This window comes from Petromyzon marinus, chromosome 45 (assembly GCF_048934315.1).
Source record: "Petromyzon marinus isolate PM22_M1 ecotype Great Lakes invasive population chromosome 45, UKy_Petmar_22M1.pri1.0, whole genome shotgun sequence".
Classification (NCBI taxonomy): domain Eukaryota; kingdom Metazoa; phylum Chordata; class Hyperoartia; order Petromyzontiformes; family Petromyzontidae; genus Petromyzon; species Petromyzon marinus.
The window spans coordinates 10,375,486-10,516,913 of record NC_133711.1 but is presented as its reverse complement, the minus strand read 5'-3'; the positions used below and the strand labels follow the sequence as shown (position 1 = coordinate 10,516,913).

At 54.1% G+C, this 141,428-nt stretch overlaps 5 protein-coding genes across 11 annotated transcripts; 3 read left to right on the top strand and 2 right to left on the bottom strand.

Annotated features, from left to right (window-relative positions):
• Positions 1 to 30,257: 30,257 nt before the first annotated feature.
• On the bottom strand, positions 30,258 to 61,646 carry NUDCD1 (NudC domain containing 1). 3 transcript variants are annotated; one of them, XM_032971261.2, is made up of 11 exons: positions 61,359 to 61,646; positions 54,182 to 54,336; positions 53,747 to 53,932; positions 48,887 to 49,064; positions 48,096 to 48,344; positions 45,180 to 45,384; positions 40,448 to 40,568; positions 37,904 to 38,017; positions 34,669 to 34,828; positions 31,613 to 31,800; positions 30,258 to 30,828 (listed from the first exon to the last, which is right to left on the bottom strand). In XM_032971261.2, the coding sequence occupies exons 1-11, from the start codon at positions 61,468 to 61,470 to the stop codon at positions 30,703 to 30,705; spliced, it is 1,794 nt and encodes a 597-aa protein (XP_032827152.2). In that variant the 5' UTR covers positions 61,471 to 61,646; the 3' UTR covers positions 30,258 to 30,702. The 3 variants fall into 3 exon arrangements, with proteins under 3 accessions (XP_032827152.2, XP_032827153.2, XP_032827151.2); XM_032971262.2 differs by having other exon boundaries at positions 61,283 to 61,382; XM_032971260.2 differs by lacking the exon at positions 61,359 to 61,646 and adding an exon at positions 59,940 to 60,253.
• A 118-nt stretch (positions 61,647 to 61,764) lies between these two features.
• On the top strand, positions 61,765 to 74,855 carry NAGPA (N-acetylglucosamine-1-phosphodiester alpha-N-acetylglucosaminidase). Of its 4 annotated transcripts, XM_076074092.1 has the most exons (13): positions 61,765 to 62,477; positions 65,168 to 65,393; positions 65,572 to 65,849; positions 66,565 to 66,728; positions 67,456 to 67,564; positions 68,182 to 68,310; positions 68,967 to 69,172; positions 69,685 to 69,732; positions 70,175 to 70,303; positions 71,072 to 71,194; positions 72,136 to 72,205; positions 72,892 to 72,976; positions 73,379 to 73,468. In XM_076074092.1, exons 1-12 carry the CDS (start codon positions 62,350 to 62,352, stop codon positions 72,956 to 72,958), a joined length of 1,677 nt encoding a protein of 558 aa, XP_075930207.1. In that variant the 5' UTR covers positions 61,765 to 62,349; the 3' UTR covers positions 72,959 to 72,976; positions 73,379 to 73,468. The 4 variants fall into 4 exon arrangements, with proteins under 4 accessions (XP_075930207.1, XP_032827150.2, XP_032827149.2 ...); XM_032971259.2 differs by lacking the exon at positions 72,892 to 72,976 and having other exon boundaries at positions 65,168 to 65,390; positions 73,379 to 74,855; XM_032971258.2 differs by lacking the exon at positions 72,892 to 72,976 and having other exon boundaries at positions 73,379 to 74,855.
• A 1,151-nt stretch (positions 74,856 to 76,006) lies between these two features.
• LOC116952155 (cytochrome b5-like) lies at positions 76,007 to 81,343 on the bottom strand. Its single transcript, XM_032971263.2, has 5 exons — positions 81,157 to 81,343; positions 79,649 to 79,777; positions 77,906 to 77,932; positions 77,289 to 77,326; positions 76,007 to 77,166 (listed from the first exon to the last, which is right to left on the bottom strand). Exons 1-5 carry the CDS (start codon positions 81,307 to 81,309, stop codon positions 77,073 to 77,075), a joined length of 441 nt encoding a protein of 146 aa, XP_032827154.1. The 5' UTR covers positions 81,310 to 81,343; the 3' UTR covers positions 76,007 to 77,072.
• Positions 81,344 to 82,431: 1,088 nt separating this feature from the next.
• Positions 82,432 to 98,838, top strand: TBC1D31 (TBC1 domain family member 31). 2 transcript variants are annotated; one of them, XM_032971007.2, is made up of 21 exons: positions 82,432 to 83,169; positions 83,740 to 83,886; positions 84,228 to 84,343; positions 85,361 to 85,539; positions 86,058 to 86,209; positions 86,485 to 86,644; positions 86,777 to 86,989; positions 88,249 to 88,523; positions 88,725 to 88,871; positions 89,490 to 89,623; positions 89,881 to 90,014; positions 90,802 to 90,981; positions 91,492 to 91,727; positions 92,196 to 92,348; positions 93,302 to 93,437; positions 93,747 to 93,839; positions 94,091 to 94,240; positions 94,892 to 95,086; positions 95,371 to 95,494; positions 96,018 to 96,146; positions 97,019 to 98,838. In XM_032971007.2, exons 1-21 carry the CDS (start codon positions 83,096 to 83,098, stop codon positions 97,159 to 97,161), a joined length of 3,270 nt encoding a protein of 1,089 aa, XP_032826898.2. In that variant the 5' UTR covers positions 82,432 to 83,095; the 3' UTR covers positions 97,162 to 98,838. The 2 variants fall into 2 exon arrangements, with proteins under 2 accessions (XP_032826898.2, XP_032826897.2); XM_032971006.2 differs by having other exon boundaries at positions 94,889 to 95,086.
• A 435-nt stretch (positions 98,839 to 99,273) lies between these two features.
• LOC116952030 (inositol monophosphatase 1-like) lies at positions 99,274 to 124,394 on the top strand. Its single transcript, XM_032971008.2, has 8 exons — positions 99,274 to 99,833; positions 108,158 to 108,291; positions 110,726 to 110,830; positions 111,190 to 111,235; positions 112,916 to 113,024; positions 117,695 to 117,803; positions 119,063 to 119,214; positions 119,629 to 124,394. Exons 1-8 carry the CDS (start codon positions 99,612 to 99,614, stop codon positions 119,754 to 119,756), a joined length of 1,005 nt encoding a protein of 334 aa, XP_032826899.1. The 5' UTR covers positions 99,274 to 99,611; the 3' UTR covers positions 119,757 to 124,394.
• Positions 124,395 to 141,428: the final 17,034 nt, after the last annotated feature.

The following is a 141,428-nucleotide window of genomic DNA, read 5'->3' as shown; positions in this document are numbered from 1 at the left end:
CCCCCCTCTCCACCCCCATCTCCACCCCCATCTCCACCCCCATCTCCACCCCCATCTCCACCCCCATCGCGACCCCCACTCCACCCCCATCTCCACCCCCATCTCCACCCCCATCGCGACCCCCATCTCCACCCCCATCTCCACCTCCATCTCCACCCCCATCTCCACCCCCATCTCCACCCCCATCTCCACCCCCATCTCCACCCCCATCTCCACCCCCATCTCTACCCCCATCTCCACCCCCATCTCCACCCCCATCTCCACCTCCATCTCCACCCCCATCGCGACCCCCATCGCGACCCCCATCTCCACCCCCATCTCAACCCCCATCTCCACCCCCATCTCAACCCCCATCTCCACCCCCATCTCCACCCCCATCTCCACCCCCATCTTCACCCCCATCTCCACCCCCATCTCCACCCCCATCTCCACCCCCATCTCCACCCCCATCTCAACCCCCATCTCCACCCCCATCTCCACCCCCATCTCCACCCCCATCTCCACCCCCATCTCCACCCCCATCTCCACCCCCATCTCCACCCCCATCTCCACCCCCATCTACACCCCCATCTCCACCCCCATCTCCACCCCCATCTACACCCCCATCGCGACTCCCATCTACACCCCCATCGCGACCCCCATCTCCACCCCCATCTCCACCCCCATCTCCACCCCCATCTCCACCCCCATCTCCACCCCCATCTCCACCCCCATCTCCATCCCCATCGCGACCCCCATCGCGACCCCCATCGCGACCCCCATCGCGACCCCCATCGCGACCCCCATCTCCACCCCCATCTCCACCCCCATCTCCACCCCCATCTCCACCCCCATCTCCACCCCCATCTCCATCCCCATCTCGACCCCCATCTCGACCCCCATCTCCACCCCCATCTCCACCCCCATCTCCACCCCCATCTCCACCCCCATCGCGACCCCCATCTCCACCCCCATCTCCACCCCCATCTCCACCCCCATCTCCATCCCCATCTCGACCCCCATCTCCATCCCCATCTCGACCCCCATCGCGACCCCCATCGCGACCCCCATCTCCACCCCCATCTCCACCCCCATCTCCACCCCCATCTCCACCCCCATCGCGACCCCCATCGCGACCACCATCTCCACCCCCATCTCCACCCCCATCGCGACCCCCATCTTCACCCCCATCTCCACCCCCATCTCCACCCCCATCTCCACCCCCATCGCGACCCCCATCGCGACCCCCATCTCCACCCTCCTGCACGTCGCCCGTGCTGATGGCGGTGGGATCCCGTGCAGGGAGCGAGGTCACTGTCTTGCGTAAGTTGACCCGGCATCTCTCGCTCGGGGGTCTTGTCGAGTGGTCCTATCGTGCTCTCCACCGGTCTGGAGGCTATGGAGTTGGGCCAGACTATTGTCTTCAGTCGGATTCGAGCAGTGGTCTTTAACCTGAGGTACACGCATCTCCCTGGGGGTGCGAGACGTGGCCAAATTGTTTTTCGAAGGTAAATGATCGAAAACACAAATTTGGCACGTAGGTACATAAATGGCTTTGTTTCATCAAGCCCTCAGTGTTTATTAACTTTGTTTAACGATTGAGAACCAAACGGGTGCAGGTTTCAGTGAAGTTTAAAAATCACTGGATTAGTGGCTCCAAGCCGTCCTGGAAGGATCCCGGTCTGGCGACTCGCGTACGAACAGCCACCAAAGTGGTTAAACACCTACCAGAGCCGTGAACTTAACATGACAGTAAAATTGCTGTGCATAAACAGTTCACAGCGGTGTTCAATGGTTAACAACGTGGTTATGATTATAACAAAGTGGTTGCTATTGTTATAATGCGGTTCTGAATTACGATGTGATTATTGTTTACGATGCGCTCAAGCAGTAAAAAACGCGGTAAAACAAAACACGACCACACATCAGCAGCTCATCAGTTAAAAAGTCGGACGATCGGTGACAACTCGCGGTCACGAGCGGTGGCAAGCGCGGCGGAGTTCACGGCGCACGTGAACGGTGACCCCGCGCGGCTCACTGGGTCACCACTCCGGTCACCCGGAGCCAGCGCTGTGAGTACGCAGCCATTAACCTCGGTGAGCTCCCCGCCCTCCCCCCATGCCCCCCCACGCCCCCCCCCCATGCCCCAGCCCTCCCCCCATGCCCCCCACGCCCCCCATGCCCCCCTCCCCCCCCCATGCCCAAGTCCTCCCCCCACCATGGCTGTGACTGTGATGATGTCTGTGGTGGTCACGATGGCTGTGACTGTCACGATGTCTGTGGTGGTGAATATGGCTGTGACTGTCACGATGTCTGTGGTGGTGAATATGGCTGTGATGGTGACGATGTCTGTGGTGTGGTGGCGACCATGATAATGATGACGACGATGATGGCTGTGACTGTGACGATGTCTGTGGTGGTGACGATGGCTGTGACTGTGACGATGTCTGTGGTGGTGACGATGTCTGTGGTGGTGACGATGTCTGTGGTGGGGACGATGACTGTGGTGGTGACTATGGCTGTGGTGGTGACGATGACTGTGGTTGTGACTATGGCTGTGACTGTGACGATGATGGCTGTGACTGTGACGATGTCTATGGTGGTGACTATGGCTGTGGTGGTGACTATGGCTGTGGTGGTGACTATGGCTGTGGTTGTGACGATGACTGTGGTTGTGACGATGACTGTGGTGGTGACGATGACTGTGGTGGTGACTATGGCTGTGGTTGTGACTATGACTGTGGTTGTGACGGTGACTGTGGTGGTGACGATGACTGTAGTGGTGACGGTGGTTGTTGTTGTTGTAACTGTCGCTCGTGGTTCGCGCTGTGGTGTCGCGCCGTGCCCGCCATCCCCGCGCCCATCGCTTGCGCAATAAGTGGTTGTGCTGTACGCGATGGTGGTGACGGTGGTGGTGGTGGTGGTTGTGGTGATGGTGGTGGTGACGGTGGTTGTGGTGGTGGTGATGGTGGTGATGATGGTGGTGGTGATGGTGATGGTGGTTGTGTTGATGATGGAGGTGGTGGTTGTGGTGGTTGTGGTGATGGTGGTGATGGTGGTTGTAGTGATGGTGGTTGTGGTGATGGTGGTGATGGTGATGGTGGTTGTGATGGTGGTGATGGTGGTGGTTGTAGTGATGGTGGTTGTGGTGATAGCGGTGGTGGTGATGGTGGTTGTGGTGATGGTGGTGATGGTGGTTGTGGTGATGGTGGTTGTAGTGATGGTGGTTGTGGTGATGGTTGTGGTGGTGGTTGTAGTGATGGCAGTTATGGTGGTGGTGATGGTGGTGGTGGTGGTTGTGGTGGTGGTTGTGGTGGTGATTGTAGTGGTTGTTGTAGTAGTGGTGGTGATGGTGGTGGTTGTAGTGATGGTGGTAGTTGTAGTGGTGGTGGTGGTTGTAGTGATGGTGTTGGTTGTGGTGGTGGTGGTGTTGGTTGTGGTGGTGGTTGTAGTGGTGGTTGTTGTAGTGGTGGTGGTGATGGTGGTGGTTGTAGTGATGGTAGTGCTGGTGGTTGTAGTGGTGGTGGTGATGTTGGTGGTTGTGGTGGTGGTTGTAGTGATGGTGGTGGTGGTTTAGTGATGGTGGTGGTGTTGGTGGTGATGATGGTAGTTGTAGTGGTGATGGTGGTGGTGATGGTGGTGATGATGGTGGTTGTAGTGGTGATGGTGGTGGTGATGGTGGTGATGATGGTGGTTCTAGTGGTGATGGTGGTGATGATGGTGGTGGTGGTTGTAATGGTGATGGTGGTGATGATGGTGATGGTGGTTGTAGTGATGGTGGTGATGGTGGTTGTAGTGGTGGTGATGGTGGTGGTTGTAGTGGTGGTGGTGATGGTGGTGGTGGTGATGGTGGTGGTTGTAGTGGTGGTGGTTGTTGTAGTGATGGTGGTTGTAGTGATGGTGGTTGTAGTGATGGTGGTTGTAGTGATGGTGGTTGTAGTGATGGTGGTTGTAGTGATGGTGGTGATGGTGGTGGTTGTGGTGGTGGTGGTTGTAGTGGTGGTGATGGTGGTTGTGTCGTGGTCAGCGCACCGCGCTACGAACCCGGCGCCCCGAGTTCGATTCCTGCTCACGGCCAACGCCGGTGACGATTACGTGAACCGGTCCTGGGCCTCCCCCCTAGGTCGACTCGGCCTTAAATGCGTCCCTGGTGCGGCGTGTAAACATCAAGGCTCTACGGGGGGGGGGGGGGGGATCTTAGGTGGGGGTGACGTGGAGGAGTCACGGGTTGCACGAGTCGAGGCTCGCGTGGCACAAAGCGCCAAGCGGCTGGAAACAAAAAGCACCGTCAGAGTTGTAACAGATGAGATTGAAGCACGCTTCTGGAATTCGGCGAGGTCATTGTTGTTAGGGGAGGTTTGGGGATAGAGAGAGAGACGATGGCGACGAGAGGAGCGGATTTCACAGCGGAGTGGTACGAGGGAATACGCAGAGAAAGCGCGAGACAAGTGAGGTGACCTGTAGAGTGGCGAGTGTAAGTGGGGCAGTGATTGAGTGGGTGAATGTTGTTGTAGCCTGCAGTGTTGGTAATGGTGGTGGTTGAAACAACACAGTCAGCAGAATGTGGTCGACCTAGTCCTCAACGCGGGTGGAGGAAGCAATGAGTGAGGTTCACGGCTACAGGGACCATAGCGCTTGTGCCAGGCTAGGTGCACCTAGAAGCCAGGTGAAGTGTGGAAGGCAGCTTGGGCTTGCGGTGGCTGGGACACACACAACAACAAAAACAACAACCGCCATTCGCCACTAAGTGGCGGTGACGTCGCCACGCCGCTTGTGCCAGGCTAGGTGCACGTTGAGGCCACGTGAAGTGGCAGAAGGTCACGGGGCAGACCCAGCAGGTGCCACGGGTCGACTGAAATGAGCACACACAGACCCACAGTGACACACGCAGCGTGTGTGGGCGCCGTGTGGCCGTGCAGGATTTCGACTCCATACCCACACACATCGTGTCTCCACAATGCGACTCGACATTAACATCACGACGCATTGACACGCAATGACACCGGACCATTGGACAATCGTACGCGGCAATCAATCCCTCGCTCGATATTTTCCGGAACGCCGCTAGGCCTGGCTTGGAGTCGGGGTTATTGGCGTAAGGCACTACCACTTAGAGTTCAAGGTACGCCCGATCCATAATAATCCAGCTATGTTTTTTTTCTTCCCAATGTAAATGTTATAATCAGTGCCATGAGGAGAACAAGATCACGCGAGATAGATGTGGCTGGGAGACGAAACTATTCCGGGAACAGCGTTCCGGGAACAGCGTTCCGGGAACAGCGTTCCGGGAACAGCGTTCCGGGAACAGCGTTCCGGGAACAGCGTTCCGGGAACAGCGTTCCGGGAACAGCGTTCCGGGAACAGCGTTCCGGGAACAGCGTTCCGGGAACAGCGTTCCGGGAACAGCGTTCCGGGAACAGCGTTCCGGGAACAGCGTTCCGGGAACAGCGTTCCGGGAACAGCGTTCCGGGAACAGCGTTCCGGGAACAGCGTTCCGGGAACAGCGTTCCGGGAACAGCGTTCCGGGAACAGCGTTCCGGGAACAGCGTTCCGGGAACAGCGTTCCGGGAACAGCGTTCCGGGAACAGCGTTCCGGGAACAGCGTTCCGGGAACAGCGTTCCGGGAACAGCGTTCCGGGAACAGCGTTCCGGGAACAGCGTTCCGGGAACAGCGTTCCGGGAACAGCGTTCCGGGAACAGCGTTCCGGGAACAGCGTTCCGGGAACAGCGTTCCGGGAACAGCGTTCCGGGAACAGCGTTCCGGGAACAGCGTTCCGGGAACAGCGTTCCAGCACTGATCTCCACATTGTGCACTACAAAGTGACAGTGGGGGCGACCCCAGCCCCTAGACCCCCACCCCCCTCCCTAGCCCCCAACCCCTAGACCCTCGACCACCCCCACCCCATATTCACCCCACGTCACCCCCCCACCCCCCCCTTCCAGGGGCCCAGGGATCAGAGATGGGGGGGGCTCTGGGAGTGGGGGGGGGGTCTGGAAGTGGGGGGAGGGGGCTCTGGGAGTAGGGGGGGGTCTGGAAGTGGGGGGGCTCTGGGAGTGGGGGGGGGGGTCTGGAAGTGGGGGGGGGGCTCTGGGAGTGGGGTGGGGCTCTGGGAGTGGGGGGGGCTTTGGGAGTGGGGGGGGGGCTCTCAGACGATGACGATTACAGAGATGACGGCAGCGGATTCGTGTCCCAATTCCCGATTTTACCAACGCGTCAAGACGCCACACGTCTCTCACGTCCACGAGTTAACACACCACACGTCTCTCACGTCCACGAGTTAACACACCACACGTCTCTCACGTCCACGAGTTAACACGCCACACGTCTCTCACGTCTCTCACGTCTACGAGTTAACACGCCGCACGTCTCTCGCGTCTACGAGTTAACACGCCACACGTCTCTCACGTCTACGAGTTAACACGTCTCTCATGTCTCTCACGTCTACGAGTTAACACGCCTCTCACGTCTACGAGTTAACACGCCACACGTCTCTCACGTCTACGAGTTAACAGCAAGGCCCTAAACGCACACGAATGAATGCGCCCGCGTGCTCTAACGCCCACGAGTTAACACGTCTCTCACGTCTCTAACGCCCACGAGTTAACACGTCTCTCACGTCTCTAACGCCCACGAGTTAACACGTCTCTCACGTCTCTAACGCCCACGAGTTAACACGTCTCTCACGTCTCTCACGCCCACGAGTTGACACGTCTCTCACGTCTCTCACGCCCACGAGTTGACACGTCTCTCACGTCTCTAACGCCCACGAGTTAACACGTCTCTAACGCCCACGAGTTAACACGTCTCTCACGTCTCTAACGCCCACGAGTTAACACGTCTCTCACGTCTCTCACGCCCACGAGTTGACACGTCTCTCACGTCTCTCACGCCCACGAGTTGACACGTCTCTCACGTCTCTCACGCCCACGAGTTGACACGTCTCTCACGTCTCTCACGCCCACGAGTTGACACGCTCCGCACGCACCGTCTCCCATCTGCACCGGACACGCGGCATTCATCAACTCAGGGCCACTCAATTACCCCCCCACCCCCTCACCACCCTCCAGCCCCCACGTGGGGGTGTCAGAGGGTGCTGTAGGGTGAGCCTGAGGGGCGGGGCTGTTGGGATGACAAGTGCTGCCAATGGCTTTCTGAACGCGTTTCACACTCCAGATCGCACGCAGTGGCGATGGTTAGGTCACCGCGGTAGCTTTGTGACAAGGATGGAGGGGGGGGGGAAACCCCTTACTAGGAAGCCTTCATCGATATTCACTGGAACTCAAACACGAGGCCTCGTGTCCACGGGGAACGCTGGTAGATTTCCCACGCCAATTGGAACCGACCAACCCCATGCGGTGTATATATACATACAGCGGGGGTGCTTCAAAAAAATGTGAACACTTCGGAGAATTTGCAACAACACCACGTGACATGTGCTGCCTCCTCCGGGCTCTGGAGACCGCCCGGAGAAGATTCCAGGCCACGTGACAACGATGGCGAACATGTGGGGGGAGACTCTTTGAAGCTATTAACAAGACAATTGTTATCACGTTACAGCGTAGTATTACCCGTTCGTTTCTCCATTAAAAACGACAGTCCCATCTAAGTGTAAACATTTATTTGAAGCACCCTCTATATTGTTGTTTACTTAGGAAAGCGTCACCGAGTCTCATTGCTCATTTTTCAAGAGGAGTCCCTGCCGGAAATCTTAGCAAACGCGGACCGTGAAACCGACGACACCACACACACCACATACACCACACACACACCACATACACACCACATACACACCACATACACACCACATACACACCACACACACCACACACACCACACACACACCACACACACCACATAGACCACATACACCACATACACCACATACACCACACACACCACACACACACCACACACACCACACACACACCACATACACCGCACACACACCACATACACACCACATACACACCACACACACACCATGCGCCCTGCTCTTGCCAACGACGCCACGGGGTCATCTGTAACGTCCCGCCGGTTGAGTCGCCACGAATGACGGCGTGCGCTTGCATCTCCTCGCTCGTGGTTCACGCCGCATCGCAACGTTAACCGGGGCGGCCGCTGGACCCTCGAACCGCGAGCCGCTTGCCACGAGCGGCTTCCAGAAGGCCGCCGTAGCTGGGCCGCGTGGCTGTACGCTCAGTGCCCGATCTCTGTACCGCGGCTATGAATATTAAAGAGCTGGGGGGGGGCTCTTGGTGTTGGGGAGGGGCACGGAGACACAGGGTGACCGTGAGTGGCACCCCCCCCCCAGCCCCTCCCCCACAGTTATCCTGGTATTTGCTGCGCCGGTGTTTGACCTGGGTTCAACCTCCAGAGCGAGTGGTATTTGCATGAGAAAGCCGAGAGTTAGGGAACGGGGTCGATGCGAGGAGGTATGTGTGTCTTGTGTCTGTGAGTGTCTGTGTTTGTGTATTTGCAGTGACGTAAATGGAGTCACTATGGCGTTTTGCGCGAGCTATGTTCACAAGAGTGGAACTGTGCGTCTTGGGCCTCTCTGGCACCAGAGTAGGTATGGCATAGCAGCGGGCCCTAGGGGGCATGGTTCTAGTGATGGTCAGAGAGAGGGCAAGTGAGGACGTGACGCTCTTGGTGAACCCGAGAGGGCACGTGACCGGGACAGGGTAGCGAGGGGGAGCAAAAGGGGGCTTGAGGGACACGTGATGCTCGGTCGAGAACCTTCTGGTGAGATCCAGAAGGGGGCGTGGCCGAAGGCGGAGCGAGGCCACGCTCGGGAGCATAAAAGGGAGGTCCCGAAAGCAATCGCGGCTGTCTGTTGAAATGGAACCCGTTGGTGCTGCGTTTCTTCGATCCTCGGTCTTCGGTTTTCGGTCGTTATGCTCGGCATCGTGGGTCACGCGGTGTGTTACTGACTGACCCGGTTATGTAGTTACCTCGTTGTAGTCTAGTTAACCCGTTGTTACGTTTATGTAGTTACCCTGTTGGGGCATGAGAATAAACGTGTTGCCTCCAAGTTCAAGTGTGTGCCTCCGTAGAACCCACGACATATTTGTTTGTGTTTATGTGTCTTTGTGTATTTGTGTTTATTTGTGGCTGTGTGTGTTTGTGTGGGTTTGTGTCTTTGTGTGTGTCTGTGTGTGTGTTTGTGGCTGTGTGGGTTTGTGTCTGTGTGTGTGTTTGTGGGTGTTTGTGGTTGTGTTTGTTTGTGTGGGTTTGTGTGTTTGTGGGTGTTTGTGGTTGTGTGGGTTTGTGTCTGTGTGTGTGTTTGTGGCTGTGTGTGGATCCGGCAAAACAACCCCCTACCTCCTCGCGGTGCCGGACGGGCAACTCTGTCGTGGACAGCGCTGTGGGGGGAGATCCAATTTTGATTGGCTCCTCCACTCATGGCATATGTGTCCACCACAGGGGCTAAACGGGGGCTCTGGACGGGTGCGATGGGCTGGTAACCCCTTCACCTTCAATTAATTACCACGAAACCACGAATGAAACTGAAATATGTAACAACTAAGCTTGTGCCGGAGGCCCCGGGGGGCCAGGCGTCTATGACGTCTCCTGGCCAAACCCCAATTGGCGGAGCCAGGAGATTGAATACCTACCCTCGGGGCTACTCCAGAAACAACGAAAAGCCACTACGGGTGGCCACGTGGAATGTTCGAACGCTCACTGCAGAGGAGAGGCTGCCACTCCTCTGTCGGGAGCTGGACCGGTACCGCCTGGATCTATGCGGCATTCAGGAGGTCCGGTGGACCGGCTCTGGCTCCTGCCACCATGAGGGGTGGACAGTCCTCTACTCGGGGCAGCAGACTGCCAAACAACAGGGTGTGGGTCTTCTTTTGAACAAAAGAATGAAGGGGGCGTGGGAGCGTGGCGGTGAGGTGTGGGAAGCTGTAAGCCCCAGGCTACTTTGGGCTCGCCTTCCCATCAACCGGAGGCGAGGAATGGTGGTCGTGGTTACTTATGCCCCCACCGAAGATGAACATCCGTGGAGGGATGCAGGCAAAGCCGATGAGTCAGATGCCTTCTATGACCTCCTGTCACAGGTGCTGGCTAAAGTGGCCCCTCGGGATAGAGTCATCATATTGGGTGACTTCAATGCCCGAGTTGGTCATGATACTGGCACCTGGTCTGGAGTGATTGGAGGGCATGGGCCAGATCAGCTCAATAACAACGGTAGGAGGCTGCTAGATTTTTGTGCAGCCCATGGGCTTGTAATTACCAACACGCTGTTCCGGCATCGGCGCATCCACACAACATCATGGATGCATGCCGGGTCCAAGCAAGAACATCTGCTGGACTACATAGTGACGGACCAGCGAATGCGAGCCCATGTCCTTGACACCAGGACCTACCGTGGAGCTGATCTGCCCTCTGACCATCGACTAGTCATCTGTAAGATGCGCCTGCCATTCTTCCACTCCGGTGGTGGGTGTACACCCAGGACCCCATTCCAACCTAAAGTGGCCTGGTCTCAGTTATCTGATGAAAGTTGCAAGCGAGAATTTCATCATCGCTTGCGGCTGGGATTGGCATCGTCCCCGACTCCTCCTGATGTCGAGGGTAAATGGGCGAGGTTTAGGACTGTGACTCATGCAGCTGCAATGGCTGCTTTGGGTACGCGGTCCAGACCTCCCCAGACACCCTGGCTGACAGAGGAGTTGTTCAGGATGGTTGAGAAAAAGCGACAGGCACACTGTCATCGGCTACAGAATCCCACGTCAGAGAATGAGAAGGCTTACCGCAGCCTTCGCTCGGAGGTTCGGAGAGCCGTGAGGCGCTGCAAGGATGGGTGGTGGTCGCGGGTTGCTGAGGAGATGGAGTCTGCCTCAGTGGCCCGTGATCACAAATCTCTATTTAACTCCATCAAAAAAGTAACCTGCAGCGTCACACCTATTACCATCATTAGGGGAAAAAACGGTGATCCAATTTCCGACCCCCAGGAACAGGTTCGCAGATTTGCTGAGCATTTCTGTGAGGTCCTGGGGGAGGGAAAATCCCTCAGCCAGGAAAACATCGTGGCACAAAGTGAGGATGGCCCTGCTGAGGCTGCGGTGCCTCAAATATTGGATGAAGTCACCCCCTGTGAGTGGCTGGCTGAGGTGCCATCTGCTGAGGAAGTATTGAAGGCGATCCGGAGTCTGAGACCAGGAAAGGCAGCGGGCAGAGATGATCTCCCAAGCGAAATGCTGAGGGAGGGTGGCGTTTGTGCACAGACTGCCCTATATGACATCATAACAACAGTCTGGACCACTGGACGGGTTCCGCAGGATTGGAAGGATGCCCTGGTGGTCCCCCTTTTTAAGAAGGGGGACCGCACAGACTGTAACAACTACAAGGGCATCTCACTCCTCAGTGTGCCGGGAAAGGTCCTGGCAAGGATTATTCAGCATCGCCTTGCCAGGCACGCTGAGGAGAGAATTGCGGAGCCCCAATGCGGTTTCAGGAAAGGGCGGTCCTGCACAGATGCCATATTTTCTGTTCGTCTGCTACCGCAGAGGTGTAGGGAATTCCAACAAGTCCTACATCTCTGCTTTATTGACCTGGTCAAGGCCTATGATACCATCAGTAGGCCTGGGCTCTGGGTCGTTCTTCGTGCTTTTGGAGTACCTGACCCTCTGCTCACGATCATTAAGGACCTTCATGATGGTGAGCGGGCCCGGGTAAAACTACGTGGCCGGGAGTCAGAGCCATTCCCTGTACACCTTGGGGTGCGACAGGGATGTCCTCTGGCTCCCACATTATTTAACATCTATTTTGACCACGTAGTTCGTGAAGCCTTCAATAGCTGTACCGGGGGAATCTCCATATGGTACAGATATAATGGGAGGCTAATCGATGCCCGGGTGCGGTCAAGGGATGGCTCCCTATTGCTCAACCACGTTATGTATGCTGATGATTTGGTAATAGCTGCTCAGTCAGAGGAGGAGTTGGAGACGCTGCTGCTGAGACTGGAGCGTGCCACTAAGAGGTGGGGCCTTACCATCAGCCCCACCAAAACTAAGCACCTGCCTGGGTATTTTGTACCATCGGACACTCCACCCCCACAACTCCCAATCGGTAATGGGGCAGTTGTGGAGAGAGTGGAGAGTTTCCCATACCTGGGCAGTGTGCTTATGACTGGCTCCAGTTTAACAGCAGAGGTCTCACTCCGAATCAGTCGAGCGGCAATATCTTTTCATCGGTTGCGTAACGCTGTGTGGAAGCTACCTGGTCTGTCGCTCCGCACTAAGCTTCAGGTCTTCTCGGCCACGGTCATTCCCTCCCTTCTCTATGCTTGCGAAACGTGGACCCCCCTAATGGAACATCTACGCCGGTTAGAAACATTTAGGCTAGCCTGCCTACGATCCATCCTGGGTTTAACCAGACTGGATTGTGTGAGGAGCTCACAAATCCTTGAAAGATCTGGGCAGGGTCCCATCGGTGAGCTCCTCCGGCAGGCAAGGCTGCGATGGCTGGGTCATGTAGCCCGCATGCCCAGCCACCGCATGCCGAAACAGCTTTTGTTTGGCCGGATTGAGGGGGCTAAGCGGGCGCGGCACAGGCTAGAGAAGAGATGGAGTGATGTGGTACAGGAGGACGTGGAGCTGAGTGGACTTGCCGATGACTGGTACCAGCGGTGTCAAGATCGGCCTCTGTGGAGGAGGCTCGTGAAGGATGCTACTGGGCAGTTGGAGGCAGTCGCCCTCCAACAACAACGGAGGGCGGAGGAGCGACGGCCACAACAGCGAGCGGAGCGCCGGGTGGCTAAAGCACAGCAGGTTGGCACAGTAGGGGGCACAGGTGGTGCATCAGCCAGTCATCTCAGTCAGTCGACCCGTGGCACCTGGGTCTGCCCCGTGACCTCCTGCCAGCGGGCGTTCGACACTTCACGTGGCCTCAGGGTGCACATAGCCTGGCACAAGCGTCGTGGTGACGTCACCGCCACTTAGTGGCGAATGGCGGTTGTTGTTGTTGTTGTTGGGTGTGTGGATCTCCGTGGCATTCAGGAGGTCCGGTTGACCGGTTCTGGCTCCTGCCACCATGAGGGGTGGACAGTCCTCTACTCGGGGCAGCAGACTGACAAACAACAGGGTGTGGGTCTTCTTTTGAACAAAAGAATGAAGGGGGCGTGGGAGCGTGGCGGTGAGGTGTGGGAAGCTGTAAGCCCCAGGCTACTTTGGGCTCGCCTTCCCATCAACCGGAGGCGAGGAGTGGTGGTCGTGGTTACTTATGCCCCCACCGAAGACGAACATCCGTGGGGGAATGCAGGCAAAGCCGATAAGTCAGATGCCTTCTATGACCTCCTGTCACAGGTGCTGGCTAAAGTGGCCCCTCGGGATAGAGTAATCTTGTTGGGTGACTTCAATGCCCGAGTTGGTCATGATGCTGGCACCTGGTCTGGAGTGATTGGAGGGCATCGGCGAGATCAGCTCAATAACAACGGTAGGAGGCTGCTAGATTTTTGTGCAGCCCATGGGCTTGTAATTACCAACACGCTGTTCCGGCATCGGCGCATCCCCCCTTCATCATGGATGCATGCCGGGTCCAAGCAAGAACATCTGCTGGACTACATAGTGAAGGACCAGCGGATGCGAGCCCATGTCCTTGACACCAGGACCAACCGTGGAGCTGATCTGTCCTCTGACGATCGACTAGTCATCTGTAAGATGCGCCTGCCATTCTTCCACTCCAGTGGTGGGTGTACACACAGGACCCCATTCCAACATAAAGTGGCCTGGTCTCAGTTATCTGATGAAAGTTGCAAGCGAGAATTTCATCATCGCTTGCAGTTGGGGTTGTCATCGTCCCCCACTCCTCCTGCAATGGCTGCTTTGGGTACGCGGTCCAGACCTCCCCAGAGACCCTGGCTGACAGAGGAGGTGTTCAGGATAGTTGAGATAAAGCGACAGGTCCACTGTCATCGGCTACAGAATCCCACGTCAGAGAATGAGGAGGCTTACCGCAGCCTTCGCTTGGAGGTTCGGAGAGCCGTGAGGCGCTGCAAGGATGGGTGGTGGTCGCGGGTTGCTGAGGAGATGGAGTCTGCCTCAGTGGCCCACGATCACAAATCTCTATTTAACTCCATCAAAAAGTAACCTGCAGCGCCACACCTAATACCATCATTAGGGGGGAAAAACGGTAATCCAATCTTCGACCCCCAGGAACAGGTTTGCAGATTTGCTGTGCATTTCTGTGAGGTCCTGGGGGAGGGGAAATCCCTCAGCTAGGAAAACATCGTGGCACAAAGTGGGGATGACCCTGCTGAGGCTGCGGTGCCTCAAATATTGGAGGAAGTCACCCCCTGTGAGTGGCTGGCTGAGGTGCCATCTGTTGAGGAAGTGCTGAAGGCGAGTCTGAGACCAGGAAAGGCACCGGGCAGAGATGATTTCCCAAGCGAAATGCTGAGGGTGGCGTTTGTGCACAGATTGCCCTATATGACATCATATCAACAGTCTGGACCACTGGACGGGTTCCGCAGGATTAGAAGGATGCCCTGGTGGTCCCCCTCTTTAATAAGGAGGACCACACAGACTGTAACAACTACAGGGGCATCTCACTCCTCAGTGTGCCGGGAAAGGTCCAGGCAAGGATTATTCAACATCGCATTGCCAGGCACACTGAGGAGAGGCTTGCGGAGCCCCAATGCGGTTTCAGGAAAGGGCGGTCCTGCACAGATGCCATATTTTCTGTCCGTCTGCTACAACAGAGGTGTAGGGAATTCCAACAAGACCTACATCTCTGCTTTATTGACCTGGTCAAGGCCTATGATACCATCAGTAGGCCTGGGCTCTGGGTTATTCTTCGTGCTTTTGGAGTCCCTGACCCTCTGCTCACGATCATTAAGGACCTTCATGATGGTGAGCGGGCCAGGGTAAAACTACATGGCCGGGAGTCAGAGCCATTTCCTGTACACCTTGGGGTGCGACAGGGATGTCCTCTGGCTCCCACATTATTTAACATCTATTTTGACCACGTCGTTCGTGAAGCCTTCAATAGCTGTACCGGGGGAATCTCCATTTGGTACAGATATAATGGGAGGCTGATCGATGCCCGGGTGCGGTTAAGGGATGGCTCCCTATTGCTCAACAACGTTATGTATGCCGATGATTTGGTAATAGCTGCTCATTCAGAGGAGGAGTTGGAGACGCTGCTGCTGAGACTGGAGCGTGCCACTAAGAGATGGGGCCTTACCATCAGCCCCACCAAAACTAAGCACCTGCCTGGGTATTTTGTACCATCGGACACTACACCCCCACAACTCCCAATCGGTGATGGGGCAGTTGTGGAGAGAGTGGAGAGTTTCCCATACCTGGGCAGTGTGCTTATGACCGGCTCCAGTTTAACAGCAGAGGTCTCACTCCGAATCGGTTGGGTAACGCTGTGTGGAAGCTACCTGGTCTGTCGCTCCGCACTAAGCTTCAGGTCCTTTCGGCCACGGTCATTCCCTCCCTTCTCTATGCTTGCGAAACGTGGACCCCCCTAATGGAACATCTTCGCCGGTTAGAAACATTTAGGCTAGCCTGCCTACGATCAATCCTGGGTTTAACCAGGCTAGATTGTGTGAGGAGCTCACAAATCCTTGAAAGATCTGGGCAAGGTCCCATCGGTGAGCTCCTCCGGCAGGCAAGGCTGCATTGGCTGGGTCATGTAGCCCGCATGCCCAGCCACCGCATGCTGAAACAGCTTTTGTTCGGCCGGATCGAGGAGGCTAAACGGGCGCGGCATGGGCTAGAGAAGAGATGGAGTGGAGTTGAGTGGACTTGCCGATGACTGGTACCAGCGGTGTCAAGATCGGCCTCTTGGGTCTGCCCCGTGACCTCCTGCCAGCGAGCGTTCGACACTTCACGTGGCCTCAAGGTGCACATGGTCTGGCACAAGCGTCGTGGCGACGTCACCGCCACTTGGTGGCGAATGGCGGTTGTTGTTGTTGTTGTTTGTGGCTGTGTGTGTTTGTGTGGGGTTGTGTCTGTGTGTGTGTTTGTGGGTGTTTGTGGTTGTGTGGATTTGTGTGGGTTTGTGTCTGTGTGTGTGTTTGTGGCTGTGTGTGATTGTGTGTGTTTGTGTGTGTTTGTGTCTGTGTGTGTTTGTGGGTGTTTGTGGTTGTGTGTGTTTGTGGGGGGTTGTGTCTGTGTTTGTTTGTGGCTGTGTGTGTTTGTGTGGGTTTGTGTCTGTGTGTGTGTTTGTGGCTGTGTGTGTTTGTGTGGGTTTGTGTCTGTGTGTGTGTTTGTGGCTGTGTGTGTTTGTGTGATTTTGTGTCTGTGTGTGTGTTTGTGGGTGTTTGTGGTTGTGTGTGTTTGTGTGGGGATGTGTCTGTGTTTGTTTATGGCTGTGTGTTTGTGGTTGTGTGTCTGTGTGTGTGGGTTTGTGTCTGTGTGTGTGTTTGTGGGTGTTTGTGGTTGTGTGTGTTTGTGTGGGGTTGTGTCTGTGTTTGTTTGTGGCTGTGTGTGTTTGTGTTTGTTTGTGTCTGTGTGTGTGTTTATGTGGGTTTGTGTTTGTGTGTGTGTTTGTGGGTGTTTGTGGTTGTGTGGATTTGTGTGTGTTTGTGTTTGTGGTTGTGTGTGTTTGTGTTTGTTTGTGTGTGTGTTTGTGTGGGTTTGTGTCTGTGTGTGTGTTTGTGGGTGTTTGTGGTTGTGTGTGTGTTTGTGGGAACGACAGTGACGCTCAACAGTGAGGATCAGCAGTGAGGATCAACAGTGAAGATCAGCAGTGAGGATCAACAGTGAGGATCAACAGTGAGGATCAGCAGTGAGGATCAACAGCGAGGATCAGCAGTGAGGATCAAGAGCGAGGATCAGCAGTGAGGATCAACAGTGAGGATCAGCAGCGAGGATCAACAGCGAGGATCAGCAGTGAGGATCAACAGTGAGGATCAGCAGCGAAGATCAGCAGTGAGGATCAGCAGTGAGGATCAACAGTGAAGATCAGCAGTGAGGATCAACAGTGAGGATCAACAGTGAGGATCAGCAGTGAGGATCAAGAGCGAGGATCAGCAGTGAGGATCAGCAGCGAGGATCAGCAGTGAGGATCAGCAGTGAGGATCAACAGTGAGGATCAGCAGTGAGGATCAGCAGTGAGGATCAACAGCGAGGATCAGCAGTGAGGATCAGCAGTGGGATCAACAGCGAGGATTGTATTGGTTCTGAATGGCGTTTATAGGAGCAGGGGGGGGGGGGGTGAGTATAGAGTAATGGAGGGAGAGGTGAATGAGAGGGAGGGAGGGGTGATGGAGGGAGGCGAAGGAGCGACGCAGATAAAGGGGCGCAGGAATGGAGAGCGGGGGGGGTGATGGAGGGAGAGGGGGGGGGGTGATGGAGGGAGAGAGTTTGAGAAAGAGCGAAGGATGAATTGGAAGTGGGGGGGGGGGGGTCGCGTGGGGGAATCGGAGTAGGGTGGGGTGGGAGGTAATCAGACAGGGGGGGGGCACTCCAATTCACTCGTGGCCCCAGGGCCCCCCCCCCGTACCCTCCCGCCCTGTGCCGCCATGGCCGAGTGATCGCTGTGTGGATGCTGCTGCTGCTGCTGCCGAGTTTCCAGAGAGTCGCCTCGCCCGGCTTGTGGCGATGTCCGACTCGGACTTCCTGCCGGGTTTTGCGGCCGCGGAGATCACAGCGGGGATCACAGCGGGGATCACACAGCGGGGATCTCACAGCGGGGATCACAGCGGGGATCACAGCGGGGATCTCACAGCGGGGATCACAGCGGGGATCACAGCGGGGATCACAGCGGGGATCACAGCGGAGATCACAGCGGGGATCTCACAGCGCGCTGGCAGATGAAAGCCGTCAGAGCTCTTCAACTCGTGCGGTCCGGGACTGCACTTTGTTCTGTTGTGTCGCTACGGCGTGCGACCGCAGCAGCAGCAGCACCACCACCCAGCAGCACCCAGCAGCACCACCCAGCAGCACCCAGCAGCAGCACCACCACCACCCAGCACCACCACCCAGCACCATCACCCAGCACCACCACCAAGCACCATCACCCAGCACCACCACCCAGCACCATCACCCAGCAGCACCACCACCCAGCACCACCACCCAGCACCATCACCCAGCAGCACCACCACCCAGCACCACGACCCAGCAGCACCACCCAGCACCATCACCCAGCACCACCAACCAGCACCATCACCCAGCACCACCACCCAGCACCATCACCAGGCAGCACCACGCAGCACCATCACCCAGCACCACCACCTAGCACCATCACCCAGCACCACCACCCAGCACCATCACCCAGCAGCACCACCACCCAGCACCACCACCCAGCACCATCACCCAGCAGCACCACCACCCAGCACCACCACCCAGCAGCACCACCCAGCACCATCACCCAGCACCACCACCACCACCCAGCAGCACCACCCAGCAACACCACCCAGCACCATCCCCCAGCAGCACCACCACCCACCACCACCACCCAGCACCATCACCCAGCAGCACCACCACCCACCACCACCACCCAGCACCATCACCCAGCAGCACCACCACCCAGCACCACCATCCAGCAGCACCACCCAGCACCACCACCCAGCACCACCACCCAGCACCATCACCCAGCACCACCACCCAGCACCATCACCCAGCACCATCACCCAGGACAACCACCACCACCCAGCAGCACCACCCAGCACCACCACCCAGCACCATCACCCAGCAGCACCACCACCCAGCACCACCACCCAGCAGCACCACCCAGCACCATCACCCAGCAGCACCACCACCCAGCACCACCATCCAGCAGCACCACCCAGCACCACCACCCAGCACCACCACCCAGCACCATCACCCAGCACCACCACCCAGCACCAGCACCATCACCCAGCACCACCACCCAGCACCATCACCCAGCAGCACCACCACCCAGCACCATCACCCAGCACCACCACCCAACACCACCACCCAGCACCATCACCCAGCACCACCACCCAGCACCATCACCCAGCACCACCACCCAGCACCATCACCCAGCAGCACCACCACCCAGCACCACCACCCAGCAGCACCACCCAGCACCATCACCCAGCACCACCACCCAGCACCACCAACCAGCACCATCACCCAGCACCACCGCCACCACCCAGCAGCACCACCCAGCAGCACCACCCAGCACCATCACCCAGCAGCACCACCACCCAGCACCACCACCCAGCACCACCACCCAGCACCATCACCCAGCACCACCACCCAGCACCATCACCCAGCAGCACCACCACCCAGCACCACCACCCAGCACCATCACCAGCAGCACCACCACCCAGCACCACCACCCAGCAGCACCACCCAGCACCATCACCCAGCACCACCACCCAGCACCATCACCCAGCAGCACCACCACCCAGCACCACCACCCAACACCATCACCCAGCAGCACCACCACCCAGCACCACCACCCAGCAGCACCACCCAGCAGCACCACCACCACCACCCAGCAGCACCACCCAGGAGCACCACCCAGCACCATCACCCAGCACCACCACCACCCAGCAGCACCACCCAGGAGCACCACCCAGCACCATCACCCAGCACCACCACCCAGCACCACCACCCAGCACCATCACCCAGCACCACCACCACCACCACCACCCAGCAGCACCACCCAGCACCATCACCCAGCACCACCACCCAGCACCATCACCCAGCAGCACCACCACCCAGCACCACCACCCAACACCATCACCCAGCAGCACCACCACCCAGCACCACCACCCAGCAGCACCACCCAGCAGCACCACCACCACCACCCAGCAGCACCACCCAGGAGCACCACCCAGCACCATCACCCAGCACCACCACCACCCAGCAGCACCACCCAGGAGCACCACCCAGCACCATCACCCAGCACCACCACCCAGCACCACCACCCAGCACCATCACCCAGCACCACCACCACCACCACCCAGCAGCACCACCCAGGAGCACCACCCAGCACCATCACCCAGCAGCACCACCACCCAGCACCACCACCCAGCAGCACAACCCAAAACCAGCACCACCACCACCACCACCCAGCAGCACCACCCAGCAGCACCACCCAGCACCATCACCCAGCAGCACCACCACCCAGCACCATCACCACCCAGCACCACCACCCAGCACCATCACCCGGCAGCACCACCATCCAGCACCACCACTCAGCACCACCACCCAGCAGCACCACCACCCAGCACCATCACCCAGCACCACCACCCAGCACCACCACCCAGCACCACCCAGCACCACCACCCAGCACCACCACCCAGCAGCACCATCACCCAGCACCATCACCCAGCACCATCACCCAGCACCACCACCCAGCAGCACCACCCAGCACCATCACCCAGCACCATCACCCAGCACCACCACCACCCAGCACCACCACCCAGCACCACCACCCAGCACCATCACCCAGCAGCACCACCACCCAGCACCACCACCCAGCACCATCACTCAGCACCACCACCCAGCAGCACCACCACCCAGCACCATCACCCAGCACTACCACCCAGCACCACCACCCAGCACCACCCAGCACCACCACCCAGCACCACCACCCAGCAGCACCACCATCCAGCACCATCACCCAGCACCACCACCCAGCACCATCACCCAGCAGCACCACCCAGCAGCACCACCCAGCACCAACACCCAGCACCACCACCCAGCACCATCACCCAGCAGCACCACCACCCAGCACCACCACCCAGCACCATCACTCAGCACCACCACCCAGCAGCACCACCACCCAGCACCATCACCCAGCACTACCACCCAGCACCACCACCCAGCACCACCCAGCACCACCACCCAGCACCACCACCCAGCAGCACCACCATCCAGCACCATCACCCAGCACCACCACCCAGCACCATCACCCAGCAGCACCACCCAGCAGCACCACCCAGCACCAACACCCAGCACCACCACCCAGCACCATCACCCAGCACCATCACCCAGCACCACCACCACCCAGCACCACCACCACCCAGCAGCACCACCCAGCAGCACCACCACCCAGCACCACCACCCAGCAGCACCACCCAGCACCACCACCCAGCACCATCACCATCACCCAGCACCACCATCCAGCACCATCACCCAGCACCATTACCCAGCACATTCACCCAGCAGCACCACCACCACCCAGCACCACCACCCAGCACCACCACCCAACACCATCACCCAGCACCACCACCCAGCACCACCACCCAGCACCATCACCCAGCACCATCGCCCAGCACCATCACCCAGCAGCACCACCACCACCCAGCACCACCACCCAGCACCACCACCCAACACCATCACCCAGCACCACCACCCAGCACCACCACCCAGCACCATCACCCAGCACCACCACCCAGCACCATCACCCAGCACCATCACCCAGCACCACCACCCAGCACCATCACCCAGCACCACCACCCAGCAGCACCACCCAGCACCAACACCCAGCACCACCACCCAGCACCATCACCCAGCACCATCACCCAGCACCACCACCACCCAGCACCACCACCACCACCACCCAGCAGCACCACCCAGCAGCACCACCCAGCACCATCACCATCACCCAGCACCACCACCCAGCACCATCACCCAGCACCATCACCCAGCACCATCACCCAGCACCATCACCCAGCAGCACCACCACCACCCAGCACCACCACCCAGCACCACCACCCAACACCATCACCCAGCACCACCACCCAGCGCCACCACCCAGCACCATCACCACCACCCAGCAGCACCACCCAGCACCATCACCCAGCACCAGCACCATCACCCAGCAGCACCACCACCCAGCACCATCACCACCACCCAGCACCACCACCCAGCACCACCCAGCACCACCACCCAGCACCACCACCCAGCACCATCACCCAGCACCATCACCCAGCACCACCACCCAGCACCACCACCCAGCACCATCACCCAGCAGCACCACCACCCAGCACCACCACCCAGCACCATCACCCAGCACCATCACCACCCAGCACCACCACCGAGCACCACCACCCAGCACCACCACCCACCACCACCACCCAGCACCATCACCCAGCACCACCACCCAGCACCATCACCCAGCAGCACCACCACCCAGCACCACCACCCAGCACCATCACCACCACCCAGCACCACCACCCAGCACCACCACCCAGCACCATCACCCAGCACCACCACCCAGCACCACCACCCAGCACCATCACCACCACCCAGCACCACCACCCAGCACCACCACCCAGCACCACCACCCAGCACCATCACCACCACCCAGCACCACCACCCAGCACCATCACCACCACCCAGCAGCTCCACCCAGCACCATCACCACCACCCAGCACCACCACCCAGCACCATCACCACCACCCAGCACCACCACCACCACCCAGCACCACCACCACCCAACACCACCACCAGGCACCGCCACCACCACCACCCAGCACCACCACCACCCAGCACCACCACCCAGCAGCACCACCACCCAGCACCAGCAGCACCACCATCCAGCACCACCCCCAGCAGCACCACCTACCAACACCACCCAGCACCACCACCCAGCAGCACCACCACCCAGAACCACCACCACCCAACACCACCACCACCCAGCAACACCACCACCACCCAGCAGCAGCGGCACCACCACCCAGCAGCACCACCACCCAGCAGTACCACCACCTACCACCACCCAGCAGCACCACCACCCAGCACCAACACCACCACCCAGCACCAACACCACCACCCAGCAGCACCACCACCCACCACCACCTCCCAGCACCACCACCACCACCACCCAGCAACACCACCACCCAGCAACACCACCACCACCCAGCAGCAGCGGCACCACCACCCAGCAGCACCACCACCCAGCAGTACCACCACCTACCACCACCACCCAGCAGCACCACCACCCAGCACCAACACCACCACCCAGCACCAACACCACCACCCAGCACCATCACCACCCAGCAGCAGCACCACCCAGCAGCACCACCCAGCAGCACCACCCAGCCACACCACAACTACCCAGCAGCACCACCACCTAGCACCACCACTACCACCACCCAGCACTACCACTACCCAGCAGCACCACCACCCAGCACCACCACTACCACCACCCAGCACTATCACCACCCAGCACCATCACCACCCAACACCACCACCACCCAGCACCACCACTATCACCACCCAGCACCATCACTACCCAGCAGCACCACCACCCAGCACCACCACTACCACCACCCAGCACCATCACCACCCAACAGCACCACCACCCAGCACCACCACCACCCAGCACCACCACCACCCAGCAGCACCACCACCCAGCAGCAGCGGCGGCGGCGGTGGCGGCAAGAGGTCTCGTCCCGTGCACCGATCGGAAAATCTGCGACAGCTCGGGGCGGAGACCGCAGATTTCCTAAATAATGTCTCGAGCAACAACTCCGATTTACAGACCCTGCTCGATCAGGTGGATTGATGGGTGACGGCCGCCCGTGCTGCATGCGGCATGGGGGTCGTGTGACAAGGCTGTAGCTCACCGGGCTCGTCGGGTTCGTGAAGGCGGTGGGGGGAGGAGGCGAGGGCGGGGAAGGATCTCGTTTCGGGTGACCCCCCCCCCAAATCCACTGGGGGCGTCTCGCCTGCCCCCCCCCCCTCCCTCTGGCTCTCCCGTTGGGCCGAGTCTATCGAGGTCGACTCCGGATTCCGCTCGGCCCAGGGAACTCCTTCCGCGGTCGACACGCCGAGTTCCACTTTGTTGGGACGGCGGCGACGTCGGTGTAGAGAGACCTGGCAAAATCCCGTCACGGGAATGTGGAGTTTGCCCGTGGCGAGGCGCTGTCGCGTCGCTCCCGTGCTCAGCGGTGACGTGTTAATTATAATTGATATTACAATTGTCATTGATATTATCATTGTCATTGATATTATAATTGTCATTGATATTATCGCTGTGGTTATTTCTCGTGCCCCCCCCCCACCCTGCCCCTCCTCCCCTCTCCCCCGCCCCCGTCGCCCGGGATACGCGGCTCCTCGCTGCCTCCTTACCCACAGTTGTCATGGCGACGAAGCGGCGGCTCTGACAGAAAGGACCATGTCACATATAAGCAGTCATTTACACGCAACATACACGCAACATACACGCAACATAGTGCAATACATAGAACACACACGCACACCCCCCATGTAGTCGTAACAGACTGTAGGGGCAAGTGCTGTTCGCGAGCAGCACCTGTGAAGGCCGGCAGGACACGCAAGGTGCTCCTTTGAGGCTGAGTCTACCTACGACTGGTTCGCACACTCGCCACTGATGTTGGCCGTGAGCGGGAGTCGAACTCGGGTGGCGTGGGTTCGAAGCGCAGCGCGCTCGTGACAACCCTGCAGTCTGTCTCCTCCGGTGCCGCGCCGAGAGGTCGAAGCGCACTGCGCTGCAAACCCGGCCAGCCGAGTTCGACTCCCGCTCACGGCCAACACGATTATCCGAACCGGTCCTGGGCCATCCCCTAGGTCGACTCAGCCTCAAATGAGTACCTGGTGCGGTGTGTAAACATCGACCCCCCCTCACTCCCGCTCTCGTGTGCCGTCCCGGCCTTCATCGGCGTTGGTTAACTTGCCCCAACAGCCAGGCTACACGGGTAGTCTTTGTCTTTGTCGCCTGCTGTGCGCCCCCACGACTTTTGTGAGCGGATTACGTCCGGGGCGTCTCTCTCATGCCGATGATGCCCGACGACGATGATGGTGCGGATGATGAAGCTGGTGATAAGAATCTCGGGGGCTCGGGGATTAGCGGCGCGTGCCGGAGACCCTGGCCACGAGGAGGGCCCCTCGCGGCACTCATCCCGAGGTCCCACGGTCTCCCCCAACGGCCTGATGGTTGCGCATTGTGCCACTGGATATTCCAGGGCCACTGCGAGTGGAACAGACGGCGCTGGGTACGACTGTGGTTGTTAGCGCGGTGTTCATCTTGGGGGGGGGGGGAGTCCTGGACTCTTTACAGATGTAATCATTTTCACGATTATCAGGAACCAATTCAAATGTTTCACCTGGATAATCCCTTGAGACGATGATGATGACGACGATTTGGCGTGACGGTGGCGGCCACGCCATACGTGGCTGCCTGCAGTCCATCGCCCCGGAAGGAGCCGCGATGGGGTTGGTGGATCACCGCGCACAGACGGGGCGTGAAACTTCCCTTCCCGTGGCCGACGAGGAGGAGTCCATAGACTGGCTCTGCCAGGAGAATGCAGTGCAGCAAAAACACGTGGACTCCACCTGCATGGGGTAGAGTGTTTCCCCCTCGCACGCGTGGGTTTTCTCCGCAGCGCTCGGATGTCCTCGCACGTGCCAATTAATTCGCCGACGACACCTTGATGATGTAGAAGACCTCAGGGCTTGGGGCAATTGTTGACGCCGGCTCCCGCACTCCGTGATTCATCCTCGCGCCTCTGAGTTGCTCTCTCTCTCTTTTCCAGAGCGAATTATTATTTGATAATGATGAGTTGTGTTTGACGTAGCCGCCCTCCGATACGCCAGCAAGCCTTAGCAATGTTTACAACATCGCCATTCTTTATGCAATCTCTGGTCAGTACTTTGTATTAACTTCCAATTATTTACTTAATATTGTGGATATCTGTGGGACCCTTTTGCCAAACTCTAAAATGATGGAAAATAAGAATAGGTGTTACCCTTTCTGGCAATGAAACAGGTGTTAAGATGGTCAAAACACCAAACAGAATATGGTATCTACTTGGCGTATTGAACATCTAAACACCTATTCTTGGTTCTTTCGGTAAAGTCACGTAGAAGGGAAACAATAAAATAATTTAAAATATATATAGAACAATACAATTCTTAAATTATTTCATTGTTTCCCTTCTACGTGACTTTACCGAAAGAACCAAGAATATGAATCCCTGCAGTCACGAAAGCTTTAAATCGAAATCTAAACACCTGTTTTATTGCAGATAAAAACAATTCTTTTATTTCGTCAATAGATTAATTACAGCAATTGCAATGCAGTGCTCTTGCCAAATAACCTCTGGTGATTCGGCAGCATTTGTTTAACAAGCAGGAAGGACAAAACCGACCTCGTCATTGTTTGCTGTCGTGCAACACGCTGCTGGAGTGTGTTGCTTTGGAGAGGCAACAACCGTCATCATGGTGGTGGTGTCGACTCGTGCCGCACAGGATCCGCTCCCCGCTCTGGTAGAGGAACCACATTCGAGGAAGAGGAACCACAGACGAAGAACCACAGACGAGGAGCAGGAAGGCAGCAGCAGTTAGCAGCAGGCAAGTGGCGAGGAGCCGTCCCTACCAACAATTTCCCAAACTCTGCGCGCCTCCACATATGAAGGTGTTTTTGGCCAATTCATGTCGAGCGCTTACTCCGCGTGGCAGGGCAGCGGACCAGCGGGAGAAACTCCGCGCGCGCCACGGGGAATCACTCTCTCCCATACAGACGGAACAGGCAGTGCCGGATTATCCAGTCGCAAAAATAGCTACATATGCTACGGGCCCCGCACTTTCAAGGGCCTCGCGCTAAATGCTTTTAAGCTATCAATTCCGATTCAGTGATTCTGCACTTGCTCTATTACTATAAAACTTTACCGCCTTCAACTTTTAAGAACGACTGCGTTTAAAGTTAGCGATTTGTCGTATTATTTGATGAAAAAATACAATTCCTTTATTGTGCAAGTTAAAAATAGGTGTTTTTTTACTGGTAGGAAAGGTAGTGGACTGGAAGCCCAACCGGGATTAATTCTCACAGGAGGCAGGGGATTAATTATGTATGTCTGTGGATGTCTGTCCACGTGTATCCGGACACCCGGATAAAATGGGAGGGGTGTGGCTGGGTGGAGAGGGGAGGGTGTGGAGGGGCTGGGTGGGGAGGGGAGGGTGGGGAGGAGCTGGGGAGGGTGGGGAGGGGGTGGGGAGGGTGAGGCTGGGTGGGGAGGGTGGGAGAGGTGGGGTGGGCTGGTCACCCCGTGGTGCCCTTATAAAACTCAACGTTTAACCTACTCACGCCGGCTTGTGCCCGCCCTCACAGTCGGGCATATTGTGTTGAATGCACCACGTGGTGCCGCCGTTGACCCTGGCCATTGACCGAGCAACCCAACGTTCCTACCAGCTCCCTCCGCAGGAATGTGTTTTTTATTTATTTAGGGCCCCTTTATAACATCACATGCTACAGGCCCCGCACGAGCTTAATCCGCGACTGGGAACAGGTGGGCATGAGCGCTACAACCTCCTCGATCCCCGTTTGTGTGGCGATTCACGAACCCTCGCTGCTGCCTCCACAGCGCTGGGTTGCAGACCACGTGGGTAGCCGACACCACCACGACCATCACAGCCCGGAAGTTGGAAACCGGCCCGGGGTTTTTTTTATTGTTGCAACAAACGCTGCTGGCTGGGTCGCATTACAGTCTGGATATCTCGGCTGATGGTGAAAAGCCGTGGTTTTGTGCCCGGAGACAGAACGGAGTTGTGCTTGTATGTACTTGTGTGCGAACCCAGCCCAACTCGGGCCATCGGAGTCACTCCCAGTGGAGGAGAGGGCAGGTGGGGATGGGGGGGTGAGAGGTTGGGGGTCTGTGGGCTCCTCTCCACAGGGAGCCACTAATAGAGGTAACCGGGCAAAGCAAAACGCTTTCTCCACTGTTCACGGTTCATTAAGAACGGCAGCAGCCACAGAAGCAGCGGCGGCGGCGGCGGCACGTGTCCCGTAGCCGCGCTCGCGAGACGATTGCCGGGACGCTGCGACCTCGTGTCCCGCGCGGGTGACTCAAAACCACGCGGGGCGACTGGAACCCGGCGCAAGCAGCATCCACCCGCACCGCAGGGACCCGCGGCTCGCGTGAAGGGCGGATGGATGTTGAACTCAACGTCACAGCCGCGTGGGGCCCTGACGGAGCTCGATGGGGTCTCGTGTGGATCTGTGGGCCCCTGATGGAGCTCTGAATAATGTGTGGACCTGTGAGTTCCCATGTGGATCTGTGGGCCCCTGATGGAGCTCTGAATAATGCGTGGACCTGTGAGTTCCCATCTAGATCTGTGGGCCCCTGATGGAGCTATGATTAATGTGGACCTGTGAGTTCCCATGTAGATCTGTGGGCCCCTGATGGAGCTATGATTAATGTGTGGACCTGTGAGTTCCCATGTGGATCTGTGGGCCCCTGATGGAGCTATGAATGTGTGGACCTGTGAGTTTCCATGTGGATCTGTGGGCCCCTGATGGAGCTCGATCTTGTGGACTTGTGGGTTCCCATGTGGATCTGTGGGCCCCTGATGGAGCTCGATCTTGTGGACTTGTGGGTTCCCATGTGGATCTGTGGGCCCCTGATGGAGCTCGATCTTGTGGACCTGTGGGTTCCCATGTGGATCTGTGGGCACCTGATGGAGCTCGATCTTGTGGACCTGAGTTCCCATGTGGATCTGTGGGCCCCTGATGGAGCTATGAATAATGTGTGGACATGTGGGTTCCCATGTGGAGCTGTGGCCCTGGAGGAGTTGCTGGGTGGGTGTGCGTCCCTTGCACGACCTCAGGGGAAGCCACGTGCAGCGAGACGCGTCGGCAATGAAGCTGCGAAAAGCGGGGAAGCATTGCTGGGGAGGCGACGCTGGTGGGTGGGTTGGGGTAGGAGTGCAGCGGAAGGAGGTTGACGGGGGTCTCTGCTGGGGTTATCTAAAGGACCCCTGTATAGATATTACACGGGGATAGCAACAGCTGAGCTTGGGGCCTCTGACCGCGTGGACGGGACACGTTCGCAGCTTCACAATAACGACGAGTGGGATGAGTGGGGGTGCTGGCTCTTTGGGTTGCCACAAGCAGAGATTATGTCTGGGGGAGACTCCCCCCCCCCCTTTTCAGTGTATGCACTCCCCGTGAGATGACAGCAGAGATATAAACCAGGCATGCAGCGAGGGGAGCTGCAGACATCGAGACAAAAGTCATTCGCGTCTGCGTGATATCTGGAGGTTATGGTCGGATCCGAATAAAGAGCTGCCTTGTGCCGCATTCACGTTTCTCACGACTGCCGGGCCCCTCGATCCACTTGAGAGTCCGAGCACTTGGCGTACGCATACCAAGCAAGTACAGCGCATACCAGGTGCGTCCTTCAGCCCCGATCTCCGATTCACATCACACATGCCTCCCTCACCACCCCTCTCCGAGCCCCCCTCTCGCGACCCCCAAGATGCCGGCGACTCGGCCCCCCATCGCGGATAATTCCGCTGGGCCCGTGGCTGGGCCCTCCTCCGCCCGATTGTCGGCCACACGGAATGGCAATGCAGGAAATGGGGGGGGGGGGTGAAACTCTCTGCCCGTTATGCGAGGGGGTGTACAGCGATGGGGCGTATAGCGAGGAGAGGGGGAGCGGAGAAGTGCGGAAATGGGCAAGGGACGGGACAAGAGGGGAAGGAGATGGGTCCGCACTGAGTCTGGTTTCCTCCACCTTGCCCTTGCCGCCCCCCCCCCCCCCCCACTTGGATTTCTCGCAACTAATGACTGCGACCTTGGGGCTGACGCGTTAATAAGCGGAGCGCACCACGTGGGGTCAGCGAGAGTCAAGATCTCCCGGCACGACGTCCATCATCGTCGTCATCGGCTGGGGACCCCCAAGGGGGGGGGGGGGGCGGTAGCCCACGTCCCCTACAACCAAATAGGAGATGCTTCAGCGGCAATGTTCACCTCGGGAGAAACCAGCGGTGGAAGTTGGGGCCATGCCATCGTTGTTGCTGTTATTTGGTGACTACGACAGGGTTAGGCTTTGAGCCTCACCGAGTCTCAAGGCTCTCCTTCATCCAGCAGTGGCTTGGCAGTCGCACCCATCTCTCGGTGACCCCGGCGATCCTCTCCTCGCCTCGACAGCGCTCGTCATTAACGCGCAGAGCGAGACGTCCGTTTGGAGATGCCCCCACTCCAAATGGTCGGGGCGAATCCCAGAGAAAAACCGCGTCCCATTTGGGAGCCTGCGCGCGGCCTCCCGCCGGCCACGACGATGCCGCGCACCATCGACCCCACTGCGCTCGCTCCCTTCACTCCGCGCCGCTGACAAGGACGCCAAAGGGAACGGGGCAGGCACGAGTTTGTGAATAAAACGCTCAGTGAAACGCCTGTGTGCCAATTGCAGAGGTGTCACACGATGCCCGGTTCCGAAACTCCTGCCTGCCCGCCAGGGAGCCAACGCCACTCCGGCTCGTTACCATGGCAGCTGTCTAACACGGGAATCCCGACGAGGTCCTTCCTGTGGTTCCCCCGCAGCCAAAGGGCGACCGTGAGCGCTACTGCGCGCCATGAGCACGCATTGGCCGAGGGGTAAAAAGAATTTGCCTTTATTACAGAGCGGGCGAGTGAAGGACGGTGGGCGGGATGGGCGGCGCGCGCGCTGAGGGATGGAGGCCTCTCCTCTGTGGAGAAACGATCGACTCGGATGCAACATTATCACCACCATCATCATGATCGCCCTTCACACGATATCGCAATCACCACCACCACCTCCTTCCCACCAGACATCATGTGTGTGGTTCAACAGGGCGGCGTGTGTGTGTGGTTCTGCAGGGTGGCGTGTGTGTGGTTCTGCAGGGTGGCGTGTGTGTGTGTGGTTCTGCAGGGTGGCGCGTGTGTGTGTGTGTGGTTCTGCAAGGTGGTGTGTGTGTGGTTCTGCAATGTGGTGTGTGTGTGTGTGGTTCTGCAAGGCTGCGTGTGTGGTTCTGCACGGCTGCGTGTGTGGTTCTGCAGGGCGGCGTGTGTGCGTCTCTGCACTATCCGTGCGCCGTCTCTGTGACGCGCAGCGCCAGCAGCTTGCTCTGCGTGAGCAGGAACACTCGCTCGTCCGTCACCACGAAGCCCAGGAAGGGCTCGGAGCCAGCGGCTTCCAGCGTGGCCACCTGCAGGAGACACGAGCACCGCTCACCTCACCTTACACTCACCTCACCCTCGCCGCATACATAGTCATGCATATCGTGCTTTGTTTCTCATGCATTTCCGGAACGTTGCTAGGCTGGCTTCGGGGTAGAGATTATTGGCGTAAGGGACCGGTTATCCACAACAATCCTATATTCTCATTCCCTGTATTCCTATAATCCTATGATGTTAGGTGGATGTGGCTGGATGCCAAATTAATTCCTGGAACACCTCCTCTATAAACGCACGGAGACACAGATCCCCCGTGCAGGCTTCCGCCATCATCGTTGTCGCTCTCTCCGACTTCGTTGTCCTGCAAAAATGCACCTGCGTGCTGTACGCGTCGTCACCCGAGACTAGGAAAATCCGGAGTGGAGTGTTGTGCTTCCTGAACCGGGGCCCGAGAGCTGCTGCCACTGGCACACGTGGAGATAGAGGTGAAACTGCGATAGGAAATGTGGGAGTCCTTGGCTCCGCTTGGACAGCACGGCTGCTAGTCTCGCACGCATGAGCAGATGAGGGCGGCTCGGACCAGGCCTGCCTGCCTGCCAGTGCCTAAATGGGCTTCGTGACCTTGATGCCACGTGGGGGGTAGTTCGCTTTTGTTGTTTTAATTGGAGGAGGCAGTTGGGGGCAACGCCGGCGCGCCACGCGCCCATCCCCGCGGTCGTCCGTTAGTGCCGCCGTTTCGGCTCCGGCAGTTGCTGCCGTCGCGGGCGAAGTTATGAAGGTGTCGTCGCTGCGCTGGCGGCGGGCCGGCAGGTTCACCTGCTGGCGCGCGACGCGCCCGTCCCCCGGGCGGCCGTCGCGGCTGCGCTTGCGGAGCTGCGTGCCGGGCGACGCGGCCGGCTGGCGGTAGAGGAAGACGCGGCGCGAGCACTCGCACAGCGCCGCGAATGCGCGGCCGGGCGCGCACGCCAGGAACTTGCGCTCCTGCTTGGAGGCTTGAACGTAGCCTGCAGCGCGGGAGGGGGGCAGCGCGGGGGAGCGCAACACAGAGCAGATTGTACACACAGTACGGAAACACACGGACGACACAAGAGCATGCAGACTATGCAGCACGCAATAAATACAGCGCTTAAACACACACAGCACACACATGCAACACAGAAACAGACAGCAGACACAGCACAAACCACACAACAGACCACACACAGACCGCGCACACACAGCGCACGCACAGCTTCGCCACCTACTACATGACCCAGTTGAGCCCCCCTGCACAGACACCAGATCATGGGTCAGTAGGAGGCACAGGCCAATCAGATTCCACCACACGGCCGCAGGGAGGGGGGTGGTTTGTGGGTCGTGGGCCACGATGGCCCTCCCTCACCCCGGGGGTGAATCCGGCTCGGGGAGGAGGCGGCGGAGGCTCAGATTAAATAATCCACGAGCCACTCGAGAGTGAAATGAAATTCACCAAAGTAACGGGACGTCAACAAAGCCGCCCGTCGTCACCCCGTTGCCGGGGCGGACCCTTAGAAGTTAAAACGCAGAGGCGAGCGGGCGGGCGGGCGGCCGGCCGGCCGGGTGGCTCGGAGGTAGGAGACGCTGAACCGCCTCCACCGGGACATCCAGGGTCCAATCCGGGTTTCAGCTGCTTGCTCGCGATTGCAAGGGAGCGGGGTTCACAAGGGAGTCACGAATGACTCGCACGGAAACTCACGGGTGTCGTCACGAGAGGGCGGCGCCAATAGCGCAGCAGGGATAAAAGTGGGGAAAATTACAACAATTTTCCTTTAAAACCACAGCCGCTTCGAAATGAGAATCACCGCTTGAGGACGCCGCTCGGTTGGCTCCTCGGAGGCGATTCTCCGAGAGCAGCGGATCCGCTCGGCAACGCCAGGCTCCGGCTCAATTAATCGCCGTCGGCGCCAACATACGGCGCGTCCACAAATCGGCGCTGCCCCATCAATCTCGTAAAGGGATCTCCCGGGCTGCCGGTCGCCATCGGTGACCGCTCCTCGCCGGCCCTTCCGAGTCACCGCGACGGCGCCCGCGGGTATTCCGCTCACGCGTGCGTCACGCGTCACATGTCACGCGTCACATGTCACGCGTCACATGTCACGCGTCACATGTCACGCGTCACATGTCACGCGTCACATGTCACGCGTCACATGTCACGCGTCACATGTCACGCGTCACACGTCACGCGTCACATGTCACGCGTCGCGCGCCAGCCGCGACACAGCCAAAGCCGCGGCGGGCAGCGCGAGCACGGCTCGCAGCGACGAGGGTGGCGGCGGCGTCGCCGCGAGGGTTAAACAGGCGACGCTGCCAGTGGTAACGCGGCAAATTACGCGCGGACACGCGCTCGGGCACGCGATCCCGTGGCCCCGCACGACCCCCCACCCGCCCCAACATACACGTGCGTTCATCAGGCCACAGGTTTTGTGACACACAGGGAGGGAGTGAGGAGCCGTGACTCCAGGGTTTTTAACCCGTGCCCACGATGTGCAAGGCTCACGCGAGTCATTACTGGGGAAGGGAGATTGGCAGGGATCATAGAACCTGTGCGTGCGGAATTCGTGAGTGAGCGGCGGGCGCGGGCGACGTGCGTCATCGAGCAGCGGGACACTGGGGCGGCGAGGAAAGGTTTCTGTGACCGCTACAGCGAAGATGATCGCCCACTCCCCATCGCTCATGATGACGCAAACCAGAACGCGCCCGACCTCATAGGAACTCACAAGGCGAGCAGCATGGAGCCTGGTCAGTAATTGAGTGTGAGACCTGTCCCTTTAAACTCTAACTCCAAACCCTAACTCTAACCGCTAACCAATAACCTTTAACCCCAACCCTTAAACCTATCGTCTAGCTTCAACACTGCATCTGTGGTGCTGTGGGGTGTGTCGGGATGACGTGCTTGAAAATCGTTAATGCAATGGGCAGCGATAACAGGCAGCTGTACCATGTAAGTGTGCATGTGTGTGTGTGTGAGCATGAACCCGGCGACCTGAGTTCTATTCCCACTCACGGTCAACAAACTCGTTCTGGGCCTCCCCGAGGTCGACTCAGCCTCAAATAAGTACCTGGTGCGACAGGTCCAAATTTTCCAGCAGGAGACAGACACGGCCGGGCGTGGTGCTGGCCACCCACCTCTTTGTGTATCGTGTTAGCCCGAACAAGTGCTCGCTAACAGCACTTGCCCCAAAAACCTGTTAAGACTATACGGAGGATCTTTGTCTTTGTGTGCATGGGGTTATAAACGAGACTGACTTATCTGGCTTGGCGTGTGTGCTGACAGGACCCGGCTACACCGACTTAGCATGGCAATCCTTCCACAAGCCACCGCATCGATCGCTATTCATCGTGAACACGCGGCCGGCTGGGCTCGCCGAGGACTTTCTCCACGCACACGCTGGAATCGCCGGAGTCCATCCAGAATCGCTGCTGCCGCCGGCAACAGAATTTGCGCGGCGATCGAAAACTCGTTACGGCAAGTGCGGGGGTTGCGGGGCGATGTCCCCCCACGATCGTCGGTGCGTTACCGGCCCCTCTCCCAAACCCCCCCACCCCCACCCCACCCCCTTCCGTGTTGCGAGTTCACGCGGCCGCTTTTGTTTGGGTTCACGAACCCATGCTACCCAAGGGCTCAAGAGTTTGGGCCTATTATGGCACCATGTGACGCGTACCGTGTGACGCGTACCGTGTGACGCGTACCGTGTGACGCGTACCGTGTGACGTGTACCGTGTGACGCGTACCGTGTGACGCGTACCGTGTGACGCGTACCGTGTGACGCGTACCGTGTGACGCGTACGCTTTCATCCTGCGCCGTGCGTCGTAGCCCCCCGTGCCCTGTGCCACGTCCCCCATCCCCGCTCACCCAGGGCGTTGAACGTGTCCAAGTGCTCCCAGGGCCGGGCGTCGTCCTGGGGCCGCGGGCGCCACAGCAGCGCGTCCACGTCGTGCCGCAGGCACAGGCCCGGCATGTCCCCCGCCGCGAGCTGCGCCGTGAATAGGAACTGGTGGCCGCCCAGGTTCACCTGGCAAGGCACCGGCACCGCGCGGTCAGTACCGCCGCGCCGCCGCCACGCTGGGGCCCGCCGCCCTCCTCCCACGTTGAAAAGGATTCGGCTCATCGTGGCCTGAATATTACCCCCCACCTTCCCGACTACCCCCACCCCGGCATGAATTAATCACTGCGTACGGCACGCCGCCACACGTGGCGCAGATACACCGCGGCCATTCACAACACAGCAACAAAAAACTGAACAGTGCATAATGGAAGCCAAGAAAGATGCATGCTGGGAATTACACCGGGAGACAGAGGCACACGTGGATTAGAGAGCACACGCAGGTGAACGACATCATCCAAGTGAGTGGGGCATGGGCAGGACGCAATCGCGGACGGTCAAGAACGGTGCCGGAGCAGCATCCGAGGAATGGGACGCGTCCGACATGGCGTCCACCGAGGAGACGGAGGGATGGAATGGGCTCGTGCGCAGGTGCTGGGAAGAATGTTACATCGCAGGATCACGAGAGAGCGGCGGCTTGGGGAATCCTTAATCCAGCAGTAGATTAATCATGGCTGATGATGGTAATGATGAGAACCAACCACCCCCGACCTCCCGTCGTCAAGACCCTTGCCCCCTCCTCCCTCCCAGGACCCTTGTTCTCCCGAGTGCACGCCTCTCTCGCTCTCTCACTCCCGTCCTTGCATTAAAACCGCGGCGTGGGCAATTTGTCCCAATTGTTCATTGAAAAACCTAATCTCAGCAGCGCTGGTTCTCAAGCACACTCGGAGGCACAGCGGAGGGAGATGACTGCGTTGTTCACTCGGCCTTCGGGAAGGATGCGCGGAGCCTCGCGGGAGCGGCGCATGTGCTCGGCTCCATGGCCCTTTGACCATTTGTCCCCGGTTTCATTCAGACTGCGCGACGGCAATCAGCGACGTGTCACGACGCGGAGAGTTCTCTCCAGCGCGTTTCCGGTTATCGCCGTGCGCCGTCCGGTGTCTCTCCACGTGCTGGAAGCATCTTCGGCGTGTGGAGCGAAACGTGGTACGCGCGAACGTGCCGCTGCCGAACGCGGCCGCTTTTGCCTCTCCGATATTTTACGCACCGCACCAGCTACTCTTTTAAGGCTAAGTCGAGCTAGGAGAGGCCCAGGACCGGTTCGGACATCCGTTACGGGTGTTGGCCATGAACGGGAATCGACCTCGGGTTGAGTTCATAGCGCGATGCGCTGACCTCCTACACTAATGCGCTGACCACTACACTAACACGCACGCACCCAAGATCTTGAGCACTCGCACATTCAAACACCCACGCCTTTACGCACTCGAACGCCCACACTAGCCCTGCCGCTGTAGCTCGAGAGGAAAGAATAAGAATGCTAATTTATTTATTTATCCACTGTTCGGATGAGAAACACGGGCGGGGGGGGGGGGGATGACGGCGCGGTGGGCTCTTCTCGAGATGATGACACTCGAGCCGCGTGCACCGGGCGGTGCTCGCCGACACGCGGTCGCGCACGGAATGCCGATTCTCCTCGTCGGGGACCATCTCGGCGAGAGATCGAGGAGGGATCACGGCGCCAAACACGCGGCCCGGGACGACGCAGAACGTTCGCGCGACCTTTTGCCCCGCGGCCGGCTTTGAGCAGTCTCCGGCAACCGGTGACACACCTCCTGCTCGGAGCCAGGCCGGATGTCCGAGGCATCCGTTGTTCGCCGTCATTTATTTGTTTTTTTTTTTATTTCTTCGATTTGTCACAAACTCCACCGCGCTGCAGGGAAATTAATCCGCCGCTGGGGGATGACGGGATAACCCGCGGGGCGCACCGAGGGCGGGCGGGCGGGCGGCCGGCGGGTCGGGGCTGCGTGCCGGGAGATCGGTGACGCGTCTGCTGGGAGACGATGGGTGGTGCAGTGGTTAGCTCACCGCGTTTAAAAATCCGGCGACCAGAGTTCGATTGCCGCTTACGGCCACCAGCAACCAGTGGCGATTATCAGAACGGGTCCTGGCTCTCTCCTAGGTCCGCTCAGCCTTAAAATGAGCACCCTGTGCGGCACTGGGAGACAAAAGACGGCCGGGCGTGTGCCATGCCAGCTTTCATAGGTGCTGCTAGCTAACAGCACTTGCCCCGGACAGTCTGTCGAGGCTACACGGGGGGGGGATCGTTGGCTGTGTGGCGGGAGCAGGGCCACGCCGCACCTCATTGGCTCCAGACGCGGCCGCTTGGCAGCGCCCGCCAGACGAGCGGCGGGGAAAAACCACGCGGCGACAAACACATCGTCAAAAAGGGCCCACGCGCAGACCAATTCGTTGTTTCCCTTCCGTAAGCGTTTGCCATCATCGTCGTCGTCATCATCACGGCATCGGTCGGGGATGCTTTATTGATTCATGAATGGTGTGGCGTAACTCTTTGATCGATTTGCTTGGCCTTCGCTCGGGCGAGTCCCGAATTGCAGCACAGCTTTACTCTGAAGTGTCGTTTACGGGAGCTCTACGCGTACAGACAGAGCCGACGCTTAACAAAGCATTCACACTCTCAAAAGCCTCGGTTGCACACGCGAGGACGAAATGGACTCGTGAGCTGGATAGCGATCTCAAACCCACCGGACTTGGGAACCGGGGCGCCAAGTGAGCACGCATGGAATGACGGTGGCAGCGGTCGATGGAAATTACAAAACGAGTTTTCAAGTGGCCCCAAGATAAAAGCTGAAATTATCACCACAGGTGGGGTTAGGGGGAGTGGGGGGGGGGTCTGTATTTGGCAGAAATTTTCCTGGGCTCCACCCCCCCCCCACCCTCATATCAGTGCATGCCTCCTTCCCCACCCCCAACCCACGGCGATTTTCGCTCCATTACGAAGCCATCTGTGTTAATTGCGGTCGGCACAATTATCCGCACGCGCGTTTGCTCGGGGATAGCAATTTTCCCGCGGAGCGAGGCCTCCGCATCGATTCCCCGATTCCATACCCACCCCGCCACCCCCTGCACGGCCGCTATCGCCCACAGGGTCATCGTCCTCACCATTGTCATCCTCACCGACGGTGTGCGTGGCGAGGATCAGGCGCCGACGGTGTGCGTGGCGAGTAGACCGAGCATGCTCACCGTGTAGGTACGCGCGTGAGAGTCGCCGTCGATGCGGCACAACGTGGCCATCTCCTCGGGAGCGGCGTCGCACTCCTCCAGCTGCTGCGGGTTGTACGCCACCTGCTCCACGGGCTGACGGCGCAACCATCGTCACGACCACGGTCACCACCGCGGCAATTACCACAATCTCGACCGTGATCACGAGAGCCGTTTGAACCACAGCTACACGAAAACTACAACCGCAATCAATCTGAACCAAAAAAAAAATCAGTTTACAACCATGGTTCACAACATGATCCCGCAACCACAACCTTGGTGACGTCACCGCAAAGGGGGAGAGCTCGCACAGTGGCACCCACAATAGCCACGCGCCAGCCACACGCCAGGCACACGCCAGCCACACGCCAGCCACACGCCAGCCACACGCCAGCCACACGCCAGGCACACGCCAGGCACACGCCAGGCACACGCCAGGCACACGCCAGCCACACGCGGCCATGCCACTGCTCAACGGCCCCTCAACTTCTCACCGACAGAGGCTCCGGCTTCACTCCAGCCAGGTCCATCCACGGTGGGGACCCAGAAATTATTTCCACACCCGGCACACCACATCTAGTATAGCTCAATCTATAGTCGTGGCTGGTAGTCATGTGCCACCTAATACAGCCTACAAGACACCTCCAAAAGAGTTCACACAATCAGCACACAAATTGCACGCCACATCCATAGCAGCCCGTATCTGGTAGGAGAACGGACCATTGCCTAAAATGTGGCCCATTTACGTGCGGAATAGCATCCAAACTTGTACATATTTTTCCATGCTGTTAAATCGCATATTTATCTCAGCAAGCCGGACTGAGCACCACATTTTTTTATGCATATTCATCTATGGGTCATTTTTAAATTGTGGCAAACTTGGACCACAAAGCTGGCACACATTGGCCTACCCTTGCGAATGACGTCACAATGAATGTTTGACGTCCACTGTGAAGCAGGCGGTGCATAGTACTTTTTACGGTCAATGCGCCCGCAGTATTCACCAGGGCGGCCACTCGATTCGAACAGTGAACCTCATATTTCATTAATTATGTTGTATTACATGGATTGGGTATGGAGATAAGTGATGCCTGCCTCTGGCTATTATTATAATTATTTTGATCATCAAGAGGCACCGTCTCAGCTGCTCCTTCAGCTCGGCACATAAGTCATATGAACACGCGTGCGGGTGTGTGTGAGAGCGTGCGAGTGTGTGTCCGTGTGTGTGGAGAGCGTGCTATGATTCGAACCCTGCGATCCGAGTTCAATTGCTGCTCACAGCAAATATTGGCGACGCATATCTGAACCGGTTTCTCGCTCCCCCTAGGTCGACTCAGCCTTAAACGAGTACCTCGTGCAGTGTGTAAACATCAGTACTGAGGATACAAAGGCCGCCGAGTGTGGTGCTCACCACACTGCCTCAGTTCACACGTGCGCACGCGCCTCCTTTAATTTGCGGCGAGCACGCCAATCCAGCAGGTTAACGCTGTGCCATGCTAAATGGAGTAATTAGCATTTCCCCGCTCGGCAAGGAAGCGTGACAGCTGACACTCGACTAACGAGCAAATCTATTCCGGTACGACCGCGCATCGCCACATGTCCCGGGCGCCAAATAACACTCATTAGCACTGACGAGAGAAACAGTTTAATCGGTTGAATAAATACCCAAATGAGCATGCGCCGCGGGCAGGTCGGGCGACCGCGTCCGTAGCGAACGCGGCTGTTGAGCGATGGGACTCCCCGTCTCGTCGCCACGGCATCGTGAACGCCGCGTGGATGAGCCACGTTCACCGCTCGCATTGCCGGATACGGGCGTGCGCTCCGCCTGGCATCCAGCGCTTCGGAAAGCGATGGTTGGTGGATGTATATATGTGTGTATATCTATGTAGAACTTCTTTCGCACCATACCTAGCCAACCGTACCAATAGGAGGTGCAGACTTCTGTGAAACTCCCAAACCCGCTGAGCTATGAAGTAGCAAGGAGAAGACAGCACGGCGAGTGGGTCAGTGAACCTGTCTGCCGGGACCTTGTGAGCGTTGTCGTCATCGCATGCTTGGCGGGGTTTTCTCCGGGTTCTCCGGTTCCCTACCACGTGAGGCCAACCCCGGATGAGTGGAAAGATCCTTCTCATTGTGGCCACATCACGGCCAAACCCGAAGCCAGAATCTGGCCGTACGGCAATGGACTCATTTGCACGGAGCTTCGAGCGCCCCTCCCGTACGCGTGACGAGTTCCCTCTGGGTTCTCAGTTTGGCTTCGCGGGGGAGAGCACCATCAAGTGAATTGACCAAACATCCCGATGTAGCAGGACGCTCCTGAAAGAGTCTCGAGACCCAGTGAGGCTTTCCTGGATAAACCAAACCCACTGTACGAACAAATGCTGTGCACTCGGGCAGCGTTTGCCAACGTGCTTGTGTGTTTGACACACGAGCGTCTCGAGGGCGCCAGGACCAGCGCCAGGAGGGCGCTGGAGCGGGCACCTGCGCTGCACGGGGTCACGCCACGCCACCGCTACCGCCACTTACCCGCCGCTCAAAGTCGTCCCCGTGAGTCGCTCCGTTCGCTCCGTTCGCTCCACCCACTCCACCCGCCAGCAGTTCGGCCCAGTCCCCGCTAGGCTCGGCCTTCATCAGCGTGAGCTCCAGCCTGCATGCAACACGAAGCAGCACGGCTCGCAAGGCGGCCACAAGACCCGCATCCCCACGTCGCGCCGCACCCCTACGACGCTGTCGGTCTTTGGGTTGCGGGGGTCACGATTTGACTCGCGCATCGTTTAGCGTGGCCCTGTTTGTCCCGTCTCATTTGTATCTGTTTCCCGTGCACCGTTTCTATTTTTAGAGACAAGGCAATAATAAGTGAAAGTCAGAGGAGAAGAGAATGGAAGATGTTGAGAGCCTGGACTTGAACAGAAGTAGGGAGTCGACAGCACGGGTGGCTGGGGAAAAAGACTTCTAGACTACACAGGCAGCAGAGGAAGAGCAGCAACCTCCACTAAGTGAAGGCTGTGAACAAGCGTGGCAGCTGTCGACCGTAACTTGAAAGTATTTATTTTTTTCCAATTAATAAAGCTTCAGGCTCGAGTGGGGCAGCCCCGTGGCACACAGCGTAAGCTTGGAGGGGTTTGTTAGTCTGGGCCGTGTCTGGCTACAGCAGGGGCAGGAGACCTATGGAGCTCAGGCTGGATGTGGCCTATGACTTAATTTCATACGGCCTGTGGCCCCACGAGACCTCCTCCCACTTCTAAACCACCTGCAGTGTTTCTCCGTCACTGCGAGTATCTTCGCCATACTGATCGGGCACTAGAGGGGGGGAGTATTTTCGACCTGGCAGTGATGCAGTCTGTCACGTGGTCGTCACGTACGTTTAGTTTTGCGTTGTTATTAACTGGACGACGCTTACGTGAATGACCTAACGTTGTGTGTGGCCGCTAGGGGGAACGGTGGCACAGTGGTTAGCGCCTTGCATGATGAACTCAGCGACCCGGGTTCAATTCACGCTAGCCACCAACACCGGTGATGAATATCTGAACCGATCATGGGCCTCTCCTCTCGGTTGACTCGGCCTCAAATAAGTATCTGGTGCGATGTGTGAACATCAGTACTCGGGAGACAAAGGCGACCGGGCATGGTGTTGGCCACCCACCCCCTCGTGTGCTGTGCCAGCCTCCAAAGGTTCTCGCTAACAGCGCTTACCCCAAAAGTCGACTAAGGTTATACGGGGGATCTTTGTCTTTGCGTGGCCTTCGATGGCCACGCAAAGGTTCCAACCACACAGCGTCGAGCTCCAGCCACTTAGCAGACGAATAAAGAACAACCAACGTACCTGGCACCATCACCATTGTAGCCACACAAGGCGATCACGAAGGCGCTATGTCTCACAGATGGGTCGGGACCGCCGAGCGGTTCGCGTGGTTTTGCGATAAACATTTTCAAATTGGGCAATTGTAGCCCACGACGTCGGCACGCGGAGCCGCATTCAGGACTGCCGCCGGGGTAGAATCTGGAAGCAGGCGGGCAGGCGCCGGCGCTCGTCTCGCGCAGACGGTGCCGCCACCGTCTCGGCACGTTTGAGTGACTGCGCTCCCCATTAGCGCCACTTCCCTCTTCAGCCCCTTCCCATGGCGACGTGCCGGCGCTCCGACTGAACTCCCCCACGGCCCCCACCGCCATCCCTCGGCCCCTTCCCTTTTGTCAGCTCCACCATCGCAAACACCCCCCATTCTGCTCCCCCCCCCGCCCCCGCTCCACTGTGGCGGTGGTGTCTCAGCGAGTGTGGACCAGCAGCCGACGTTAATTACCGATCGCCAGCAGGGCAGCTCTGGGGGGGGGGGGGGGGTGGGGGCGGCGTTGGAGTGGGGGGGGCTCCACTGCGGATTCCGCGCGGAGGAAGTTACTCCAAAGCAGAGCCCTCGCTCGGAACGCTGCGACGTTTCGGAACGTCTCGCTAATTCCAGATACAATTGGACGCCTTACAAATACAGATTGGATCGTACAAATACAAGAATGATTGCCACCGTTTCATCATCCCACTGCTGGATGTATGGTCACACTTCACCACGCTGGTCAGTGTGGGTGGCTAAAGGGTGGGAGGTGCCCAGGACTGGTTCAGATGTCGCTTTGCCACTGATGTTAGCCGTGGCCGGGAATCAAGCTCTGGTCATGCATTATACAAAAACCCACGTTGCACTGCGTTGCTTTGTACTTGTCGAGATCGACAAGCAGCTCAAACAATGGAACACAACAGTCCCTTTGTGCCGATGAGAATGGGCCCTGGATTAGTGGGCCCTGAAAAGGGGGCCATTTCCCACGTGCCGTGTCGGTTATGGGGGTCGTTTGACCACGCCGGCACCGTGGGCCACACCGTCACACCTGGCGAACTCCAGAAGCGTCCTGGCTACGTTCCAAGTCACTCGCCCCTGCAGCCTCATCACTTCCTGTGCGTGTCGGTTGTGGGGGTGGGAGGCGGTCGTGTGGAGATGTCCCCCCCACCCCCCCAGGGACCCCCCCCCCACCGAAGTCTCGATGACATTGTACGAATATCGATGCAGGAATTAGCATCAAGAACAAGTGACTGCCCAAGTCAAGGAGCCCTTGTAAGGTCCTCATGAATTATGCATGGCTTTCTGGGAACCCACGCCCAGTCCGTGGATGGAGTCCGAACGCGTATGTTTACTGAGAGCGACAAACGGACACGCAAACGCGCGAACAGGCAAAAGCGCACACACAGATATACACACACACACAGATATACACACACACAGATATACACACACACACAGATTAACACACACAGATAAACACACACACAGATAAACAAACACACAGATATACACACACACAGATAAACACACAAACAGATATACACACACACAGATATACAAAGATCCCCCGTGTAGCCTTAACAGACTGTAGGGGAAAGTGCTGTTAGCGAGCACCTATGAAGGCCGGAACGGTACACGAGGGGGTGGGTGGCCAGCACCACGCCCGACCGCCTTTGTCTCCCTAGTAGCAATGTTTACACACCGCACCAGGTACTCATTTGAGGCTGAGTCGACCTAGGGGAGGCCCGGGACCGGTTTAGATAATCGTCACTGGTGTTGGCCGTGAGCGGGAATCGAACCCGGGTCGCCAGGTTCATAGCGCAGCGCGCTAACCGCTACACTACCGCTCCCCACCTCACACACACAGATATACACACAAAGATCCCTCGTATAGCTTTAACCGACTGTGAGGGCAAATGCTGTTCGCGAACAGCTTTGAAGGCCAGCACGGCACACGAGGGGGTGGATGGCCAGCATCACGCCAGGACGTCTTTGTCTCCCGAGTGGCGATGTTTACACAGCGCACAAGATACTCATTTGAGGCTGAATGGACCTAGCGGAGGCCCAGAACTGATCATCACTGATGTTAGCCGTGAGCGGGAATCAAACCCTCATTTAGGGCTTAATTCAGCCGGGTCTCATAAATTATGTCCACAACTCAACACACCACATCCAGTTTCTCTCCCGTTTGCTATTTCAGTGGCTGCTAACAGTCGTGTGCCGGAGACACGGGAATGTTCCGTGGGAATCTGAGCAGCGGTCTCATCATCGACGTGATGGATGCGCAGCCCGAGCCGACGCGTGGCCGGGGAAACGGACAGGGCGTGAGGGTTGCGGAGTGGCAGGAGATGCGTCATGCTCGGCGGTTTCCGACTCGTAGGGAGCAGTCTGCGCGCGTTCCGCACTGGGCTGGATACGTGGACGCTTAGCACGGCACCCCATGGCCAACACTTCTAAAGGGCTGGATCGATAAAAGCACGCGGGGGGAAGCGCGTGGCAGAGCCATTGCTCTGCCATGCATCTGAATCAAAGCCTCCCTCCTGAGTGCTGACTTGAATGAGTTGAGTGTTGACTGCAGGTGCTCATTTGCCGCGTCCTAAACGCGTTGAATGGACGACGTGAACAGAAGGCCGTGTCCGTTATTATCAGTCCCTGCTGGTTTGGCACATCTCTTATTGGCAAGTCATCACCAAGCATGATCTACCCACCGCGGAATTAAGGCGGGGAGGAGGCCTTAAGGTCGTAGCCGCCTCTCGCGGCCCTGCAATGCAATGCTCTATCGAGATGCCCGAACACAAGCCGAATCTCATCGCTCCGTCTCCACAGAAGATGCCCCCCCAAGGCACATCCCCCCCCCCTTTTATTGCCACTCCGTCGCCAATCTCCACCATTGGTGACGTGTCCTGTGCAAGCCTTCACCGTTCCCATGCTGCATCTGAACGGGAAAGGACACTTAGACAGAAGAGTGAATTGAACCCGGGTTGGGAGACGCACGCTTGGCAGCAAGGGGAACACAACACGTGCATTAGACAGCATGGGCATGTTTGAGACTTGGCAGCAAGGGGAACACAACACGTGCATTAGACAGCATGGGCATGTTTGAGACACCACGTTGAGCGTTACCGAGGGTGAGCTCAGGGTTGCGTGGTGTTCTGTAAAGCACCGCGAGGTCTCGCGTGTGACCGGCGCTGGCCGGACACGTCGCAGCAAGGGACGATGGGTGGTGGCGGCTGATACCGATGACGGGAGTTGCACGACGGAACGCGCTCGGCCAGGGAGACGGAGCGATGAGACCGGCCCGTGCGTAGAGCAGGTGCTGATTGGACTGTTAACGAGGACGTAAGAGATGATGGCGGCTCGGGGAGGCCTTCATCCAGCAGCGGATTGTTCATGGCAGCTGCTAATGATGACGAAGATAACAAGGGGAAACGGCTCACCGTCCCGGGCTCCAGGTCCACGCGCTGCCCTCGGGGTCGGCACGGCCCGCGAGCTCGCCCCGCAGCAGGGTCGCGCCGCCCTTCACCCCGACCTCGAGCCGCTCGGGGGTCACCGTCACCTCCACGTCACCCTTGGGCGTGTCCTCCGGGAGGTCGAAGGTGACCGTGACGTCCTCGGACGTCTGCTGCCACTGGTATGGGGGGGCTGGGCGAGGGGTGAGGGGGCACAAGAGACGCACAGACGTGCAGGCGAACACGGGATAAGAGGCGACGGCCAAGGGGAGACGTTACAAGACTCTCATAGAGAGGTAGAGTAGGCACTCGGTCCATCAGAGCCATTGAGAATATCTCCCCAAACAGCAAGTATCTGGTACAGGTGTGCGGTTAATCTGAGGCGACCGACTTCCCTCAAACTACAGGCAGAATGAGAGCCCGTTCACATGACAGTGGACACGACGGGTCCCTCGCGGGAGAGAGACTTCGCCCGCGCGGGTCCGTAGTGGCGGCGACGGGCACCGCGGCTTGTCTGCGTCTCATCGCTCATGGAGCCGCGGTGATCACCACCCGCGTTCGAATTCGGAGTCAGCCGCTCGCGACGTAAACCGGGTTCGAGTGCGGCGAGTTGGTAATCCCAGCCTCGTCACGGGTGACTGCACAAACTGGCCATCATCATAATGGGATGCCATGGTGGTGAGATGTTAACCATCTCGCCTAGAAAACAGGTCGTGGGCTCGATCTCGGCGTCTGCTGTATCATTCGAGTTTGCACGTTTCCCCCCCCCCCCCCACCGCGTGGATTTTTCTCCGGGTCCTCCGGTCTTTTTCCTCCACATTTAGAATCATGCGTTTAAAGAATTTGGTTGCGACATTTCCATGTGATAGGCCACTTTGTTGAGCTATCATGTGTTACATAGCTCAGTGGGTCTCACCTGCTAAAATAAAAAGTGTTAGTTTTTAGACAATGGCCCCTGGAAGCGGATATCACAGAGCTACCCCTGAAATCCCTTCAAGCGACCTTTTATCCACACGCCATGGGGCAGCACTTTGCGATCCGCTCCGCATACCAGAGGAATGTTTGCTGTATGACAGTTGAACAATCGAATGATCAACTGTGGCGGATCAATCGATGAACCATTACACGGCCCCTCAGCTCCTTTCTCTTATTTTTGTCCCTGGAAGCTATGAGCGCTGCTGGCTGGGATGAGACACTGGAGCTTGATCCTCGCCACACTGAGAGTGAGACGGCCTGGGGAGATGGCGCAGAGGGCGAGAGTGAGGAGGGTGCGGGGAGAGTGCGGGAGGGCGCGAGCTAGCGAGCAGGGTTAATCATCCCTTTAGCGAGCGACCCATTTTCTCCCGGGATTGACAAAACCACTTGGGACACGGACGCAGCTCAAATCGTGTCGCGGGAGATGAAGGGGAGCGAGAGCAACGGTGAAATGGACCAATGATGCCGCCGACGCTCCTTCCCCGCCCCCACGCCACCCGCATCAACAGCGATGCGGGAACGAACGGCGCGCACCATCCGTTCGTCGCGCTGAACGTGGCCAAGCTGACGAACAACATCGATGCGATGGAGATTATGAACGCCATCGCGCGGCGTACAGCAAACATCGGCAGCAGCGGGCGACGCTATCCAACCAAGGGAGGACGTGCGACTGCTCTCCGGAGGCGACAGTGCGAACCGTTGACGCGACGCAGGCAGTCGCTCAGGCTCGCGTCTTCCCACCGCCGGGGAGTCGCGCGTCGCACTCCACTCTATGGTTTATTTGTCAGCTTGCGCGCCGTGCACCACTCCACCGGGCAACTCAGAGTGCGGGGTCACTTTGTCCTGCGAAGGTTTTTTGTTTTTTCTCTCGGTGTGTTGGGCGGTGCCGGGTCACCGGATCCTTGCCTCGCCAGCCCACGCCGTTGCAACCACTTCCCCAACCAGGGCTCGGCGTCCGCAAATTATTTTTTTATTTTTTACAAATTCATTATTTTCGAAATGAGAAAAAAATGGGAAAGGAGAAAAACTGCCGCTCAACAAAAAAACAAATCACGTTTCACAACCCGTCCAGCCACGATCAATCGACTCGCAGCGGGAAGCCGCTCGGCCCAGAAGTGGCGGCACTCTCTTTGTCGTGGCCCAGCAAGGATAAAGTGAGAGTGCGTTGCCACGTTTCGGGGTGGGGGGAGGCTGGATAGGTTCCCGAGAAGTTCTCGAGAGCGTAACAGAAAATGTATTCAGCCGAGCACGAGGGGCGCATCGACATCTCACGCCGAGCGCCTCTCCTCGCCCCCTCCCTGCTGTCCCCTCCCTCTCTCTCGGCAGCTTCTGCTCCGGTCCCTCTGCGCGCACCTCGCTCCTTACCAGGAACTTCCTTTCGGGAGAAAAGTATTCACCCTTCCCCGTCCGTCCACCGCGCGGATGGCTTTCCGGTGACGTCAGCGTCGCGCATCTCTGCGGCGACGCCGTGGCCCGGCGCAGACAAGACCTCATCGTCGCTCCCTTTCCGGCAGATCCTCCCTCGCCTCCAGAATAGCAACGTGACATTTCACATTCGTTCCTTCGCTCTGTCGACATCTCGACTGTACCCGCGACAGCCCAACTCACGCAAATGAAACGGCCTCCACGACCTCCGATATATATTCCTCCTCCCTTTCCACCCCCTCCCCGACCCCCTTCCGTCGATGCCTAAGCGTTGGCGGTGCTTCCGTGGCCCGACCCTAGCGATCGTGCAGATGTGCAAGACACACTCGCCATCCCTGCCAATTTAAGCGTCAAGCTGCTGAAATAAAAAAACACATTTCCCCACTGTTTTTTTTACGGAATGCGGGACGCCTGCCTCTGACGATAGCTTTGCCGCAAAGTGCTCGATAATCGGCACCATGCAGCTTACACCGTGTGGTACAGTACGCCGCATGAAATCCGCACCTTTCACGTCGTCCACACCCAGCTCCTTCTCCTCTTCCTCCTCCTCTTTCTCCTCTTCCTCCTCCTTTACTTCCACCTGCTCCTCCTCCTCCGCGACCGGCCGCGCCGAGTCGCTTGTCACACGGAGGGCCCTGTCAGCCGCGACCACGATGCCGGCACCCCATGGCTCCAGGGCCACGTAGAATGGCGCCGAGGGCCCCGCCAGCTCCCGCCGCCGAGACACTGAGAAGCGCGCCGGCCCCACTACTCCTGCCGGCCCCACCACGTGGATGGGAGAGGAGAGTCACGGTGAGACCCGGCGGTAGGCAAGACCTAGTGGTGGGGCTAGCGGAGTTTGATTCCCGCTCACGGCCAACACCAGTGACGATTATCTGAATCGGTCTTGGGCCTCCCCTAGATCGACTCGGGCTCAACTGAATACCTAGTGCGATAGGTAAACATCGTCACTTGGGAGACAAAGGCTGACCGGAGTGATGCTGGCTACCCACTTCCTCGTGTCCCGTGCCGGCCTTCATAAGTGCTTGCTAACAGCACTTTCCCAAAGAGTTGGTTTAGGCTATACGGGGGATCTTTTGTCTTTGATGCCAGTGACGGTGCTAGCAATAATGTTAGTGAATGGAACAGCGGTTGGGTTTGCAGTTGAGTTAGAGGCAGGGCTAACCAAGGTGTTAGTGATGGGGATAGTGGTGGTGAGAGTAATCATGTCAACTCGTAACGTGTAGCCGCACAGTATTGGGCAGTGTTCGTGGCTGGGCTATGGGTAGTGCTGGTGGCTGGGCGAGAGGTGCTACCTTCATCTGGCTCCAGCGTGAGCCACTCGAGCGCGCTGTGGAAACCGCTCTTGCTGGAGGGCGCCGGGTCGCGCTCCACGCGGAGCAGCAGCAGCTCCAGCACGGATCCAGCGGCGCCGGCTCTCTGCAGCCCGTCCACCACGAGCGAGGGTGTGCTCACCGCCCCGCTATACACCACCTGCAGCGCACGGCACACGCGCACCACTTTCCTGGCATACGGATCGATGTTAGTAGGTGCGTATACGTTCGACGTAGTGAGTTCCCGTCACTCCACGCCGGCAGCGCAGTGAGATCTCGCTTCGACTACAGGATTGCAACTCCGTCCTAGTTCGACCTTCCATCGAGTAACCAAGAAACTCCAACGGTCGCTAAACCATCTCGCTCGGGTGATACTCGACATTACCCCCCGCCTCCCTCAGCTCCCTCCACTGCCTCCTCACCACCGCCAGCAAGGCCGGCTACATAAGATCTCCTGCCTCCAGCCTCTCCTCCACTGGCTTCTCACCATCGCCAGCAGCAGGGTCAGCTGTAAGATCTCAGATTGTCTGTGACACCACCGTGCCTCTACTTCCGGTCGTCCACCGTGTCTCTCCTCGCTGCTGTCAGCCTGCACTGCAGCTCACAGTGACAGCAGCAGCAGAACAGCGACTCACAACCTCCTCATCCTCCTCCTCTCTACACTAAGGACCAGGACCGCCACTACCGGACGTCATTTCTCCGTGGAAGCCACCGCCATCTGGAACGCGGCCATCCTCACCGTTCCGCTGCATCTACAGCGATCACAGCAGCAACATGAGCAGCGTTCAGTCTGTGTCGAAACTTAAAAGCCCCCCCACCTCTTTCCCCCGGCTTTCAGGCGACATTGAACGTGGCTCCGTGCCTCTGTCACGCTCCCTCGTATCTGTGTAATATGGTGCGTGTTACAAATTGCGCGAGTATCGTCAGCATCATTACCGCAGGCGGGACGATGCCGAACGCGCGCCGCCGCCCGCTCGCCCACCCGCACGCGCCCTTCCCGGTGGCGGCACGGCACGCCTGAGCGCGTGGTTTCACTTTTCATGTTCGGGGGGAATAATAAATAATAAATAACGCGATTAGCGGCGGATCCACATGGTGCGCGCCCTAATCGAGTTAACAGTCTCCCCCCGGGCGGCACGAGACAAAGCGCGGAGTCTCCGTGCCCCCTCCCCCCACCGCCCCCCCCTCTCTCCCTCCGCCCCCCCCCCACCCAACGGTACTGATTATCGAGCGGTGGCTGTGACGGCGCGTCAGTAATTAAACACGAGCCCCTGCGGACAGCGCCGCTAATTGCTCTGCTGCCGCCACTGCGACTGCGCTCACACACGCATTCATGCACTCGTGCACACAGTGACGCACGCACTCATTCACTCACTCATTCACTAACTCACACACTCATTCATTCACTCAGTCTCACGCACGCACTCACTCCATTAAATATGCACGCAGTCACTCACCCGGTGCAACCTATGGCGTCACACTGATGTATGGGCATTCCTCGATATACAGAACAGATACATTGCTGAAAAGTTTTCTGCAAAGTGGAATTCTGCAGATCGAACCCTGTTTCTCTATTGACTTCCATTACAGAATTGAAGATGCATTCCCATGAAAATTATTTCGGACCAAAGACGAAAACGAAATCACGCTTAGGAATGCCACAAACCTACGGTACTTAACCATCATTCAACTTTTTTCCAAATATTTTACAATTCAGAGACTAAACATGCCGTGAACGCGGATTTAACGTGACGTGCATCACATTTGTTCCCTCACGTGCAGACGTCGGCAACCAAAATAAGAGCCATTTTTTTATTCTGTAAGAAAAACCTCAGTATTTCAAGAGCCGCAATGCGTACGGTGAATACGAGACGATGGTCCTTATTAAATAACATGACCAAAGCGGTCTTTAAAGAGCCGCACGCAGCCCCGGACCCACGGGTTGCTGACCCCTGCTCGAGTTACAGTGGCAGCGAAATAGCCGCGGCCGGCAGTACTGCCCAGTCAACGACGACGAGCGTGGGAGTGATCGGTGGAGAGGCGAGTCTACACCCGGGGTAAGGAACCTTCTTCCACCGCATCCCACTTTCAAATCTCTTCAGCCAGTCATGGCACGTGAACACACACCAGTGTCCGCCACTGCCGTCGCACTCGCACTCCGCTGCCGCTCCAGCAGCAAGCTGCAAATATCTCGGACCAACAGACTCCGAGACAGCTTCGACCACCAGGCCATCAGACTGTTGAAAAGCCATCACTGGCTGTATATCTGCCCTGTCCTCTTCACCCACACTCACACAAAAACACACACACAAGCTCACACACACACACACCACGCACACACGCAGTCTCTCGCATTAAAAAAAAGACAAAGATCCCCCGTGTAGCCTTAACAGACTTTAAGTGCTGTTAGCGAGCACCTATAAAGTCCGGCACGGCACACGAGGGGGTGGGTGGCCAACACCACGCCCGGCCGCCTTTGTCTCCCTAGCGGCGATGTTTACTACACACCGCGCCAGGTACTTATTTTAGGCTGAGTCGACCTAGGGGAGGCCCAGGACCGGTTCAGATAATCGTTTCTGGTGTTGGCCGTGAGCGGGTATCGAACCCGGTTCTCTAGTTTCGTAGCGCAGCGCGCTAACCGCTCCACTACTGGTTGTGTCATTTCTCCTCACACACTCTCACACACACATACACCCTTACTCACACACACATACAGACACATACACAGTCAACACTGCTGTCCTATGTATATAGAGACATTTATATAGTGTTTAGACATACTGTATTTACATACCGTACACTCGACAAAGCTCACTCTAATATATATAGTTGTACATATCATTGATAGTATAAGTTTGTGTTCATTCATCCCATGAATATACGCATAGATTGCTATTTTGATTATTGTTCGACAGACAGGTGTGGCTCAACTGTGGGCGCAATGCGTGTCAGCAGCGTGCGCTCCATCAATTTGTACACCGTCGACAGTAGTGAGATAGGCCTGTAACTTGAGGACTGATCTTCTGGCTTTCCAGGTTTCAGCAGGGCGATGACCTTTGCTCCCTTCCAGGCTCTGGGGATTGTGATACCTAAATGGACAGTGGTAAACAAGGCCACGAGCAAGTCTTGGCCGACAGGTCCCAAGTTCTTAAGGATTCCAGGATAGATGTTGTCACTGCCCTGTTTTTTTTGGCTTTGGTGGCCAGAAGAGCGTCAGCCACCTCTCCCCTTGAGTATGGACGGGAGATCGTGGAGCGTGTTGGTAGGCTCCTTAAGGTTGCAGCGAGATTTCTGCGCACAGATTGTTTGTGTTGCTTTTTCATTGCGGCTTTTGTGCAGGTGAGGAGGTGAGAGGCGATTTGGTTGGCAGTGACTTGCGGCACTTTTTTTTATAGGTGGTACGTTGGCGCCAAGATGGTAAAGAAGATTCCACGCTTTGCGGCTGGAGTGTGCAAAGTTAATCTCAACTGTTTCTCACCATCGCTGTTTTCTGGCCGAATTTAGAACCTCTAATAGTGCTGATGCCTTTGTCTCGTCGCAAGTTCTTTTGAACGCTTTCAAGAGTTCATCGCTCTCCAGATTCCAGCATGGAGTGTATCGCTTTCGGTGGCCTCTGGGGATATTGTTGGTGGCCGCTTCGATGATGGCGTTGGCAAAAATGTTGTAGTTATGCGGCACCGGGTCAAAAGTTTGCAGCGCGGTTTCTGTTTTACCCTGGAAGGCCGACGAGTTCGCCTTCCGGAAGTTCCACCGAGCAAATGGTTTGGGTGTGATCATCGGAATTTGGAGTCCAATGTGGATGATTGCTGGTCGGTGTTGTCTTCTGGGGAATGGTCCTAGGATGTTCCTTGTAGCGGAGAGCGGGAGACCATGGTGGTCTTTGGACACAAAGCCGAGATCTGGATTGTACTCTCGCTTCCATTGAGCAGAGTGGAAACTGCCTCTGTTTAGGGTCGAAAAGCAGACAAATCATTTATGGATGACCATTCAATCAGTTGATCTCATTTATGGATGACCATTCAATCAGTTGATCTCATTTGTGGAATAGCCCAATTGTGTGTGGTGGCTATTAAAGTCACCCACATATACCGATGGATGTGCTGTAATAGGGATCATTGGAGTTGGCCAGGGATTCTTCGGTGGTTTATCCACGTTGGTCACGGACACCTGACCTAATCTGATGGTAATGGCTCATGTTTCATTGGTCGTGACTTCTTGTCACCTCATAGTCTGTAACGCCTTGCGTGATGTAGGTGGCGAGGCCGTATTTCGGATGGTTAATGGTGGAAATTATGTCATATCTGCTGACTTCATAATTCACGAGTCGGTTATCTTCGGCGTGGGTTTTCTGGAGTGCAACAACGTCAATGTGTCCTTGTTGTAAACACTTGGCGAGCACCTCACACTTTGCTCGTGAGAGGCCTTCCACGTTAAGTTGGTACAATCGTATGTAGGTCCCACTCTTCTTTGGCTGATCATTTTGGCCCTTAAAAGGACCGTTATTTTGGATGCGATTTACACATTTGAAATCGAAAATACGCGATATCCAAAAATGCCGAAGTAACGGTATTAGTTGTACAATGAGGCACTTACCAGGTGCGCCGCGAGAAGGCCACCATCTGTTAGGACAAGTGCTGTAAGGGAGAACCTATGAAGGCCGGCATGGCACACGAGGGGGTGGGTGGCCAGCACCACGCTTGACCACCTGTGTCTCCCGAGTGGCGATGTTTATTACACACCACGCCAAGTACTCAATCAAGGTGGAGTCGACCACTTACCATACACGCGCGCGCACGCACGCATACTTAGCTCGTAGCACGAGTGGCTTGCAGCAGCGCTCACCTCCCACGCAGCGTCGGTCTCCACGGCGCGAGCGCCCGTGTGCAGCACGAGCAGCGTCCCCGCGCCGTCGCACAGTGCCGCCCGCTCTTCCGACAGGAAGTGCATGGACGTGCTGACGCGCCCGGGGCTCCCTGCCACCTCCCGCGCCAACCGGAACACGGGCACCGGCGTTCCCAGGTACGTGTCCTGGCGGGCGACAGAGCCAGCGCAGCACGGATACATTCAAGCTGGTACCTATTATCTAAACATGACTGGTCTCGTTTAACCAACCGCGAACCATAGCGGTTCACTAAACATGACTAATCATGATTAACTAAACAGGACTTGTCACAGTTAACTAAAAATAACTCGCATATAACCAAATGCGACTCGTTTTGGTTCACTAACCACAACTCATCGCAATTACCAAAACACGACTCATCGCCTGTCACGCACCAGCGCAACGCGCACGCGCTGCACGCGCCCGGCGCGGTCCACGTAGTAGACCGATGTCGCGTCCCAGGGGTCGGCGACCAGGTGGTTGCGCATGCCGTAGACGCGTACGTGGTCGCGCGTGTACAGGTCCTCCGACAGCTCCACCTCGTCCACACCTACGCGCACACGACAATGACTGCAGGTCAGCCATCTCCTCATCCCCCCCCCCTCTCTCCCCAAGTCCAGTTGTGTTGCGGATGGCAGAGGGACATGGTAGCAGTGAACACTGATGGTCGTACTGTACTGAAGAGCCCTAATGAGGACGGAGCCGAACTAACGTTGTGTCTTTGTTGCACCGCCGCTTGTTATTGGGATGTGGCCACATTTTATCAGCTCATTGAGCCAGTGGTTTTAAACCACAACATGGTCACACGTTCAGTTCTTGCGAGCCAGTGGTTTAGACAAGGCATGAAAAATTGTCCACGCAATTTGACATCCCAGAACTTGTAAAATACAGTGCTAATTTAGGGGTGGGATGCCCTGGCACGCCCGTTTTATTTACAAATACCCTGCTACTTCCGTGAAGTTATTGATGTTTTGCTTTTATTATATTAAATAATAATATCAATACAGAGGAAAGTTTGACTAATTGGCCACCAAAATCACTGCGAATCGCAAGCAGAGTCTGGAACGTGCAGCCCAACGCCGTGGTAGTTACCGTCGCAGTACGGCACGAGACTGGGAGTGCGGTGCGGAGATGACACCGGCAGCGTCGCCTTGCGCTGCTGCTCAGTTTTAGAGCTTTGGGAGTGGAGTTTTCAATTATTTCCACTTGTCAAATCTACAGGTCTCCATTGGTGACCATCCTGAAACCATCGACTTGCCACACTTGAGAGCCCAGATGTTAAATAGTGGGCAGCTGTCAAAATTTAGACGCAGCATTTCAGCTTTGCCGGCTTGGCACTCTGGCCACTGGGCCACTTGGAAACCCCAATGGATAGAGAATGGCTGGCAATGCCGATGCCACGGCTCTGTCACACGTGTTACCGAGACGCAAGTCGTGGGTGCAGAACCTCATACCGGCGATGCCTGGCATACCCCATCACTGCCCCCCCTCCGCCGCTCCCCCACTAGGGAGCTTTAAAGCTTAGCTAATTCTCAGCAGCTTGAGGGCCGCGTTACATATTCATGCGTGCAATGTTTATTCAAGCGGGATCGCAGCTCTTTTGATTGGAGACAAATCTGCCATTCGAGAGGCTTTTCAAATTACATTGAAAAAACGGTGCCGCGTGCAGACAAAACAAATCGCAGATTTAGCGACAAAGCAACCGCCCCCACCTCGTCCCCTGCCCCCTTCCATGCTGCCATCGCTGACCGGCCAGCCGCACCAGAAACCACGGATGGTGCAGTCGCAGTGGTGCTGGTAGCACAGCTACACGCAGCCAGCCGAGGTGGCAGGTCAGAGATGCTGAGTCGGCACCGCTGAATTTCTGGGTTCAGATCCAGGTTTCAGCCGCTCGTGATTAATCCAAGTTCTCAAGTGCAGTGAAGTCGATGGTCTCAGCCTGATCACCATTGACTGACATAGCCATCCGTAAACCTACATAAAGATGCACAGACTCGCAAAGAGACCTGTAGACTCATGTATAGACCCGCGGACTAAGCAGTAATTAATGCACTGTTGAGTCGATGTTCTCAGCACGGTCACCAATGACTGCACAAAAACAATACCATTGCACCAAATTTGGTTCTGTGCTACAACTAGCACGGCGCCAGATTCACGCAAACCCCAAGGCTCCCAGGGATCTCTGGCACCTATAGGTGGAGTCTAACTCACCCGCGCAAGCTGTGCACCCATCTCTTTTCCTTTGACTTAGGGGCAAGAGATGAAAAGTGGCAAATCGGTTGAGTGGCACGGTGTGCGTGCGTGCACCAGGCTTGGTGCGATACCATCGATCGTCACGACTCAGCAGCCACCATTGTATGGTACTCCAAACTTTAATTTAATTTTTACGGTATCATGTTTTTTTTATTTTTTTGCCCTCTGTCTCGCACAAACTGCGTCTGCTCCAGCAGCTTTCACGCGTGAAAAGAGCGCTCGATTTTAATCGAGGGCAGCCCGCAATATTCCGGATGTACGTTTCAGACGCGTCAACAATGTGGACAACTGTGCGTTTAACTATAACAGTGGCTTCTTTACCGGGGAGAAGCACGTCAACCGATTTAGCGCCGTAATCCGCAAAAGGGGAAAACGCTCGTAATATTCCGCCGTGACACTTTAAATAAATAAATGCAGTGATTTATAACGTGCACAATGTTTCACGAACACGTATATATGTATGTGACCATGACTCTGAGGTGGGCAGCCTGGCTCAATGCCCGTAAAAATCCATAAGAATGAGGCGGGGGGGGGGCCTTTAAGCATCTCTTAGAAGTCAGTGCAGACTGAACGTTGCTGCTGCGATTGTGCAGCGGCAGTGGGACGATGATGGCCACGTTCCACACGGCGCGGGCTGCCACGGAGAAACAACGCCCCACAGTGACCACGGTCCTTGGTGTAGAGAGGAGGTGTTGAATCACGTTGCGAGTCGCGTCGCTCAGGAGAGTTCTACCTTGAGCTTTGTCATCCTACGATTTGATTGTGATGGTGCATTCAGATGCATGTGTGTGTCAAACCTTATACTATTTCGTAAGTGGGGAATGGTGGCATAGTGGTTAGCGTGCTGTTCTACGACCCCGGTGAACCCAGTTCGATTTCCATTCATGGCCAACGCCGCACATCCATGCCGCTATGGTGCTGGAAGAAGAACTGAGCAGAGGATGGTGACGGTGAGAGCGTGTGGTGTGTGTGAGTGTGTACGTGTGTAAGTGTGTGCGAGTGCATGCGTGTGTGCGAGTGCACTGCGCTACGAACCCGGCGACCCGAGTTCAATTCCCACTCGTGGACACTAACAGTGGCGAATATGTGAACCAGTCCTGGGCCTCCATTAGGTCGACTCAGCCCGAAATGAGTACCTTTTGCGATTTTTAAACATCACCAATGGGGAGACAAAGGTGGCTGAACGTGGTGCTGGCCACCCACCCCCGTGCCGGCCTTCACAGGTGCTCGCCAACAGAATTTGCCCCAACAGTTTGTTAAGATTATACAGGGGATTTTTGCCTTTGTGATATTTTAATTGACTGCGAAGCTGCCTAACGTGCATAAAAATAATCCCTGCTCACACACAGGATATGCAAAGTGGTGTTTATATATGTTTATATATATGCTGAGCATGGGAATCAATATTAATCTATGAATTGATGCATCATAGCACACCACACAACAGCAACAGCAGCTGCCATTCCCAACGAGGTGACGCTGACATCGTCACCATCGCCGAGGCTAGCTGCACCCGTTGAAGTGCAGAGGATCGATGCCAGCAGGGGGTCACGGCACAGACACAAGGAGTTATGGGTTCACCGACTGCAATGACCGGTGGATGTACCGCCTATGGGGCCAGCTGCGGCAGGCAGTTGGACTACTTCACGCGTCACACATGCAGACAAAACATATTTGAGCCTCTATGCCACATTTTAAAAATAATGCCCACAAAATGTAACTGGTATTGGCCAAACACCCTAATGCTCAAAATTTACCTACAAATGTACTCAATTGGGATTAAACACGGCAACATTTCTCCCTACTGCTTCAACATTGGCAGGGCCCTCCTGAAAAATAGTCCTGAGACTCAGTGAAACCTTCCGGGATAAACAATCTGAATTAAAATTAATTAATAATGATTGAAGGTTGCCAAATAATTATGCCAAATCACTTGGCCACTGTGACGGAGAGAGCTCAAGTGCCACGTGCCCGTCCCTTGCAGTCGGTTCTCTGTGGCTGGATCCGAGCCAGGTGCCCCCTCGCCCATCCCTCTATCTGCTGAGTAAATTAAAACCGACCACCGGTGCTCTCCAATTTAATATTGGCGAAGAGTCTTAATCGTTTAACATAGCTGCGTGCAGCGGTGCCACCGCCGCTGCTATAGTAACGGCTCGAGTTGGACGCAGAGTGAGATGCGGGCACAAGATTACACGGAGCGAGGCAGAGCTGCTTGCGCCTGCTTCGTTGCTATAGCCACAAAATAAGTGCGTATATAATACTGATAATTATAATGTGCATTTACTCAGGGAAGACTCCCTGAGTCCCAAGACTGTTTTTCAGCAGGGTCCTGCTACATTGCGATTTTTGGCCAATTTTCAAAGTTGACAGATTTACTTTCGTGTGAGAGAGGAAGCCAGAGAATCCCGAGAGAGCCCAGGGAGCTGTATACGAGGGGAAGACAATCAGCACTGCCATCTCCTCGCCACACCTCGCAGCTCCACGCCTACAATACCAGCCAAGTCCTGTCAGTGTAACCCATTCAAGTACTAACCAGGCTCAGTTTCTGAGATCCAACGAGCATTTTTATTATTATTATTTAGGGTAAACGTCAGAAGATATTCGCTCCAATTCAAATATTAATTGTGACATTGCAAACATATAAACGTCTGCAGAAACTCAGAGCCTTTCGAGCGAAGGGAAACAATTAAACCATATCCAGCCAATCATCATCACTTAATATTGATAACACGCTTCCCCCCATGAAGTGCTCGGGCTGCACGAACGATGATCTACAAAAGCCCCCTGTGACTCGGCTGCCACCTGGTGGCCTCTGCCCGTGCCACGTGCTTCTGGTGCGGTTCCAACATTAATACATTAAACTAGATTCGAAGCTTTCGTGACTGCAGGAATTACTCTTTGGTTCTTTCGGTAAAGTCACGTAGAAAATAGAATCAAATAATAATAGAATACGACGTTTCGGTTGCAACACAAGCAACCATCATCAGGTAAGAATGAATGATGAAACACTGACACGGAAACAACACAGGCAGACACACATGCAGATAGAGACACAGACACACACCAAGACACACCGAGCGAGACACACACCAAGACAAACAGAAGCACAACGACTCAGGCCTTCAATAGAGAGAGGACTGCGGAGGCGGACAAAACGAGGGGACCAGCAGACAGACGAGGGGAGCGGCGTGAGATTCCGGACCACAGTGGCTGGAGGAGAGACAATGGTTTAGTGCAAGAAAATCGAAAGTTTGAGAAAGCTAATTTAGTAAAATTAAGAAGTGTTACGCAATGCACAGAGTCGTTGCCCTTCTGTTTGTCTTGGTTCTTGGTGTGTGTCTCGCTCGGTGTGTCTTGGTGTGTCTGTGTCTCTCTCTGCATGTGTGTCTGCCTGTGTTGTTTCCGTGTCTGTGTTTCATCATTCATTCTTACCTGATGATGGTTGCTTGTGTTGCAACCGAAACGCCGTATTCTATGATTATATGATTTTATTTTCTACGCGACTTTACCGAAAGAACCAAAGAGATCCATACATTAAGCAGGCAACACACTTCCTCCTTCCCATAATGTCTCCCCACATACAAAAAATTATGTTTTTTTTTATTACATCCCATCAGCCACACACGGCCATCTGGGAGTGCATAATTTCAGCAGCACTGATTTAGTACAAGCAAACTTCTGGACCCGTTTTCAATATATGCAGTGTCTCAATCAGAATCCGGCTTGTTTAAACCACTGCTGGTGAACTGCCAGAGATGTGGGTTAGCAAGGGTCCTCCCTCTATGTGAAATATTTTCTTAGTTCAATGCAAAACTACCTAAATGTGCATTTACAAAACATCTAACAGAGAGGTTTCCTTGCCTTTGAAAATCTGGCAGTTCACGAGCACTATATGTTTACCTTGGTTGTTTCGTGTTCCCTCGAAAGAGCGTGGGGTCGATATACCAGGTCCCGCATATAACACGAGGTTTAGAGGGGAGCTCCAAATATCGAAAGCCATAAAAATAACCCCAAAATCCACCAGGCGGGTGGGAGCGTGGCACATTTATCAAATGTGACGGTGGTGAATCCACGTGGCCTACCGAGCGAATCACCCGGGACAGAAGCTAAGCAGGGGTAGCGCCTGGATATGCTGCTTGCATTGGCTACCGCTACGCATCAGGGGCTGTTATCGACTGCGGGGCTACATCTTGGGCAGCACAGGGCAGTGCAGCCAAGTTGCACTCTTGTTACTTCACCACCGCACTGGGCAGAAGCACGGTGGTGAAGTATGGTCAACCGACCTCCACGACACGCACAGCAGCGGGGGCAGCGCCCTCATCCGGCAGTGGGTTGACAAAGGCGCTGAACACACGGGCATTTGAATAGAGGTTCAGAGTAGCCGAATGAAGGTTCACTCGTAGTCCCGTCGTAGTTGCGAGATGCCTGTTGGCGTGAGAGGGGTGAGATAATTAGGAGCGAGAGAGGGTAAGAGCGGGAGAGATTTAGAGAGCGTGAGACGGTGAGAGTGTGAGAGAGGATGAGGGAGAGCGAGAGAGTGGGTGAGAGACAGTGAGAGAGAGGGTGAGAGAGCGAGAGAGTGCGTGAGAGGGTGAGAGCGTGTGAGAGTGAGAGAGTAGGTAAGAGAAGGTGAGAGTGAGAGAGAGGGTGAGAGAGGTGAGAGTGTGAGAGTGAGGGAGGGTGAGAGAGTGTGTGAGGGTGTGTGAGAGAGGGTGAGAGTGTGAGAGAGTGTGAGAGAGGGTGATAGTGAGAGAGGGTGAGAGAGAGCGAGAGAGTGGGTGAGAGAGTGTGAGAGTGAGAGAGGGTGAGAGAGTGTGAGAGAGTGGGTGAGAGAGGGTGAGAGTGTGAGAGGGGTGAGAGAATTAGGAGCGAGAGAGGATAAGAGCGGGAGAGAGCGGGAGAGATTTAGAGAGCGTGAGACGGTGAGAGGGTGAGAGAGAGGGTAAGAGAGTGTGAGTGAGTGGGAGAGAGTGTGAGAGAGTGAGAGTGGGTGAGAGTGAGAGAGGGTGAGAGAAAGTGTGTGAGAGTGTGTGAGAGAGCTTGAGAGTGTGAGAGTAGGTGAGAGAGTGTGAGAGAGTGGGTGAGAGGGTGAGAGAGTGGGTGAGAGAGTGGGTGTGTGAGAGAACGTGAGAGAGTGACAGTGTGTGAGAGTGTGTGAGGGTGAGAGTGTGAGAGAGAGTGTGAGAGTGAGAGAGTGTGTGAGTGTGAGAGAGCGTGTGACAGCGTGAGAGTGTGACAGGTACCATTGCTCACAGGGTCCACCTGCTCGGTCCCTAGAGCAGCTGAATTGATCATCAGCTCACCGATCGACTCGGTTACCTTCTTGCAGCTGCACGCTGTACGTGGGGATTGGGTCCAGGGAGAGGCGGTAGCTCTCAAAGTTGGGGTCCAGCAGGGCCCGGTTCACGATGAGCGAGACGTTTGCCGCCATGGTTCGCGAGCCGCTCGTCTATCTCTCGGTGCGGCTGGCTGAAGCTCTGATCGCTCTCCCGTTAATTTCGGGCGAGCTGTGATCGCGGCCGCGGCGAGGGTGGGACGCGTGGAGCCCCGCACACGGACACCTCAGCACGGAGGGGGCGAGGACAAGTACCAGGGCGCCATATTGGGTAGGGGCGGGGGGGGCTCGCGATGTCGTCACGAACCTCGAGGCCTTCGACCTCGCGAAGGGGCTCCAGCCCTTAGCAAGATGGCGATTTGCGTGTAGATCCCCGTTACTGACATCTTGCTCAGGGGGTTCATTGCTTAGTAGGAACCGTGAAGATTGCCGTGACCGCCGTCTTACTAAGGGGGTTCACCGCTTGGAAGCGTGAGGATTGCCATCTTACTAAGGGGTTATCATGCCCTTAGATGCATGAAGATTGCCGTTACCGCCATCTTACTAAAGGGGGTTCACAGCTGAGTAAGAAGCGTGAAGATTGCCGTCACCGCCATCTTACTAAGGGTGTTCACCGCTGAGTAAGAAGCGTGAAGATTGCCGTCACCGCCATTTTACTAAGGGGGTTCACCGCTGAGTAAGAAGCGTGAAGATTGCCGTCACCGCCATCTTACTAAGGGTGTTCACCGCTGAGTAAGAAGCGTGAAGATTGCCGTCACCGCCATTTTACTAAGGGGGTTCACCGCTGAGTAAGAAGCGTGAAGATTGCCGGCACCGCCATCTTACTAAGGGGGTTCACCGCTGAGTAAGAAGCGTGAAGATTGCCGTCACCGCCATCTTACTAAGGGCGGTGAGAGGAGGAGGAGGAGTGGGGGGGATAACCCCGACGCGCGCGAGGCGCCCCAGTCGGGGCCGGGTCCCACGGGCCAGGGCGACATGGTGGGGACGCGGGGGCGGCAGCGAGGGCGACTCTGGCCGCGGGAGTTCGCGGCGGCGGTGGTGGTGGTGTCGGTGTTCGTGTGTCTGACGGTGCGGGCGGAGCCGTGGCGAGCAGGGCGCACGGGGTGAGTGAACGCAAGCCGGGCCCAAGTGAACCAAGACCCCCCCCCCCCTTACTTTCATTGAACAGATTGTTGAGCACGCGCCCGGGCGTTAAGAGGCCAGCAACAAACAGCACTATCAAAACTATACTCTTTGCTTCTTTCGGTCAAGTAACGTAGTTATAAAATCACGACGTTTCGGGCGCAACACAAGCGTCCGTCATCAGGTGGTTTCGAAAGGACGCTTGTGTTGCGCCCGAAACGTCGTGATTGATTTTATTTTATACCTACGTGACTTTACCGAAAGGAGCACAGAGTATGTATTCCTGCAGTCACGAAAGCTTCAAATCAAGATAGCACTATCAAAGCTGTGACAGGTACGAGTTGTCAACGCGTGGTTTGTGCGGGTTGCTGATTGAGATGTCGAGTGAGAGAGGGGGGGGGGTGTGCTTGCTGGGTGGAATTTGCCTGGAAGTCGCTAAAAGGTCGTGGACTGGCGCTCCCTGTACGTGGAGTGAACGTCGAGTGAACGTTCTGACCCAGACGTGGACCCAGGCCCGCATCGTGTGACTTGTGAAGCGCCCAGGACTCCACTTCTGGTGGGTCGCGTTGCTGGCCCGTGTGAGGAGCGGTGGGCGCAGTGGTTAGCGTAGTGCGCTCAGCAGTACGTACTATATACAGTACGTACTATATACAGTACTCCCGACCACGGGGAACATCGATGGGTAGTTGCGGCTCACCACAACCCGTTCGGAGCGGTGTCCGAACGGGTGGTGGTGAGCTGCCTCTCCACACACGAACTTCAGCCACCGCCGTTGTTTGCTTTGATGAAGGGCCATTGTCCGAAACGTCGTCTTCATAAGTATGTGTCCCCCCTCCCCACCAAACATCCCTTTAGGGCAGTGTCGTTGACACATCCATTGAGTTTGTGTTACTTGCGCCTCACACACAAACGCAGTAAGCGTCGGTTGATTATTTGGTTTTGCGAAAGGTCTCCCCGGTTGTACCCTGAGCGGACTTTTGGGGGCAAGTTTCTGTTGGCGATCATCAACCTTCTCGGAAGGCCGGCAGGAGCCCACGATGGTGGCGGGGTGCCGGCCGGGGGGGGGGGGTCACACCTCACGGACTTTCTGGTCGCTGGCCGCGGGCGGGAGTCCAACTCGGTGGCCGGGTCTGGGGCGCAGCGCGCGAACCACTCCCGAAACCGGGATGCCTTCATCCAGCAGTGGAATTTACAAACAAAAAAGGGTGGGGAGGGTGGGCGGCGATGCAGTTTATCCACACAAGTGCGCATCTTGTATAATGCGCTCGTGATTGTGGTGTGTATTTGTGTAGTGTTGCGTCGAATTAGGGACTCGTATCGAAGAGGGGCGTCCTGAGCTGTAAGCAAACATCTCTGGCAGTTCAATATTGGTTAAAGCATGGATCTGCCGAATGGTCGAAATCTGTCCAGAGCTTGTGTTGAGCCAGTTCTGCTGGTATCGTGCATTCCCAGAAGGCCGTGTTACTTTTAATTGTTTTTTTTATTTTGAGGGACAGATCTGTGGAGGCGGATTATCCTGTTATTTTATAACTTACATTCGCCACAGCGACGCTAAATGGTCGCTTTGCGTTGTACGATCGCACAACTTGAGCAACTGTTGCTTCCGATGTCACTAATTAAACGGGTGGTTACCGGAGTCTCGTGAATAATCACGAGAATAATCACGAGACCACGCCAGGCCGGGTCGACTCCCCCCCCCACCACAGCACAGCCCGGGACTGCAACGTGGCAGCAGCGTTCCTTCCCAGGGCCACTCCCCACTTGGGTGGCGCCACCTAACCTGTGTGTGTGTGTGTGTCCACCGGGACAGCGGGGGTCATGCACATTGCGCGTGACCCCACATTCAAAAGCAGAGGGAGCAGCAGCCTACAATACGTGCACAGAAGCACAGGAAGCAGCATGTTTAAATTTCAGTTTATTAGGTATAGCCCTGTGAGCCATTCGGCTCTTGAATCGGGTGCAACCGCAACAAACATGAACAAGAAACATCTTAAAATGACCACGTGCAACATAACAATCCAGGAAAAAAACAGCAAAGTCTTCCAGAAAAAGCACCGAATATCAATGCTGTGTGCAAAACAACAACAACAACCATAAGACAATTTAGATTAAAGCTATCAGACTAACTCTGTACTACAACAAACAAACATACCACCTTGAGAAGTTGCCGACGCGAGCGTAGTGGCTGAGGAGGCGAGCTCCTGTCAGTCGCGACAGCACCCAGCCTGGCACCGAGAGTGCTTGCTGAACATTATTCTTCTCGGATCCCAGCAGGCGCCTGGAGATCAGCACCAGCTAATCAGAAGCCGATTTCGGTCCATCAATCGGCCCGCTTCGATTTTTTCTGCGTAATGGTGCTCGACTCTGATCGATTATTAACGTTTCTGGCGCGCGTTTTCACTGTAACTGATGTATCGCTAAGGAGAGTGAACTTGGTGGGCCAAAGGGACGTTTGGTAGTGTAGGGCCCACTCCAGCACCCGCCTTGTGGGAGCTAGATTGTTGCTTTGTGAGACTTTGAGAGATGGCGACGGATGGGGGCAGGAGGGGGTGCCTTCATCCGGCAGTAGATCGATCTTGGCTCATGATGATGATGGAAGAGACTGAATAAAGTCTAGTATGATTCCATACCGTGACCCTTCATGACCCCGGTCTCCCCCGTGCCTCCTCAGACCGTCCCTCGATGACGATCTACTGCTGCCCTACCCGGCGGGCTCCCCGCACGGGGCCCGCGTGCCGCTGCGCGTGGTGCGGCAATGTCAACCGGGGACCTATGGCAACGTCACCCACGAAGCGTGGCCTGCTCACCGGCCCGGGCCCGGCGTGGCCCACGGTCACGGTGTTATCACGCACCAGTTCGTCTCCGACATCAAAACTAGCGACGGCGCTAAGAAGGTAGTCGTAGTAGTAGTAGTCTTCTTCATCATGTTCTTTTTTGTGGCACTTGAAAAGCAAGCAGTGTTGAGCTTGGAGAAGAAATATCTGGAGTCTCCAGATGGAATACATTTGCACCTCCCCGGCATTGATCTGTAATGTGAATGATGTTTCCCACGCAGTTTCCCGCCCCTCTGCGCAGTTCGTGTACGGCCACTGGACGGTGGTGGAGGATCCGGCACGGACCCTGTCGGTGCTGGAGCCGGGAGGAGACGGCGGGTGCTCGGATTATCGGCGCGAGACGGTGGCGGAGACGGCAGAGACGCGTCGCTGCCTCGTCTCAGCCAACGCCGGCTTCTTCCGCCCGTACATGGGGCGCTGCCTCGGCAACATCGTGAGCGACGGGCGCTCCGTGCTCGGCGCCAACGGAGTGAGGAACGCGAATTTCGGCATACGCCGGGACGGCACCATCGTCACCGGGTGAGCATCGCTGCGAGGTTCGCGCTAGCTACTCTTGTCGAGATCAGCGTAGAGCTGTGACTATAGACAGTTGGAATACAAATGCAGTTCAGTTTTGATTTGCATAGCGCCTAATGCGACTTCTGATCTCTGAGCCACCTGGCTATTGCCCGTCACATCTTCTGTCAACGTTTATAATTATTTTTCACATAATGGACAACGCTAAGATTGAGCGTTAATGTGTGGTTGTTTGCCAAAGGTAATTGATAGTCCTGTCCGGCGCTCGGTAAGGAAAAGAGTTCTCAACCCTGCATCATAACAAAGGCTCGCTCCACGGTTCTGGTGTTAACCCAAGGAATTTTGCTCTCTACGAGTGTTGGCTTTAAGTATCTGAGGGACTTGGCACATTGTTTTTTTATGCAGCAGCAATAGAAGTGCGATGTCTTGGGTTAGGCCCTGTGTGGAGCATCCTTCTCTACAGCTTTCGCTACTCACTACCTTGTGGATCTTCACCTTCAGATGCCCATGTTCTGGGTGATTTTGTCCTAGACTAAGCATTCAATGTCTGTCTGTTTCCTCATGCCATACACATGGATCATTATTCACAACGGTCCCCTGCATCTTCAGACGCCTGCAATAGCACATGGCAAAAGTTTTCGAGAGTAAATTCTCAGCATGCGGTCTGAGCCAGAAGACCACACTTGAACTCCGCCTGGGGTATGGTGGTACCGTGTAGGTACCTGTCGGACGACGAAGCGGAGGAGGAAGAGGAGGAACAGGATGGTGCGGAGCAGAGCCCCTGGCTGCAGCTAGTGTCCGGCGTGGTGTGGCTGTTGCGTAACGGCTCCATCTACATCAACGAGAGCCGTGTCGTCGAGTGTGGCGACACCCAGGAGACCGGTGCGGCGCTGTCCCTGCATGCCCGCCGTGGCGGGTACCGTGTTGCACGCAGCCCTGGTTTCATGCCCACGTGTCGTCTGCCTTGCAATGCTTTTCAGCCAAGGTTGAAATTGGTCAATGGCAAGCCGCATCCATTCTTCCATATTACTGTACTGTATTACTGTCTGATCTTCTACCTCTAACGGGGTGGGGGTGGGGGGAGGTGCTCTGTAACGCTCATGAAGATTATCCAAGATAACCACATTTTTTAATAAAGTAGCTATTAGGGACTCACCCTATTGAAAACCGGCCGAACTTATTCAGGGGTTAAAGGTGAGAGACACTACCCAGAGCAAAGAGGTATCAAGAATGGCCTATGTGGAGGAGGCTTGTTCAGCTCGCTACTGGGCAGTTGGAGGTACCCACCCTTCGACAACCATGGCATGAGGAGGAGTGATGGTGACAATAAAAAACAGCACCGGCGGCCAAATCCCAGCAAGTCGGGTAGTGGGGAGCGCAGGAGGTACATCTGTGAGTCATCTCAGCCAGTCAATGCATAACACCTGGATCTGTCCTGTGATTTCCTGCCAGCAAGCCTGGGACGCTTCTTTAGCTTCACCAAGCCTGGCACATGCGAATAGCGGTTGTGTGGATCTATATATGTGTGTCTGTAGGTGCTGGCTAGCAGCACTTTGCTGAACCGTCTGCTAAGGCAACACGGTGGGGATCTGTGTGTCTGTTCCGGCAGGCACGTTCGACCGCTTCATTAGCGTGGTGTCGGCACGCACGGCCGTCGGGCACGACCGCGAGGGGCGCGTCGTCCTCGTGCAGATCGACGGGCAAACGGACGCACGCGGGTACGAGCGCGGGTGCAGACGCACACGTGGGTCTGCCGCCTCCACTGCTCCCACCGCCACCAATCCCACAGCCACCACTCCCACCGCTACCACCACCACTCCCAACGCCACCACCACCACTCCCACCGCCACCACCATCCTCACCGCCACCACAGCCACCACCCCACTTCCACTCTTCCTACCACCACCATTCCTACCACGGCCGCTATCTCTCCCACCACCACCACCTTCGCTACAGCCATGGCGAATCCGCGGCCTTGATTTAAGAGCTGGGGAGCAGTAGTATAGCAGTTATCTTGCTACGTTATTAAACTGGAGACCTGAGTTCGATTCCCGCTCACAGCCAACATCAGTGACAATTATCTGAACCGGGTCCTGGGCCTCCACTAGGTCGACTCAGCCTCAAATAAGTACCTGGTGTAAACATCACCACTTGGGAGACAAAAGCAGCCGGGCGTGATGCTGGCCACCCACCCGCTCGTGCGCCATGCCGGCCTTCATAAGTGGTCGCTTACAGCACCCCAACAGTTTGTTAACCCTATCCGGGGGTTCTTTGTCTTTTATTTAAGAGCTGCTCATTGGTTTTCAATTCCATGCGTCGTGCCTGTGCCATCCAGGGTGAACCTGTGGGAGTTCGCCGCCTTCCTGCAGGCCCACGGTGTCATGAATGCCGTGAATCTGGACGGTGGGGGCTCAGCGACACTGGTGCTTAACGGCACGCTCGCCAACTACCCGTCCGACCACTGGTGTGTGTGGCTATGTGTACTTCCTGTAATGCGTTACCACTACGCATGTCTTGAGGCTTATTTAACAATACTTCATGCTGGTCAGTGTGCGTTGGTAAAGGTATGGAGTGTTGGTGTTAGAGCAGAAGAGTACTGCAATGGGTTTTGTTGCCCTTCCCTCTGCTGCCCACAACGTAATAATCGCAAGCCCTGTGCCAATCCGTGCATGGTGATCACCCACCCACGTGCTATGCGGGCTCAGTCCTGATTAGCTTCTCATGAGATCGGGTGGGTCCTGGGTGATTGTGCGATTAGCACTTTTTGACAGACATGGAACAGTTCTCCCCTGCCATTATTCGAAGAATTGTCAATATGGCTTTGATTCAAAAATCAATTTCATTTCTCCCCGAGCGGCGCACGTAGAACGTATCATGGCTACGGGTTTTTTCTAGAACCTGAACAGCTTCCACGAACCAGCCGTTTGCACGAGGAATTGGAAACAATGGGTTGTTACCCACCAGCTATGAACAGTCGACCCCATGCTAGCACATCACTTCTCTTTCAAAAGCTCTTACATGCAAACACAATCACAATATTACAATACCACCACGCACACGGTCCTCTTTGATTGACTGTCGCATCATGATGTCCCCGTGTGCGTACGCGCGTGTGTGCAGTGCGGAAGACCCCATGTGGCGGTGCGCGCGCCGCGTCTCCACTGTGCTGTGCGTGCATGAGCCGGCGTGTGCGCCGCCTGGGTGCGGCGAGCACGGCGAGTGTGTGGCCGGGCTGTGCCGGTGCCGGCGGGGCTGGGTGGGCGCCGCGTGCGACGCGCTGCTCTGCGGCGCCGGCAACTGCAGCGGCCGTGGCATTTGCACGGAAGGTACCGCCCGGCCCGGTGCTTTGTGGAGGCTCCCTTAACGTGCCCGTCTGCATTGGCGGGAGTGATGTTATGAATGCCTGTGGCCAAATGTAGATGGAGCGGTGACGCATTTGTTAGCGCGCCGCTCTATGAACCCAGTGGCCTGAGTTTGAATCCCCGTCATAATTAACATCAGTGGCGAGTGTTACGTCCTCCTCCCCCGCTTCACCAACCCGCACTGACCAACCTGGTGAGGAATGGTCTTGTAACCACACGCACCACCGATTAGCACGGTTCGCTACGTACACTGCGAAAGAAGTTCAGCATCCATAAATAAAATAACCCTTGAAACCCGAATGGCATGCGAGGGCCCTCAGCCAGCAGTGGATTGACAGTAAGGGCATTACACGTACGTGATTGGGTAGTGAGCACGCTAGCCTGCAGTAGGCCCATAATAAACACATTAGGCACTGCCCGGCCAGGTGCTGATGGAGTACCTGTGCACGTGTGTGTGGATGTGTGTGTCCCGGCAGATGGCTGTGTTTGTGACGCCGGGTGGATGGGTGAAAACTGCACAACCGGTAAGCGCTGCTGCTGTTGGTGCTGCTGCTGCTGCGGGGGGCACAGGTGGTGTATCGACCAGTCATCTCAGTCAGTCGACCCATGGTACATGGGTCTGTCCCGTGACCTGACACTTCACATGGCCTTTACGTGCACATAGCCTGGCATAAGCGACATCGTGACGTCACCGCCACTTAGTGGCAATGGCGGTTGTTGTTGCTGCTAGTAATGGGATTTTCCGGCCGTGTTTGTGCCATCGAGAGAGGGTTTTGCTTTGGTTTGGTTATACCTGGAAGAAACCTGAACTGATGAAATCATTCCTCACACGGAGTGAAGAAAGCACTCCAGATCGATGCAGTCAGCTCTTGTGTGGAGGTGCAGAGTGGATCGTTATATTGAGGTGGATAAATCATGGCTGAGTGTGGTGGTGATGGTGATTATGTCGTCCCCGCTGTGTGCCAGATTGCCCCAAGGGATGGTTCGGGGGCGGCTGTGCCCAGCGGTGTGCATGTGCGCATGGCGCGACCTGTGACCCTGTGAGCGGGCGCTGCGGTTGTGCGCGTGGGTTTCACGGCGCCCACTGTGACGCAGGTAGCGCCGCACTCTCGCCCCAAACACCACCCTGCACTCTCGCCCCAACACCACCCTGCACCCGCACCCCAAAACCACCCTGCACACGGTCCCCTATTCCTCGATCCAGCCTCTAATCTTCACGCAAACCCCAACTACTTGATCTAGAGGCAAGCCGGTCATCGGCTAAGAAGAAGAGGAGGTCTTGAGCTTGGACCTGAACAGGGACGGGGACTTCACAGCATGGAAGGCTGATAGAAGGGCCTTCTAAACTGTGGGGGAAGCAAAGGAGAATAAGTGACATCCCACTGAGTGGCCGTTCACTGGAGTGTGCGTGGAGGGGAGTAGAGTGAGCTTAGAAGAGAGAGGTAGGAGAGTGTGTGGAGGGGAGTAGAGTGAGATGAGTGGGGAGAGATGAGGGAGTGTGTGGAGGAGAGTCGAGTGAGATGAGAGGTAGAAGAGTGTGTGGAGGAGGGGAGTCGAGTGAAATGAGAGGGGAGAGATAAACAGGGGTGAGTCCGTGGATTATTTTGAAGGCGGCTAGTGCAATCTTGATATTAATCCAGCATTGGATTGGTGAGGAGTCTGGCAGCGGCGTTTTCGACCGTGTGGAGTTTGGAGAGGAGGCCTTTGAGGCTACGCTGCTCTCGCAATGCAGGATACCGACTTCCTCGCTGCACACTTTTTTACGGCAGCGATTTTTGTAAAATTAGCAACAACTCACCGAGTATGTTAAACAACTTGATTCGTATACTCTTATCTTCCCCCCCCCACTCCCATGCCCTGCAGAGTGCCCTCCGGGCCTGCACGGCTCTGGCTGCACCCTCGAGTGCAACTGCAGCCGCAGCTGCACGTGCGACGCTGTCACCGGCAACTGCACCGGCGGCGCCCTCCCCAGCAGCGTCAGCAAAGGTGACGGCCCCGGCAAAGCCCTCGTGTGACCACCCCCTCCCTACCCGTGGCCACACGTGGGCCCCCACTCCACCAGGAGAAGGGGTGGCGACGATGGCGACAATGGCGACAATGGCATCACCATTGACCAGTCCTGTGACGTGGCCGAGCGATGGCGCCTTCGCCGCTTATTACAGCGGTTCGAGACCAGTGGCCACCCTGGTGTAATACTGCGACGGGTGTATTAACGGTTAACAAACTATGGTGCCGTCTGCTTCACGGCGGACGTTAAAGACCCGGTGGGGCTGGTCGAGGTAGAGCAGGCCGCGAGTACCGGAATCGCCGTCGAACTTTGCCAACTTTCAAAAGATTGCTCGCAATTTACTTAAATCACACAGTAACGTCATACCCCAATGGCAGACAAATACCCGTCTGTGAAACACAGACACCTGTGTGGTATCTTCTTTGGTTCTTTCGGTAAAGTCACGTAGAATGAGAATAAAATAATAAATTGATAAAATAAAATAACAATAATATTCACACGACGTTTCGGCCACAACACAAGCGGCCTTCATCAGGTGAAGGGGACGAGACTGTCTGGAGGACAGCACTGGAGTGAGAAAGCCACGCTGAGATCACGACCTTTAAGCTGTGCGAGAAGAAACAAAGCGCCTTGACAAAGGAATTAGCATATAATTTAGCATTGAAATGGCTGAGTGATTAGCTTGTGACTGGTCACAGAAAAGGCTATGTTAAAGTTAAAGCATACACATCCGCAAAGGCACCCCTTGACAAAGGAATTAGCATAGAATTTAGCATTGAAATAGCTAAGTTAAAGTATACACATCCGCAGAAGCATAGAATTTAGTCTCGTGTTATGAGCCAAATGTACTTAACCGTCGTTGATTTAATTAAACTTGTGGTTGGTTGGAGTGGCTCGCTGTGCTGTGCTCCCCCTGCAGTGTGCTCCTGCCTCGCGCAGCAGGCGGTGCGGCAGGGCGCAGCCGCCAGCCTCTCGCGTCTTGCTACGGAGTAAGTGCCGCTGCGGCGCCGCGGATCCCCGCACTCGACATCGCAGCCGGTCGCGGCTTCCAGCTCGAAAGGAGCATCGAGACATCGGCGGTCGTCTCGCGTGTACAAACCCTGCAGAGCCAGTGGTGGAAATTCCACATTCCTATGGCGCGGTCGAGTATATCTATAGGAAAGCCACTTGATTTCCCCACAAAGTGGTGCTCGTTTCATTGACCCTAGGAGAGAGATGGTGGACTGAGTCAGCAGCCAAGCAGGATATGACCTCGCGCCCATCCGATTGGAAGCTGCTCGCTCTGCCGCTGAGCTCCCTGCTGCACCCCATTGTATTAAACGCATGTGTCCATAATTCCGCTTAGAATTTGAAAATCAAAGGTAGAAAAAAGTGATTTGACCATACTTCACCATGCTGGTTAGTTCATGTTGGTGAAGGGGACTGGGGTAGATGGTGCTTAGGACCAGTTCAGTTATTGCCACTGAGGTTAGCCTTGTCCGGGAATCGAACTCAGGTCACTTTTCACAATGAATGCATTTCCACCATGAAGCCGGTATCACTGCCTTCCTCAGCCTCCACAAACGCCAGCCACTGCCTCCATAAGCCGGCCCCAGAGATCTCGGATGCTTTTAGCCATCTAACATTGAGCCATGTGGGAGAAGAGGACTGCCTCCTTCAATCCTTTTCCTGCTAGATCTCCTACGCCTACGTCTATCACCCTGGGTTCCCGTCTCCCCCGGCTTCGGCTTCCTTCCACTTGAGCACTTCGCATCGCCCAAGTACGAGGGGGGGGGTGCATCCCGTGCCGAGAACAAGCCCGGCCCGGGGCCCGACCACTGCCATCTTCTGTCCTTCACTTTGTCTCCTGGGGCCGTTAACGCATTTGTAAAAGTTAAGGTGCAGACCCTGCGGTTGCTTGCTCGCACCACTGCTGAAAGAAGGATGTGCACTACTTTGGCCTATTCTGTCACGATGGTCAGGCATCTTGGGAGCACCCACACTTTACCCCACCACTTGCGACTTAATGATCACCTGACTGATTCATACTGCTGGGTGGACGGAGTCGGTGGAGGGAATTTAAGAAATGTCCCCCCTTGTTTGAACTGCCGCGCCGGGACATGCAATTGGCCCGACACGCGATGATATAATTTCTCCCCTCGCCGTTCCGTCCCTCCGCCCAGCCCCTGGTTCCTCGTCTCCTCCGCGCTGGCCGTGCTGGCGGTGCTGCTGATGCTGGGAATCGTGCTGCAGTGGTTGGGGCCAGCCCGGTGTCGGCGAGCACACGGGCCTGAGCGCTACGAGTACCACGCGCTGGTGCCCACCGCCAACGGTCGCCAGGCCCGCGAGGAGGAGGTCAGCACAGGAGACGACGACGATGACGACGAGGTGAAGGCCTCCGTGGTGTTGCTTACGGGACCGCCAGGGGTCACGTAGAGGTCGGTTGCATTGGGAGAGGGCAGGTGAGCAGGACGGTCACATGGTGCTGGTGAATAGTAGTTTCCTGCTTGAATGAGCATTGAGGCTGTGCTCATCTTCTGTTTACAACCCTGAGCCAGTGGTAGAAATTCTACATTCCTATGGCAAGGGTGAGCTTATCCATACGGGTGTATTAATCGTGGACACGCACAGTGTACTTCACGATGGACGTTAAAGTTCCCGTGAACGTTATTCAACAAAAATGAGGCTATGTGTGGCAGCTCCGCTATTCTTACTCGCAGTTGAGGTCATGTTGCCACGTGGCAAGATCGTTGCATGCCAGCAGACTAATGCCCACTTGCTGCCTGGTGCTATGCCCACCTTTTGCTGCGCAGGAACAGATGATGGCGGAGGGTGGTCCCCCTTGGCCCTGTATAAACGTGACGTGATGACGATGCCTGCAATTGTATTGGAATGGCTGATTTAGATTTGGACAGATTTTAGCGACAGCCATTGACATTTGCCATCGACGATCATTCGTAAGTAGCCCTGGTTTAGCGCGGCCTTCGGCTTCGTCAGATGATGGAATCGCGCACTCGGCCACGGCAGCTCCGTACCAATAGGGACGCACGCCATGGTCTGGCAGTTATGTCTTCCGGACTCGCAGTTCCATGCCAATGGGGATGCCGTGGTCTTTGCGGGAAGTGCACGAGTCGTCGACAGACCGGTCGTGAGGGTGATGGCGTGATTTCCGCGAGCGCGCTGCGGGTATTAATTTTGTGAGATGTGGGAGCCGGGCGTTGCGTCCCCCTTCATGCGTGCGCAGAGCCTTCCCTGCGGCTCTCGTGCCATGCGACGCGGGAAGAGGTGGCGACGGATGTGTTAACGAGGTGCAATTCTTAACTGTGAACGACTCGCCGCCGTGCGGCATGCTGTGACGTCAACGGGTCGGGTCTGTGGCCCGGCCGGCAGAAACGTTCGTTTGTTTGATTTTCGTTTCCCAACGATGTTCCCTGGCCGGTTGTGTTGCAACACTTATTGATATACGCACATTGCTCATCTCTTGGGACTACGAGCCAAGGAAGGCTGGACTGGGTGGATTCCGGGGGACGAGCAACACGGGGACTAAGCGTCTGCTGCTGTTGTGTCGGCAAGTGCCTCGTGGTTTGTCCGACGGTGGAACTCGCTGCATCCGTGGAAGCGTTTCACGGGCCGTGATGAAATAAACGTTCTGCCGCAGGACGTCACACTGTCGTCGGTTTTGCCGGGCAGTGAGTGGATGACTAAGTATGTATGTTGAACTTCTTTCGCACCGTACGTGGAGGTGCGGGAAAAAGTGTGTTACTGCGAGCCTCCGTGGGATGGTTGAGCACAGAGTGGATGAGCAAACCACCTATTGGAGGATAGAACTGCCGTCGTCAAGGTGAGAGGTGATGCAGGCTTGGATGTCTCGATGGAACATCCGGATGGGATGAATCGGAGTAGAGTCCACTCCTCCCCTCTCGACGACTCAATTTGGCACATCTCGAAAGGCTCCGGGGCACCAAGCCAGCCACTTTAGTACCGACCGCGAAGGTCAACAACCACAGCGGTTGAATATCAAAGTGTTTTGTGGAGCTCCGTGTTTATATTGGGGGGCTTTTGTACGCCACGATTGGTACCGAGTGGCACTCGCGTGCACATCCGCCAGCAAAACAACAGCAGGTATTTGTTTCAAAGCCAAGGGACTTTGATCCAGGTTGACACTCAGTGCATAACAGCTACAATTTGTTCTAAACCAACGCATCTTCCTCTGCTTAATTGTACATGGATGAGTGACCATGCATAACAGGTGCTGCGGGGATTCGTGGACAGCAAAATCCTTTGTCTTGTACTTGTGCTCGCGTTTAAGCTGCCCACCTGCGCTGATCAACGTAAAAAAATCGTCCCCACGACCCACACAGCATGCACAGGAGTGGAGTGACAATTTTGTACGCATTTAATTGGCAAAAGAACAAGCCAATTCGTTGAATCACATAGAAATTACACGATCACAAGAATGCCCTTTAAATCCTGCAAGTGATGCAACCGAAGTGGAGGATAATTAATCCTTGCATGGTGGCGGTATTAACCGTTGATATGCCAAATTTTAGACTCTGGAAATATTTGTAACCCGGTTTTTTTTTATATCAAGGCAGCACATTGTGCAGTCTTCAACTCTTATTTGCTCCATCTCCCTTCGTTCTGGTGCCATGAAGGGCCATTGCCCAAAACGTCACCTTGAGAGATATATATTATCTTCTTAGGTCACACTATTGTTGATGCACCACAGAGGGTCACAACACAAGGCCGGGGTAATGCTTGCACACAGCCCTCCGTCGAGCCGGAAGAGAAGCAGAGGGATTGGCGTCCAGTGTCAGGCAAGCATGTTTATTTCATGTTTACTTAAATATCAAATCCCTTCGGCTTGCACAAACAGTATACAGATATGACACTACAGTGATGCACAAAGATTGTTTTAAAATAATGGCCCTTGATTAGGAGGGTGAGAAGAAGACGGTCGGTGTGAAGTGACAACACCCTGGCATTTGCGGCGAAGCGGGAAGGCACAACCACCAACAGAGAGACAAACTCTCCAATGTGTTTTCGGGTGGTACTGCACGTTCGGCATCGTGTCCGACGTTTCGCCCACGTGCAGGAGCAGCTCCCAGCACGCGGAGCAATACGTTGGGAAACCGTGCCGACCGACGCACAATGCAGCCCATGAACACATCGGAGCTACACAGCAGCATTGTGAACACCTACCGCAGGAGGGACACGGAAGCCCGAGCAATCGATTACAGTTGTGGAATTTCACATTGTAACCGGAGTCCAGAGGGTTCTCATCCCGCGCTCACCGAAGGCTTTCATCCATCGCCTCTCCCCAACCCGACCACCATCACTCGGCTCTCTATAAACCGCACAAATCGAACGTCATTCCGAATTGCAGAAACTGGTGATCTCAACCAGTAGCCGATGTCTGTGCAGGTAGTATGCGTCAGGAATGCAATGATGCAGATTTCAAAATCAATTGATTTTCTCACATGTGCATTGATTTGTAGAAGTACCGACAGTTACCTAGCCTAATCATGAGGATTAAATCGCAAGGGGAGGTGGGATGGTTACACAGCTCCGAGTTCGCTTTAACATGGCTATTAAATGTCAGGGTTTACACGCAAAAAATTACCCTGGGACAGAATTAATTCAGTTCAAGCTGCTGCAGGACTCGACACGCGCCACTCGCACACTCGAGCGACCGATGTACACTTACGACAAACGAAACAAACAAGCAGACACCAATTCTGCCAACACTAGAGCTTGCGCAGAGTTACGCTGCTACGAGCACAGCCTCATACAGAGTGGACACAGTAGCAAGGGCCGGCAGAAGGAATGTACAAAACGCCATTTCCCTTGAAGCGGTCACGTCTTCCGGAGGCCACCTCAGAGGTCCTTGCCGGGGTCGGCCAGGTAGAAGTGGTACATGACGAGTATGACGAAGATGCTCACCACTGGTACCAGCCAGTTTGTCCACGACCTGGTCACAGAGTCGGAAGGGGTCAGGAGAGACTGCTTTGTCAACCCACTGGCACAATGACGAAGCCTCACCGTTTGGAAAAATAGTGGTGAGTGGCACATGGGGTGGTGTGGGACTCGTACCCTGCTTTCAGCCCGCCTGTCGTAGTGATGAATATGTCCTGGAAAAGATGGGGGTGACTGTCAGCATCGCATGACCAACTATAAATTTCAGTGGCTGCATCTTACCACTTTACAGCATTGGTCCCGGTAGCATCATTGGCTGTGGTGGGGCCACCACAATACAGCCAAGAACCTCGCAAGGATTCACAGCCAAGCTACTGCGCTCGTGACACAGCGCGCTTCGTTAATAACGATAATTCAATTATAATTCATAATTATGAACAATGTGCTTTATTTACTCAGTAAAATCTCAATGAGTCTCAAGACTTATTTTTAGAAGCATCCTGCTTCAGGATATTCAGTAAATTCCGTTAATGAGCGTTTGCTTTAGTGTGGGAGGACACTAGGATTCCTAGGGGAAAACGCAACATTCAAGGCTCAGATGAAAGAATCCATTGCTGGTGGGTCATCTTCTGGCCACCTCACTGCCCAAGCAATGCAACAGCTGGTATTCCCATGTAGTCCCCATCCAAGTCCTAACCAGGCTCAGTACTGCTTAGCTTCAATCAGTCACTGGTAAGCATATTCTTGTTTTCATTAACGTGAAGGCGAGTGCAGAACCAGGCCGTTATACGTACCTTGGTTTCTGTATTTTTCCTCTCGTCCTGGAAAGAGACAGAGCTCACATCAGCATGTATGGTTTAAATATCACGTCTTTAAGTGATCACCCCCTGCATCGCCGCGAGCGGAAGGTGGCCTGTGCTCGGGCGTCGTGGTTGGTGGGGGCCGGGTGGGGACAGGAGCGTGGAGGGGGTAGTAGGGAACCAAAACCACGCCCAGTGCTAGACTGCCCCCCCCTTGCAGGATCCACTCCAGTTTCCGTGAAGCGAAATCTAATGCCTTGGTTGGGGTGTCAGTGGGCTAATGTTTCCACTTATTGTAATAACTGTAACCCTTTCACAAAGGGTCCCTCAGCAAGATCTCGGGCGGCTCAGAGGTCATAGATGGCACCGCTGAGCCTGGGTTGGAATCTACCACAGGTGATTAAACCGGCTTCTCAAGTGCTGTTATTCGTAATCCTGTTTATTCAGGAGTGACTTGATATGCCACCAATGACTGCACACACAAAACCCAACACATTCAATTAGGTTTTTTTTTGTAATAAAAACTGTAGCAGGACATCTGGGAAACAGCTCACCCCAGTCGCCAATTACTGAACGAAAAAAAACCTCTCATTAAATTTCGATCTGTACTTTATCTGGCTTAATTACAGCCCTGAGAATACAAATATCAGTTTTCCTGTTATGCAACGAACACTTAAGTCTCATATGCAGACCTCGTGGGAAATTGCTGCTCCCCAGTGTATGGAGCAGATATCACTTGAAGTGATCTCATAGCATTGTGATATCTGCTTCCAAGAAGTGTTCTTTAACAGAGGTTTACGCTGATGTGCAAGCAGTACACTATAATTGTCTCAAAAAATTATGCTGGCAATGAAATTGGGATAAACTGGGAAGAAAGTTTTTTTAAACTAAAATAAAGAGGAATTCACATTTCCCGCTGAGTCAGAGACCCACAATTCGTTTGAGGTTGCATCACTCAGAAGTCACAGGGGTGGTTTCTCGTGTCAAATCATGAATGGCTGCGCTTCACGCGTTGCAGCAATGCGACAGCGCGCGTGACCACCCCGGCCCTTCCCCTCTGCCGTCAGGGTTCTCCCGACTGTTCAAGCTCCCTGTGGGTTCCGATTACCAGACTCATCACCCCTTCTGCCACCCCCCATGCGCCATCACTCGCGCGAGTCGGTCGCGCCCTGGGTGGAAATGCACCGGTGTTGCAATCGGTAAAAGTTGCGACCTCGAATCCTGCCTGAGAATCGACTGAGCCCCCTTTCATCCCTCTTGTCTTTGGTAAAAACTTAAATAAGTGCCGCTTTGTGGGAAGTGGTTAAGATAGACATGTACCTGACATAGGTCAATTCCTCTAGCAATGCCAAAGTCCACTATCGACTTCGAACTGGAAACAAGTGAGGAGCCACTGTAGCATGTTAAAAAAATTGTCATACAAAAGCAACTCCGTAAAATGTTCTCATTCAAGTAGAGTAGACCGAATACCTCCAGAGTTCGGTTGAGCGTAGGGCCCTTTCCTACAGTACGAGCAAGTAATTGCTTGCCCAGTGGGCTGCTTTAGTATCACAGCACTGCGCCATCACCTCTGAACCTTGGTTAACCTCAGGCATTACCCCCCCTCCCCCATTCATTCTCCTTTGCTGCCTCCCATAGTCTGGAACCCCACCTCTTTAGTTGCACCGTTACGCAACTGCTCCAGTGTCAACAGTGACCGCTGGACCCGTCCACTCCCCGTGCCAGGCCCCCACGTACCGGGTGAAGGTGCCCGACGAGGTACTGCGGCAGGAGCTCCCGCGCGTCCCGCGAGTGACCCACGTCCTCGAAAGACTCGGTTCCGTCTCCTCCCGCCTGCTCCAGGAGAACCTCCTCCCCGCCTGGGTGCTGCGTGGAATTGGTGGGTGGGAGGTGGGAGTCCCTTAATCACTGCCGTTGTGCAGTGACACACTCCTCTGGGTCAGAGGACCCCAGATCCCTGGATTTTTATTTAAGGTAGCGGAGTACTTGGCTCCTCTCTGGAGTAAGGGGACCCTCTGGCAGACAAAACACCTAGACTCTAGGGTAAGAAAACCCTTAAATACGAATTTGTATACGAGCTGGGGGAACCCAGATCTTGCGGAAGGGACCCCTGGATGGACGTCCTCGTGTATAAAGAGACCCTCCCTGGGCTTTGGGTCTTGGAGCCCCTGTAGGTCGGGGGGCCCCTCTGTGTGTCGTGACCCCTGTGTAGGGAGACCCGTCTACTCTAAGATCCCTGTCAAATATAACTCACGAGCTCTACAACGCCTGCATACAGAAACCCCCTGCTTAAGGAGACCGCTGTACAGAGACCCCCTGTGTGTGGAAACCGCCAAGGGAGACCGCTGATCTCTGGAATCCATCAATTCTAGAGGCACATGTGCGAGAAAACCCCTCACTGTGTGGAGACCCCTGGGTTCAGGAGAGACCCCTGGGTTCAGGAGAGACCCCTGGGTTCAGGAGAGACCCCTGGGTTCAGGAGAGACCCCTGGGTTCAGGAGAGACCCCTGGGTTCAGGAGAGACCCCTGGGTTCAGGAGAGACCCCTGGGTTCAGGAGAGACCCCTGGGTTCAGGAGAGACCCCTGGGTTCAGGAGAGACCCCTGGGTTCAGGAGAGACCCCTGGGTTCAGGAGAGACCCCTGGGTTCAGGAGAGACCCCTGGGTTCAGGAGAGACCCCTGGGTTCAGGAGAGACCCCTGGGTTCAGGAGAGACCCCTGGGTTCAGGAGAGACCCCTGGGTTCAGGAGAGACCCCTGGGTTCAGGAGAGACCCCTGGGTTCAGGAGAGACCCCTGTATACTGAGATCCCCTGGGTTCAGGAGAGACCCCTGGGTTCAGGAGAGACCCCTGGGTTCAGGAGAGACCCCTGGGTTCAGGAGAGACCCCTGGGTTAAGGAGAGACCCCTGGGTTCAGGAGAGACCCCTGGGTTCAGGAGAGACCCCTGGGTTCAGGAGAGACCCCTGTATACTGGGATCCCCTGGGTTCAGGAGAGACCCCTGGGTTCAGGAGAGACCCCTGGGTTCATGAGAGACCCCTGGGTTCAGGAGAGACCCCTGGGTTCAAGAGAGACCCCTGGGTTCAGGTCAGATCCCTGGGTTAAGGAGAGACCCCTGGGCTCAGGAGAGACCCCTGTATTCTGAGATCCCCTCGCGACTGACACCGCCCTGGGTCGCGCCGCGCGCTATGGACGCGGGAGGACCCCCGCCCGCTCGCAGCCTTCCTCACCACCCCGCACGCGCCTCACCTGGTCGAGGAAGGAGCTGACGTCGTAGACGGAGTCGTGCAGGATGATCCAGGTGCCGCTCGCCGTGTCGTTGTGGAGCTTCACGTCGGCGCGGCGGTAGAGCGGCAGCCTCGGCGCCGCGTCCCCCATCTGCTGCTCCTCGCACGCGGCCATGACAGAGGGGAGGGGGCAAAGAAGGGGGCGGAGTCACCACGCGTGACGTCGCCGCGACGGGGCCTCGCGCGCGGAGAAGTTCTCGCGGAACGCGATTCGTTAATCCCCCAGCCTCGCCACCAACCGTTTCTATTGCGTCTCATGTGAATGTTCGTTGTGTATGCAGGGGATGAAGGGCAATGCCGCTTGAGCAGGGAGCCCGTGTGGTTTGTGCCGTTCTTCCGTTGAAGGAGCGTACAAGACAGCGGGGTTTCTATAATCTGGATGGTCCACGCACCCACAATCGACCTGACGGAGGGCCACCGTGACACCTGCCGCTGCGTTGGCATTGGTGCGCAAAGAGCACCGAAAACTTCAACATATTCCAAAATCACCACCACTGTGGTCTTAATATGCAACGTTCCGCGCAACGACCCTTCTTCAGAGCACCGAGGAACCAGACGGGCGGCGTCCCCTCTACGCCTGTTGCACGATTAAGGCGTCAATCAGGCCGCCAGTTGGCCTGGGGTGCGCTGTGGGAAAACAACTGGCGGGGGAGCCGCGTGCGGGGACCTCGATTCAGAACGGGTGGCAGGGATTTTAGTCCATCGGATTAACTTTGTTGGTTCCACCGCTGGGGGATGCGGGATTTGAATGAACTTTATTGGTCGCGCTGCTATCCCCACCTCGGCAATGGAATGAACTTTATTAGTTGCGCTGCTATCCCCCTCGTAAATGGAATGAACTTTAAATTTTGCGCTAATTCCTTTGTCAAGGGGTACCTCTGCGGATGTGTATACTTTAACTTAGCTATTTCAATGAGCCATTTCAATGCTAAATTATATGCTAATTCCTTTGTCAAGGCGCGTGGTCTTTTTCTTCTCACACAGCTTAAAGGTCGTGATCTAAGCGTGGCTTCTTCCACTCCAGCGCTGTCCTCCAGACAGTCTCGTCCCTTCACCTGATGAAGGCCGCTTGTGTTGTGGCCGAAACGTCGTGATTTTTTGTTATTTTATTTTCACCTACGTGACTTTACCCAATAGAACCAAAGAGTATGGATCCTAGCAGTCACGAAAGCTTTAAATCTAGAATTTAAATTTTGATTTAAAGCTTTCGTGACTGCAGTAATTCCTATTCTTAGCTCTTTCGGTAAAGTCACGTTGAAGGGAAACAATAAAATATATATAAAACAATAATGACGACCGTTATGTGTTATGGTCGAAACGTCGTGAGAATTTTTATTGTTTTATATATTTTTTATTGTTTCCCTTCAACGTGACTTTACCGAAAGAGCTAAGAATAGGAATGAACTTTATTGATCGCGCTGCTATCCCCCACCTCGGAAATGGAATTAACTTTATTGGTCGCGCCGATATCCCCACCTCGGAAATGGTATAAACTTTATTGATCGCGCCGATATCCCCACCTCGGAAATGGAATTAACTTTATTGGCCGCGCCGATATCACCACCTCGGAAATGGTATAAACTTTATTGATCGCGCCGATATCCCCACTTCGGAAATTGAATTAACTTTATTGGTCGCGCGATATCCCCACCTCGGACATGGAATTAACTTTATTGGTCGCGCCGCTCACGTGACGTTGGAATAACTTTATCGCTCCGTCCCGCCGCCGTTTGAAGATTTCGCGCGACTTCTGAAGAAGACGCGAGGGGCAGACGGAGGAGGGAAGAGAGAGAAGGAGGAGGAGGATGAGATAACAGGGACGAGGAAGGAGAACGAGGTAAAGAAGACGAGAAGAACAAGGGGCGAGCAAGGCAAGAGACCGACGAGGAGGAGGAGGCGCCATGCAGAGCGCGGATCTCGGGAGCAGGGAGCGCGGCCTCCTGTGGCACCGGAGAGCGGCCCCGGCTGCGGACGGGTGAGTCGGTCGCCCTCGCTGTCGGGCTGTCACCCGGGCAGGCCGGGGTCTGTGGGAGGAGAGGGGGGAGGCGGTCGCGCGCCTGATTCGTACCGATATCTTGTACGAGTTACTTTATTACAGTGAAAGTGCACAGGCTCTGACAGGAGACCTGACCTAATGGTGACTGAGTAATATGTGTGGGCTTGCTCTGTGGAGAAGGTGGCAACCCTGTATGAGAGAGAGACGAGGTTAGCATTAGGGGTAGAGGCAAGAAGGTGTGAGGTAAACAGGTGGTATGAGGCAGGTGTGAGGAGGAGGGCTTGATATGAGGCGATAAGCTGTTGTGAGGTGGTGTGAAGTGAGATGTGAGTTAAAGAGGTGGTATGAGGAGGAGATCTTGATGTGAGCTGAGGAAGTGGTGTGTGATTGAGCTGAGGAGCGGATGTGAGGTGAGGAGGTAATGTGAAATGTGAGGAGGTGTGAGATGATGGGATGGTGTGAGGTGAGGAGGTTGGTCCATGTGCCGTAACCGGCAGCGGTGTGCCACCGTGCTTTGTCGGGCGTGCCACTTTGCGTGGTCCGGCGCAGGTCGGTGCTGCGGGTGCTGCGCTCGGTCGAGGGCTCTCACTCGCGCACCGTGAGGTTCCTCCACGCCGCGTTCGACTCCACGGGCGAGGCCTTCGTCGCTGGTGACCACCAGGGCCACGTCTACCTCCTCGACCTCACACGCAACTCGTGAGCAGTGGCACAGATGAGCGGACAACTACCCGTCATTACATTTTGTGTTTTTGTGACACGTTGCTGTTCGTGGCAGGGCATGTGTGAAATGCTATCTCCTACTTGAAGGGATCTCTCAGAGGTAGTTATGTGGTATCTGCTTCCATGGGTCATCCTCTAACACGAAGGCTCGCACTGCGCTGTGAGGTTTCCAGATTAATTCTCCAACCCGTCACATGATGCCATTAAAACAATTTATAATACGAGCGGGAGAAGAGACGAGGTAAAGCTGGTCTGGTCGTGTGTTGGCTTTGATTCTTGTGAATGACCTGGCGCCACATTTGTCGCGTGATGCGCAGGTTCCGCCTGGTGCAGCGGACAGGGCTGGCGTGCACAGCGCTGGCGTTCTGTCTGCGCCGGCGCAGCGAGTTCCTCGTGGCGCTGTCGGACTACTCCATCAAGTGCTTCGATGCCGGTGAGCGCCGCGCCGCACCATCGTCCGCGCGTGCATTCGCCCGAGTGTCGCATACCTGTCAACCCCTTATCAGTGCCTACCTTGTTACAGACCAATTCAGACCGTATTGGTTACCCCCGTGCCCTTGTAAATCTCAACGTTCATCCTACAACGTCCCATCACAAGGGAGAAACACGAAGAAATAGACAAAAACAAATTTCCCGTCTTGAAACGGCTCTATGCCGTATGGACCTAAAAACACAATTTCCCTGTACAAGAATACGGGTAAACAAATATGGTGTTGGGTAGCCCTCCTACTGGATAGCAGCTTCACTGAGAGTCTTCCACACATGTACCTGTTCGCGCACAGCCTTTTTGTCAATCCACTGCTGGATGAAGGCCTACCCCTGCCGTGCAGGTCAACGGGGGTTATTTGACGATTATTCGCCAAGCTAATTATTCCGGTTTGCTGAAGGCGGAGAGCGTAGACGTGGGAGCACAATGATTGTTTCGCTGCACCGCCCTCTGCTGTCCATAACGTAGGGTTTCACACAGTTGCTCCGAAATTCTCACACGGTCACGACCCTTAATATCCCTAATTGCAACTCCTGAAGACGCGATGGTGTGTGGTGGTGAAAGCCCAGGAGACGGATTGCTCAACACGTGGCTTGACCTGGAAGACCACACTTTTACCTCTTTTCCACTATACAAACGAGGTGTGCCAGGGTAGTGCCGAGCCAGCCTGATACAGCAGCCAGATTATTTTCCCACTGCAGAACCACTGTGTACTCAATGACGCAACATACGGCGAATACTATTAACCCCACGCAACACCAGATTCCGATACTTTGTTAGGCCAGATTTTGACGGTTTAGTCCTGGCTTATCTCACCAAATAGCCAGTGGAAAACTTCATGTGATGGCCACGCTCTGGCAAGGCTAATTTGTGTCAAGGGGAAAGAGGTATTGGATTACGAGTGCCTGCGAAAACCGATGCGTGAAAGCGATGCGTTTGTGTAAACGCTTGCGCGCACTCAAGAGACGAGCGAGCTGGTGAGCTGGATGCGCGGGCACAACTCGGCGGTGAGTTGCATCTCGGTGCACGCATCCGGGCGGCTGGCGCTCACCACGTCCGGAGACACCGCTCAGCTCTGGGACCTCGACACCTTCCAGCGGCGCCGGCGTCTCAGCCTCCGCAACAACGACGCCGTGCAGAAGGTAGTGCTCACGTCACCTCGTAGCCTCGGACTACACCCTGCAGCCCAGGTTTGTAATGTTTTCTGGATCAAATATCGATCCTTTTGCTCACGATACAAGTATAAAACTATGTGTGTGGGAGCTGATTGTTGTCCTCTCTATGCTAATGGTCTCGTTGAATGTTATAGAACAAACGAGACTGACACGGTTGGCACGTATGGTGCGAAAGAAGTTCAACATATATACATACAGACAGTATCAAGATGAAGGGAAATGGGACGGGGGAGGGTCCATTCAATTAATTTCACCAGGACCCATGCCAACCATGTTATGCCACTGTTTACAACATCAAGGGACCTCTTTGATTACAACTGCTCAAGTAAGATGGAAATATACTTTCCAATAAATGGACTTAGATGGATAAAATCATCAACGTTCTCATCATTCCTTGCACCAGGGCCCATGCCAACCGTGCCATTCCACTGTAACCCCCGTCGCCTTCGTGAGCATGTGCTTGTGTGTGTGTGACGCCGCGCCAGGTGTTCTTCCTGCCAATGAGCAACACCATCGTGAGCTGTTTCAAGGACGGCTCCGTGTTCGGCTGGGACGGCGAATCGCTCGAATGCCGCTTCCAGCTCCCAGTGCCCCCCACGAGCGCGCGACTCGCCTACCGTGTCTTCGCGGCCACGAGGTTACCACGCCAACCCACCTTCCCCCACTTTAACGACACATTTATATATACATATTTACGTGATATAACCCAAAAACCTGTATTTTTCATGATATTGGTCGCTAAAGCCTACGTGTTAACTAAATTATCTTAATCTGCGTATTCGTTCAGCCTTGTTAATTTTGTCTGGTCATCGTCACGCTTGATGATTTTCACCCACTCGTTATCATCTAAAATATAAATCACTTCGTTGCAGAATGATTTCTAAAACGAAAATAACGCTGCTGTACTCGCAGGGACGGGCGGACGCTGGCATGCGGGGGCCGCTCGGGCTGCGTGCACGTTTGGGCGCTGGAGTCGCGCCGTCTCGTCTCCGTGCTGCAGATGCCCCCAGCGGTGCGCGCCGTGCGCCAACTGCACTACCTGAGCGACGCTTTCGACGGCGGGGCCAACCAGGTGGGGCACACGAGGCCCGCAGAAGCACAGGAGGAGGAGCGACCTACCACGCTTGGGAGGTAAATTGTTTTGGAAGCAAATTTTTCACCGAGACTCCTTCTCCTTGTGGCTCACCCCCCTCCCGCCCGGCAGGTGCTGGGCGTGCTGGCGCAGGACGGCGTGGCACGCTTCGTGCACGTAGGGACGACGCAGCTGCTTTTCTCGCTGGGCAGTGGCAGCGGCAGTGGGGATGGCGCCCTGAGCTCGCTGGTGGTGTGCCCGGCTGGCAGGAACGTGCTGGGACTCGGCGAGGACGGCGCGATGACCCTGTACAGCGTCGCGGCGCTAACCCACGCGCTCAAGCAGGCACGTGGACGCGGGCTCACAGGAGACGCACACACACACACAGGGCGTAACGATAACCCAATTCCAACACTCCTTGTAAACGCTGAGACACTCATCCGACAGAAAATTGCGTGCAGTGTGGAAACAAGAGTGTTGATACGAGTGCAGCCCGTTGTCAATGCACTGCTGGATGAAGGCCTTCCCACGGTATCAGTTTTGACAGTTTGCTTTGACTGTGCTTTACAATCCTGGTCGGTGCGCGTTGATGAAGCACCCAGGACTGGTTCAGATTTCATCCACTACTGATGTTGACCTTGGCTGAACGCGGGATTCATAGCCTTCCACTCCCACGTGTAAAACTACATCCACAATGTGACTTATAGATGGCAAAAGGTATGATGGTAACCCCTGATTCAGTCCTCCCACCATGCCTTGCATGTCACATGACATACAAAGCCATGCTGCATGCATGTATTAACCTTGTTTCGGTCCACCAGAACTCACAATTATGGCCTTTTTAACACGTAGGCTTTCGCGGCCAATATTATGTACAATATAGGTTTTGGAACGAAAAAGGATGATTTCTCCACAAATCTGGCTGTTGCCTGAGGATGTTAGTTGTAATTATTGGCGAAATGTACTCTGATTGTAAATGTTGTGGATTTACTCTCCAACACACTGGTGTGCTGTACTAGTAATGAATTAGCATGTTATGTTTATGTGACAAACCTTACTTATTTGGTGGTGGTGGTGGTTTTAACGACACATTTATATTCATGTGATGTAACCCAAAAAAACCTGTATTATGGATAATTGTGGCCTTATTAAATTATACAGCAGCATGCACGATGTAACTGATGACTTTCTCATCAATTATGGAAAGCGTTATAATCGGTTTCTTGTCACCCGTAGGCAGTGCCAAACTGTCCTCGCATTACGTGGGGAAGCAAGGGCTTCTCCACGTAAAGCTCCTGTGGCACAAGGCAGCCGTAGTAGTCAGCAATTATGTGCTGATGATTCCTAACAAGGATGAAACCAGTATTATCCTGCTGCTTCCAAAACACAGTACAACCTCGAACTGAATACTTTAGTCCCGTTCTATAAGGAGCTCCCAGTACATGCACTGAAATATCAGACATCATGCTGGGCAACATGCGGTGCAACCTGGAAAAGCATCGCATTGGAAAAACGACATCGTGGCAACCCTAGTGGTGAGCAGGGTGTGGACGGGCAGGTGGGGCATCGGCTGACGGCGCCATCTCGGTTCTATCTGCGTGCAGCCGCCTCCGTCACTCGTCAGGGTGGTGCAGGAATCGAAGTCGCGCGGGAAGGCGACGCCCGCCGGTGCCGCCCCTCCTACACGGCGCGTCGGCTCCGGAAAAGTGCGGCGGCCCTCCCGGGTACGCGGGGAGGCCGTGGGCACGCGAGCGGATCGAGGAGGAGGTGGGCACCAGCATGGGGAGGAGCAGGTGGAGGGGCAGGGAGAGGAAGTGCTGGATCGGAGACGCCTGCTCGCACTGCTCAAGGGATTTGGGGAGTACCCGGCTAAGTACAGGTCAGGGTTGTTACCTCTGCCCTTCATCGTTATTCATTATCTGTGCTCCGAATTATTTTTTACGTTATTAACTCGTTCTAAATATCAGTTGTATTTAACATGATCTTGTGTGTCTTGAGACATCACATAGAGTCCTTTGTCAATCGCCTGCTGGATGAGGTGCTCGTGATGATGATGCTTTTGTCGATGTGGCCGGCGCAGGTTGTTCATCTGGCGTGCGCTGCTGCGGCTGCCGGAGAACCATGATGTGTACAACACGCTGGTGGAGAAGGGCACGCACCCCGCGTACGGCGCCCTGCACCGGCACTACCCCGTGCGCTCGCATAAGCTACTGCGTGGCCTGCAGAGGTGCGTCCCACTCACCGGTGGCAAACAGCGGCATGCATGTTTGGATTATGACTGGCTTAAATTTACTTTCATTCACAGGACCAGTGAAGATAAAACGTTACCCTCCACTGATGTTGGCCACAGCCGGGAATGGAACGTGGTTCGTCGAGTTCATAGCACAGTGGGCTCGCCACTCTACCACCACTCCACCCCATGACTGACTGGTACAGTGGTAGATTAATACCAGTGGACTAGGCACATTAACTTTGTCTGTGCTGTGTTTGACACTGCTGGTAAAACCATAGTGGTTGTGGATTCACACCTGGTGTGTATGAGCATGTTATTTGAGTGTAGCTGCAGAATGCTGATGATTTTCAGAAGGTGGAATCTAGCGGGTTACTCATGTGCATGCGTTCATTACGTGCGTTATGAACGTAGCCATCCGAGTTCGATTCCCACTCATGGCCTCTGCTTGGTCGACTCAGCCACAAATGAGTACAGTTTCTGGTGTGGTGTGTCAAAATCACCACGAGGGCGTCTCGTCTGTCGTACCGGCCTTCATAGGTGCGCGCTTACAGCACTTGCCCCGACAGTCTGTTAAAGGCTACATGGGGGATCTTTGTTTGTATCTGTGAGCAGGACCCTGTCGGCACTGGCGCACTGGGCGCCCATTTTTGGAGAAACAGAGTTCCTCCCTCTCCTCGCTTTTCCCTTCGTCAAGCTCTTCCAGAACAACCAGCTCGTTTGCTTTGAGGTCCTCGCCACAGTGCTCGGTGAGCTAACGACATTTCATGCAGTTGCACAAACAGCCGTTATTTTAGCAAGCCAGCCACCCAATCACATCGTTAACCAGCCATTCAGTTACCCAGCTACCCAGTCACACAATTAACATAGCTAATCAGACACCACCTATTCATCTCATGTGCCTTGCTGGCCTTCAAAGGTGCTCACAAATCACCCTTGCCCCAACAGTCTGTTAAAGGCTACACAGAGGATCTTTGTCTTTGTGTCGCACCGTGGCGCGCTGCAGTGAACTGGTGCAGCCGCTGGTTTGAGTATTTCCCGAACCCCCCTCTGAACGTGCTGGCGTGCGTGGAGAACGCACTGGCGCACCACGACCACCAGCTGCTGCAGCACTTCGTGGAGCACGGAGTCACCGCGCAGGTGCAAACGTCATCACCGTCTGCGTTAATAGAGCCGATTCAAATCAAGTGTGCGCATGTGCGTACGCATCTCCAGTGCATGCATGCACGTGTTCCACGTGACGCAGACAGCATTGATCGCTTGGCGCGTCATGTGGGACGTGATTAATAATCATCGGGTGTGTGCAGCGTGGAATGAGATAGTATTTGAATGGGAGGAGTAAATTGGTAAACGCAGAAAGATGTAGCGTGGTGATGGGCCATGACCACTGGAGTTGGGCAAACCCTGCCACCTAAACATAGAAAATAATTATCGCGCTATTTGTGGCATGCGTTTTGAGCAAAATAATCGGTAACTCGATGCATCGTTCTGTGTTCGCTAGGCCGTGCAGTCCCTTGAATCTGCGTGTGTGCAGTCTGCGTGTGTGGTAGGTGTGGAGTAGCAGTGTCGCAGCGGTTAGCGCACTGCTCTATGGACCTGGCAACCCGAGTCCTGTTCGCGCTCACAGCGAACATTGGTGACGGATATCTGAACTAATCCTGTGCCTACCCTTGGTCAACTCGGCCTCAAATGAGTACCTGGTGCAGTTTGTAAATATCAGCATTTGGGGAGACAAAGGCAGCCGGATGTGCTGCTGGCCACCCTTCCCCCTCTTATGCCTTGCCAATCTTTGTAAGCGCTCGCTAACACGCACCTCCGATTAGTACGGTTGGCTGCGTACGGTGCAAAAGAAGTTCAACATACATACGTAGCAGCACTTCACCTCAAAGGTCTGTCCAAGGCTATACGGGCGGTCTTTGTTCGGTAGGTGTACGCATGGCCGCTGCTGGAGACGCTCTTCTCGGAGGTGCTCACGAGGGACGAGTGGCTGCGGCTCTTCGACTGGGTGCTCTCGCGGCCACCCGCGTTCCTTCCGGCCGTTGCCGCCGCCTACTCGTCCTGCGCACGCGGGGCCCTGCTGCGCCTCACGCAGCTCGAGGACTTCCAGGTGAAGGGTCGCTCGCACGCTCTAGCACCATGACAAGCGTGCTCACACACTCGCGCGCTCGTGCACTCACTTCTCACGCGTGCGGAAGGACACGTGCACGCTTGCACGTTCACACGCGATACGCACGCACCCTCTCACACTCGCTCAAAAGGCAAAGATCCGCCCTATTACAGATTCTATTTTATTGGGGCGAGTGCTGTTAGCGAGCACCTATAAAGGGGTTGGGTAGCCAGCACCACGCCTTTTATGTTTACATTTTAAGGTTGAATCGACCTCGAGGAGGCACAGGACCGGTTCAAATATTCACCATGAGCGGGAATCGAATGGCTGCCTGGTTCGTAGCGCAGTGCATCCGCTCATTCACACACACACACACGACAAAACTCCCCCGTATACCCTTAACAGACTGTTGGGGCAAATGCTGTTAGTGAGCACCTATGAAGACTACACTCGCACACACATATACACACTCTCACGCGCACGCTCTCCTCGTCACCGTCCTCTGCTCAGTTCTTCTTCCACCACCGTGGTGGCGTGGACGTTGGGCGCTTGCTGCGCGAGGCCCAGCGGCTGCTGGACACGGCACCCCAGGACGCGCAGCCAGGCCCCGCCGCCGAGGAGCAGTTCCAGCCGCTCCCGCGCGGCCTCTACCCAGTGTTCAACAAGTACCCCGAGAGCGTGGTGCAGTTCCACGCTCGGGAGCGCGACCGCATCTGCGCTCAGGAGCTGGAGTACTTGCGGGAGAAGTGAGTCACCTCTATCTCCTCCGTCTCCCCCCATCTCCAGCCGCCGTAATGTTATAGGTGGTAGCCACGATGAGATGTGCAAGAGCTTCACGGTGTTGGCAGGAGGAACCTCAGTCGGTGGCGATTCTCTTGACAGTATTATTCACAAAGCAGTGTTGTATAGCTGGTATCCACACATACAGTTGTTACTTTTGTGATGCACCATTAGTCGGGGTGATTGGGTATGATTGTGGGGGTGAATGTCATAATGAGTGGTGGTTGTAAGAATAACTGTGGGCGGTGACTGCGTGGGTGACTCGGTGACGTATATGCTAGTCGCTCTGGCCGGCGCATGCTCTCCGCGAACTGGCGGAGGAGGTGGAGGGAGGTGCCTTGTGATGGCTGTGGCGGTGATTGGAGTGACGATTGTCCGTAGTTACCGTCACGATGGTAACTACCAGTGACGTGTGCTCGATTCGCCGCCGCCAGGCAGGTTCTGCACGAGCTGGCAGGGGAGGCGGAGCGTCGCCGTGCCGTGGACGAGGCCTGGAGCCAGCAGCAGGCGGAGCTGGTGCTCGCCGAGGAGGGAAAGCGCAAGCAGCTGCAGCTTGAGGAGCAGCGTCTGGTGGAGCAGCGGGCACGGTGATGGCTCCCTTAGCCTCGCACTCAGATACGCACGCTCACACCTGCACGTATACATAATACACTTACTCGCACAAATATACCGAGGCACTCCGACTTGCTAACTCGCACTTATTCACATATGAATGCATGCAAGCATTCACAAATATTTACTTACACAATCACACATGCTTACACATGCAATTACACAAATACTAATATAATTAATTAAATCATACACGTATACACAGACAAAGATCACCCGTATAGCCTTAATATACTTTTGTAGCAAGTGCTGTTAATGAGCACCTAATGAAGGCTGAGCACCTGTAAACACACAAACTCACACATATATACATACACACCAACACCTACCCACTTACACAGTTACTCGCATACATTTACACGCTCACACTCACACATGAACACAAGCACCTACACACTTGCACATGTACACACACGATCAAACCAATATACTCACACACCGCACACGAGTCGTCTTTGGTCAGGGAACTTTTATTGTTCCAACTCACAGCGCTCCCGTGGAAGCTTACTATCCGATTCTCCCCAAAAACCCCCAGCATGCATCACACCCCCATTTTTATAACCTCCTCGTTCTAAAACCTTCTCGAAGGTTCCTCAAATCTCTCACTCCTCTCCAGCAATCCTGTCCCTTGGTCTCGTCTTCCAACTCTCCCCTCTCCCTCCCTCGTCTGTCCCACAAAATCTCTCTCTTCCACGTCCTCATCCAATCCCGTGCTTTCCCGAGTCCGCCAGTGCGCAAGCAGCCCTTTCATTAATTATTTTAGCAAAGGTGTCCTTACGTGGTCAGTGCCTCACCCCAAAGTGTCTCCACATGACCCCTGAACATTCTTGGGGACCCACACACGCTCGCAACTCGGCGTGTGGAGGCTACGGGGGCTCTGCAGGCGCGGTGGTGAGCTGCGTGGTGCACACACCCTGTGTCGGTGCAGGCTGGTGGCGATGCGGCGCGAGCTGCGTGTGAAGGAGCTGGCCATGCTGGACGCGACGCGCCGGCGCCACGAGCAGCAGCAGCTTGCGCGGCGCCGCACCGACCTTGCCGCGCTCGACCACCACATCGAGCACACGGTGCGCGCTGCTGTCACCCCTGGGCCTGGGGACCCCTACCCCATCTTTACCCCGTGGGACCCCCCCTTCCTCACTGGTGCCTTACTCCACTGGGTCCACACTACCCCATGGGCCCATCCTATCTCATGGCTCCCCTACCCCACTTTGTCCCCTACCCTGTCACTAGCCCATGTGACGCCTACTCCACTGGGTCCCCTACACCACTGGATTCCCTATCTCATGAGTCATCCACCCCATCGTTTCCCCATGGGCCCCTCCCCAACCTCACCCGCCTGTTCACGCCGCGATTGGTACTGCCCTCCGTTTCAGACGCGGCTGCGAGACCAGGAGACCGAGGCGGCCATCCAGGAGGTCGAGGTGCGGCGTTTGGAGCTGGAGACCCAGAGGCGGCTCTTTGAGCTGGTGAGTGATTTGATAAAAAAGAGGATAGGAGTGAGATGCATTCAGAACAGATTGAAAAGAGCTGCTTATTGACAAGAATGCCCGTTGACCAGAAACACGACAGCCAACCGGGTCTTGCTGAGTTAAGGTGTCAGACATCGCTGATGGAGATATTCTTGAAGACGTTTTCGTGTCCCTGTAGAGCTCTGTCTGTAGCAGTTGGTCGTTGGCCTCCACGCTTCACATGCGGCGTGTGCATTCTTGGTCCTCAGGACCTGGCCAAAGAACACGAGGCAGTGGACAGGCTGGTTCGTGGTGAACTGGACATGCACCGCCGGCGGGCAGGGGAAGAAGGCGTCGACGAGACGCTGACTCGAAGCCGCACGGCGATGGATTCGGAGAAAAACACATCGGCCGGACAGGTTGAGTTGCCCACATATTACCACACCATAAATAATCCTCAAACAAACCCATTGCAGTGTTCTTGCGTTCAATTCCTTGATGTCTCATTCTCCTCTGCTGCTCCATCGTCAGGAACTCCATTCACTCCAGCCATCTGTGCTGTCGACTCGTTGCCTCCGTTCAAGTCCAGGCTTGACTGCCAATGAATTTTGATTTAAAGCTTTCGTGACTGCAGGGATTCATATTCTTGTTTCTTTCGGTAAAGTCACGTAGAAGGGAAATAATAAAATAATGAAATATATAAAACAATACAATTATCACGACGTTTCGACTGCAACACAAGCAATCATCCGGTGTGAAAACCACAGCAAGAAAATTTGAAAAAAGCCAACTGCTTCTGGATACTGCCACGACATGCAGACCCATACACTCACACAGACTTGCACCAAGACCCACAGACCTACATAGACTTACATGTGAATATATTTACAAAGAAACCCACAGTTTCACGTAGAGGCCCGTGACCGACTGCCTCTCTCTAGGACATACATTTCCACCTTTTCCGCACAGCATCTTGAGATGCGGCCGTGTTTAGACGCTGTACAACGCGTAATTGTAGACGCTACATAAATCCGCACTCCAATTGCATTGTGCCGGTCGCTGCACAGCAGGCTGTGCACACGAGCCTGGCGATGGCGAGCGGGCTGGCGCAGGACGGCGCGTGGCGAGGGGAGCTGGCGAGCCGTGCCGCCCAGGGCGCTGCGCGGGAGGAGGCGAGGGCCGCGCTGGTGGAGCAGGGAGAGCGCGCGGCGAGGCACGAGCAGAGGCAGCTGCTCGACGCCGCGCAAGCGCTGCACAAGAACCGGGTGAGCCCAGCTCCCGGAGCCACCGTGTGTCACGCTGTTCACACCGCGCCGTGGAGGTTTTGCGCGGCTGTGCTGTGCAGCAGCTTTCCAGTGTGTGTTTGGGTTGCACCACGCGTTGTTCGGCGCGATGTCCCGACGTTTTGCCGCACGTGCCGAGAACGTGTACGTGATTTGAAAAAGCTGCCAGCAGCTTGCTTTGGGAGCTCGCCTGTTGTTTTGGGAGCTCGCCGCGTAGTTGCTTTGGTGTCACCAATGCTCTTCGTGTCCTGGTCTGTGGGGTGCAGTGGGAGGAGGTGAGGAGGCGCTGGGAAATCCTGGAGGTAGAACCTCCCTCGCATGACCACGTGGCCCAGCTGGGCCCTCGCGATGCTCTCCTGGTGGCTGAAGAAAGTGCCGACCATCCCATGGGTGAGCATCCTCGGTGGCCGGCTATAGCCAACTGGCTCCACAGCTGTGGGCACCAGGACCTCTATCTTCTTACTGCAGAGGGTATGGCGGATGTGGCCGTTCTGCTGGGATAAGAGACGTCCTGTATAGCAGGGCTCTTCAACTGGCGGCCCACGAGCCACATCTGACCCTCGAAGGTTTTGGAGATACGACTCGATGAAGAGATGGAGAATAATGAGATGAATAATAGACAGAACTGCTGAGAGAGCTGGAAAAAATAAAAAGATTACTGACGTAAAAGATTGATAAACATGAGGTGAAACATTGAAGAGGTACAAGTGGTGATCACATGTAACGGGCGTTATGATGTCACGGCGCCATGTGACGTCATGACGTATGTACATGTGACGTCATTACGTCTGTACATGTAACCTGTGATGTTGATGTAACATGGCCCGCTGGCAAAATAGGAATATAAGTTATCCTCCTCTAGAGCAGCTGGACAGGAACACTCCGATCTCACAATCCCGGTTGTGTCGCGCAGATTACCTGGGCGATATCGGACGCCGGGTTGCAACGAGCGAGTCTCTGTGGGACAAGCACTCGCCATCACCAAACCGGCCGCCCACGTGCCTCAACGACCCCTCCAGATCGGATGCCGCCCTCCCACAGAGTGTGTATGCGACGTCACCGTTCGCTCGTTACTGATGATGAACACGTGTCTGTGTCTGTATGTACGCAGACCGCCACTAATTAATTCCGTAGTTCACTCGCAGCCCATTTGTCAATCCGCTGCCGGATGAAGGCCTCCATGACAGTCATGGGGATTGTTTGACCGTACTTCACACTGGTCAGTGTATGTTGGTGAAGGTGCGGGGAACCCCAGCACTGCTTCAGAAATTACTCGCTGCTGATGTTAGCCATGGCTGGGAATCAAACTCAGGTCGATGGGTTCATTGCAGACTGCGGTTAATCACTATTCCACGGCTCCACCCCATTTTTTTTCTAAAATTAGATCATTGGGGGTGTAACGGCGTTGCATTGGTTAGCAAGCTACATGATCAACCCAGAAACCCAAGTTTGTTTCCAGCCACAGCTAACATCAGTGCCTAGTGATATCAAAACAGTCATTCCCCCTCCCCCCTTTGCCAACTCGCACTGGCCAGGATGGAGATAAGTTTTTAAAAAAATCCATGATTGACATTGGCTGAAATTGATAGTATATCATTCCCTTTAAAATTACAATCATTTGTAGGACAATTGTAAATTTTTACTGAGGTCTCCTAATTTGCAGAACTGCCCATGTGTGCCTATGTTTGTCTGTCCGCGGGCCTGTGCTTGTGCGTCTCTGTGCGTGTGTGCGCCGATGTGTGTCCGTGTGCGTGTCTTTGTTTTGTTGTCCATGTGCCCGTGTGCATTTATCCTTGTGTGTGTGTGCGCGGGTGTCCCGTGTCCCCACGTGTGTGTGTATGTGTGGGTCCCCGTGTCCTGACGTGTGCCCGTGTGTGTGTGTGGATCCCCGTGTCCCCACATGTGCCCGTGCAGTGAGGCCACACACGGGGCTGGCGTCCCCTGGGCGCGCGGAGCGTGATCTGCTGGGGGACGTGCGGGAGTTGCGGCGCCGTCTGGCCGCGCAAGCCCTGGCCGCACCGCCCACCCTGGCGCGGCCCGCCATGTATCGCACGTGATCCGCCGTGTATCGCACGTGACCAGCCGTGTATCGCACGTGACCAGCCGTGTATCGCACGTGACCCGCCGTGTATCGCACGTGATCAGCCAAGTATCGCACGTGACCGAGCGAAGCGATTGCTCCGGACTGAGCCCTGATCTTGCTCACGACTGTGCAATTGTGTTACCTTTATATGCAGGACTCTGTGGTCGGTAATGTTATCTTCGTACACGACTGTGGCCTTTGTTTTAATGTGTTATTGACTGCACCAACCTCTGCTCCATTTGTCGATGAGACACGCATGCATGCGCACACTCTAAAAACAAAAACTGTTAAGGCAAGTGTTAGCGAGCAGCTATTTGCGCCAGCACTGCATAGGAGATGGTGGTGGGATCAGCACCATACACGTCATCCTGAATTGAACTCAAGTTTTCAGGTGCAGTGCGATAACCTCTGTGCCACCACTTCTCACGTACCCACAAGAACAACTGCTGTTCTCCACGAATTTGCGGTGACATCACGGTGCCTGTTCCAGGCAAGGTACAGTCTTGAGACCACGTTAAGTGTCGAAGGCTCGCTGGGAGGAGGTTACAGGACAGACCCAGGGGCTATGGGTTGACTCGGATGATTAACAGATGCACCACCTGTGCTCCCCACCTGCGCGAGGAGCTCACTGATGTGGCTGTCCAGATCTCGAGTATCTGTCAGCTCACATAGTCCAGTCTAGTTAGACCCAGGATGGATTGTGGGCAGGCCAGCCTAAAAAATTCTAAACGGCACATGTTCGTTCAAAGGGGTCCACGTTTCACAAGCACAGAGAAGGGAGGGAATAATTGTGGCCGAGAAAACCCGAAGCTTCGTGTGGAGCGACAGGCCAGGTAGTTTCCGCACAGCATTACGCAGCTGATGAAAAGATACTTCTCGATTGATTTGTCGTGAGTCCTCTTGCCAAACAGGAGTACAAGCACAGAGACAAGACACCTGATAACCCTTACCAAATATGGCAAATAACACCCTGTGGCAGACGAATGTGACATACTCGTTAGCGAAGTGGGCTTGTGTTTAGTGTTGTATTAATGTATGTCTTATTGATTTTAAATTATAAATCGTGTAAATAGTGTTCATTACAGTTTGAAGTTAAAATATAACTTTGATTTATTAATAGCTTTAAGATGTAGCGACTTACAGTGAACTGATGTCCCTTGTGCTATCATTTAAAACTTGTTTTCTTCATTGTGTTGTTTGTGTGACGTGTACGAGCTAAGAACTATGTGTTTCCACGATGTGACCGATATTGTAATGATTTTAATAAATGAGAGGAGAGGTAGTAGAGTGCATGGAGGAAGATTTGAGGGGAGGTAGGAGAGCGCATGGGGTAGCGAAATGAGAAGGGAGACGTAGGTGAATGCGTGGAGGAATTAGGAACCATTCCAATTCCGAACCAATCAAGATGAGACCATGTCAAGGAAAGATTTTGCGAGTGGGCAGTGAAGTTGGGTTCGTGGAGTCAATGGTGATGAAGCGATGGCCATCATTAAAACTGGAGATTATTTGACCAGGATGGAGCAGATATATTGAGCAAGGGGGGCAAGGATGGAACCACTTTATTTCTGATTTCCTGCGTTCTGATTTTCTGGACCGTCTCCATAATATTTGGCGATATTTCTAATTAAACGTCGCAAATCTAAGGATTAAATTTTGTTGATGGTTGTTCCTTAACCTACCGGTGTGAGTTGAAACAAGCATTCGTAAACCATAGCGTAATGTACACTGGAGGTGATGTGCTCGGTTCATAAATATTTTCTGGGTCAATGAACCGAACAGGCCCAGCTGAACTCAAGTTCCGTGGCCGGTTACAATGTCTGTGCTTCTTAACTGTTGACACTCCATGGTAAACTTTCAAGCTTGCTCGATCTTGGCACAACACGCGTTGTAGCTGCGAGATAAATTAATGATCCCTTGCTTATCTCCCTAGAGAATTAGGAAATCGATTGGCGCTGCCAAAATCCGTGACAATTGCCTAACGACGTGAGTGGTTTCGTGGCCATGGCTGTCGGTGTTAATTTTCTCAACTGGGGCATGTGCGACCGAGGGCATTGAGAGGGCCGTGGGTGGGGGGCTGACAGCTGTCCGCTGCCGGCTTGCGTAGGTGCAACTAATGGAGAGGCGGAGGCGCTGGATCGGCCACTGATTCACTGAACGGCACGCGTCTTAGCTGCGGCGCACCGGCCGCGAAGCACTGGGTTACATAAACATCTTCAGATGAAATGCCATTCATTTCCTACTACCGAATTTAATGTCAACTAAGGGACATTTTCAGTTAAAATATTAGGCAACTGACTACACCAAGTGAAATTATGTAGTTTGCATAATTGACGCAAGTTTAACATTTTCAATACCATTCGTTTTCAATCAAAATTTAAATAAAAGGGACATCTCGACTATACCGTTGCTTACGTTTCCCCAACCATGATCCCTACCCAGCATGGCCGCCGGGATACCCCCACCCAGCATGGCCGTTTTGGGTTTGGGCGCGTCAGGGGCCACGGCTCACGCCTCCCGGCGGCTCGGGGCGGCACGGGGAGTCCTCCCAGGAAGCCGGGCGAGGCGACCATGGCGGAGTCGAGCGGGAGGGACGAGTGGGACGAGTGCCTTGACGCGGCCCTCGAGGTGGCCCGCCAGGCCGGCGAGGTGAGCGCTCGGGGGTTCGGGGTTGTAGCAGCAGCTGCGTGGTACAATCTTGATTTGAAGCTGTGTGGTACAGTTGTGCATGCGTCGGCCCGTTTGTCAATCCACTGCTGGACGAGGACCCTCCCCACGCTGTGCGGGTCGTGGAGGTTGGAGGGGGGTTGTATGGACGTTGGACTTCTTTCGCGCCGTACGCAGCCAACCATCGTGATAAATCGGAGATGCGGGGGAAGCTGCCAACCCATACGGTTTGCCCAATATTCTTGTGCAGGTAAATTGAGTTCTCATGTCCCTTGTGATGGCACTTTGTGGGATGAACGTTGAGATTCATAAGGGGCACGGGGGTGACCAGTAAGGTCTGAATTGGTGTTGTAACAAGGTAGGGCACTTACAAGGGGTTGGCAGGTGTGGGGAAGGACAACAACCCAAAACACAAACAGCAGTTCTAACCAAATTAGTTTTACATTTGTTTGACCAATACTTCACCACTGCGCTGGTCGGTTGCGGGGTCGGTGCAGGCGGAGAGGAGCAGAGCCGCGGGACGCATCGAAGTGCAGTCAAACAACAACGTCCAGTACTTCATATTCTTAGTTTTTTCGGTAAAGTCACGTTGAAGAGAAACAACAAAATAACAAAATATATATAAAACAATAAAAAAAATTTCACGACGTTTCGACCATAACTCAAACGGTCATCATCAGGTGTGTCGGTTTGCATAAATTTATTTTTAAAACGGCACATTTATTTATTTATAAAAAAAAACGTTGGCGTCACGCGCAGCGATTGGCAGTTTGCCCAGGACTAGTCCATCTATTTTTTTTTAAAGAGGAGGGGGGAGACGAAATTTTTTATAATGTATGCTGTCTGAAAGCCACTGTAAGCGTGAACAATCAATCAAGAACTGAAATGATTTATCAAATCTTTCCAATGATTGCTAAGATAGAATCCATCTTCTCGGTTGAAATTGTCTCTGTGCTTGTATATGTGGATAGCCTCATGAACGAATCTCTCATGGAAGCCAGATGGCTTACAAAGAACCTCCGTCTTGGAAAAGTCAATGGCATGTGAGCCTACTGAATTAGAACAATGATCTGCTACGGCCGAGGTGTTGGTCCTACCGTGTATAAGGTCTGCTTTATGTTCACGAATGCGGTCCGAGACATGGCGTTTGGTTTCTCCAATGTAACTACTACCACAGAGGCAACTTAGTTTGTAGACACCAGGGTATTGTATGTCCGGAATCACATCTTTTACAGACGGAACCAGATCACGGATTTTATGTAATGTGTTGAAACGGACCTGGATCTTGTGTTTATTCAAGATTTTGGAGATCTTTTTTGTGATCCCAGCAATGTAGGGTAAAGTGATGGTTTTGAAAGGCTCCTCAAGAGGGTTCTTCTTCATGGTTTGAGTGATAGCTTTGCGGATTGTATAGTCGGAGTAACCATTAGCCCTAAGAGCTTGGTGTACGTGCTTTAGTTCACTGCTTATGTGTTCCTGGTCGGATATGCATTGGGCTCTATGATACAGAGTCTTGATGAGAGAATTCTTCTGTGATGGATGGTGGTGGGAATCCGGTTTCAGATAAGCATCCGTATGGGTAGCTTTCCTGTAGACAGAGTGGCTCATTGAACCATCAGGTCTCTTTTTAATTAGGACATCCAAAAAAGGTATCTTGCCATCTATTTCGACTTCCATGGTAAATCTGATGGCTGGGTGTATGGAATTGATGTGGTCGAAGAATTGGTCTAGAGCAGGCCGGCCATGTGGCCAGATGACAAAAGTGTCATCCACGTACCTCTTCCATAAGGTTGGGCGCAGAGTGGCAGTCTGGATGGCGTCAGTCTCAAATTTCTCCATGAAAATGTTAGCTATAACTGGAGAAAGGGGGGAGCCCATTGGGGTGCCCTCAGTTTGTTTGTAGAAAGTTCCATTCCAAGTGAAGTATGTATTGGTTAAACAGTGTCTCACCAGTGGGGGTACCTCAGTGTTTAGTCCTTGATGAACCAAGTCTTCAATGATTGCAATGGTGTCAGGTACAGGAACCTTGGTGAATAAGGAAACTACATCAAAACTGACAAGCAGGTCGTCTGGGGACAGGGAAATACCCTTGATTGTTGATATCAGGTGAGTAGAATTTTGTACCGCAGAGGTGGTCTTTCCAGTGAAAGGACGCAGGATTTCAGACAAAAAACGAGCTAGTTTGTAGGTGGGGGAGCTGATAGTAGAGACTATGGGACGAAGAGGTGTATCAACTTTATGTATTTTTGGTAAGCCGTATAATCTTGGTGGCCTGGCAGCAGAAGGTTTCAACGAAAACTGTTTAGATTGATCAATTAATGCGGTTGAATCAGAAATTATTTTGTTGGTTTGTGTGACGAGGCTGTTGGTGGGATCTCTTTTTTATTTTTGTATAACTACCATCGTCGAGTAATTCTTTAATTTTGTTGTTGTATTCTATTTTATCCATGATGACAGTAGCATTGCCTTTGTCAGCTGAGAGAACTACAATATAATTCCTCTTTTTTAATTTATATAATTCAAAACGCTCATCTTTGCTGAGGTTGCTAGCTGGCATCTTAGCGTTTTTGAGGGTTGCAGCGATTTCAGATCTTGCTACGTCTGCAGCGATGTGACCCAGGCCCCTGTTCTAATTCAGTAGGCTCACATGCCATTGACTTTTCCAAGACGGAGGTTCTTTGTAAGCCATCTGGCTTCCATGAGAGATTCGTTCATGAGGCTATCCACATATACAAGCACAGAGACAATTTCAACCGAGAAGATGGATTCTATCTTAGCAATCATTGGAAAGATTTGATAAATCATTTCAGTTCTTGATTGATTGTTCACGCTTACAGTGGCTTTCAGACAGCATACATTATAAAAAATTTCGTCTCCCCCCTCCTCTTTTAAAAAAAAAATAGATGGACTAGTCCTGGGCAAACTGCCAATCGCTGCACGTGACGCCAACGGTTTTTTTTTATAAATAAATAAATGTGCCGTTTTAAAAATAAATTTATGCAAACCGACACACCTGATGATGACCGTTTGAGTTATGGTCGAAACGTCGTGAAAATTTTTTATTGTTTTATATATATTTTGTTATTTTGTTGTTTCTCTTCAACGTGACTTTACCGAAAAAAACTAAGAATATGAATTACTGCAGTCACGAAAGCTTTAAATCAAAATTTAATCGCCTCTACGGGGAGGGTTTTCACATAACTTTAAGATCCTTCAACAAACTCCGGGATAAGAAAGCTCAGCTGATCGAGTCTCTCACCTTCCTGAAGAGATGCCGCGACTCTGGGGTAATACCAATCGCATTTACACTGACCTCTGCTGCTGTAACTTCTTCTAATGCGAAACGAATTCTTTTCAAAACTAGCTTAGCTCTTATCTCAGAAAAAATCAGACTTATGCACACAGAACTAGATCAGTTAGACAAGACACTCTACAAATCACACTTATCATTGAAGGCAATAATGTCCACATCGGATTGGGAACATGTAGACAATATGACTGCCTCTTCAGCTGCTACTATGTCGACCAAATGTAAGGAAAACCTGATTTCCAAATTTAACCTCCTCTTCAGCAAAAGACCGGACCCACACACCAAAAAGTTAGACGTTAATAATGTCGTAATTAATCGCAGTAACAGTTCTATTTCCGATGGTCTGAAATCCGTTTTAGCTAAAGGTCTAAACTTTGCAGTCACACCTAAACACATACCAGTTAATGATATAATTGCCCAAGTAGACGTTGCTCTCAGGGGCCTGGGTCACATCGCTGCAGACGTAGCAAGATCTGAAATCGCTGCAACCCTCAAAAACGCTAAGATGCCAGCTAGCAACCTCAGCAAAGATGAGCGTTTTGAATTATATAAATTAAAAAAGAGGAATTATATTGTAGTTCTCTCAGCTGACAAAGGCAATGCTACTGTCATCATGGATAAAATAGAATACAACAACAAAATTAAAGAATTACTCGACGATGGTAGTTATACAAAAATAAAAAAGAGATCCCACCAACAGCCTCGTCACACAAACCAACAAAATAATTTCTGATTCAACCGCATTAATTGATCAATCTAAACAGTTTTCGTTGAAACCTTCTGCTGCCAGGCCACCAAGATTATACGGCTTACCAAAAATACATAAAGTTGATACACCTCTTCGTCCCATAGTCTCTACTATCAGCTCCCCCACCTACAAACTAGCTCGTTTTTTGTCTGAAATCCTGCGTCCTTTCACTGGAAAGACCACCTCTGCGGTACAAAATTCTACTCACCTGGTATCAACAATCAAGGGTATTTCCCTGTCCCCAGACGACCTGCTTGTCAGTTTTGATGTAGTTTCCTTATTCACCAAGGTTCCTGTACCTGACACCATTGCAATCATTGAAGACTTGGTTCATCAAGGACTAAACACTGAGGTACCCCCACTGGTGAGACACTGTTTAACCAATACATACTTCACTTGGAATGGAACTTTCTACAAACAAACTGAGGGCACCCCAATGGGCTCCCCCCTTTCTCCAGTTATAGCTAACATTTTCATGGAGAAATTTGAGACTGACGCCATCCAGACTGCCACTCTGCGCCCAACCTTATGGAAGAGGTACGTGGATGACACTTTTGTCATCTGGCCACATGGCCGGCCTGCTCTAGACCAATTCTTCGACCACATCAATTCCATACACCCAGCCATCAGATTTACCATGGAAGTCGAAATAGATGGCAAGATACCTTTTTTGGATGTCCTAATTAAAAAGAGACCTGATGGTTCAATGAGCCACTCTGTCTACAGGAAAGCTACCCATACGGATGCTTATCTGAAACCGGATTCCCACCACCATCCATCACAGAAGAATTCTCTCATCAAGACTCTGTATCATAGAGCCCAATGCATATCCGACCAGGAACATATAAGCAGTGAACTAAAGCACGTACACCAAGCTCTTAGGGCTAATGGTTACTCCGACTATACAATCCGCAAAGCTATCACTCAAACCATGAAGAAGAACCCTCTTGAGGAGCCTTTCAAAACCATCACTTTACCCTACATTGCTGGGATCACAAAAAAGATCTCCAAAATCTTGAATAAACACAAGATCCAGGTCCGTTTCAACACATTACATAAAATCCGTGATCTGGTTCCGTCTGTAAAAGATGTGATTCCGGACATACAATACCCTGGTGTCTACAAACTAAGTTGCCTCTGTGGTAGTAGTTACATTGGAGAAACCAAACGCCATGTCTCGGACCGCATTCGTGAACATAAAGCAGACCTTATACACGGTAGGACCAACACCTCGGCCGTAGCAGATCATTGTTCTAATTCAGTAGGCTCACATGCCATTGACTTTTCCAAGACGGAGGTTCTTTGTAAGCCATCTGGCTTCCATGAGAGATTCGTTCATGAGGCTATCCACATATACAAGCACAGAGACAATTTCAACCGAGAAGATGGATTCTATCTTAGCAATCATTGGAAAGATTTGATAAATCATTTCAGTTCTTGATTGATTGTTCACGCTTACAGTGGCTTTCAGACAGCATACACTATAAAAAATTTCGTCTCCCCCCTCCTCTTTTAAAAAAAAATAGATGGACTAGTCCTGGGCAAACTGCCAATCGCTGCGCGTGACGCCAACGTTTTTTTTTATAAATAAATAAATGTGCCGTTTTAAAAATAAATTTATGCAAACCGACACACCTGATGATGACCGTTTGAGTTATGGTCGAAACGTCGTGAAAATTTTTTATTGTTTTATATATATTTTGTTATTTTGTTGTTTCTCTTCAACGTGACTTTACCGAAAAAACTAAGAATATGAATTACTGCAGTCACGAAAGCTTTAAATCAAAATTTAACGTCCAGTACTGTTAAACTTACTCACTTGATGCAGCTATCTTGCTGTGACTGTTCCACCTGAAGGCGGAAGCTTGTGTTGCCTCCGAAACGTCGTGATTTGATTTAGTTGTTTTCTTTTCTTTTAATTGTTTACCTCCGTGACTTTACCGAAAAAAACAGAGTATGAGTCCAGTACTGTGTTTTCCTGCATTGCCCTCTGCTGTTCAGAAGCAGCAGAAGCCGACTTGCTGTACGAAGCAGGTGGACTTATCCACAAATCTGGCTGCCGCCTGATGAAGTTAGTTGTAATTACTGGCGAAACGTCGTACTCGCATTGTAAATGTTGTGGCTTGGCTCTCCAATACACCGGTGTGCTGTACTAGTGACGAATTGGCACGTTCTGTTTACGTGACACCCTTACTAGTTGGCTGTGTCGGGTGGTGGCGGGTTTTAACGACACATTTACCCACTCGCCTGTACCCATTCAGACGCTGCGAAGGCTCAAAGCCCTGCTTAGCCTCAAGAGATCTGACGAGATCGGGGCGTTCCTGAGCCACTGAATCATGATCGCAGCAGCAGCAAAATCATCATCAGCCGTGACTGTTGTTCATTTAACTTTTCTCAGCAGCATCAGTCCAATAATTATCGGCAAGCTTTTCATGGCTCAAAGCATCACCATCAATTACGGGTTGCATGTCTCCTCCGCCGTCTGCCGCGTCAAAACTCATCCACACAGTTTAGTTGCAACCACATCATGGGACCTCCTTTGCCAGTAACAAAATATGAGAATAGGTTTTTACCCTTTTTTGCCAGATAAAGAGGGAAAAACGAATGATCTTAGTTACAGCCACCACTTGAGCAGTCTGTGCGACCTTCAGCGGAGGAGGAACAGCGCACATCGACACGAATTCACTGTCTCTCTCTCTCGAGCGTAGCCCTCTTCGCCGTGGCCAGCAGCAGATATCGACATTGGCATCTCGCTCCGGAGCGTTTTGCCATCCTCAATAATAAAAGTCGCATCATGAGTCCGCATACTTTGTAGGATGGACGTTGAGATTTATGAGAGCACGGCGTGACCAATAATGTCTGAATCTGTCTGTAATAAGGTAGGAGTCACTGATAAAGGGTTGACAGATACGTCAGCGTCACCATTGGGCACCATTCGTATCGTTGTCACTTTGATGAGCACACCGTCATGTTCATCGCTTATTGTGGGAGTCGTCAGCAGCGGTGTCATCAGCACAGCCCTCCCTGGCGCCGCAGTTTGCTGCAGCTGCCATCACCCCCCCCCCCCCACCACTCCTTCGAGTTGTCGTTTTAAGTTTATTTTGATTTGTGACACGGTTAATCCCGTTCAGCCAGTTTCCCGGCTAATTTACACGGGAGATCCGTGGTGCATGAGCAACAGCAGCAGTAGCAACAGAAGACAAGGAGGTCCATATTGCAGAGAACGAGTACACGGTCCTTCAGGAATACTGCACAAGTAGCAAAACGAACTACTTGATGGTCGAAAACAATACACGAGAATATACAACTTGGCGCAAATATAATATGAGAGCAAAAGGTGCCAGAAGAGGTTTTTGGTCCTTTTTTGTGTTGTCCTTCCCCCCGTACCTCCGATTAGCACGGTTGGCTACGTACGGGTGCGGAACATACGTACAGGTACAGGTGCAAGTCAGCTCTCTGTGTTCGTCTTTACAGTGATATAAATACACGCAAATCTTAAAAGGCAGTGAAAAACATGTGAAGGGCAAAGAATAGCAGACCATGCAGTATTGGAATAGGGGACTTATTTATTGGACTTATATTGTACTCAAACACTCACAGGAGCAGCAGATGGTGTGCACCACGCAAACAAGGATGGCTCGCGAGGTGGACCTCAGGGATCAGATTCTAAACAAACGAAGAGACGGGGAGAAGGCAAGAGTTGTTGGTGCCCATCTCAGGCAAGCTGAGAGGTCGCATCAGATGGCTAGGATGGGGCTCGTCGTAGGAAATAAGGAAAACCACGTTGGTAAAATCGTGACGAGACATGGAAGCGCTGTGGCAGAGATGGAGAGGCAAGCCTAGGATGCGGTGGCTGGAAGTGGTTAGCCATGGACATGAAGGGCTATGGAGTGGATGTGGCGATTATATTCTATTGCGTATGATGCCAGTATGTTCAGGGGCTAAATGCCGATGTCGAGGTCTCCTAGCCATGACGAGAGGGCTTCAGTGTGATATTGCTGTTCCTCCATTGCAGGAGCACAGACTGCAGTGGTTTATTATTTGGTACATAGTGTGGGTTACATGCCCACGGTGAGATGATGACCAATGACAGGAGTGAGTGGAGAAACAGGACCAAGAAGGCAGGCCCCACATGAATGGGGTAAAAATGTCAGGAAGAAGTCAAAGCCACCATCCCACTCATGAACGCTCCACTACTCGCGGCCCGGGTTCTGTGTCTTGGTGCGTGTGCGTGCGTGCGCGTTCAAGGTGGTGCGTGCCGCACTCAAGACCGACAAGGAAGTGCTGACAAAGAGCTCGGAGGCAGACCTCGTCACGGAGACAGATCAAAAAGTCGAAAAACTCATCATTTCATTTCTTCAGCACAAGTTCCCCAGCCACCGGTTCGTATGCCATGGGCCCCAGAGCCCATATGGAGGACATCATGGGCCCCAGGGCCCACATGGAGCACACCACAGGCCCCAGGGCCCATATGGAGCACACTATGGGCCCCAGACCCCAGATGGAGCACACAGCAGGCCCGAGGGCCCACATGGAACACACCACGGGCCCTAGTGCCCACATGGAGCACACCATAGGCCCCAAGGCGCACGTGCAGCACATCACAGGCCCCGAGGGCCCATATGGAGCACACCACAGGCCCCAGTGCCGACATGGAGCACACCACAGGCCTCAGCTCCCATGCGGAGCAGCCAGCGACTGGGTTTGAGTGATCATATGTGCAAGGGGATTTCTAGAAGGTAAAAGGCACTATCGTGATGATTGGATTGGGCCCTCCTATCATACCTTGCGTGTCACGTGACTTCACCGCACTGAGCGTGTGACGCATACTGCTTTGTTTTAGACTGCCGAGCCTTCAACAGAGTCCACACTGATGTTGTGGCCACATAGACTCTTGAGTTGGTGGTCTAAAACAGGACTGTGTGCATTCCACGCTCCGTGTGGTCAAGTCACGTGACATGCAGGGCATGATGGGAGGACAAATCCAACGGTCACAATTGTGCTTTTTACCAGCTAGAAATCACCTTATTACACAAAGTATTATCTTCAAATTATTACTTTTATCTGCTTCCAGCCTACGCTCAATTTTCCATCTGGTTATACAGAGAATGTGAGAAGTTGGATAAGGTTGGGGTTTGCCGAGCGGCTGGGTGGACAGTAGGTGGCACTACAGGCTTGCTCTGGCTGGGAGGCCATCGCAGGGTGTGACATCACATCAAGCCACATCATTGGGCGAGTTCTGCTTTCATACATTGCAAGTGGAGGCTGGATTGTGGTTATTTGTAGTTGATTTTGAGGTAGTGGTTTCCATCTTGCTCACAATTGAATCTATTGGCTATAACTGCACCACCGTAAATGTGGAAAACTGATTAGGGCACGTTGATTTTTTGCATAGTTAGCCGAGCGGTCCGGAGTCTGTGTCTCTATCTCGGTCTCATGGGGAAAATACAGGATGTGGTCTGGGCGAGTTGTGCAAAATGAAATTAAATTTTAGGAATTCATTCCAGGATTTAAATTTCCAGAAAACTATCGGAACAGTCAACTGCATGGGTGCATTTGTGCGGGCGTGCATATCGGACGGGCCACGCCACCACCCGCTTTGTGCGCCATGCCGACCCCAATGCCTCAAAGGGAGCTCGCTCATTACACTTGCCCTGGCAGTCTGTAAAGAGGCTGTACGAGGGGTCTTGTGCCTTTGTGCGATAGGCAGCAATGATTGGCCTTCCCCCACCCAGCGTTTCTACGATTGCCCGTGATTCATGGATCGCGACTCATTTCAAGCATTGGTTCTGTTTTTTCCAATTTGTAACGTCTCTTGTCTGTTTTGTAACTGTTACCTCGTTTCCACGGTTTTGTTCGCACCAATAAGCTGAGCGTAACATCAGTCATTCCATTTGCGTATCGGTTGCATCAGTTGTAAGTAGTCGATTTTTAGGCGTGCTGTTCAATGCACACAATGTGATTGCAGGAATTAATTTTACTCGGTGGATTAAGGCATCAGTGCATGTCTTGCACACAGTCCTCTACTATGTGGACCAGTGAAGAAGTGCATATTTGCACTTGCAGGGACACATTCGCTCATAAAAGTGTCGAATATATAATTTGTACTGTGTACGTCTGCGATGTCTGAGTCAAAGATCCCCTGTGCGGTATTTAACACACTGTTGGAGTAATAGGTGCTGTTTGCGAGCACCTATTAAACCGGCATGAGATGTGAGGGTGTGGTCCTGGCTACACCCACCCCGTTGCGTGCCAAACAGCCCTTAGCAGGTGCATGCTAATAGCACTCACGCCACCAGCCTGGCAAAAGGCCACACCGGGGATCTTAACCAGATCGGTGACACTGACAAGCGGTGGCACGTTTGCCACGCATTGCAGAGGTTTGCGGTTGGGACCCAGCGGCCGGCCCGGTCAATACTGCGGCGGGTTTATTAACCATAAGTAGGCGCCGTGTACTTCACAGTGGGCGTTAAAGATCTCGCGATTTTATTCGAAAACATGGGAGGCAATGTGTGCCAGCCAGTGCCACGGTGCAACTTTGATAAATTATTTCATCGGGGAAGCCCAATATGCAACAACGCCCCCTTCTGGCAGACTAACGCCAACTTGCTGGCTGTTGCTGCAAGTGAGCATCTAGTACTACAGGGACAGCTGCCACTGGGGATCCCCTGGGCTAGACTGCAGCGCGGCATTGGAATGGTTGCGTGGAGCTGTGGTGTAAGGTGCTCTCTGACGCCGAGACACTGAGCACCACTATACACGCCCCCCGTGTTTGCTTGTGCGATGTTTCCATGCGCGGCGCGTACTCCGCGGCAGCTTCATCGGAGAGGAGTCGGTGGCGGCAGGCGAGGGCTGCCACCTGGAGGACGCCCCGACCTGGATCATCGACCCTGTCGACGGAACCACCAACTTCGTGCACACGTGGGTCTCCTCTCCAGCCACGGCGGCGGCGGTCGGTCAGTCCAGAGGCACGGGGGGACGCCGCGGGGGGAGAGAGCCGTGGAGGGCTTTTGCCGGGGTCAGTCGGCTAGCCGATGGGTACCGCGACGTTGCCGGGTGGGACATTCCACGGTTAAATGCTGCCGGTGAACCAGGACTGCTTTGCCCGTGGGCTACATCCCCCTGACCTTTCACGCAAACGCCCCATCCGTCAACGAGCGTTGAAAACGCCACTCGGACGTCAAACCCAGCAGCTTCGACAGAAAAAGTTATTGCCGTTGCTGGGAAATGTCGCCGCGGTTCACGAATGGCCCCGCCTTGGTGTCGCCTCCGTGTTGCAGATTCCCCTTCGTGGCCGTCTCGATTGGCTTCGCGGTCAAGAAGCAGGTGGGTGGTGTCGCCGGCCGCCCGTTACCGTCCCGTCGCCACCTCTCCCCCGGGCGTGGTCTTGCGGGTTCGCGGTGGGCGACGGTGGTCAGGGGAGCACGACCTCGGGATTTTTAAAACGCAAGAGGAACACATCGGGGGACCCGCGTGTGTTATGCGACGCTTTACACTGCTCCTCTGTGCTCGGAAGTATTTCGTGGCCATGGCAGCCAGCGCCAGCACGAGGCGCGTCTGTCGGCCGCGATGAGACAACACGGCTCGGGGAGCAGAATCGGAATCTTTATCTAGACTGAAAGAATTTGATGAAGAAGAATCCAATGAAAAAGAAGCTCTTTTTCACGGACGTCTCTGCCAGGGATGAAACGGGCAACCGCGTTTCATCAATTTGGCCGCTTTCTCGCGAACAGCAACATAACTTTGTACTCAAGTTATTTCAATCTTTGATCATCTTTACGAGCATTATCGCTGCGCTCCTTCTCAGAAGGCGGAGAGCCAGACGGCAACAGATCTTGCGTAAACGCTTTTGACCGAAGTTGGAGAGGGCTGAGAAGTCACCCGGATTTGCAAAACATGTGCCGAGCAGCGTTGCTTGTTGCCGGCTAGCCGCCGGCCTGTGGCCTATGTGCCGTGCACGTCGCTCACCGCTCAACAGCGATCACCGACAGCACATTGCCGGCGGCGAGTGCCGTGCCACTATCAATACACCAACGTAAGCTCACACCTCACAGCGGTCTCTAAACCTTGGCAACAGTTGCTCAATGTAATGAATCCCAATTTAACGGTTGCCTCATAAACAAGAACTCTGTGCACAAATACAATGGTACACACCCATTACAGCCATTTTCCAACGTTGCCATTAATCCTAACTATAACCTTTTTGTGACATTAAGAGTGATCATATTTTAGTCATCCCCTTGTCAATCCACTGCTGGATGAAGGCTTCCCCATCAGTCACGGCGGTTGTTTGGCCTATACTTCACCACGCTAGGTAGCTTGTGCATTGAAGGAGGGAGATAAGGAGCCATTCAGATATCACTCGCCACTGATGTTAGCCATGGCCGGAAATGGAACTCAAGTCACTGGGGTTCATATTGGAATTCACTCACCACCGCGTCACCACTCCCCACCCACCTGTGACATTAACATTGTCGTAAAAACTACTTGGACGTTAATAATCTTGTTTTTGGTGATATGACCCAGTGCATCCAGCGCACCGCCCTGCATTCTTTAGCGGTATAGGTCACACGCATTTGTGCAGTTACGCGCAAGGCAAAGCAGGGTTGGGCTGGCAGGGCTAAAAGTACATATCGAGGTGTTGAGTATTATTTATGGTAACTGATTTGGGATTCGACTCGGATACAATGTGCCTTTCTGAAATGCTTCAAGTTACGTTGCCGTGGAGGCGCGGTGGCAAGGGGCTGCCCGTAACCAAACCGTGCCCGGGTGATTGCCTGCCCGACAGATTTACGGCTCGCAAATATTATCGCCAGAAAAACAAACAGCGCACGATGGCTTGCACGTGCACGCGCGGGCCGCGCAGCGTGTGCTCGCTGGACACCGCGTACCCGCCGCGCGTGGGACGCTGGAAACTCAATGTGCGAAAGTGGCGCGAGTTATTCCAAATGATTAGCCAATTTGTCTGTGTGTGTGCGTGGGTGGCGCCGGTCCTCGCGAACCCAGCTGGAGCTCGGAGTGGTGTACAGCTGCGCCGACGACAAGATGTACTCGGCCCGCCGCGGACGGGGTGCCCGCTGCAACGGCGAGGCGCTGAGCGTCTCCGGCAAGCACGGTAGCAGCCCCCACGCTGTCACCGTGGCAGCCCCATCTCACCGTCGCCTGCGCTGACTCTTGTTGATGTCAGTCCTGCAACTTCCCACTGCTGATGCTGCTGCTGCTGCTGGGCAAAAAGCCTTCCTCCAAATTTTCTTCCAGGCCATCCTTTCCTTAATTGTGCCTGTCCAGCAGGGCCTCTGTGATGTCATCTTGCTGCTGCCATCCCTTCCTCTGTGTCTCTTCTGCTTTAATTATTACCTTCTCACGGTCTTCACTCCTCAGTGAATTCCGTCTCTCATCGGTTGTTCACCTCTCGCATTCTGCCCATTTCTGCTTCATTTCCTCTGACTTAACAGCAGCATCGTTGACCCCTATTATTTCCCTGAATAATTCCTAAACCCGTCTTTTTATTGTACTCCTAACGCATTGATTTCCCTACATCTGTGGCACATCTGTGTAGCGACCATGTCCGCAATCCATCGACTAAAACACGCCACGTGCAATTGTCCACACACAAGTTCCCGTATAAACATAATCTTGGGAGCGCTGATGACATGTATGCAATGTGAAAAATGGTGCCATCCGACGGCAATGATACATTTCCATTTAACCCTCTCCCTCGTTTTTTTATTTCCCACCTGTCCGTAAAACGCCCGGTTCCGTGTTTGTGAACTTTGGTTTACTCAGCACTTTGACTGCTCTTGTTCTGTACTCCCCCACAACCTTACAGATTGCACAACATCCTCACAGTCCATACACACAAATCCATGCCTCTCTCGCCCTGTGCCACCCTCCCTGTCACATGGGTTTCTATGTATCTCTATAAGTCTTTATGAGTGTCTATGAGTTTCTCTCGGGTCTCTGTAGGTGTCTATGAACACCTACCAGTCTCTGATTTTCTAAGCATGCCTAAAGGGTCTTGTTAAGTCTATGGACCTCCATCACTGTCTATGATCTCTCTTGGTCTCTGTGAAAAGCTGTACATCTCTGGGTTTCAGTGCAAGTCCATGGGTCTCTCTCCTTGTCTTTCACAAGAACAAAAGATAACTAAGATTGTGCTGGAAGATAACAACGGTGATGATAACAGTGACTCAATTATTGAGCACGAGACCACTTCCCCTACTTGTCAGACTCACCTCCAGACTCGCTCAGATGCCGCTCGCAAAGGAAATCATGCGTGTGCCCCAGAAAGACGGGAGAGTAATCACCCACCCGTACCTTTTGAGACAGTGGAAGGCGCCTTACAAATGAATGTAAATTATTATTATGAATTCATAATCGTCTGGGATCCACTCGTCGTTTCCCGCCAGTCGCTGGACAATCGGGGCCCCCATTCTGCCCACGGTGACCTCGGCGCCGTAGCCCTCGTTCTCCGGTGTCTTGACTGGGCACACGGGGGCACCGCGACGAAGGCCGAGGGTTCAGTCCGCCTCTCCTGCAGGTCGGCCTCGACCCAGCCGCACGGCCTCGTGCCGCTGTCGGCTTCACGAACCGCTGTCGGCTTCACGCACCCAACCGGGGGCCTGAGGATGCTGGGTCGCACCCTCGTGCTCCTCCCGTGCATCGTGCCTCGGTGACCCTTCTTCACCGCGTCACCTCCATTGCCACCTCTCTGCCGTCGTTTTCCTTCGTGCCGCTGTCCCTGCCGTCAGCCGCCGCTCTCTGCGGCGTTGGCATCTCACCGCGTCGGCGGCGTGAAACCTTTTACGTGTTGAGAAAAACCCGGACGGGAAAAAAAGTCACCGGCTGGCCTGATGCGCAGAAAGTCCACACGGACGCTGCACGTGGCGATACTTTTCACCAGATGGAACAATTGTTTTAATATAACAATAATTAAAAAATAAAATGTTCAAATGAACACAAACGAATAAAACGTCCACAGAACCAACGCCATAAAGTGAGGCGAGGCAGCAGGTGTAGGGAACATTCCCCAGGTGAGCGAGGTTCAGTGAGACCAGAATGTTTATACTGGAGGAATACAATGAGCTATTAAGCTCTTTTCACACATGTCCAGTAGGGTAGGGTAAGAACGTCACAACAACAAACAGTACAAAAACACGATTGTAGTGCAAGCAAGGTAATCAAATCACCCAAACACAAACAAATAAAACGAAACCATCCCCATCCTACCAGGCAAAGCCCACTGAGCTTTTAACCTATTTTTCAAAAGCAACCTGGCCACAAATGATAGCTCACCAAAGTGGCTTATTATTTGGACATTTATAGCAATCCAAATAATCAACAATGGCAGCGAGGCCACCTCCTCTTTACGTTGCGGTTCTGAACTAAAACCGCCAACAACCAGCAGCAGCAACACTTTTCAGTTTAATTCAACAACGAGACACAGAGGATAAATGAAGGACGGAGGTAGAATGTCTTCTTAACGGGAGCTACAACACAGAGAAGTGGGGGGGGGGGGGGTTACAGGTGTGTGAGAGTCAGCCCCCCCCTTGCCCTCCTCAGTTACTCCCCCTGATTCTCTCCCTTATCGCTCCCCCCCTCCCCCCTCAAGCCAACAATAGGCTAACATTTTGATTTAAAGCTTTCGTGACTGCAGTAATTCATATTCTTAGCTCTTTCGGTAAAGTCACGTTGAAAGGAAACAATAAAATAATAAAATATATATAAAACAATAAAAAAATTCTCACGACGTTTCGACCATAACACAAACGGTCGTCATCAGGTGTGTCGGTTTGCATAGATGTATTTATTTTTAAACGGTGTATTTATTTATAAAAAAACGTCAGCGCCACGCGCAGCGATTTGGCAGTTTATTTAGAAGGACTAGTCCATCTATGTTCTGAGAAGAGGAGGGGGGAGACGAAAAATTAATGTATGCTGTCTGAAAGCCACCGTAAGCGTGAACAATCAATTAAGACCTGAAATGGTTTATCAAAACCTTCCAATGATTGCTAAGCCAGAATCCATCTTCTCGGTTGAAATTGTCTCTGTGCTTGTATATGTGGATAGCCTCATGAACGAATCTCTCATGGTAGCCAGATGGCTTACAAAGAACCTCTGTCTTGGAAAAGTCAATGTCATGTGAGCCTACTGAATAATAACAATGATCTGCCACGGCCGAGGTGTTAAACTGCCAAATCGCTGCGCGTGGCGCTGACGTTTTGGACCAACACCTCGGCCGTGGCAGATCATTGTTATAATTCAGTAGGCTCACATGACATTGACTTTTCCAAGACAGAGGTTCTTGGTAAGCCATCTGGCTACCATGAGAGATTCGTTCATGAGGCTATCCACATATACAAGCACAGAGACAATTTCAACCGAGAAGATGGATTCTGGCTTAGCAATCATTGGAAAGATTTGATTAACCATTTCAGGTCTTAATTGATTGTTCACGCTTACAGTGGCTTTCAGACAGCATACATTAATTTTTCGTCTCCCCCCTCCTCTTCTCAGAACATTGATGGACTAGTCCTTCTAAATAAACTGTCAAATCGCTGCGCGTGGCGCCGACGTTTGTTTAAATAAATAAATAAATACGCCGTTTGAAAATACATTAATTAATGCTGACCGACACACCTGATGACGACCGTTTGTGTTATGGTCGAAACGTCGTGATAATTTTTTATTGTTTTATATATATTTTATTATTTTATTGTTTCCCTTCAACGTGACTTTACCGAAAGAGCTAAGAATATGAATAGGCTAACACTCATCCGTCAATGTGCCGGGAGAATCCAGACAGAGAGGGACGTTTAAACTATGAGTTTGGATCACAAGGGGTTTTTACAAAGTGTAACGAGTCATTATCCAATGCTGACCCATTCATTAAAGGCTGCGCATGGTTCATTGTGAAACACACAACCCTAATTGTGCCCAAAAACAATGAACAACTTCGGCAGCTGGTGCGTCCGCTGTGCTATGTACACACGTCACATGTAACACTTGTGATGGCAGTGTTCGGGTCTCCGCGCTATCGAGTGCTCGTCTGCCACGGCGTGGGCATTGCCTCGCTCCAGGCTTCTCCATCTCTCCTCTCAGCTCTAACCCCCCCCCTCACATCGCTTCCTTTTCTTCCGTTACCTCGTCCTCTGAACCCGCCCAAACTCTGCGCTCGTCCTCCGGCCCTGCCACTGCCCCTTCCACCTCCCGGGCTCCCCGTGGTCTCTCCCCCGTAGCTGGAATATTCTCCGGCTGCGGCGGCAGTGGCCGCGTGGTCAGAGCGCGCGCAAACGCATATGTGTCGCGTGGAACGAGCACGTGTAGTGTATGCGGATTGAGAGCGATGGGATGGTCACTCGCGCGTAGAAGCGGCGATTGATTTTGAATCGACGAGCCGTTTGCATGCCTAGTAATCGGGAACGTACGGTGGGGGGGGGGGGGGGGGGCTTGGCCCCGAGAGTCAAATCCAAGCCGACGTGTCCGAACGCTCTGCCTCGTTTGCAAATGACGAAGTGGTGACGAGGTGGGAACGCTCAAAGAGGAGCCGCGTGGGTCCCTGCACCAGCCGAGATTGGCGTCGCGCGGGCGGTCCTCCCCCCGCGTGAAGGGCGCCCCTCCCCCCGCGTGAAGGGCGCCCCTCCCCCTCCCCCCGCGTGAAGGGCGCCCCTCCCCCCGCGTGAAGGGCGCCGCCGCCTTGCCGGCCCTCGCGCGCCGCCTGCCGCCGCTGCTTCCCCCCTCGGTGTGGCGTTGACCGACCCCGACGCAGAACGCCTCTTGTCGCAGATCTGTCCAAAGCCCTGCTGCTGACGGAGATGGGGTCGAGCCGAGACGCGGCGGAAATGAAGACGACGTTGGGAAACATGCATCGGCTGCTGGCGACACCGCTGCACGGGTAGGCACGGCGTGACGCACGCGCGGGGCCCACGCGGTTCCCCGGTGGCCGTCCGGCGTCGTCGGCGCATCGAAGCCGTAACGATCGTCCCCGAGGTTCCACCTTCGCGAGAATCCCAACAGGAGGCGGTTGTTACGCAACGCCGGGCAATCGGACGGCGCTCCAAAGCGGTGAAAATCCACCGCCGTGTCGTTTTTGTCACGAGTTAAATGGGGGGGGACCCTATTTTCCCCATAGACAGTCGAAACATTACTGGCCAAAGTGTTTTTGTTCCCCTTTGTCAGCCGTATTTAACAGGGTTTTGTTAGGTAACGATCCACGAAAACACTCGATCGTAACAAAAGCTCCACGCCAAGTCACGTTCGGAGTCGCCAGTCGAGTTTCTGCGTCGCGTGTCGATCCACGGCGGCGTTACGAAAACACCTCGGGGGTGCGGATCGTCGTTGAATGGGAGGCCGCCTCTATTCGTGTTGCTTCTTTCGCGAAGGCACCGCTCTTGCAGGCCTAAACCTCGTTCCGCTTCGGAGCGGTGCGCCACGGGCGCTCGTTGTGCGTGTAATTATTGGACTGCTTCCAATTTTCAGGGCGTAAAACACTACGTTTTTAAGCATAAGTCCCACTCGAAGTTATGTAACTTAATGTACTTCAACCACTCTGCATATAATGCGACGCTTTTAATGATATGTTCACCGGGTTATTCGTTGCACGTAGGTACATGCAGAGTCGTTTATTTGTGAATGGAATTGTGAGCCCGCTTAGCAATGATCTATTAAATCACGGAAGCCGTAACAACGCCAGAGGTTCCGCGAACTGTTCACCATCGCGATGTCCGAAGTGAGGGGCTGCACGCTCAGCCTGGAATGTTGACCGAGTGTGGATTTCTCACCGATGAGGAGTTGCTTCACTTTTTATGGATGGGCAACGAGACAACATCAACAGTCGCGCTGATGTCGCCACGGCGCCCCTGCCAGGCAAGGCCACGTGATGCGGCTCACTGGCAGGGAGTCATGGGACAGACCCAGGTGCCATGGGTTAACCGAATGAGTTGACCGGCAGATGAACCACCTGCGCTCCCCGCTGTGTCAACTCGCTGCTTTTTTGCCGCCCCGGCGCTCCGCTCGTTGTTGCGGGCATCGCCACTCAACCCTCCGTTGCCATCCTGCCAACAAGACAGCCACTGCCCCACGTGTCGGCGCGCGAGGAGGGATGGGCGGGGACGCGCGTGGAGACACGCGGATATCTCTCTCTCTGTGTCGCAGGATCCGGCAGCTCGGCTCGGCCGCCCTCAACATGTGCGCGGTGGCGGCCGGCTTTGCCGAGGCCTACTACGAGTTCGGCATCCACTGCTGGGACATGGCGGCGGCGGCCGTGATCGTGCGCGAGGCCGGCGGGGTGCTCGTCGACACTGGGGGTACGCCCCGCGTCGCCGGCACCGCTCCGCCCCCCATCACCTTTCTCATCGTCGTCGTTATCCTCATCCACTTTTGTCATTTACAACCGCGCCTCCTCCCGTGCAGAATATTTCGAGGCGCCAGAACACAGTGGCAGTTGAGATGATCGCTCACGAAGGATGCGATCGCGGACCAAGTTGAATGTTCGTTTGCAATGCGGTACGGACGATGCAGCCATTGAGAAACTTTCACCCGTGCCGCTTTGTCCTTGACGACGAGCAACTCAAATGGCACTCAGGCTGAAACTAATTAGAGTAATGAGGATGACATTAATGCACACAGCGGCGATATCCACACGGTCCCCCCTCCCCGCCCGTGCTCACTCCGAGTGGCTGACGCGTCGTCCTGTCCCCACCGTCCGTGCGGGTGCACAGGCGGTCCGTTTGACCTGATGTCGCGACGGGTCATCGCCGCCAACAGCGAGGCCATCGCCGGGGCCATCGCCGCCGTCCTGGAGCAGAGGCAGCCGGAGCGCGACGACGCGGCCACCGGCCCACACTGACACACACCAACACTCACATTAACACACTCACACATTAACACACACACACCAACACTCACATTAACACACTCACACATTAACACACACACCAACACTCACATTAACACACTCACACATTAACACACACACCAACATTCGCATTAACACACTCACACATTAACCCACTCACACATTAACACACTCACACATTAACACACACGCCAACACTCACATTAACACACTCACACATTAATACACTCACACATTAACCCACTCACACATTAACACACACATTAACACACACACCAACTCACATTAACACACTCACACATTAACACACACGCCTACACTCACATTAACACACTCACACTGACACACTCACATTAACACTCACATTAACACACTCACATTAACACACACACCTACACTCACACTAACACACTCACACTAACACACTCACATTAACACACTCACATTAACACACTCACATTAACACACTCACATTAACACACTCACACTAACACACTCACCAACACTCACATTAACACACTCACACTAACACACTCACATTAACACACACACATTAACACACTCACACTAACACACTCACACTAACACACTAACACACCCACACTGACACACACCCACACTCACATTAACACACACACACATTAACACTCACACACTAACACACTGACACACACCAACACTCACATTAACACTCACACTAACTCACTCACACTAACACACACCAACACTCACATTAACACACACACCCACACTCACACACTCACACACACCAACACTCACACTAACACACCCACACTAACACACTAACACACACACACTAACACACTAACACACCCACACGAACACACACCCAACACTCACACACTAACACACTCACACCCACACTAACACACACACATTTACTCACATTAACACACACCCCTACACTCACACACCCACACTAACACGCTCACACCTACATGAACACACACCCACACTAACACACTCACACTAACACACACACTGACACATCCACACTAACACACACACCTACGCTCACACACCCACACGAACACACACCCACTAACACACTCACACCCACACTAGCACACCCACTAACACACACACCCACACATGAATACACTCACATTAACACGCTCACACACCCACACCCACACTAACACACACACCCACACTAATACGCTAACACATCCACACTAACACACACACCCACATTAACACGCTCACCCACACACACACTAACACACACCCACACTCACACACCAACACGAACTCATTCACGCGGTGTTGTCAGGCAACGTTGTTCCTCTTCCCATGGACAGTCGCGAGGTTTCTGTTCTGCAGTGGTGGCGTCCCGAGGCCACGGTGACCACCAGGGCCCATTTAACCCACAACCCCCGGCACCCACCAGGGTCCACGGCCCTGCCTCCTCCCCACAATGCTCCATGGTGTCGAGCCCCCGATTCTTTCTGCTCCAGGTCACGTAGCCGCTCCAGGTCACGTAGCCGCTCCAGGTCACGTAGCCGCTCCAGGTCACGTAGCCGCTCCAGGTCACGTAGCCGCTCCAGGTTACGTAGCCGCTCCAGGTCACGTAGCCGCTCCAGGTCACGTAGCCGCTCCAGGTCACGTAGCCGCTCCACCGTAGCCTCTCCAGGTCACGTAGCCGCTCCAGGTCACGTAGCCGCTCCAGGTCACGTAGCCGCTCCAGGTCACCTAGCCGCTCCAGGTCACGTAGCCGCTCCAGGTCACGTAGCCGCTCCAGGTCACGTAGCCGCTCCAGGTCACGTAGCCGCTCCACCGTAGCCTCTCCAGGTCATGTTGCCGCTCCAGGTCACGTAGCCGCTCCAGGTCACGTAGCCGCTCCAGGTCATGTAGCCGCTCCAGGTCACGTAGCCGCTCCAGGTCACGTAGCCACTCCAGGTCACGTAGCCGCTCCAGGTCACGTAGCCGCTCCAGGTCACGTAGCCGCTCCATGCCACGTAGCCGCTCCAGGTCACGTAGCCGCTCATCGGCTGCGATCGTGCCGTATTCTCCGAAGCAACGCTTGATCCTGTGGTCGGCAAGACGTGGCCTTTTAACCAGTTTCACGACCGTTCCTCGGCCACACGGCAGCTGTTGTGTCGAGGGGGGCAGGGAGGAGAAGGGAGTGAGGAGACGAAAGGAGAAGAGATGCGGGCGGGGGGCGGTGGCGAGGGCTGCATGCCGCGTGTCAACACGCCCCTACCTTGCCCCCTGCGTGTTCCCAGCTGTGCCTGGGTCCATCTCCCTGCCGCCGGGCGTTGCAGCCTCGTGCTCCCGTTGGACGTGGCCGCGACGCCCCGCCGAGCGGGCACCGTACACTAACACACTCACTAACACATTAACACATTAACACACTAACACATTAACATACACACCTACACTAACACACTCACACTAACACATTAACACACTAACACACTAACACACTCACACTAACACACTCACACTAACACACTAACACACTCACACTAACACACTAACACATTAACACACTAACACATTAACACACCTACACTAACACACTAACACACTCACACTAACACATTAACACACTCACACTAACACATTAACACACACACCTACACTCACACTAACACACTCACACTAACACATTAACACACTAACACATTAACACACTCACACTAACACACTCACACTAACACACTAACACATTAACACACTAACACATTAACACACACACCTACACTCACACACTCACACTAACACACTAACACATTAACACACTCACACTAACACACTAACACATTAACACACACACCTACACTAACACACTCACACTAACTCACACACTCACATTAACACACACACCTACACTAACACACTCACACTAACGCATTAACACACACACACCTACACTCACACACTCACACTAACACTAACACATTAACACACACACCTACACTAAGACACTCACACTAACACACACACTCACATTAACACACACCTACACTAACACACACTAACACACCCACACTGACACACCAACACTCACATTAACACACACATTAACACTCACACACTAACACACTGACACACACCAACACTCACATTAACACTCACACTATACACTCACACTAACACACTCGCACTAACACACTCACACTAACACGCTCACATTACCACACTAACACACACACTCACACACTGACACACACCAACACTCACATTAACACATACCTACACTCACATTAACACACACCTACACTCACATTAACACACTGACACACCCCAACACTCACATTAACACACACACACTGACACACACCAACACTCACATTAACACACACACACTGACACACACCAACACTCACATTAACACACACACACTGACACACACCAACACTCACATTAACACACACACACTGACACACACCAACACTCACATTAACACACACACACTGACACACACCAACACTCACATTAACTCACACTAACACACGCACACTAACACACTCACATTAACACACACCTACACTCACATTAACACACACCTACACTCACATTAACACACACACCTACACTCACACTAACACACTAACCCACACTAACACACCGCTGCATCACGCTGCACGCGATGCAGCGGTGATCTGCTTTGAAGGGTTCAGTCATCCCATCATCCCTCTGGGGGAGGGGTCGATAAAATCATTACCACATTGTGGTGAATTGAACAGCGTGTTTCCTGTGGACTTCCTTGCCGATCCATGGGAATGTGGAATTACACCACTGGCTCCTCGGGGATGGCTGTAAGCAGGACATGAGCGCCCCGTCTCGATGCCCATGTGACCGGGAGCTCGCCCTTGTCTTCGTTCTCCCGACCAGCGGTGGAGCGTGCCTGGCGGTGGTTGCTGCCCACCGCGGTGCTAACTTTGTGCGTTGCGCTTCTCGCAGTGCACGTGGCGAACCGCGCTCGTTTGTGGGCTGCGGTGGCTTTCTCGCTCTCTCTGCCTCCCCCCCACCTTGTACTCTCTGCTGCAGCTGCCTTGGCTGCAATTACCGGCGTTGCTGTCGTGATAACAACAATCTCTCCAGCCGCGGCCGCCACCGTATTGGCTCGCGCTCCAAGAGAGAGAGAGAGGGGAGGAGGAGCCGCAGTTGAGTGGAAAAGCAGCAGCAGCAGCCACGCGGTGAAACCGGCGTTACCAACAATTTTCCAAAGCTCTGCGCTCTATACATACGAAGGTGTTTTCGGCCAATTAACATTTACATATGGGAGAAAACCCACGCGTGCGAGGGGGAAACGCTCCATCCCATACAGGTGGAGTCCACGTGTTTTTGCTGCTCCTGGCAGAGCCAGTCTATGGGCTCCTCCTCGACGGCCACGGGAAGGGAAGTTTCACGCCCCGTCTGTGCGCGGTGATCCACCAACCCCATCGCGGCTCCCTCCGCAGCCCTTGATTACAGGCAGCCACGTGCAGAGTGGCCACCACCGCCCGGCCACTTGTTGCTGCTCTGTGTGTGTGTTCCTGCTGTCGCACTTGCATCGCCGCGCTGGGCGTGCGCAGCGTGAGGCGAGGCTCTGGCAGCGAGAGGCGGCGGTGCTGCGCCAAGAATAAATAAAATCCGCCCGCGCGCTGCGCGTGAACTCCACTCGGCGTCTGACCTCGTTGAGAATTGCGCTCTTTGTCTCCGTGTGTCTGTGAATCCCGTGCGAGCCAGCGAGCGTGCAAATCGGGTGGTGTGCTTAAAAAATGTGGGTGGGGGGGGGGGATGTATGCACCCTGGCTGGCTGGGCGTCTGGCTGGCCGGATGGCCGGCTGGCTGGGCGGCTGGCTGGGCGGCTGGCCGGCTGGCTGGCTGGCTGGGCGGCTGGCTGGGCGGCTGGCCGGCTGGCTGGCTGGGCGGCTGGCTGGGCGGCTGGCTGGGCGGCTGGCTGGCTGGTTGGCCGGCTGGCTGGCTGGCTGCGCGGCCTTGCGTACAGAGAGAGACCGTCTCAAGAAAGTCGTGGTCCGATCTCTGCTCCGGCCGGCCGGGAGCGTGGGTTGGATGCGATCGGAGTGGACCGGCTGGTTGGGTGTGTCCGAGCTGGTCCAGAAGCGACGCGTTGTCGGGTGGCACGGCGCGTTGGTCGGAACGGCGTCCCCCGACGTGAAGTGACCGCGCGTGCTGGGGAACTTCCGAGAGAGCGAAACCTCGCACGTCGTGCCGGATGACGGGGGCGGTGCAACCCGACAATGCATCGGAGAGCTGTGCAACAACAGCACGACCGCAACAAAACACCTGCGCAGTCGTGCGCACCCTTGTGGAACAACCCCGGTGTCACGTGCCCTTGTGGAACGACCCCGGTGTCACGTGCCCTTGTGGAACGACCCCGGTATCACGTGCCCTTGTGGAACAACCCCGGTGTCACGTGCCCTTGTGGAACAACCCCGGTGTCACGTGCCCTTGTGGAACAACCCCGGTATCACGTGCCCTTGTGGAACGACCCCGGTGTCACGTGCCCTTGTGGAACAACCCCGGTGTCACGTGCCCTTGTGGAACAACCCCGGTGTCACGTGCCCTTGTGGAACGACCCCGGTGTCACGTGCCCTTGTGGAACAACCCCGGTGTCACGTGCCCTTGTGGAACAACCCCGGTATCACGTGCCCTTGTGGAACGACCCCGGTGTCACGTGCCCTTGTGGAACAACGCCGGTGTCACGTGCCCTTGTGGAACGACCCCGGTGTCACGTGCCCTTGTGGAACAACCCCGGTGTCACGTGCCCTTGTGGAACGACCCCGGTGTCACGTGACCTTGCATTCTGCGTGCCGCAGAGAAAGACGGCGCCATTAGCGAGGGGCAGAGCATCGGCTTCCCGTGGCTGACAACTGGCCTCTGCAAGGCGACATCGACGGAGCAGCGTCGCAGTTCCCGTTATCCCTCGGCCTCACTTCACATTCCGACGCGCCCCGCCACGAGTTGTGTCACAGCCTGGCAAGGTGAGCCACATTCGTGCCGGGATTTTGTAGAATCTTGGGGCATTTTACGACATCCGTGCCGAGCTCACTCCGCGTCGTCACGTCAAGGGGCGGACAGAATCCGTCCGGGGCGTCTCGCGCAGCGGTCCGCGCCTTCGCGCGGGAGGAGGGCCCATCGTGGGTGCGGGAGGAGGGCCCATCGTGGGTGCGAGAGGAGGGCCCATCGTGGGTGCGAGAGGAGGGCCCATCGTGGGTGCGAGAGGAGGGCCCATCGTGGGTGCGAGAGGAGGGCCCATCGTGGGTGCGAGAGGAGGGCCCATCGTGGGTGCGAGAGGAGGGCCATCGTGGGTGCGAGAGGAGGGCCCATCGTGGGTGCGAGGGGAGGGCCCATCGTGGGTACGAGAGGAGGGCCCATCGTGGGTGCGAGAGGAGGGCCCATCGTGGGTGCGGGTGTCGCCACGGTGCCCCCTCCCAGATGCCTTCGAGTGAACTCTCTATTCCTGACATGATGGGGCAGCACTTCCCAAACGCGGCCCGCCACTGAGAGTGGCGTTCGTGGGCACACGCACGAGCCAAACGGATTTATATTTTTTTTAAATCCCAGAGCTGGATTTGTGTTGTTGCTTCATATTCACTGCATAACCAATTTTTATTTTTACCCGCGGTGATTGGTGACCCGGCTTAGGCCATAAACTCCTCCACGGGACAAGCCGGTTTCAATCACGGGCGGCTGCAGCCTCAATTCTCACCCCAGGATATCGGCGGCGCATCTATATATAATAAATATATAATACATATATAATAAACACGGCTTTTTTACATTACGGTGGCAGTTTTATGGTTATTGGTGACCGGGCCGAGTGCATCAGGTCACAACGCGCGTGTTAGAGTCGCGATCCAGACCGCACTGCCACGTGATTGATCCCGCAGCCTGGAGATGTGGAGGCAGGGAGGGACACAACACGCGGCTCCAGTAGCCGATGGGCCCCCCCTCCTCGGCTCGCTCGAGAAGTGGTATCTAATGTCCTCCACGTGCCGCACACGCCGATGTCCCGCAGCGTTTGGTGCTCGCCAATCGCCCGAATGGCCGCGTGTCGCGGACTCGCCGCGGCCAAGGGGCAGAGGCCCCGGGCGAGCGGGGCGCATGTGGCGCCCCGCGGTGATGCTCATCGCAGGGCCGCCGTGCTGTGTGTGAGCTGCTGCTGCTGTGTGTGAGCTGCTGTGTGCTATTGCTGCTGTGTGTGAGCTGCTGCTGTGTGTGAGCTGCTGCTGCTGTGTGTGAGCTGCTGCTGCTGTGTGAGCTGCTGCTGCTGTGTGTGAGCTGCTGCTGCTGTGTGTGAGCTGCTGTGTGCTATTGCTGCTGTGTGTGAGCTGCTGCTGCTGTGTGTGTGAGCTGCTGCTGCTGCTGTGTGTGAGCTGCTGCTGCTGTGTGAGCTGCTGCTGCTGTGTGTGAGCTGCTGTGTGCTATTGCTGCTGTGTGTGAGCTGCTGCTGCTGTGTGTGAGCTGCTGCTGCTGTGTGTGTGTGAGCTGTTGCTGTGTGTGAGCTGCTGTTGCTGTGAGCTGCTGCTGCTGTGTGTGAGCTGCTGTTGCTGTGTGTGTGAGCTGCTGCTGCTGTGTGTGTGAGCTGCTGTTGCTCTGTGTGAGCTGCTGCTGCTGTGTGTGAGCTGCCGCTGCTTGTGAGCTGCTGCTGCTGTGTGTGAGCTGCTGTTGCTGTGTGTGTGAGCTGCTGCTGCTGTGTGTGTGAGCTGCTGCTGCTGTGTGTGAGCTGCTGCTGCTGTGTGTGAGCTGCTGCTGTGTGAGCTGCTGTTGCTCTGTGTGAGCTGCTGTTGCTCTGTGTGAGCTGCTGTGTGCTATTGCTGCTGTGTGTGAGCTGCTGCTGTGTGTGAGCTGCTGCTGCTGTGTGTGAGCTGCTGCTGTGTGTGAGCTGCTGCTGCTGCTGTGTGTGAGCTGCTGCTGCTGTGTGAGCTGCTGCTGCTGTGTGTGAGCTGCTGTGTGCTATTGCTGCTGTGTGTGAGCTGCTGCTGCTGTGTGTGAGCTGCTGCTGCTGTGTGTGTGTGAGCTGTTGCTGTGTGTGAGCTGCTGTTGCTGTGAGCTGCTGCTGCTGTGTGTGAGCTGCTGTTGCTGTGTGTGTGAGCTGCTGCTGCTGTGTGTGTGAGCTGCTGTTGCTCTGTGTGAGCTGCTGCTGCTGTGTGTGAGCTGCCGCTGCTTGTGAGCTGCTGCTGCTGTGTGTGAGCTGCTGTTGCTGTGTGTGTGAGCTGCTGCTGCTGTGTGTGTGAGCTGCTGCTGCTGTGTGTGAGCTGCTGCTGCTGTGTGTGAGCTGCTGCTGTGTGAGCTGCTGTTGCTCTGTGTGAGCTGCTGTTGCTCTGTGTGAGCTGCTGCTGCTGTGTGTGAGCTGCTGTTGCTTTGTGTGAGCTGCTGTTGCTGTGTGTGTGAGCTGCTGCTGCTGTGTGTGAACTGCTGCTGCTGTGTGTGAGCTGCTGCTGCTGTGTGTGAACTGCTGCTGCTGCTGTGTGAGCTGCTGTTGCTCTGTGTGAGCTGCTGCTGCTGTGTGTGAGCTGCTGCGCGTTTGCGCTCATGCGAGTGGAGGAAGCGCATGCTTTTGAATGAAAGGCATACAGCCGCATTGTTTATCTCCACAATACAACGGCAGTGATGGATGTAATTCCTGCCAGGGGTGGTGGTGGGGGAACAATTACAATTGTTGCGTAAGAGCGTGCTCAGTCCTGTGCGCCCCGGCCGTGCGAGTGTTGGTAGCAATGTGGTCGCTGCGGGCTAACGCACGCGTGTGTGTTTGTATATACGGCTATGACAAAACAAGAGACGGGTTTCCCCTTTGTGGCAATAAAACAGCGGGTGTTGAGGCGTGCAAACACCGAATAGATAACTTTTAGCATGGAATAAAGTCTGCACTAACCACGCATTCGTGTGGTGAACATCCACACAAACGTGCTCTGATAATGTACTCGCATTTTCTTTGAAACTGATTGGCCTACACCAGAGACAGCCTTCTTCGTGGCCTCGTCTTATATGGCCTAAATACGAATAGGTAAACATATTATTCTTATTATGCATACTTTATCATTGTCTATGTATGTATGTACGTTGAACTTCTTTCGCACCGTACGTAGCCGACCGCGCTAATTGGAGGTGCGGGGGAAGGACAACAAACTAAACACAAAAAGCAGTTCTAAATAAACGAGTTTATCAATCTACGCACGTCTGTGTATCGCGGGTGATGAGACGAGCCGTAACCACTGAGTCTTCACATGACATTGGCAGTCTTTTGCCTTTAAGTGTTTAGTGCCAAGACCTATTGAGCTGTGCTTTGTAGATAACACGCCAAACGTGGTGCCTGGTCTACGAAACACCACCACGCCTTTCACTTACCTGGGAAATCCCCACCACGTCTCACGATTATCCAGATGGTCCCCCTTCATTGGAACTTGGTGTGGTCCATTATATAAATGAGGGTTTGGCTTCACGTTGAAGAAATACATAGTACCCTATTCATCAAACCCCAATCATCAAAATCCCATTCATCAAAACCCCAATCATCAAAATCCCATTCATCAAAACCCCGTTCAACGATCGAGGGTTGGTGATGCTCAGCACTCCGTACAGGTTAAAGAAATACGGCGAGACTCGCTGCATTTTGCGTGTTCAGTTCCAATGAGGGGCATGTGAGAACCCACCAGGCATTCCACCAGGGGGTGACACTCAGCACTGGCATGCCCCTGGCTTCCCCAGGCAGTGCCCTCATCCAGGTACGAACCAGGCTCAGTACCTGCTTGGCTTACGAGATTTGACGGCGTCGATCACACTCAAGGTGGTTTCGTTGTAGGCTTGCGTAGTCAAGGTCATGCCGCCAAGGTGGAACGTGTCATTGCATGCGATGCATTCTTTCATTCCAGTGGGACCGATTGGCTCTACCTCTGATTAGCGCGGTTGGCTATGCACGGTGCGAAAGAGGTTTAACATACATGCATCAAACACACGTGTGCGTGTGTGGGTGGGGAGCGGCGGTGTAGCAGTTATCGCGCGGCGCCACGAGTTCGATTCCTACTCACGGCCAACACCAATGGTTATCTGAACCGGTTCTGGGCCTCCCCTAGGTCGACTCAGCCTGAAATGAGTACCAGGTGCGGTGTGTAAACATTGCCACTGGGGAGACAAAGGCGGCCGGGCGTGGTGTTGGCCAACCACCCCCTCATGTGCCCTGTTGGCCTTCATAGGTGCTACTCGCTAACGGCACTTGCCCCAACAGTCTGTTAAGGCTATAGGGGGGATCTTTGTCTTATTTTGTTGACACTTGGCTGCACGTGCTTTTGATAAATGTCTATGAGTGGACGCCTCCGACCAAAGCCCCCGGAGTGAGGCCGATCTCGTCACATCTCAGAAGCCAAGCAGGCGCTAAGCCTGGACAGCTGCTTGGATGGGCGGCCGCAGTGCGCACACACGCTGGGCAGCAGCAGCAGCAGCAGCAGCAGACAGACCGGTGCAGAGGACCCCATGGTTGTACTCTACTTCTATGCCCCCCACGTCCTGTACTCACCGTCCTCGCCGAATCCGCACTGAGGAGCGTGGTGAGGTATGGTCAAATAACCCCCATCGGGGTGACATCCATGTGGGCCTCCGTGCGCATCACAGGTGGACACAGCTCGTCTGGCGCGGGTCGGGCGCCCTCGAGTTGTCCCGTGCGCAGGGACGGGAACTCTTCACCCAAACTGAGCTCTGGATCAGCGCCCAGCCACTTGTGGTGCTCGGCTCAGTATAGAACTGCAACTTATTGTGACTTTCTCCACTGGTTGGGCCACGAGCAGCCATCGGTGTGTTTGTGCGTCTCGTCACAGCGATGATATTATCCGTCGATACGGACATTCATCTTCGCTGTGCGTGTTATAGGTTGCTGTCGCTGCTGCTGTTGATGTCGCTGCTATTGATGCTGCTGTTGATGCTGTTGCTGCTGCTGTAGCTGCCAGTCTCCACGGTGAACAGTAGTTGGGGCAGTGCAGAACAAAACATCCACTGCCGTGCTGTGCTTCCATGCCCACGCATCTCTGCTGTCCTTCACCAACCGGCATTGAGCAGCGCGGTGAACTTTGGTTTAAAGTTAATTCCCCTCCACGGCGTGGGGGAGGTCGCCCTCCAGCAGTGGAGTGACACGGGCACACGACGTTCTGCGCTCGGTGAGTAGCCTCAAGACTTATTTTATGAGCCTCTTGCTCGAAGACTGTTTAGCCGGGGCCTGGGGTACGTGCCTGGGACGTGAACCAATGCCCAGGAACAACCCAGCATGGGGCTGGGAATGTGCAATGCGCTGCCCTTTTTGTCGATCCACTGCTGGATTACAGCGCGCGCGGGGGTTCTGGGGAGACGTTTACCATGCCCGGTCAATGCGGGTTGGTGAAGGCAGAGGCAGCGCAGACATGGGGGCATAGAAGTTCAGCACAACAGTGGATATCGCTACTGCCGTGCGCGTATCCCAGCAGCCCCTGCGACGGCCTGTTCATGCGAGGTGGTCACAGGCCGCCCATCCAAGCACCGTCTAGGCTCAACCCCGCTTAGCTGACGTGATTCATACTCCGCATAATCGGAGCCGAAATTTGCTCTCGGGAACCTCAGGGTCACGATCGCGGGAGTGGGGGTGAGAGAAGAATTCTGCGGCGTCAGGGGCCCGCTTTGTCGTTCTTGGGGGTTGGAGCTCCGCGTGAAGCGAGCGCCGGGGATTTGTGGCCGCGAGCAGCGCGCGTTGTAACTTGCGGTAATTGAGCCGCGCTTGTAAATGGCCCCAACGGGGCTCCGGGGGGTTTCCCTGCGGACTTGAACCCTGGGGCTCACGCTCGTTGGAAGAGCAGCGCGCCTTTAATCAGCGCCCACCCCTCGCGTGGCACGCAACAGCAGCACGGCCCGCTGCGGCCTCCCCGGCCTGTCCGATACAACTTCCGAAATAAATAGACGAGTACTTAACAACAGCAAAACAAAAATACCTCTTTCAAGTTAAGAATTGAAAATATTATTTTCAGTGCAGTAAGCCGCCCCACGGCCCTTTCGGACGGAAGTGTTTTTCTTACAGCCCCGCATGTGTTCTGGGCCGGTTTCAAACAGATGCCTTTATTCAAACCATCAGAGAGAGAGAGAGATAAGCCCACGGACTGTCTCAAGGAATGTAGAGCGGTGCCCTCTGTCCGATTGCCACCTCGACTCATTGCGCGGCACCTGCGCCGCTCTGGTTTTGGAGCCCTCTGATAGCTACGTTATTTGTTTTTACTTCTTCATCTTTTCGAGTCTCATCGGTGTATGGAGGCTTTCGTCCGCAATGGCAGGAAAAGCACCGGCAGCGTTTTGTTCAGTAGGCCGGACTGCTGACGAGCCTCGTGCAGTTGAAACCTGCACCAGCGTGTGCCTGTTTTGACAAACGCTGCTATGAAAGCATTGGGTCCGCGATGGTGAAGGGTTGGCAAACCCTAAATGTGAACGTCATTTTACTTAAACCCACAATTGAGAACAACCCACGACTGCCAGCTGCGATTGCGTCCCTTGCAACACCTCTTCATCCGCGTACCGCTCTGTAGGGAGTCTCAGAGTGTCCTTCACGTGGATATACCTGGTGTCTGCCATGGGAATGTGGAGTTTCCATTGGTTGGAGTTCGAGCTATCCAATGTTGACGTGACCCGGGGGCACGCTGACAGCCCACGGCGGGTCTGGGAGAGAGAGGGCGCACGGGGTCGTGCAAGGCAGCGGGTGGCCCTGGCTGGAGACAGCGGCGAGTCGTGGAACATCCTCTGGAAATACAAATGCAGTTCACGACATTTTTAAAGAGAATGTTTGAATATTGTGCGCATGTGTGTGTGTTGTATGTGTGTGTGTGTTGTATATGTGTGTTGTATGTGTGTGTTGCATGTGTGTGTGTGTTGTATATGTGTGTTGTTTGTGTGTGTGTGTTGTATGTGTGTGTGGTATGTGTGTGTGTTGTATGTGTGTGTGTGTTGTATGTGTGTCTGCTGTATATGTGTGTTGTATGTGTGTGTTGTGTGTTGTATGTGTGTGTTGTGTGTTTTATGTGTGTGTTGTATGTGTGTGTGTGTTGTGTGTGTGTTGTATGTGTGTGTGTGTGTTGCATGTGTGTGTGTTGTATGTGTGTGTTGTATGTGTGTGTGCCGGGAAAGGATTATTCAACATTGCTTTGCCAGGCACGCTGAGGAGAGGCTTGCGGAGCCCCAATGCGGTTTCAGGAAAGGGCGGTCCTGCACAGATGCCATATTTTCTGTCCGTCTGCTACAGCAGAGGTGTAGGGATTCCAACAAGACCTACATCTCTGCTTTATTCACCTGGTCAAGGCCTATGATACCATCAGTAGGCCTGGGCTCTGGGTTGTTCTTCGTGCTTTTGGAGTCCCTGACCCTCTGCTCACGATCATTAAGGACCTTCATGATGGTGAGCGGGCCCGGGTAAAACTACGTGGCCAGGAGTCAGAGCCATTCCCTGTACACCTTGGGGTGCGACAGGGATGTCCTCTGGCTCCCACATTATTTAACATCTATTTTGACCACGTAGTTCGTGAAGCCTTCAATAGCTGTACCGGGGGAATCTCCATTTGGTACAGATATAGTGGGAGGCTGATCAATGCCCGGGTGCGGTCAAGGGATGGCTCCCTATTGCTCAACCACGTTATGTATGCCGATGATTTGGTAATAGCTGCTCATTCAGAGGAGGAATTGGAGACGCTGCTGCTGAGACTGGAGCGTTCCACTAAGAGATGGGACCTTACTATCAGCCCCACCAAAACTAAGCACCTGCCTGGGTATTTTGTATCATCGGACACTCCACCCCCACAACTCCCAATCGGTGATGGGGCAGTTGTGGAGAGAGTGGAGAGTTTACCATACCTGGGCAGTGTGCTTATAACCGGCTCCAGTTTAACAGCAGAGGTCTCACTCCGAATCAGTCGAGTGGCAATATTTTTTCATCGATTGCGTAACGCTGTGTGGAAGCTACCTGGTCTGTCGCTCCGCACTAAGCTTCAGGTCTTCTCAGCCACGGTCATTCCCTCCCTTCTCTACGCTTGCGAAACGTGGACCCCCCTAATGGAACATCTTCGCCGGTTAGAAACATTTAGGCTATCCTGCCTACGATCCATCCTGGGTTTAACCAGGCTGGATTGTGTGAGGAGCTCACAATCCTTGAAAGATCTGGGCAAGGTCCCATCGGTGAGCTCCTCCGGCAGGCATGGCTGCGTTGGCTGGGTCATGTAGCCCGCATGCCCAGCCACCGCATGCCGAAACAGCTTTTGTTGGCCGGATCGAGGGGGCTAAACGGGCGCGGCACGGCCTCGAGAAGAGATGGAGTGATGTGGTACAGGAAGACGTGGAGCTGAGTGGACTTGCCGATGACTGGTACCAGCGGTGTCAAGATCGGCCTCTGTGGAGGAGGCTCATGAAGGACGCTACTGGGCAGTTGGAGGCAGTCGCCCTCCAACAACAACGGAGGGCGGAGGAGCGACGCTCACAACAACGAGCGGAGCGCCGGGTGGCTAAAGCACAGCAGGTTGGCACAGTAGGGGGCACAGGTGGTGCATCAGTTAGTCATCTCAGTCATCTTAGTCAGTCGACCCGTGGCACCTGGGTCTGCCCCGTGACCTCCTGCCAGCGGGCGTTCCACACTTCACGTGGCCTCAAGGTGCACATGGCCTGGCACAAGCGTCGTCGTGGTGACGTCACCGCCACTTAGTGACGAATGGCGGTTGTTGTTGTATGTGTGTCTGTGTGTGTGTGCCTCACCCTGCCTGCTGGAGGGAGAATAGAGAAACATTTGCCCAACCGCGCAGTGTCAATATTTAATGTAACCAGCTGAGGTATAGGGCGGGGGTCCGGGCATTACTATACAAGGCCACTGTCCATTCCTAGCACAGGCTTATCGTGAAGATACAATTTGTGTTTTGTACACAACGGACGCGCCAACTCAAAGCGTGTCGCAATCGTCGCCCGCCCGTGCACTGAATGTGATTGAGTCAGCGGGTGACTGCGCGAATGATTCGTAGAGGGTGGGGTCGGGTCCCATCTCACCCTCGTTCGGTATTTCGTGAAAAGACGGCCACCGCGTGCGCTTTTCTCGACGGCCTAAAGTCGCTGGGCCACGTGTTCTACGCTCACGTCTGGCCTGGAGAGTGAGGCGCAGGGAGGCTTCAGGGAGCAGCCTCATCATGGTGCTAATCTGAAATGCTGCCGGCGAGTGGTGGAAACGGGCAGTGGCGTTACTGCTTGGCCCACGATACGAGATATAGACTCGCATGGACATTCGTCGACTTTCATAGAGGCCCATTGACTGATAAGACACCCATACACACCCATCGGCTCGGCCAGAGACCCGCAGGCACGTGATGAAAGCGGGAAGTAGCCTGACTGTGTGGCCCGCGCTTTGACAATGGGTGACCGCTGTCACACTCTGAGATTTTAATTTCCCGTTATCGTTGTAGGAGGAGATGGCCGCACCTGGCGTGTGATCTTCTCCAACGATTCGGCACTGACCCATTATTTACTGCCACTGCTATCTCGCGGTACATAAACAAACGCCCCCCCCCCCCATCTCAATGTATGTGCACTATCAGCTGATAAGGATGCTTTCACTTCCAAATAAGCATCTAGCAGGATATATGTTTACGCGTCTGTGTTGTACGGTTTTGCGCAATGGTTGTCTCAGCGTTTGGACATTTGGCAAACGAAACATCGCTGCTCACCGTGTACGCAAGGGCACGTGCATAGTTCACGGTGTATCTCGCCCCGTGAGATACGCACGCGTCAGTGCCTATAACGTCGACATCAATATTGCGCTCTCTATATATATTACCGTACACGTGCTGTCCCGTGGCCAGCCAATCCCACTGCAAGATAATACATTATTTAGACGTTAAATGATTGAAGAATGAAAAATCAAAATCGTAAACAACAAAAAAATCCAATATCAATCCAATACAGCCTATGGTATATATTAACACACCAGGGCGATGTGTTAGAGAAAAGTCATGCAGAGTTACACAATCGGTTGAGTCCAAAGCATTTGGGTAATTGACTGAACGCGACACTAAATGGGCGCGTTGTGAATGTTGTAGTAATATGATGGAGTGTGACCTCTCTTTGGAGTCGCGACCTTCTCCATCATATTGGCAGCGCTTTTGTCGCAGCCGAACCCGTCCCGAGCACTGCTCCGGGAATGATCTTGGCACGAAGCCAAGTCCATCTCGCCTTGCTCTGTCCTCGCGATTATTGTTTGGTATAAACCTGTTCATGGGATTATAGGAATATATCTTACGCCGATGAATGCGGTCTCCTAGTCCAATCAGATGCAGCTCACTGAGAGAACGTTCCGTGAGCCAAGACGGGCAGACGTAATGCATCTGAAATACGTGACCTTAAAAGGGGAAACAATACACAGTAGGTGACGTTTCGGGCAATGGCCCTTCTTCACGGATACATATAATTAGTGTCAACTTCAAGGATGGCGTGTGAATGAGTGATGACTCTGAGCTGTGTGGGTTTCAGTTTCAGTTTCTTTATTTTGGTATAGCCCTGTGAGCCATTCGGCTCTTGAATCAGGTGCGACCGCAACAAACAAAAAAACAAAAACACGAACAAGAAAAACATCTTAAAGTGACTATGTGTGACTGTGCAAACAGAAAATCCATGAAAAAAAACAACAAAATATTCCTGAACAAAGCACCGCACACCAACGCTGTGTGCAAAAAATCCCAGTGGGATGCAAGTCAAGTGGATAACAACACCGATAAGCAGACGCGCCTCCGTCTTACCACAGCTGTCCCTCCGAATGAAACATCAAAAAACACTTTTTTTATCACACGTCCCATCAGTCACACGGACAGCTGCCTTCCGGCAAATGCATTATTTCAGCAGCATCGGTTAATCCTGCAATGGGAAGGTGTTGGCGAGCCACGTGAAGACATAAATATGGAGGCAATTCCCCCATTGTACACCTTGCAGCGATAAAACACGGGCCAAGGGACATTTACTCGAGTGAAATATTCACACACACCACACCACGTGGTCTCTTCACCGTCGGGGCAAATCATTGGCTTTCTCTCACGTGACATGAGCACATTTGTACCGCGTAACAATATTATCGCCGTATCATCCGGAGTGTAAGACGCTCAGGAGAGTAAGTAAGACGCACCCTAAAGCTGTGTCTGGTTGTCAATACAATCATACGAATCTGGGCTCACACTCACGGCTACCAGATTAGTAGACGCAACCTCAGCAATTCGCTTTAAAATACATCGTGAACATTGTGTCTTGAACTCCTGAGAATACGGAATTTATTTACAACCGTTTGACGATCCACTGCTGGACGGAGGTCTTCCCACACCGTGTTGGTCATTGGGGGGGGGAGTGGTTGTTTGACCATACTTCACCCTGGTGGTGAGTAGGGATTGATGAAAAATGGCAACATCGATATGGTGGCGGATGAAAGGACCAGTTCCGTCATCACACTCGCCACTGATGGTAGCCATGGCCGGGGAATCGAACTCGGCTCGCCGGGTTCACAGAGCGCGTGTTCAAACCACTCCCTCCTGCACCACCACATCACCGTCTATCATCTCACAGGTTCCCCTCGCCTCATGCGGGTTCGATTTGTGCGATTTCGCGCTGTCCACGCGGCTATTTCTACCCCCAGAATTCGCTGCCTGCCGTTTAAAGTCACTCGGATGCGGCTATGCCGGCGGATGTGTGACATCATCGTGGGTGGCTGTACGCGCTGTCCTGGCAGGCAACTCTCTCCGGCGATTTCGGTTTGTGCGCCTTTTTTCCCGATACAGGAGGTCGTGGGTTCGATCCCGACCCTGACGCCTGCTCTATATTTGGAGCTTGCGTGTTGTCTCTCTCGCCGTGGTCGCGTGGATTTTTCTCCGGGTCCTCCGGTTTTCCCCTGGCTGTTGTACATTTCCACGCGATAAGCCAACTTCGTGTGAGCGAGCATTTGTGGCCAGGTCGCTTCTGAAAAAGAGCTACATAGCTCAGTGGACCTTACCTGGTAAAATACAAACAACAATTGTTTTTTTAATAGAATCACGACACCAGTGTGCGCGCGCGTGTGCGCGTGCGTGCAGAATGGTTCGTCCGGTTCGCGTGTAGAGTTCCGAACCGCTGTGACGCGAGTTCGATTACTGCTCACGAACAACGTGGGTGACGAATATATACACTCATGTATTAACTAATATATACACTCATGTATTAACTAATATATACACTCATGTATTAACTAATATATACACTCATGTATTAACTAATATATACACTCATGTATTAACTAATATATACACTCATGTATTAACTAATATATACACACTCATGTATTAACTAATATATACACTCATGTATTAACTAATATATACACTCATGTATTAACTAATATATACACTCATGTATTAACTAATATATACACTCATGTATTAACTAATATATACACTCATGTATTAACTAATATATACACTCATGTATTAACTAATATATACACTCATGTATTAACTAATATATACACTCATGTATTAACTAATATATACACTCATGTATTAACTAATATATACACTCATGTATTAACTAATATATACACTCATGTATTAACTAATATATACACTCATGTATTAACTAATATATACACTCATGTATTAACTAATATATACACTCATGTATTAACTAATATATACACACTCATGTATTAACTAATATATACACACTCATGTATTAACTAATATATAAACTAATATATGAACCGGGCCTAGGTCTCTCCTAGGTTGATTCAGCCTTAAATGATTACCTGGTATACGGTGTGTAAACAGCAGTAGTGGAGAGACAAAGGCGGCCGTGCGTGGTACGAGCACCCAACCCCTTGTGTGCCGTCTTCGGCCTTCGTAGGTGCTCGTTTACAGCACTTGCCCTCAAAGTATGTTTAAAGGCTACACGGGTGAACTTTGTCTTTATTTTATGATGCGTATCCACCAACGCACTAAGCCTGCCACGGCTAAAAATAGCCTCAACATCGGCGCGTACCGTCGCTAATGGGAGACGGTTCGTGTACACTCGGCAAGGCGGGGCTTCAATTGAGCAGAGAGGCTGTGAAGAGCTGAGCTCCGGACAATGCACTCCACCTTCATTTCGAGAACGAGGTCTGGCGGGAGAGTGTGAGTCTGGGCGACCGGAGAAAAAAATCTGGCACGAGGAACTCGGAGGCCTCTCTTGAAAGCCGCCTTTAAGGTCTGCGTGCACGTTTGTCAAACGTGTCACTAAATGCACCGCACGTAACTTCATTTGGAAACCGGCGTCGCAAACATCTCCTCTTACTGGCAGACCCATGAACCACTCGCAACTCGGTGTTGCGCGCCACTCGTGACAGCTATTGCATAGACCCCTAGGCTAGACATGCCGGAGGGCATTAGAATGGCTGTGATGAAGATGTAAGTCGTTTTCAGATACTGTGGCGAGTACCTTTCAGGGTCGATTTCGTTTAGACAGGAGGCCAGCATGTGTCTCATTTGCAATAGTGAAGGAATGATTGAGTGAGTTCGTGAGTGAGTGAATGGGTGCGTGAGATGGTAGGTCAGGGAATGAGTGGGTGGTCGAGTGAGTAAATGGGTGAGTGAGATGGTCGGGGAATTCATCAATGGGCGGGTGAGTGAATGAGTGAGATGGTGGGCGAATGGAGAAAATGATCCATCAAAACAACAAAAGCAAGCGAAAACAAATGGAAGTGAAGTTACACAGGAAAAGGCAGAGAATAGAAATTAGATTTCGATTTAAAGCTTTCGTGACTGCAAGGATTAATCTTCTTTGGTTCTTTCGGTAAAGTCACGTAGAATGAGAATAAAATAATAAATTAATAAAATAAAATAACACAATAAAATTATCACGACGTTTCGGCCACTTATGAAGGCCACTTGTGTTGTGGCCGAAACGTCGTGAGAATTTTATTAATTTATTATTTTATTCTCATTCTACGTGACTTTACCGAAAGAACCAAATAAAATAGAAATCAGCTCAAAAGCAACTGAGGCGTCGCATTACAAATCGAAACTATTTGCACGAGCCTAGTGTGGGACTCTGGCAGATTATTTTTTAAGACTGATAGTCGTACAATGTACACAGAAACAGTAACCAGATATAGAGTGTGAATGTGTAAACACACGCGAAGCATGTGTGTGTAAAATGAAGGCTTCCTGAACACGCAAATCTCTCGTCGGTCTTGCCACGCGAGGCGTCTTGTGCGGCATCACCACCACGTGGATGTCACGGCAGGACTCAATATATACAGACGGTATTATATACTGTGTTTCAGTATAATACTGTATTTGTAAAGTTACACTAGTGTACAGCATATTCTTTTGGTTATCCGCTGCTGGATGAATACCCCCGACGTGCCACTTCGGTCATGTGGTTATTTGACCATACTTCACCACGCTCTGCCAGTACGGATTGATTCAGGGGGCGAGGTACAGTGAGGGAAAAAAGTATTTGATCCCCTGCTGATTTTGTACGTTTGCCCACTGACAAAGAAATGATCAGTCTATAATTATAATGGTAGGTTTGTTTGAACAGTGAGAGACAGAATAACAACAACAAAAATCCAGAAAAACGCATGTCAAAAATGTTATGAATTGATTTGCATTTTAATGAGGGAAATAAGTATTTTACCCCCTCTGCAAAACATGACTTAGTACTTGGTGGCAAAACCCTTGTAGGCAATCACAGAGGTCAGACATTTCTTGAAGTTGGCCACCAGGTTTGCACACATCTCAGGAGGGATTTTGTCCCACTCCTCTTTGCAGATCTTCTCCAAGTCATTAAGGTTTCGAGGCTGACGTTTGGCAACTCGAACCTTCAGCTCCCTCCATAGATTTTCTATGGGATTAAGGTCTGGAGACTGGCTAGGCCACTCCAGGACCTTAATGTGCTTCTTCTTGAGCCACTCCTTTGTTGCCTTGGCCGTGTGTTTTGGGTCATTGTCATGCTGGAATACCCATCCACGACCCATTTTCAATGCCCTGGCTGAGGGAAGGAGGTTCTCACCCAAGATTTGACGGTACATGGCCCCGTCCATCGTCCCTTTGATGCGGTGAAGTTGTCCTGTCCCCTTAGCAGAAAAACACCCCCAAAGCATAATGTTTCCACCTCTATGTTTGACGGTGGGGATGGTGTTCTTGGGGTCATAGGCAGCATTCCTCCTCCTCCAAACACGGCGAGTTGAGTTGATGCCAAAGAGCTCCATTTTGGTCTCATCTCACCACAACACTTTCACCTAGTTGTGCTCTGAATCATTCAGATGTTCATTGGCAAACTTCAGACGGGCATGTATGTGTGCTTTCTTGAGCAGGGGGACCTTGCGGGCGCTGCACAATTTCAGTCCTTCACGGCGTAGTGTTACCAATTGTTTTCTTGGTGACTATGGTCCCAGCTGCCTTGAGATAATTGACAAGATCCTCCCGTGTAGTTCTGGGCTGATTCCTCACCGTTCTCATAATCATTGCAACTCCACGAGGTGAGATCTTGCATGGAGCCCCAGGCCGAGGGAGATTGACAGTTCTTTTGTGTTTCTTCGATTTGCGAAAAATCGCAGCAACTGTTGTCACCTTCTCACCAAGCTGCTTGGCAATGGTCTTGTAGCCCATTCCAGCCTTGTGTAGGTCTACAATCTTGTCCCTGACATCCTTGGAGAGCTCTTTGGTC

Coding starts and splice junctions, on each gene's coding strand:
- LOC116952030 (XM_032971008.2), top strand. CDS start 99,612: ATGATCCCTACCCAGCATGGCCGCCGGGATACCCCCACCCAGCATGGC. Junction 108,292..110,725: donor CACAAGTTCCCCAGCCACCG/GTTCGTATGCCA, acceptor ACTCCGCGGCAG/CTTCATCGGAGAGGAGTCGG. Junction 111,236..112,915: donor GCTTCGCGGTCAAGAAGCAG/GTGGGTGGTGTC, acceptor TCGCGAACCCAG/CTGGAGCTCGGAGTGGTGTA.
- NAGPA (XM_032971258.2), top strand. CDS start 62,350: ATGGTGGGGACGCGGGGGCGGCAGCGAGGGCGACTCTGGCCGCGGGAG. Junction 65,850..66,564: donor GACGGCACCATCGTCACCGG/GTGAGCATCGCT, acceptor GGTACCGTGTAG/GTACCTGTCGGACGACGAAG. Junction 70,304..71,071: donor CGGCGCCCACTGTGACGCAG/GTAGCGCCGCAC, acceptor CATGCCCTGCAG/AGTGCCCTCCGGGCCTGCAC.
- LOC116952155 (XM_032971263.2), bottom strand. CDS start 81,309: ATGGCCGCGTGCGAGGAGCAGCAGATGGGGGACGCGGCGCCGAGGCTG. Junction 79,778..81,156: donor TCAGCTCCTTCCTCGACCAG/GTGAGGCGCGTG, acceptor AATTCCACGCAG/CACCCAGGCGGGGAGGAGGT. Junction 77,327..77,905: donor GGAAAAATACAGAAACCAAG/GTACGTATAACG, acceptor CATCTTTTCCAG/GACATATTCATCACTACGAC.
- NUDCD1 (XM_032971260.2), bottom strand. CDS start 60,084: ATGTGCCACGCTCCCACCCGCCTGGTGGATTTTGGGGTTATTTTTATG. Junction 34,829..37,903: donor CTCACGCGCGTACCTACACG/GTGAGCATGCTC, acceptor GTGCCTTGCCAG/GTGAACCTGGGCGGCCACCA. Junction 31,801..34,668: donor GGACACGTTCAACGCCCTGG/GTGAGCGGGGAT, acceptor CCCGCGCTGCAG/GCTACGTTCAAGCCTCCAAG.
- TBC1D31 (XM_032971006.2), top strand. CDS start 83,096: ATGCAGAGCGCGGATCTCGGGAGCAGGGAGCGCGGCCTCCTGTGGCAC. Junction 86,210..86,484: donor CGTGTCTTCGCGGCCACGAG/GTTACCACGCCA, acceptor CTGTACTCGCAG/GGACGGGCGGACGCTGGCAT. Junction 93,840..94,090: donor AGAGGCGGCTCTTTGAGCTG/GTGAGTGATTTG, acceptor CTTGGTCCTCAG/GACCTGGCCAAAGAACACGA.